This window comes from Zonotrichia leucophrys, chromosome Z, assembly GCF_028769735.1.
Source record: "Zonotrichia leucophrys gambelii isolate GWCS_2022_RI chromosome Z, RI_Zleu_2.0, whole genome shotgun sequence".
Taxonomy (NCBI): domain Eukaryota; kingdom Metazoa; phylum Chordata; class Aves; order Passeriformes; family Passerellidae; genus Zonotrichia; species Zonotrichia leucophrys.
In genome coordinates this window covers 33,921,117-34,065,295 of record NC_088200.1, presented here as the reverse complement: position 1 = coordinate 34,065,295, position 144,179 = coordinate 33,921,117, and the positions used below count along the sequence as shown (strand labels likewise).

The following is a 144,179-nucleotide window of genomic DNA, read 5'->3' as shown; positions in this document are numbered from 1 at the left end:
GCTGTGGATGCCTCATCCCTGGGAGTGTTCAAGATCAGGTTGTCAGGTTGAATAGGGCTCTGAGCAGGATGATTTAGTGGAAGTGGCTGTTCATGGTGGGAGGTTAGGAACCAGATGTGTTTAATGTCCGTTCCAACCCAAATAATCTTGTGACTCTACAGGTAATGGAAACACCTTAAATCAGTATTGCTGCCAAACAGTTTGACAAACTTTTGGCAAGACTTCAGCCCCAGTGACCAGATTTCTAAAAACCGTCACTACATGTCAGGTGAACCTAAAGTTCAAACCCAGAAAAGGAAGGAGAGGACAGCGGGCAGCAGCTATATGGCATCTTTGCAATCACTCAAATATGTCTCAAAAGCTGCATAGAAAATGTGTTAAAATGTACAGCCAGGAAAAAACCCCCCCATCATTATTGCAAGCAATACTCTTAATAAATAATTAAAGAAAAGATTAACAAACTATGTAAATATATATTTATATATTAAAATATAAATGCCACATCCCGTTCTTTGTTAGTGCAACATCCCACTGCGGGGAGGGATATACTTACCGGCAAGAATAGCCGTGTTCTGCTCTATGAGCTGCTCCTTCATTTGGTCCCTCATGCTGCGGCGGGAGTAAAGCGACAACGGTCAGAGGCTGCGCATCCCTTCATCCCACCCCCGGGCTGCTCCCCGTCGCGTCCCGCCAGCACTAACCGGACCAGAGCGCAGGCCTTCAAGTCGCCGGAGCCGTCGCCGCTGCCCTGGTAAAACGCCGGGGCCGGAGTCAGCTCCAGCTCTCGGGTCGGAGCCGGAGCCGGAGTCGGAGCCGGAGCCGGAACCGACTCCCCGCTCGACGCCGCCATGACAGAACTTTCGAAACGCGCGGCTCCCGACGGCCCGCGCGCCTCGCGCCCCCCGCGCCTGCGTAGAGTAGCGGCGGGGTGGCGCTGCCCTCAGTGGCCTGGTCCTGTACGTGCAAGCGCAAAAAGAAAATAACATTGTCAGAGCACTAGGTAAAGCGCAATAGTTCTTCCCTCTGACCTAGTTCTCACATGGAGATAGAAGCAATAGGTGCAAGCTACTAACGGAAGTAAAAAATTGACTGCAAAAAGTAAGCACTAAGTGAAGAGAGCTGCTGCATAGAACAAGACTTAATTGGTTTTAAGAGCAAGTGCCGCTGTCAACCCAGCACGATGATCCTGTTTACCATTACACCCATGACCTGAAATGTGAAATGTGTCATATTCACACATTATTGAATACGGCCAGTGCAAAAAACGCCAATCACTTGTGTTTTTTTAATTTTAAAAGTTTAATAATAATAAAATGGTTATAAAAATAGTAATACAATTAGAGTAATAATAATTTAGACAATTTGAATTAGGACAATTGGAAATATGAGACAATAGAGCTAAAGAGTTACGGACGTTGGGGTGCCTTTTTCGGTGCAGCACAAGCCCGAAAAACGACACACGTCTACAAAGGACTAACCCTTAAAAACAATAGCCTGTTGCATATTCATACACCTCATACATGATGCCTAAATTCCATTCAAGCACAGGATTATGTCTGGTCATCGTCAACTTCTTCCTCTGAATCCTAATAGTGCCTTCAAGGCAAGAAGAAGTTTGTTTCTTCTGACAAGAGAGCAATAAGTTCTCTCTGAAAGGTTTAGGTGTCCTGTGGCTGCTATCTCACTGCAGGTCATTTCTTTTAAAAAAAGGTATCCTACATAGCATAGTTTATATTTTAACATTTTTATAACCTAAAGCTATATTTAACACACTACTTAAGAGAATTAATACAGCATTACTGTCTAACACAACACATATAATATTCATTTTAATATTTGTGAAAAGCCAATCATAAAATATGCATTTTTCACACCCAGGGATGCTGACTTCTGTACAGCTCTGGGCACCTTGTTCCAATGTCTGACTACCTTGGACAGCTTCTGTAATTGTCTAAGGGCGGGTACATTACGGCTCCCCCAGCCAGTCTCCAAGAGTCCTCAACAATTTCTCCTTCCTCTTTGAGCTCTGCCACCAGGCTGAGCAGATCACCACCTCACACAGCTGATTTCTCTGCTGCCCCCAAGTCTAATCTCGCAGACACTCCTCCACCAAATAGCAGAGCTCACGGCAGTGCTGCTGTCCATGCCCCACGCTGTGTGGCCAGCCAAGGCACCTGAGCTGGCCCGAGCTCAGCCAAGCTCTCGGCACGGCTCACAGGCTCCAGGGAGATGCCTCAGCTGCAGGAGGAAGGTAACTGTGCTGCCCTCCCCACCGGAAAAACCCAACCAAACAAAAATTATAACAGCTTTAATAAGTTTAATATAAATAAGGTACTTTGTATATACGGTGAGCAGCATTCTGCTTAAATTCATATAGAAGTTTAAAATTTTTAGCCAGATCCCATATAATGGGGGACTACAACTGTTCAATGGTGCTTATCTTGGTGTTGGCAGTGTTGGTAATATCTTAAAGGCCTAGAAATGAAACAACACACTTTTGAGCCAATATTAGTGTGGGAGATAGTATAAAAGCTGGTCTTTATTGGAGGCCTCCAGGGAAAGATATGGAAAAATGCCCTTCCCCCCATATGTGGTGAATACAGTTTTATAAGTTTAGCAAATTAACATAGCTGCCAAGAATTCTCAATTAGATGCACAAGTGATGAAGTAATTCCCACCTGTTCAGCCATCTCTGAATCCTCTTCCACCCCCTGCTATCTAAGGAGAGGAGCTAAACTTTGCTTTTGAAAATGTGTCTCAAAGAGCTGCTTTCAATCTTGGCTCCCAGAAAGAACCAAGATAGGATAGGGGCCTTGAACCCCTGGGGTTTGGAGCCTCTGGAATCTATTTTATCTTTCTGCCTATCAGGGTAGGGAAAAGCTGAGGGGAAGTATTGGGGCTAGCTGGGAACTATGTACAACAATAATCTACAAAGCTATGAATATATGTGAAGGAAGTGTAACAGCAAAAATCATTCTGGCATCAGTGGCATATTTCTTTGTAACTGCCTACAGAGAAATAACGTTGATTATGTTTACCCTGTTCACTGTTTCAGCTCACTTAATTCTCAGTGGTCAAGCGTACACAAACTCTGTTCATGGATGGTCCATGCCACCTACACAAGATAAAGATCTTCAGCTCAGAAGCAAGCAGATCTTATTTAAGTCTGTCTGCAGTGACTCTACTGAACCAGCCTCTATGTGCCATGTATTGACACATAATCACACATATTCCCCCCACACCCCTGCACCCTAAGATTCTTACCTTTTGCTTGGCAGCACACTTATTCACATTGATTACATTCTTTGACATATGCTGTATAACTGAGAGAATGTCACTCTCAGTGAGAGATGTGTAGCATTGCAGAAGCGGTAACTGAAAGGAAGGAAATCCATTAGAAAAGCCTATTAGAATAATCCAAGTACACTGGGTTCTTTGCAGTTTTTCTTGGACAATTATGGTCTCTTGTCTCACAGTGGGATGTTTTAAAAGCTACTGCCCTACTACTGTCCCCTTTTAGTAGTACACAGGGAGACAAGAACATGGTGAAATACCATGAGGAATGGAGGAAGTGTGCACCTTATAAGAGTGGCCTTTAGGCACACTGAGTCACAAAGTAGGAGGTGGCCTGACAAGCAAAACTTGCAAACATGCATCTATCAAAGAGTTTCAGAGACAAACAGAAGGCAGCTGCTGGAATCATGGATGGAGGGATATGAATCATGTCATAATTCACAGTGCACAGCTCCATCAGGTACTTGGCCAGAATGTTCAGTTTATCTGCAGTAAGTCAGAGTTGAATATTGGCTATCTCCAGAGCATGAGCATCCTGTCATCTTGGTTTAGTTACATAGGAAGAAATACTTCCTTAGAGAGTACAGGGTTGAAATTCAAGTGCCTTTATCACAGAACACTTCTGTGTTCTATTTGGCTGCTCATAGTCTAGGACTGCCCCTTTCAATGGCAGCCTAGCAGTCACCTGCAATGTCAGTGTCATGTTTCACTGTGGGAAACTGCAAGGAGTTATTTTAAAATTAAATGGTCAGGAATAAAGTTAAGTCAAATGAGACAAACATTGCATCTAAGAACTGTTTATTCCTAATGAAAAACAAAATGTAAGGGAGTTACTCTACTAAAGAGGGTTAGAAAAGACAGAGCAAGAGTAAGAAAAATGGGAAAGGAATGGGGGGTGGGAAAGACAGTGAGTGAGTGAGTGAGTGAGTGAGTGAGTGAGTGAGTGAGTGAGTGAGATGCCACTGGAGGTCAGGGAGTGCATCCACGAGGTGAGGGGTGTGCATGCTGCTTCACAGGCGGCTGGGCTCGAGGTGAGGGGGCACTCGGGCCCAGAAGCCTGGAGAGGGTCTCAGTGAGGATCACAGCAGTGGGCTGGCTCAGAGGCCAGCAAGGTTGGATGCAGGTGGCTTAGGCAGGGACACAGGGAGGCAGAGCAGACACAAAGGTGACAAGAGCCAGTGAGGAAATGAGAGTCAAAAGGCAGGCTGGGGCCAGGGCAAAGAATCAGGGGATAGCCAACAAGGCTGACATCAAGGACAACAACAAGGCTGGTGGGAGTCTGTTATAGAGGATGAAGAGGTAGATAACTTATTCTACAAGCAGCTGGAGTATGTTTCAGGATCAGCAGCCCTTGTTCTTGTAGGTGACTTTAACCTGTTAGACATCTGCTGGGAACTCAACATAGCAGAGAAGAGGCAGTCTAGGAGGTTCTTAGAGTGCATGGAGGACAACTTCCTGTCACAGCTGGTGAGTGAGCCCACCAGGGGAGGGACAATGCTAGATCTGCTGTTTGCAAACAGAGAAGGGCAGGTGGGAGATGTGATGGTAGGAGTCTATCTGGAGCACAGCGATCATGAAATTATAGAGTTTTCAGTATTTGGTGAAACAAGGAGGGACATCAGTAAAACTTCCATGCTGGACTTCTAGAGGGCAGACTTTGGCCTATTCAAGAGACTTATTCAAATAGTACCTTGGAAGCAACCCTTATAAACAAAGGAGTCCAGGAAGGATGGGTGTGCTTCAAAACAGAAATCCTGAAGGCACAGGAGCAGGCTGTCCCTATGTGCCAAAAGATGAGATGAGGAAAATGACTGGCCTGGATAGGCAAGGAGCTTTTGAAGGAGCTTTTCTTTTTTTGAAAAAAAAGAAAAAAAAGAGGGTGTATCACTCTTGAAAGGAGGGTCAGGTAACTAAAGAAATGCTTAAGGGAGTTGCTAAGTCATGTAGGAAAAAAATTATAGAGGCAAAAGCCCAGTTAGAACTCAATCTGGCCACTTCTGTAAAGGACAATAAAAATTATTTTTATAAATACAATAATGGCAAAAGAAGAGCAAGGACAACCTCCATTCTCTATTAGATGAGGGAGTGAATTTAGTAACTAAAGATGAGGAACAGGCAGAGGTGCTTAGCACCTTTTTTGCCTCAGTTTTCAACTGAAAGACAGGTTGTCCTCAGGACAACTGTCCTCCTGTGCTGGGAGATGGTGTCAAGGAACAGAACAGCCCCTGTGTAATCTAGAAGCAAGCAGACCTGCTGAGCCACCTAGGTGCTCACAAATCCATGGGACTAGATGGGATCCATCCCAGGTGATGAGGGAGCTAGCAGATGAGCTTGATAAGGCACTTTCCATCATTTGCCAACAGTTCTCGCTCACTGGTGAGGTTCCAGAGGACTGGAAGCTGGCCAGTGTGACTGCCATTCATAAAAAGGGTGGGAAGGAGGATCCTGGCAATTATAGGCCAGCTAGCCTGACCTCAGTACCAGGTAAGGTTATGGAGCAGTTTATACCGAGTGCCAGCACACAGCACTCACAGGATGGCCAGGGTGTCAGACCCAGCCAGCACAGGTTTAGGGGGGACAGGTTGTGTTTCACCAACCTGAACTCCTTTTGTGACCAAGTGACCTGCCTGGTGGATGTGGGAAAGGCTGTGGCTGTTGTGTACCTGGACTTCAGCAAGGCCTTGGCACTGTCTCCCACAGCACACTCCTGGAAAAGCTGGCAGCCCACGGCTTGGACAGGAGCACTCTGTGCTGGGCTGGGAACGGGCTGGATGGCCGGGCCCAGAGGGTGCTGGTGAATGGTGCTGCATCCAGCTGGTGGCTGCACACCAGGGTGTCCCTCAGGGGTCTGTGCTGGGACCAGTCCTGTTTAATATCTTCCTTGATGATCTGGATGAGGGGATTGAGTCCACCAGCAGTAAATCTACAGGCAACAGAAGCTGGGAGCATGTGTCAATCTGTTGGAAGGTAGGAGAGCTCTGCAAAGGGACCTGGACAGGCTGGATGAATGGGCCAAGTCCAAAAACATGAAGTTTAACAAGACCAAGTGCTGAGTCTTACATTTTGGCTACAGCAATCCCCTGCAGTGCTACAGGCTGGGGACAGAGTGCCTGGACAGTGCCCAGGCAGAAGGGGACCTGGGGGTACTGGTTGACAGCGGCTGAACATCTGCCCTTTGAGTACCCCCAGGTCCCTTCCTTCTGGAGGAGACAAGGTAAGAAAAACACTGTTAAAAGGGCAGAAAACAGGATCCAGCTTTGAGGCGGTGGCTGGCTCTCCAGCGCTGTCCCAAGATATGAGGGATCGCAATTTGTGCACTTTATATTCATCACTGTGCACAAGTGCAATGCAACTTCTACAAGTTTTCTGACCATGGTTTTCCAAGTCAGTCTTGTACTGCAGACAGTGCTTTAACATAGGTCGGGAGGAACTCCTTTAAGAGTAACAAAACAAACCATAGAAGTTGTGTAACAATCTGATAACAAGACAAGCAGAATGGCTCAAGGACATCCCTAAAGCATTCCTGGTAAATCTCTCCCAGTTAAATAATTCCTTTATCACTCTGTTCTGTCCTTCAATTTCACTAACATCAAGTCTATTCTTATTATGGTAGTCAAGAACGACTGAACACCAGAAACAAGAAAACAGTACAACAAAACAACACTGCCATGATACATGGGATGGTGAAAGATGTATTTGTTCTTGTTAACCACTGAATTAATTTCTTAAATTTCAGGGAAAATATTAATGTGCTACAGACAAGAAGAGGGGGGCACAAGAAGCTTGTGAACAGATGTAAGCACAACTACCTCTGAAGATGTATTTTATTATTGCATTGACAGGTTTTCATTAAACATATGGATTTGTTTTCTTTGCAGTATTAAGTCCTCAACATCCATAATTCTTTCTTAAAGGCAGTCTCTTTCACTTTCCAGTCAAGAAGTCTCAATTTACTGTTCATTTCAGCAACTTGTCGAGTCCAAGACTACTTTCATAGTTTAGCATTCTAAACCTGAACTTCTTCCCTAGGTAATACATGGAGGTACGGTTGTCTACAGTACATCTGCAGCTGTAATGGTATTATTAAAAAAATGAGTCAAGTACAGGATAACGTATCTTGAAAAGATGAAGTTTAGCAGAGTGCTAGGATGCTCACTGATTTATTACTTCTAGACTTCAAATATTTCATTTGCAGTTATTCATATAAAAAGTACAAGAAGTTTTATTTTAAGTGGTTTGAGTTATGATTTTGAGTCTTCCCAGGAAAAAGTGTTTTAATTTTTCTTCCCTTCCCTATTTCTCGTTGTTAAATCTGTGTATTTCTTCTACAAAAAACAGTTCAATACAAATGTAAAATGGTAACATATATTTGCTCTGGTGCATTAAGTATAGAAATCATATTTGTATGCTAAGACATAATATAAAAACTGTATATTTCTATTATCTAACAAAATATGCAAAACACAGAACTTGATGTTTTTTAATCCCCATAATAAAGTGGTTTTTTCATTCCAAGAGTCTTCAAGCAATCTTTGAAAGAAAGAAAAGTAGTGCGCAGTTGATTGTTTGCATTCCAATATAAACTACTTCTATTTCCCACTACTAACAAGAAATTAAAATACTGATGTTCCACACTTGGAGAAAGCATGGAATACATCTGTGCTCATCTGCAAGTTTCAAGACTTCTGTTTAATAAACACCAAGTATAGTATATAAGATTTCAACTATTTTCACATTTACAGCAAGTACTCAAGTCCTTCTTGTTTCCTTTATAAAAGCATCTCAATCCAATTAACAAAGATAGGACACTTACAAAAATTCAAATATATAGTACATTTGTTTCTGTACATGTATGTGCAAGATCTCCCCGCAAAAATACAAATATGGATTCAATTAGCTTGACCATTTACATCTCCTTTGGCATCTCCTATTTTCCTGTAGTTTAGGTAATAAAGTGTTCTTTATGTTTAAGCTGGAGCCTGTTTTGCTTATTCCTGGTCATATCTCACAGCAGACACCAGGGTGAGGGCATTTTCATGGGGGCACTGGCTCTGTGCCAGGCTCAAACCATGACAGGCAAATACAAATTTGTATCACATGATGTAAGTACCATCTTTGTAGTATTTCATGGATTCTAGCTGCTGCGTCATTGCAAGGACATCCTGAAATCCTGTACTGAGTCCAGACATGTGTTGAAAATAAGCTTCTTTCTCCACTTGGACAGTTAAGTTGTTTACACCAGCATCTTTCAGAATTGCTGTGACCTGAACAGAATGGTACAGTTAACATTAGTATTGCACTTCACATGTATCTCACAGTAACTTGCGGTATACTGGCTCTGCAATGCAGAAAATAAACCCCCATGTATCATTGTGAAGAATTCAATTCTTTGGAAAGCAAAGACTAGCTTTAGAGGGTATGGCTTTGCAACTTCTGCACACTTTTTCCTTAAAAAGATATATATTTCCTATGCACAACACTGAGGAGACTCTCAGTTTTGTGCATAGGAAATATATATCTTTTTAAGGAAAAGAAAAACCCATGGCAGATACGTAGTGGTATCCAGTTTTAGACATGCGATTAGCATACAGGTATCTCTACTGTTTATTCCCTGTTTTGCAGGCCTGTTTTAACACCTCCCCTTCTTTTCTCAGAGCAGATATAGTGCCACTGTCAGTCAGTGTTTTGGCAGATGTTCTAGCAAATAACTCTTTACATGACTAATTTCAAGCTAGCAGGAAAGGGGACAGTACAGCATTAGAGACCAGCTCTGAGACAAAAATGGAGAGCTACAAGAAAAATCCTACATGTCAGACTGAAACTTCAGTCTGTGACCAAAAGGGAGAGGCTGAGTAGGAAATTAAGGAATTAAGAGTCTCAAGACCTTGCACTGTACCTGCTGTACAATTCTCTGTTCCATCACATCTGATACCACTTGCACATGTATTGTGCCTGCCACAACAGTTGCAGAGTGACACCAAAAATGAGGATCTCTGTAGGATATAACTCCCTCTATTTTTTGAATCTGCAAAGAAATTTCATTAGCAAAAATGAAATAATTTTAACCTTGTACATGTCTATTGGTGGATAATATTTCACAAGGAAATAAAACTGTAGCACAGCAGCTTTCCAAATAAGCTATATTCAGAAATATCTTGTATTGAAAGGTTACTTTGCTACTTCTGTAAAATTCTAGAAGGTAAAAGTCAAATCAAAACTCCAGAAGAGCAATGCTAAATAGGATGAGGAAAAAAATCCCTTGATTTATGAACAGATCACAGGAACACAAATGGACAGGCTAATCAGAATACTGGTCCAGCATCTATTAGGGCACTGGTTACCTCACTGTTTAGCAGCTATATTTAGTTATCACAGCTGAACAGTTAAGACGTAACTTCTTTTCCATAATACATTAATTTTTTTGAATTGATCTTTGTTCTGGGTTGGCTGTGATGGTTTTTCAGAGCAGCTGATAGGGTGCTGTATTTTAGATTCCTGCTTAAAACCATTTTGGTAACACACCAGTGATTTGGCTACTGCTGAACTGCTCAGGCTATTTCTTTTCTATCACACAGTTTCAAGGCTTTCTATCTTTCCCACTTTGCCCTTGCCCTGGCAGATAGGCTGGGGATGGGCAAGAAGCAGGGAGGTGACACAGCCAGGGCAGCTGTCCATGGTGTGTTACGGCACACCATGTAACACCTTGCTCAGCATTGAAAACTGGGGTAGAGGATGAAGGCAGGATTATGGCTTCTAAAGTGGCTGTTGTTTGGGGACTGCTTTTTCTTTCTTTTTTCCACTGCTCTTCCTTCACCTGTTATATTGCTCCCAGGGTTTTTTTGCTTATGCTCCCATCCCACTGATGGTGGTGCTGGTAAAGGACGGGATTGAGCAAGCGGCTGTATGGATGCCTGACTGCTGGACAGGGTCAACCTACAGCAAACACACTGTTTTACTGTGATGTAATTTTTAAAATGCTTTTCCTATTATCTTTTAATCAACTGGTCTTTGATTGTTCTCAAGAAGTACTTTATTTCTCCCCAGTCTCTCAGAGTTACTGTCCTCCCTCATCAAAAAGGGAAACCACACTTTGCATGTCACTGTCCTTTCACTACATGAATCTCTCCCAGACAATTCCCATTTGTTCTTTTCTTTTTTCTTTATCTCATGCAGACAAGAACACATTTTGCCATCTAGTAATTGACAAGACACCATAAGAATAGTCCTCCTTGAAGCCTCTAGTTGATGGCATCCTCAAAGAACTTTTAACTCATTCTTTTACAGAGAGGAATTCTCCACACTGAGGTCCACATTACTATTCTGGGCAGGAACTTAAAATGAGGCAACAGCAAAGACTAGCTGCAGCCTCAAGGGAGATGCCATACTGCATCAGACAGGAAAAGAACAGTCTAGAATGAGAAAATAATTAGAAAAAAAACCAGCTTAAGTTTTGCCATCCCACCTACTGTGAACCACTATATCCTTCATGATATGGATAAAGCAGAAAACTTGAAATTACAAGCTTGTGATACAATCTGTACTCTGAATGTTTGTAACAAGTTTTAAAAGGATGCAGGTTTAGGGAACTGTATAGTACTTTTTTAGTACTACAGTGTGGTACATTTACCAAACTGTTACCATGCTTGTCTGAAATTATGGGCTAGCCATAAAACCAAAAAACAGTGGAAGTCTTTTTTGCTGCAAACCAACTTTTATAGTTAGAACTAGTCATCCTGTCACCTCTCTGAAAAATAGATTTTAAACAACTTGACACAGGAAGTTGTCTAAGACAAGAGAAGCTGACTGATCTGCTTGATTTTAATAATCATTAAAAACAGTTACAGCCTTGTATGTTTGTATACAAAACCATTTATAATTGTACCTTTTCTAAAGCAGCATGCAGATCTTTCTCCTGTTCTGGAGGTATCCTCAATAAAAGCACTTGACAGGCATCTTTCAATAGAGGGATAACACTAAGAAAAATCAACGTAGCAATAAAGAGAGAGCAGAGCGGATCAGCTATGAGCCATCCAAATTGCTGAATAAATATTGTGGATACGATAACACCAACACTGCCAAGAGTGTCTGCTAACACATGCAGAAACACACCTAAAATCGAAACAAACAGAGTGATTAACAGATCTGTCTAAAATGTATGTATATGTTCAATACCAGAAACTTAGTAAGGCTTACTAAGTATCCTCAATCTAAACAGAGTAGACTCTTTGCCTAACCTGGGACAAAATATACGAAATATTTAGCTCTTCAAATGTTTAATTGCAATTATTGTAAAAAATGATTTTTAATCTATGGGCCAATGGTGTGGGCAGGCATCCACAGACTAAAGTATATGTGAATACGTGGGATTTGTACAATACAGCATAATCATTTACCTCTTTATATAAGGACTCATTGATTCCTAACAGAGAGTCAGAAGATCAGTGTACATTGCTTGCTAATGTGGACATACATGAATATACTGGCTATTTTTTGTATGCCAATTCTACTCCAATTTTACAAGAGAATTGTTTTTGCGCTCCTGCTACGAATCTTACACTTTCTACTGCTTTAACTGTGACCTCATTTTCAATGTACACTCAATGGGCATAGAAAAATACTCTTCAACCACTGGTAAGATAAGTACTAGTTAGGCATCAGGATTTTAAAGAATACTGAAACATGACTATATGCAGACTTAAAAAAATTACAGACATGATGAATATGAACAACCAGGATAATCTAGTTAAGACATAAAATAACATATGAAACATGAGACTGCTCACCATATTCTAACAAGCTTACACAGAAAACACCATTTTTAAAGAGTTTTTTTATAAGCTAGACAGTTGGTAAATAACTATTTTCTAACTACTAGGGAAAAAATTCTATGCTGAACTTTCTCATACTGTGCCCATCTCAGTTAGATTCATGATTTCACATTTCAAAGTTTTTCTTTACCACTTTATCTTCTGAATCACAATAATATAAAACAAATGCTATGTTTTATATGCTACAATGCTACAAATCACAAAATAAAAACATATGCTATGCTGGTCTGTATTCGCCCTCCTGCTTCTTATTCCCTTCCCAGTATTTTTACAAACAGCTGTCACATGATTCCTAGAAACATGGTAATATCTTCATAGATAGAGACATTGTACCTTCATTTCCAGTTTGAACTTAGAAATAAGGACTTAAAACTCTTTGAGTATGGTTTACAGTGACCTTTTTTTTAATGTTAGTGAGTACTATGCACTACTGCTTTTTATTGTTCCTTAGGTATTACATACATATGCACGTGAGAAATATCTCACGTTTCTTCAAGTTAAATTCATAAATGGTTTAAGCAATTCCTATATAGGCATTTAATGACTGTCAGATCACTCCTCAAAAGCGTTTTTAGATTGAGGCATAATACTGCATAGGTCTGATCCTGAAAATCTTCAGTCTCCTACAAATCATGTACATGCCTTACGATTCAACAGTCTGTACTTGCCTCTCATGTTGGTGTTCATGCCTCCTCCAGAAGACCCATGGGCATGTCCATGGCTGTGGCCATGGTCACTGTGGGAATGGCCGTGCCCATGGCTGTGGCTGTGGCCATGGTGAGAATGGCTGTGATCATGTGTGGGACAGCCTCCCCGAGAAGCGCCGTGCGAGTGCGCGTGGCTGAAGGCGCAGATACCAACAAGGTTTACAATCAGCCCTCCAACAGACACCGGCTGTGAGAAGGAGAAAAGTCTTTAGCTCCACTGCATCCTCACAGGTATTCAAACTTATTTTCTACAACACGGTAGCCAAAACCACCATGCACTTAATTAAGGAAAACTGTGGAAGCCACAACTTCTCTGGGCAGCCTGTTCCAGTGCCTTACCACCTTCTCAGTAAAGAATTTCCTCCTAATGTTGAATTAATTCTAATATCTAATCTATACCTGCCCTGCTTCAGTCTGAGGCCATTTCTCCTTGTCCATTAAATGCCCTGGCAAAAAACTCCTCTCTAGCTCTCCTGAAGGCTCCCTTCAGGTAGTGGCAGGACTATCACCCTGAAGATGAAACATAAATGAACCATTAACTGCAAAACTACACTGAAACAGAAGGACAACACTTACAGTTAGCATATTTGTATCTATATCTGGAGGATCTACCAATCTTGCCACTGATTCCATGAAGACAAAGAAAGCAATCACCATCAGAAAGAGGCCATTTATAAATCCAGAGAGAATTTCTACACGTCCATACCTGAAAGTAAACATATATACATTTTAGAGTGAAGAATGGGTACTCTGAACAAATGTCAAAGTTATAATAGATAAAGTTATAATTCTTTCAATACAGCATTAAGATTGCTGTGTTTTTTTTCCTCAATGTCACATAATCATGTCTCAATTCCTGAGTTATTTTTTTGGTCAAGAGGTGGCCAGTTTCCAACTGTCCAAACTCCATTATAATAAAACAATGTAGAAGTATTCTCTTATATATACTGCCCATTCAGGATTTCAAACTGCTAAACTGCTATGCAAACATATAAAGTTAAATTATTTCAGCTGAATCTAAATCTTCATACAAACACTGGTTTTTGACATAGATTTCTGTTTGACATAAATGCCTAGCATGAGGCAATTTCTAAAGAATATTCACAGTGATAAAAGTTTTACTTGTAGAGATAAATGAAAGTTACATTTCAGACACATTTTTTTACAGGTAAGAAGAGAATAGCATGAGTACAAATGGAAGAGAAGAGACACAGCAAAAAACACACAGAAGCATGCATTACTAAAATATCCCATACATACCAAGACGTTTTGAAAATGAGCAAGGAGAGTTAAGTTTCAAACAGTCCTTAAAGAACCCAAGATACATACCCATATGAAAATATGCGAGTTGCTTTCCACCTTGTCATCAGAGCTGCAAAAAGCCCCATCACTAACGCAGAACAATCAAAAAGCATGTGAAATCCATCAGAAATAAGACCAAGGCTATTGGTCCATACTCCATAAAAAAGCTCCACAAAAGTGAAAGCCTAAAACAAAACAGAGTTTAAATTTTTCCTTAAATATTAACTTGTGTATTAATGTTTTGGTAGATAGAAGGATATGCTTTTCATAGAACACTCAATATTTTTCAAAGGTATCGTTCTAAGTGTTCTAGACCATTTTTCCTCTCCTCCAATGAAATACATGATGCACTCCAAGTCTATAAAGACACATTTTTTAACCCACTCTCCTTACAGACTCACACATAAAAACCAACTCTTTACAGGAGTAAATTTTTTGTTTCAAATTTTAGACTGACATTCTGCAGACAAATTCTAAGCATTTTATATTAAAAATACAAGAGCTCTGATCTGATACATTATTAGTGTAAAAGTAATGTCTATAAATCTGTTAATGCCAACATTTTCTTCACTAGTAAGTTGACTGTTTAAATCTTAGGTATTGGCTCTGAGAAAGGTACACAAGGAAACATTTTTAATACATACATTTACCCTGTACATTTTACTATTATTAATCCATCTGCTCAAAGACTTTTTTCCAATCTTTAATATTCCATAATGGAATTCCTTACAGTTAACACAGATATTTCAAGTTTCTCCCCTTATTTTCCAGATCTTTGCAAATGAGGTTCTACCAGTTTTGCTTACTGCATCATCTTTTCCTATTCAAGAAAAAGAGAAGCTAAAAATAAAACTAGCCTGCTCCAATATGGCACTAATCAATCCCACAACTTCTACTTTGTTGTCCTAATCCTTATCATTTTCACTGAGGCCTTATCAGTTTCACCTGCTGGCAACACTGATGTATCTCAACCTTAACATACCATCATACAAGTATTCAGTTACTGGTATAACCCTAACACACAGAACCAGTGCCGCACTGTGACAACAAATCAGTGACCACTACTTAAATTGCCCTGTCAAACGCCACAATCAATTATGGGAATCTTCTAAAGAATAACTCTTCTTTTTTCATTATATATGCACTATTGTGATTGGGTTTGAAGAAAAAAACCATGCACTTACCAGATTTAGGCACAAGAAATAGAAGATCTGCCGAGAATCATACTCCTCAAGGATTTGTTTCAATGACTCCTTAATAAACCGGGGCAATGACTGGGAACTTTGCTGTAATGCATCACCCATGAAGTTATAGAGAGGAGTGCCTTCAGGGGAATAGCCAATAAGGGTACCCTTCTGCCCTTTCCTGGAGGGGGAGGACAGGATATTGGCAGCTGCAAGGAAAATATTGAAGTTTTGTTGCTGTTTCTAAGCTTCACAGCTATTTTATAATATGTTTAATGAGCCATCAAAGTTTACATGAAATTTTCTGGCAGCAAATTGATTGCCAACTTCATCTTGAGGTTTATTATTGGATTTCAGTGCTACGTAAAATTAGATCATTGCTTCCACAACAGATCACATTCCTTTTTTTTTTTTGTAGACAGACAATAGAAGAGCAAAAAGCTACAGGCTGCCTTATGCCAAAGACTCCATAAAAGCTTGTCCAAAAGAATTCCAAACACCTCAATTTTCTGATTGGCTTCCCAGTCACACAGACCACAGATTTACTATAGTTTAGACAAGAATACGTACATAAAACAAAGAAGACAGCACTCACTACCACCCCTCCAGAAAGAACATGCTCTGTGCTTTCATGGTGTGGTGGCTTGTTCATAGCTCGAAGCTGGTCTGTTATTGGATGCGTCCAAAAGTTTCCAAAAAGCAGAGCACTAATGAAAATAAGAAAGGATCCATATCGAGCACATGTGGAAGCTTCCATCTTCACAGAGCATATGGACTCCACGTAGAAATCCAGGATCACAACAAAGAAGATGACTGTTATGAAAGGCATGATGAGAGATGACCAAGACTCTACTTTACTCTGCAACAAAAAAAAATTTCAAACAGGACTGCCCACCAGAAGAGTGATTGTATTTATAGCATTAGATGCAGTTCACTTAAATTACAAGTGTTTTCACTAATCCATAAAACATAAATACTTTTATATTTTCAATTTACCACATAAACATATAATTCCAGATATAAAAAAATACATATCTAAAATGCACCGAAGCACTTCATTTTAAATACTTTTCTGTTCGTAAAAGGAATTCCATATACAATGCCATGGTTGCAATGGCCTACTCTCCCCATGCACGCAAGCATAAAGAGCATTTTTAAAAATGACAATAAATGATCTACTGCTCAGGCATAAAAGAGCACTGTATTTATAAAGTCATTAATGCTTGTGCAATGTTAGTAGATGAACCCAAGATATAGTATCTGAGCTAGAAATTTATCATACAAACAAGGAAATTAAAAGTACCACACAGATAAAAAACAAATATAGAAGAAAAGCATAATGGAAAATTTTCAAACAAACCTTACTACAAAAATAAAGACAGCAACATTGGTAATTTCAAAGATATTTTAAAGGAAAGATTTAAATTACAATTCACAACCATTAAAAAAAATGTTTTACTTTTTTACGTATTATCTTACCTCTGTTGTCAGAGAGAGAACAATAACCCATGGGCACAACAGAAGGACTGAAACAAGGTGGGACAAAGCTTGAAGACGCTTGGCTCCACCTACATCTACAGATAGTTTTCGGGATGCCATATGAAAACCAACCTTGCAGCATAATGCCAGTACCAGAAGCAATACTCCACCCTGGAAACATAACAAGATTCCATTAGCATTTCTTAAGTACTAAAAACCTCATTCCAAACACAGTGACACTTACAAGGAGGAAATATTAATGTGTTTTCCTTAACCTGGAAACAAAAGCCAAAACTAGGATATTTCCTGTAATTTTACTCTAGCTACAAACAGCAACATAGCATATCGAGTTGTGCCTTAGCACTATTCACAACAGCCTGAGTTGAATTTTAAAACTCTCAATAATGTGAATTGGCATACACCAGCAGCAAGATGGTAGCAAACGGCTTCTGAGGAAGAAGAAAAATCAGCCAAAGTTTTCCCATCTTCCATTATGAAAAGTGTATTGAAAGCATACATAAACCCCCAAAGATTCACATCATCTTGTCCTCTAGAACCTTCATAGCCTTTTCATCCACTTACCTTAGAACACACCGTGTTTCTTCACAATATACTCTTTCAAAATTTTTCTTTAGATGAATTACAAGATACACAGGTTCTCATCTCCCTTAGATCACACTTGCTTTTCTATACCATTAACCAGTCTTTCTAATATTTGATGTATTTTTATATTAATACATTTTCAACTGCTCCATATTTTTTCCTGTTTTAGTCCTCAATTAAGCTACTTTAGCAAGACTAAGCTAACACAACTCAATCAGGCAGTTCAACCCTGTACAGTCACATTATGATATTCAGCTATTCATACCACCAAATACAATGGGATTATCTTACTGAGAAGTATCAGAATCTGTGTCTTCAAATACAAGTATAATGTAAAGGAAAGACTGGGGAAAGCTAAAGATGTAGAAACAAAACACAGGTACCAAAAGTGAGTAAGAAGTGGTTGGTAGGCAAAGCATTATATACACCAAGAACACTGATGACAGAATATTTCATGATAATTTTAATGAGACTTGTTAGGCTCTGCATTACAGCAAAGTCTTTATCAACTACAAAGGTTGAATATTGTATGGTTTGTCTTGCTGTACTGAAGCTCCTTATACTCCAATCAGTGTGCAAAAATTACAGTGCTAGTTCAGTTCCAATATGGGGTAGGGATGTCCAACCTTTTGGTTTTGATTCAGGCTTGGATTAGCTCAGAGCCTTCAAAACTTAGATAAAGATTCTAAAATACATGTTATTTACCTTGTGATCTGCAACACCCAGGAAAGCAATGATTGTGTACAGAACGTGAGTAAGAGCACTGTCATGATGCCCCTCAGCTAAATAAAAAATTAAGGAAGAATTTATTTAGATTTTCTTTTATTTTTTTTAAGCAAGAACAGGCAAAGGTAGCAGAACACAGAAAGCAGAGGTAAGCAAACTGAGCTTTATGCTGTGTTGGCATGTGCAGGACAACTACAGATCAGGCCCAGCCATCAGCATGGGTTTGTGAAAAGCAGGTTGTGACTGACCAGTCTGATCTGCTATGATGAAGTGACCGGCCTAGTGAATGAAGGAAAAGCTGTGGATGCATGGATGCCTTGGACATCATTTCCCACATGATCTTTCCAGAGAAACCAGTTGCTCCTGGCTTGGGCAGGTGCACTGTTCACTGAGTAAAAAACTGCCTGGATGGCCAAGCCCAGAGAGTGGTGTGAGTGGAGTTACATCCAGCTGGTGTTCAGCCACCAGGGCTGTTCCCCAGGGCTCAGTACTGGGGCCAGTCCTGTTTAACATCTTCACCAGTGATCTCATGGAGGGCACCCTCAATCAGTTCACAGGTGACACCAAGCTGTGTGGGAGTGCTGATCTGCTGGAGGGCAGGAAGGCTCTGCAGAGGGATCTGGGCAGGCTGGATCATGGCTGAGGCCAAAGGCCCAGTGCTGGGTCCTGCCCTTGGGTCACAACAACCCCAGGCAGCTCCACAGGCTGGGGCAGTGGCTGGAAGTGGCAAGAAAGCTGCCCAGTGGAAAAGGACCTGGGAGTGGTTGAACATGAGCCAGGGCATGCCCAGTATGGCCAGCAGGAGCAGGACAGTAATTGTCTCCCTGTACTGGATACAGGATTAGTACTGGTGTACTAATCCTGCGTTTAGTTTTGGGTCCCCAAGTACAAGAAGTCACTGTGATGCTGAGGTGTGTTCAGAGAAGGGCAGCAGAGCTGGGGAGCACTTACAAGGAGCAGCTGATGGAGGTGGGGGTGTTTAGTCTGAAGAAAAGGAGGCAGCTCAGGGCAGATCTTACCACACTCTACAACTATCTGACAGCATGTTGAACCCAGATGGGGGTCAATTTTTTCTGACAGGACAAGAAGTGATAGCCTTAAGTTGCATCAGGTATTAGCATTAGTATTGAGTAGATTGAGTGGTAGGAAGAATTTCTTCAGACAGAATTATCAAGCATTGAAACAGGCTGCCCAAGGAAGTGGCTAAATGAACATCCTGCTGGCTTTTAAAATACATGGATGTAGCCCTTAGGGATATGATTTAGTGACAGGTTTGGCAGTGCTGGGTGAACAGCTGGACTTGATCATCTTAAGGTGCCTTCCAACCAAGACCATTCCATGACTCACTCTATATTGTGATTCTACTCACAGAAAACTTCAGTAAATTCCTCAGTAAGGTTCTAGAATAGACCATTTGCGTAATTCCATGTTTTTATTCTTCCTTTGGAAAGTTTACTTTCACGTTATTTGTTTTTTCTGCCCATCTACAGACGTATTACCTTTTGTCAGTACACTATGATGAGATGATCAATTGAAAATTAACTTCAAAATCACTTCTAATTATAATTTAATTCAGTACACTCAATTTCACATTTTTCTGCTCCAGTACTAAGAGTCACTTGCTCTTTCACACAAGAAAGGATACGATGTTCTGCTATTTTAGCCATGAGGTCGTCATTATCAAAAAGCAGTAAGCAGATGATAGCTATGATGAAAAATGCAGCACCTCTTGTCTGTAAAATAAACCCAAACAAACAAACAATAAACAACCAAACAACAAAAAACCCCAAGTATTTCTAAACTGGTGCAACAGATTACTGTAAAAAAATCTAAGAAATTGGTCCTCTCCTTCCCTGCTTCCTGATCAATGTAAGCATGCTCCAGTAAGAAAACCATTAAAGAAACTCCTATTGTTTTTGACCTTGACAATATAATTTCACACTTTTCTGTTTTTCAAACTTACCAGATAACTCAGGACACATCACCACTGCAGCAAGCTAGATGCCAGTCTTATGAACTTTAAGTGTGATTACTTTCTTCATGGTGTCTTTCTGCCTGCCAGAATGCACTGCTACTTGAGCCTGATGATTTAATATTTCATAGCATCAATGAGCTACAAACAAGATCTACAAACTGTTGGATTTTGTCTTACGGGACCTAAAGGCTAAAGAACTATGCAAAGACTATGAGAAAGAATAGCTCTGAAGTTCTTTTGTTGGGAAAGGACAGAGGTAGCTATGAAATCCCAGCTCCCAGAGCTTTCACCACCCAGACTTAAACCACTGCGAGTAGTACATCTTACTATTTCACCACTAATTAAACTAAAAAATCACATTTTCTATGATGTGGATCCAAAACAAGGTTTATTCCAGGTAAAGAAGTACTTGAATTTATAGGATTTAGTATGTTTTACATTTGGTAAAAGAGATTTTTAAATACCTTTGCTGGTCCTCCACCTGAGCTTGTGAACAAGACACTAAGGAGTGACAGTACAACCACATCACTGTGCTCAAACAGTAATAATGTCCTATTAAAAAACCAAATAAATACTCTATTTACAATGAGTTTACTTCAAAACCTTATATAAACTATTTCAGTTAAAATTTGTGACCCAACAAACATCTATCCTATGATTACAACAGCAGGTTTAAAAATGCAAAAGAAAAAACATAAATCAATTTGCTTTCACCAGCAATAGATCTAGCTGCAGACAACTATACATATTACAAAACAGGAACTTCCTAATTCAAGTAACAGATTATAATTATTCATTTATGGATTACTTTAAATGGTATTTTCTTCTAGCAACAAAAGATACCAACTTGTTCAAGATGGAGTTCTTATTCCTACTACAGTACCTCCTCTAAACCAGTTTCTGCTTCCAGAGGAAAAAAGATGTCCTGTCCTGTACTACTGCATCCTGTTCATTGAGGTGCTGCTGACCTAGTAGCTTATGCCACCTCAAAACTTAATTGCTGAAAATAAAAAATTCTAGTTTCCATGCTACCTCCTTCAGACAGCAAAGGCTAACTACTAAGCTGTATTGACAGCTTTCTCTGAGCAGAACATGAAAGTAATTCTTGCCCTCAATTCTACCAAATGCTTTTGCAATCCTCTCTGCAGCAATACAACATGACTGGACCCATGTATCTGGTTTGGTTTGGGAAGACTGCCAGCATCCAGAAAGACCTAAGAGTATTAATTACATTAATATAATTAATCACAGTATTATTACTCTTAGGTATGCCTTCTTCTATGATGATAGATAGGATCATCATGATCCTGATAAATGATGATAGATGATAAAAAATCACCTTCATAAAAGATATAATTTAAGGCTTTACTTTCCTCTCTAGATTGAAAGATGTTTTCCAATACATTAACCTTAATTTTTGAGAGTCTAGCTACTCTTTCATAGTTACTCAGTCATTAGTACTAACATACAGCACAAATAGTTAACCAATTTAAACACAGAGCACACAGCCAACCAGATAAAGAAGTACTCTGCAACAAGTGCAGAAATTGATTCTAGTCACCTGTCAAAGAATACCAGCTGCTACCATGAGCCATCAAGCCATGGACTCCAAACAGGTAAATAAACAGTTGGCATTACATTAATGAAAGCAGGGAAGTGACAAAAACTGCACTAAGTCACCTTATGTATCACTCACAACAAGTGTTTAAGCACTATCAAGAATTTCACTGGCATCTCATAAAAGAAGTAGTTCTTCTGGTAGAAGAAATTTACTAGTTCTACACAAATTATATGTACTTCTTCCCAACCACTAAAGATTTCACATGAAAATTCATAAGGATTCAGTAAGTTTTTGTAAATTCATCAAATGGCTAGCAGCATTGTCTGACAGACAGAAAAAAATCCCAAAGGAGCAAGACAGGGAAGGATCAAAAAAGAGAACTAGTATTTACAGTAGATACGTATTTACCTCAGTGGTCCACATAGAGTAAGGCCAAAAAACCATAAGAGTGAAATGATACATCCAACAACAGCATGCTTAAAAATTTTGATCCACTGCAAAAGAAAGGTATATCATTACAATTTTCTCCAGAGTTTCAAAATAAATACTCTATTACTAGCACTGTTTTAGTACGATAGCTGTAGAAACTGAGGGGAAAACACGTGCTTTGCAAGTTCTATAACTATAAAGTATGATTATTTTCTTGGATACTTTGCCAGGCAACTAAGGCTTATGTGGCCATACTATGAACCAGAAATTTTTTATACCACAGTCCTAAATTCTGCAACATTGTCTGAGTTCTCTTCAACAAAAAAGCCTGAATATTAGTTAAAAAAAATCAAGTCCATTTACCTCTTTTGTAATCTATTGTATATATCAGAAAAAGATAAACAGAGTAAGAACTAGATAAAATGTACAAATTGAGGCTAAGACTTTATGCCTACAAATATTTATGCGTGTGTTATATTCTTTCTTCAGGAATTAGGCTGTAATTCAGATATTCAATACTTTATTAACTTCAGATGCAAGTTTTAGAAAAAATGAATTCTGGAAATATGCTAAACAAGGGGAAGCACCTACAACAAATATAACATCTTCAAAATCCAGAATTTGAAATTTTTTAGCAAAAGTAAAACCATATATGGACAGATTTTTCTGAACTCAAATCAAAGATGCCATTTATTACTGTTTACATTTTAAAAATTCTGCCATATGCATCTAGTCATGAAAGCAGTTGACAAAAGGAACATGTCGAGGCTATCCTTCAGATTCTGTCTACTTACTGCACACACTAGATCAGGTTTTTGTGCACACAATTACATAAATCCAAGATGCACGTGAAGTAGGTGAAGAAAATTTATTTCTTACAAATCAGCACGTTCCAAACCTGGCTCTACTCCAAACTCCTTGGGATACTGCAAACTCACCAAGGTTTGATGAGCAGCTAGATTAGGCCCTTGTCACATGCAGACGGGACTCTTCTGTTCTGAGTGACAAGACTGGAGCATTTTGACATCCTGGCAGTCCAGAAATTGCCTAACTGTCCAGGTCGGCTAAGTAGACTGAGCTCTGTTTGAAAATCCACTCCTTACAGCTGATGCTGGCTTGGTGATAAAGACCAGCCTTTTCACTGTATTCTCAAAAAGAAGCTGACAAAAGCTAAGAATTAATGTTTCAGCCCATAAGACACTGAGTTAGTACTATACCTCTAGAACCTATAACCACATCTTCTAAATGGAGCAATCTTTTTTCACCTTTCATTTTTGGCAAGAGCCATACTGCCAAGAATATTTACAAAGCTGCAAGTCACTCCTACATGTCAACTCACCTGATGCTTGGTTACCACTTTTCCAGATGAAAATGGTTTTTGAAACAAAACCATAAAAAAGGCAGACCTGTCAAAAGGAGAAAGTTTTGTGTATTAGTTTATTATCAGTCAGCTTTTTATTCAAACCAGATCTAAACAACTAGGTTTCTCATATCTGGCCCAGTTTACAAACGGCTTCTTCTACATTTTATCCATCAACAGGCCACACTGACAACAGTCACTGTTTTATTTTCCCTGCTGCATTACCATCATCAGTTACCAGTACTACGGTGATGCCAAGTGAACTTCAGTTCTGGTCAACTTCAAGTGCCAGCTCTTGAGAGAATGGCTAATGATAAGTTGACTTGTGATTTACGAAAATCAAAATAACTGATCTCAGAAGTTCTGAAGAGAAATAATACTCTGATTTTTATTAGCAAGATAGGTATACAAAAAGGCTTACTCATATATAGAATGATGAATACACAGTCCTGTAGGAATCAAAGATACAGCACACAACTTCTTCAAGTGGGATCAAAAGTGATGGGCAAAAAAAACTATGGTGCTTGGGAACATGCAAGAAAGAAGTCCATAAATATACTTCAATATGAAATAAAAAGAAAAAATGAAATTCCAAATGTTCCAACTCTGTCAAGTTTATTACATAAGTGATCTTCCATATCTCATCAGATAAACACGAAGCAGAATTTTGTCTGCAAAGATTGTTTCGGTGTATTTGCTATCAGTTTTCACACCTCAGCCCTCAATCTGGGAAAAACGGCAGCTGAATCCCACAACAACTTCAGGAATACAAACTGTAAGGAAGAAAGCTGATCTTCCACACTCTTGCTAACAAAATTTGGATATGCCTGAAAGTCCTAGTTTCAGCTTGGACTGAGATAAACTTTTCTCGGTAGCTGCTACTCCAGTGCTACTGCTAGTGCAGCACTGATTCAGTGTGAGTACAATGTTGATAACATAGTTTTGGCCGCTCCTTACTGATGCTTATCCAAAGTCAAGGACTTTCTGGTTTCCCATGCTCTGGCAGCAAGCAGGTGCAGCAAGCTAGGAGGCAGCATGACTAGGAGACCTGGCCTGAACAGGCCAAAGGGATGTTCCATGCCATAAATACCATTTACTCGTACAAAAACTGGAGGAACTATGCACATGGGGTGCTTTTTGTGCTTTGGGGTTGGGCCAGGTATCACCATTGTGTGTTGAGCAGATGCACACTATGCATCACTTTTTTTTAATTACTATATTTTGCTTATTAGCTTATTAATAATTTATTAGCTTATTAATTTCAATTATTAAACTCTCCTTATTGCAGCCTGCGAGTACTACTTTTTGTTTTCTTCCTTACTGTCCTCCCCAGCCCCCGGGGTGGGGGAAGGTGAGAGTACATTTGTGTGACGGTGGATTGCCTGCTGGAGCAACAGTCACACCATCACCAACAGCACTGTCAGAATAGGCCCAACTTTGAAGCTGGAAAAACACTGATGTTTCTTGAGGGCAGAGAGACCTTACAGAGGCATGTGGAAAGACTAGAAAGCTGGACAACTGCCAATGATATGGAACGAACGAGTGCTGATTCTCCACCTGTGGTGGGGTAACCCTGCTTGTATGCATAAAGCAGGGAACAAAAGGATGGACGGCAGCGTTACAGAGAGAAATCTGGAGGTCTGGGTTGATGGAAAATTGACTATGGGTCAACAAAAAGGGTCAGCTGTATGCTGAGGTGCATTTACATTCGAGCACAGCATCATCAGCTGCTCAAGGAAGGTGATTGTCCTGCTCTGCAATGCACTGATGGGACCCCAGCCAGGTCCTGTGTGCAGTTTTGGGTGCCTCTGTATCAGAAGGACATCAAACAGTTAGAGCGCATCTGGGGGAGGCAGCCAAGATGGTGTAAGGTCTCAAGAGCAAGAGTAGTGTCTGAGGTTGCTTGGTTTGCTCAGCTTAGAGAAGGCTGAGGGGTGGCCCGTGGCCCCTTCTTCACTGGAGGGACAGGGGAGGAGATGTTGATCTCCAGTGACCAGTGACAGGGCATGAGAGGGAATGACACTGCATCAGGGTAAATTCACACTGTACATTATGGAAAGTTTCTTCACTAAGAGAGTGGCCAGCCACTGTAACTGGCTCCCCAGGAGTGTCACAGCTCCAAACCTGTCAGAGCTCAAGGAGTATCAGGAGACCACTCCTGATCCTATGTTTCAGTTGCAGGTGGTTGTGTGAAGAGCACAGAGTTGGACTCAATGGACCTTATGGATCATTTCCAACTTGAGACATTGCAAGACACTGAAACTACAGTGAACAGAAATGTGAAGCAAAAACACTGCTATGAATAGAGCACTTCCTGGACTCACTATTATGCCTTCTCCTCTTCGAGTAAATGATAACAACATAATGCAGGGTTAGAACCTTGACTCTGTCAAAGAACACCCAAAGTATTACACGTGGGGCACTAGGCTCCACCCTCTGCACACTCACCCCAGCTGCACTACGAAGATAAACTGCACGAGGTGGACCACTTTCAGAAGATCATAGGATTCAAACAGCCCCACGGCTTTCAAAACCTTGGCGAAGCAGAGCAGCACGATGTATCGAGTCAGCCTGTGGAAGGAGAGAGGCCGGTTCGCACCTGCCACGCCGCCACCCGGGCCCGGCCCGGCCCCGACGCCTCAGCGAAGGCGGCCGGCTCCCCGCCGCCGGGAGGGCGGGGGGCGATGCCCGCTGCCCCCCTGAAGAAGGGACGGCGACGGGCCGCCCGCCGGAGCCAGCAGAGCGGCCGCTCCCCCCCGCCGCCGTTACCGGGCGCTGGGCACATCCACAGGCCCCAGCGCGCCGCCGCCGGCCAGGGCCTGCCCGCCGTACGGCTGCTCCATGGCGGGACGGAGGGAGGCAGCTCCAGCAGGGAACGGCTGCGAGCGCTCAGGAGGAGCTCAGGCGCGGCCCGCCTGCCCTGCGCCGGAAGCACCGCATCGCCCGCGGGCAGTGCAGCGAGGCGGGAACGGGGGGAACGGGACGGGAGCCGGGGACGGGGAACGGGAAATAGGTGAGGCAGAGCACCCGCCAGCGCGCGTGCGCGGGAGCAGTGCGCAGGCGCCGTCGGGCGGGGCCCGGACCGTGTGGGGTGCGGCTCCCTCCCCTCGGGGCGGGGCGCGGGGCGGTGATAGAGGATTTTTTTTTTTTTTAAATGCAAATCGGTTTGTGTTATTATGGCGCAGAGTTCTGCGCTAGTATTAAGCATCCGGAGACAGTTTCCCTGTCAAACGCTTCAAATGCCCAGTTGAAACAGATGGGAAAATTGAGGCGGAAGATGGGAAATGTCCATGTGAGCTAACTGCTCTCTTCAGCCGTGTCGCAAGCCCTCTCGGTTTTGGTTCCCAACACATGATTTTGGTACGCAGTTCAGCACTGAGGCAGGAAAAAGAAGTCAGGAATGTACTGAATTAGCTCAGCAATGGTCAGCTGCATATTGAATTTCTTTGAAAAAGACTTGGATAGATTTTAACTAGGAAGGGATAGAGATATAGGAGAACAGGGGGGTATTACTGCTGGCAAATGAAATTTTCAGAACTCACTGGTCAAAAATCAAAAGTTTTAAAAATTTATTTACAGATTTTCAAATTATTCCTAGTACAGGTGAAGACCTCAGCATGGCAAGCATAAGACTATTAAAATGCCGTCCCAGCTGTCTTGTGCGGACCACTTCAAAGTTTAATCCACTGGTCTGGTCTCCTGTCAAATATACCCTCATTTAACAACTTGGAAACCCTGGAGCTCATGGATCCACCACACGATGTCGATAAGGTTTGTAAGCAGGGGAGAGGTGAAAAGACGTGTAGCTCGGTGCAGAATGCGCCGTGTCCGGAAGATGGAGGTGTTGGCCAGCCGCGCCCCGGAGAGGCCGCGAACGAGAGGCGGCGGCGCTGCACGGCCTGGGAGCCGCGCACGGAGAGCAGGCGCTGTGGAACCGTGCACAGGGTAAGAATCACCCTCTGAGTCACAAACATGAGGAGAAGAGGAGATAAAAAGGCTAGTAAGGCACAGGGGAGCGCTTTCTGGGACCAAAATGGGGAAACACAAAAAGAAAGGTATGAGTTAAATGACAGCATTGCAAAGCCCGGAGGATAAAGATATGCATCCACAATGCTTTTTCAGGGTGGGTGTATGTGGCATACTGAGGCAGGCTGGTGCCCATCAGTGGCTCTCCTCCTCAGACAGGTGGTATTACAGTTGCCAGCCTGCCAGTTCACTTCGCTGGTCACCACTGACTGCCTCTCCAACATGTGTCTCAAGCACCTGTGCCAGGTGTCATCCTCTTGGGGGCTGGAGATCCCAGGCTGGAGGGGTGGCATGGCATCCCTGCCTAGGGTCTGCACCCAGCAGGACCCCTGGCTCAAAGGAAACTCCTGGAAGGACATGTGTCCTGCCACTTAAGAGGTCCTGTCTCACCTGTATCTATATAAAACATACATAGGAAATGAACTTAGACCAGGGTGTAATCTTGACGTACTAGAAATCCACTCCTGGCTTGTCAGCCTGTTGCAATTGTACTTGATTTGGCCAAGAGGTGTCTTGGCATCAGCATGTGAACTCTATTATGTGTGAAAACACATAATAACTTCACTAGTTTTGAAAATACACGTTACTAGGTCCTGCCAGGGCTTATCAGATGTGCATATTTACACATTCTAGTGAAGCACCACTGCACACACAGATGGTTACTATCCTGTTGCAAAGATGGGGTCAGGTACCTAAAAAAGAAAATTGCAGTATTAAAAACCACACGGTGAAACTGGACTGGGTTGTTCAAGGGAATGGTGAAAATAATGACTACTAGTGAGAGCAAAGTTGGTGTCTACAGGAACAGCTGAAGGAGACAGAAGCTGAAGTCCCAGAACAAATAGCCCTAAACCCCCAGACTTCACGACTGAAAAGGAAGATGTGCAGAGTATGGGGTTCTTGGATAGAATTTGAAAGGACTCTTATTTAAATCATGCAAAACATGCAGAAAAGGTCCAAAATCAAAACATAATGTATATGCATGTATCACAAAAGATCTGTTGTTTCATTTAGTTCTAAATGTGTATTAAGCTATGGTTTCTCTTTGCTTGAATGTTGTGTACTCCTGAAGACTTAAATTGTGAAATCAGAGTATCGAAAAGGTTAGAAATCTGTGGAAAAGAGTAGTTGAAGTGGTCCTAAGGGGTCTGTGTTTCTCCTCAGTGAGAATACGATGTGGTAAGAAGGAGAACACAGGTGTAACAAATGTCCCTGTGAAATGATAGACTTGGTTGTTACTCTAACCTAGTGAGACCAGGGAAATTTTGGAAGGAAAAGGCTCAGAGAAATTCGGGAGGATAAATTTTTGCATTTTCTCCACTAAATGAGATCTTGGAGCAAAAATCCAAGGAAGCAAAAACGTCCGCTTTTTAATCCATGTACTTCTTTTTGTTATTTCAGGATTACAGTTAACTATAGTAGATTAGGGGAAAAAAAATTCCTCCCTGTGAAAACAAAACTTGTGCTTAATGAAGAACTGCAGTCATTTCAAGTTTGGACTTTTGTTCTGTAAAGAAACATCAAGCATTTTTGCTTTGCACTGAAAGAAATGATGTCTTCATTTGCCGCCAAATGCAGGAACAGTTTTCTGGAGATTGCTCTGGACTTAAGTCTATGGAGAGGCACACTCAGGACAGTGGCAAATGTCCTGGTGAGGGAGCTCTGGTAGAGCAGTGCATCCAATGGGCATTTATTTCAAGTTGTGCTTTTATGAAGAGATTTGTTTGGGAAATATCTTAATTGCCTTGTGTTTATTGAGTAATGGTGACACAGATACCTGTTCCAGGAAAAACTCACTGGGATTAACTGAGGAATTGGAATGGCAGAAAATATCTTTTTGACTCAGGTTAGGAGGACAGTGACTTTGTTAAGACTTCTGCTCTTCCTCCTTTTGATTCTAATGCAAGCTGTGGTCCTTCATTTTTCAGCTAGCAGAGAACATATAAGTAGAGAGTGGTATTATTGGGAAATGCACAGATATCCATTGTTCCTGTCATCATGCTAAAGTGACACACATAATTTTGCAAGAAATTTCAGACAGTTGGTGTCTGAGGAAGTGAGGAAAGGAAACCAGCTATCTCTGAAATAACATTGTGACTTGGATTGCTGTGAATCTCCATCTCTTCTTGTGCTTCTGCTATTGTATATATATCAATGCATCACTATGCAAACTAGTGAAATTACAGTGATAGAAGAGAAATAGAAGAGAAAGTAAAAAAAAACCTTTGGTGTAGCAATTCAGAGAAAATGATGTAGCAAGAAAGCCTAATTGTGATTTTAAAGTGTCATTTTTCTGTAATAAAGCTCCAATATTAACTATGTAGCAGGCATGAAAATGGGAAAAGTGGCTGATAGAAAATCAGAAGTGCCTGAAAATCAGCATCACTTTAGAGACTTTTGTGATTTCCTGTAATGTGACATAAACCACCTATTGTATTTTTGCTGGGAAACTTGTCGCTGAGGTCAATATAGCAGAAAATAAAACTTGAGGGTTTCTGTGCTAGAATGAGGGTTGTGTTCGTTATCAAACCATTCACAGAGGATGGTGCCTGTTCAAATTTACATAAAGCATGCTAAAATGTATGTTAGGCTGTGTTCCATCATGTTTGCTGCTCCCTATCAGTAGGAAGAAGCAAAATGTTTAATTTTGCATCATCAGAATGCTTGAATTTCGATACAAGCAGACTTTTTTACTTGGACTCATTAACACAACTTACTACTGTGGCAGTAGTTTTCCTTCTTGTCCCTGTGCTTGCTGCAGCCTGGCACTATCTTCCTGATGTGGTTCAGGCTCTGCCGTGCTTGGCACAGACAGAGACCCCGGTGGGGATCTGGCTGGTTCCAGCACTACTTCTTCTAGCCCTGTGCCCTGGTCTGTCACCCTGCTGAGACCTAGTCTTCAGTCTGGCCTGGATTGTCCCCACAAAAATCAACAGCCCCCAGAGGTCAGTTCTGCCTTCTGTGTTCTGCCCTTCAGGGTTTGTCCCTTTGATAGTGGTAGTGCACGCAGAGAGCTGAGCATCTACCCAGGTCATGTGTGTGATTTGATAAATGTTTAGTAAAAGGAACCCATACAGCAAGGGCCAGGAAAGTGATGTGGTTTCATAGGGATCTCACTTGTTGACTGGACCGCAGTCATAGGCCAGTGATTTAACATGGTCAATTCTTCATTCATATAAGTTTATTTAATAATAAATCTGAAATAAATACTTGAAATTGTCTTAGATAATTTTTTTGCAACTTTCCATTCAGAATTAATTAGATGCTATGGGTTGAGCATCTGAATCATTAGAAATGATTCACTGCTTTCCTTTCTAAGGATGTGAATTAGCACATGTTCTGTTTGCTGATGGCGTGCATTCTGCTTTAGGAAACCCATGGAGTATGGCTAGTGTGAGTGCAGACAATTACATGGTACTAACTTTCTGTCTAAATTTAGAAGCTTCACTTAGCTCTGATCTTATATTGTCTTCCCAGTGCCAGACCTGAGTGATAAGAAACTTTTGTTGCTGAAAAGGTGAATGACATAAATGTCCTTTAATAGCATTTTGACTCAAATTTCCCCTTTTCCCAGCATGACTGAAAGCATCAATTATGGGTTCTCAATCATGTGAATATTAGCAATAAAGTGTTGTCTTCCCAAGTCTCCATGATGATGCAATGATATTAATGGTTATTTTATGCCAGCTCACTTATGTTTTCTAAAAATTGTATAAAATTGAAGAGAGCTGGCAATGCGGGCAGGAGAGATGATGGAGATGTGGTGAGTTCATGGCAGTAGAAGTCTGAAACCTGTGACTTGCTTCACCACCCTCTTGGCTTCCCTCAGAAGCTACCAGGGCTTAAAAAATGCCTTGGGCATTTGTTACAAAAATATATAATAAAATATGCTTTCAAGCCCCTGTATTTGGACTATGTACTTGTTGACTGTGCCTCACTGTATGTGGCTTTGTTCTGGTGTTAGCCACGTGTGGCCCACAAGTAACTGCTTGGACCTCCTGACTGTGGAGGACTACAGATGTATGGGCTGGACATGATGTGGATGGTGTGCAGGCCCTGCCTCGTGAACAAGCTATCCATTCTGACATAGATAAATGGAAGCTGTAGAAAAGTGACAGAAAGCAGAGTTCAGACTATTCTCTGTGGGTGATATTCCTCTTAATGTTTTATTTCCAGTTATTTTAAAATGAAGCCATAAATCAAAAGCAGAATTCACATTGTGCATTTATCTCTTCTGCAGGCCCCAGGGGGACAGCTGGACTACTTTATCAGGATGGAGAGTGGAAGGTGTCTGACCATTGCTGAGCTTTTGTGTGAATGTATATGTACTGCTTGAACAGGCAGGTGTTTTACATTGTCCTGGGATATATCATGTTTATTTTCCATACTGTTAAGATCCATACTGGTATTCATCGGGTCTTGTTTTGACAAGTTGTATAATAGGACTTCATCTCTGGAGAGCCAGGATTTAGGCTGGGGATGCATTTTTGCTCATATTGCAACATAGGGTTTTTTATTTTATTTTAAATATAAAACCTCATTATGATAGCAGGTAATGTGAGGAGAGGAAGGAAGAGGAATTAAAGAAGGCACTGTGAACAAAGAAACATTTTTATCACCAAAACCATAGCAAGTAATAACAAGCAGGTTATCTGGAATGACATTCTAACCACTGAATCAATCAATCCTGAATGAAACTTTATCTATTATTGAGGCTGGGATGGTCTTACTATGTGTGGATTCTCTTTTGTCTGGTAGGTGGGTCAAACTCATAGTGAAGACTTTCCCCAGGGTGATGCCAGTCTAGATCTCTTTCCTCCACCTGGGTGCATATTTTCACAAAACTCTGGGAAATGAATGTCTCTAGGATCTCTGTTGCTCCACCAGTAGCAAAAGCTGGCCAATAAGTGAAAATATCTTAGGAGGAGATGAAAGCAAAGCCACTGAAATGACCTATAGATAATACTTGGGAGAGCAGTCTGGTAGGAAAACACACAGATGATCATAGATTGGTTTGGATTGGAAGAGACTTTAAAGGTCATCTTGTTCCAACTCATGAGCAGGGACACCTTTCACTAGATCAGGTCATCCCATCCAACCTGGCTGTGAATACTTTCAGGGATCCAGCAGCAGTGAACTTGGCTAGGAAATTAAGCTGTGAAATGGTCTGGCTGGCTTCTGGCACACATGGCCAGTCTGTCTTGAGGTATGGGTTCGGCTCTAGCCCCAAGGGAACTCATCAAAATGCCTGCTCACAGCTAATTCACTCTGTGAGATCTCACATGTTGGTGTGATGGAGAGTGGCTGGCTGGCTTGCTTAAGGGAGGGGTTTGTGGAGTTGCTGGGTACCAAATAAGGTGTCTTCTCCTAGTGTTGAGGAAGGAAGGGAGGCTGAGGGGTTAGTTCTTGTTGGAGAAACAATGGAAATGAACAGTAGAAATGTTGCAGGGGAGATCTTGATGAAATCAGCAGATGAATTAAAATGGAGGTGCTCTGATGAACTACTTCTTGCTTCCTTTTCTTTCATAATCTGATCCTGCCTACAGCTCTGAAATAAAGTTTTTGTACATCTCAGCTTGCTTCATCTGCTCCCACTTGCTGTTTGGCAAGGCTGAGTGTTTTCATGACTGGGCTGCAGAGTGCTGTGCTCTTTGGCACAGCTGATAGCTGGGATCAAGGATTGCTTTGCATTCTGGCTTGGCAGGCCACGCTTCCTCTCATTGCAAATCCTTTTGGCTTTTGCCACCCAGACTTGTTCTTACCTGGCTGAGTGTATCTCCCTCCGCCCAGCTAATGGTGCAGCATTACGTTTCCAGCAGTGAAAATTAGCCCTTGCAAGAAGCATTGCTCAGCACTACTCTCCCAAGTGGACCAAGTGGAATCTGTGGGTTAGGTGGCTACAAACACATCCTTTCTTACTTGACAAGTGACAATCCTTCTCTAACAGAGCTTCCTTGACTTTTGGAAAGTCTAGAGCACTCTAGTTATATTTCACACAACCCTCTCTGGTACTCTCTTTGTTTCAGGCAGTAAAAACTATTAAGAAAGGGTTATGGTCAGCCAGATGATTCCCCAGATAATTGTGGAAACATGTTTAATCTTATGTTGCTGTGAGCCCCCTGACTGTTTCTTCATGCCAGTAGTCAGAACATTTATCATAACTCCTCTGAATTATCTCAGCATGCAATCATGTCAGGCAGAGCAAGAGTCTCCCTTTGAAGTGACCTTTCTTTCAGTAAGTGGATTTAGCAAAGAAAAGGAGAAAGGATTTCAGTAAAGATTATTGAAACAACCTGCAATCAGTGAGCTCACTCACTCAGGAGATGGCACTGGACTAAGTAGTTAGTCCACACTGGAGATGATCAAGCTGCTCTCTGTCTCCTGATAAACAGTAACTGGGGTTGTGAGCTAAGGGAGATGACATGTCTCAGTCCTTCTAGAGTAGCATATTAAGAAGGCTCATTTTTCTCATGGCTGAACCAGCTGGACGCACTTAAAATGTGCCATGGCCTGGAGAGCTTGAGTATCAAGCTATAAAAAACACAGTGACAGGCAGGCTGGAAGGATGGTGCTAGGTCTGGCTGTGCTCAGAGCTGGTTGAGCATCCTGCAGCTCAGCCTGAGCGTGCTGTGGTCAAAGGCTCAGCCAGAGCAAGTGTATCCTGCAAGTGTATTCCACGGATGTGGAAGGATCCTTGCTCAGCTCAGCATCAGGCTACTGTGAGCACACTCTTCCCAATGTGGTGTAGCGGAAGAAGGTAAATCAGGCCTGTTCCTCGCTTTGATCTGCGCTGTAGACATATCTGGGACAGTGCTGGTATGAAACTCACTTCAGCCTTGCCAGCTGCTTCAGATTCTTCCAATGAAGGTGGGGACATCAGAGGAGTGATAGAATCTCACCTGGGGGATGTGTTAGCCCTATAGACTCTGGAGATGCAGCTGCTGGAGAAACATGAAGCTGCAGAGGGGATACAGTGATGAGGGTGCAGAGGAGCGCAGATATCTGAGCTGCTGAGAGAGAGAATTCAGCTCTGATGGTAGCCACATTGCACAAGAGGATCTAAGGAAAAGTCAGGAATGTAACTGGGACAACTTATATGTGTTGTAGCTTTGTATTATCTGCAGCACTGAGACAGCAATGTTCCTCCCACTGTAGGTATTCCTTGTCTGAAACTTTGGCAGTGTTACCAATAATAGCCAAGACCAATATATATCTAGATATAGATGTATCATGCATATATTTTAGAGGTAAATGCATGCCTGTGTGTGCAGTTCTGTGTATGTACACACATCAGTGTTAAGTATTGCACTGCATTGCCCAAATGGCAAAGAGGCTGTCATGTAAATGGAAATTCAAGATCTCCTTTTTGCTCACTTCCCCCACAGAAATTGGCCTGTTACAGCCATACAGAGTGCATCAATGTCTGTGTTTTTGTACCTCTCATCATGATCTATGGACCAATTTCCATTGGAGATGTAGAAGCCATCCAGGTGGAGATTTAGAAGCACTTATTTAAAAAAAAATTATTAGAAATGACAGCCAGCATAGAGAGAAGAGATGCCATGGAGGGTACCTTTGAGAGGTCTGTGCCTCTCTGCATTCATCCTTTATTGAACTTCAGAGAAAACCTACATATGAAAGGTATATTTTTGATATTTCTTATAAAAGAAATCTTCTCCTGGAGCTTGTGCTTGTTGGAAACCCCCAGCCTAGGAGACAGAGCATCAGGAAACCTGATTCCAGTAGCTCAGTGACTTTCAGTGCTACTTCTCCCTTTTTCCCTTGCTCTCTTTAGTGGACATGCCAAACTGAGAGTGAGTTTGGCATAGTTCTTGGGCATCCTGACACCACAGGAACAGAACTAGGCAGAGAAGCTCACCTCACTGTAGTGCTGCCATGCCAGAGATGTGCTGTGAGCAGGACTTGGAGGCAGCCAGGAGGCAGAGAAGGACTAGGAGTGAACCTGAGAGATGGAGCAGGTTTTGTTTCTGAAGGCATGGAAGACCCAACCCCGTTCTACATTCTTTGGGAGCGCACCTATTAAGTGAAGCTCACTGAAGGGCGTTGTTTATTTGCCGGCATGTTTTGACAGCGTGAGTTGTTACCAGGTTTTATCTGTGGGCTTTGGGGTTTCATTGGTTCACAGAGACCAAGCCCTCAAGGCACATGACAAGGGATATGAGCTAGAAAGACAAGCAGCCTCATATTGCAAGAAGTCACGTTTCTTTATTGTAAACATGTGGAAATTCTTTGCTAAAAACACAGTATTGGAAAAACAAACTTTGATGGAAACTAGATCAAGGAATGACTGAGCCAATACAGTTCATATGAAAATAAAAAGTACTAAACCAAAGAAAGACAGGAACTTTCTTTGTTGTCATGCACTGATTTGAAACATTGTAATTGTGAATACAATTACAGTTTGTGTTTTTCCTGAAGTTTACAAGATTCTAGCTAGTCCTTTTTTTCTCCTTTTGTTGTGTCTCCTTATGCTTCTTGGTTTTGGAAATTACTGCAGAAGAAGCCATGAATTATGAGAAATATTTGTGTTACTACATTTCTGGCCAGGCTGAAATAAAGTATTTTCAGAATCTTTCCTGTAAGAAAAGGCATGGGATGATGTCATTTTTCTAAACCAGGTAGTTTTGGATACTTGAAAACTATGCTTCAGGTCCTGGTTGCTCTGCAAATAAAAACACAGGACTCTGTATGTTGGAATTTTGTACTACCTGCTTTACTGAGCCATACATTGCACATGCAACTATTTAACATGGACTAAATTTCCATTTACATGACAGCCTCTTTGCCATTTGGGCAATGCAGTGCAATACTTAACACTGATGTGTGTACAGACACAGAGCTGCACACACAGGCATGCATTTCTCTCTAAAATATATGCATGATACATCTATATCTAGATATATATTTTACAAAGAAATTCAGACAGCAAGTACAAAAGTTTTTTGTAAACATGGTCATTGTGGTGTTCTCCTCTTGACACCAGTGAGAGGATGGTCAAGTGAAGAATCAAGGGTCAGCCCCTTTTTGTGGTGTATGTACTGTTAACAAAAACATCCTACTCTAAATGCTGATCATGTGGAAATCAGTGCCAGTTCTGTCATTGATTCCAGAGCAATGAGGATTTGGCCCAAAATCTCAATTTACACCACCTTCTTAATGATTTTGTCTATTAAATTTAAATTGCTGGAGACTATAACATAAACATGGGGGGTAAAAAAAAGTAATAAAGTGGTTTAATTTATTTCTGGGTCCATCAAACATTTGTGCTGATAGCAATTTGATGTTCTTAGTTTTCATTTTAAAATAAACAAAAACACTGTGATGGGTGATTTCCTAATTTCCTGTTAATAGAGTTTAAATTGAAAAGCATTTTTCAGTGGGAGAGCTGCTCATTAAATTTGTAGATAGCAATTTTGTTCCATTTTAAGCTCTTCTCTTCTGGCTGGAGATCCTTGAGTAATAAGGCATTTGCAGTTTCTTTAACAATACATCAAAACAACAGAACTCACATTTCCACATACATCTGTAAAGATGTTGCAAGTGTATTTTGTTGTAACAAAGAAGAGCAAAATGAACAGGTTACAAGAGATAATCTGGACCCCTCAGGTTACAAGACATAACCTGCAGCCCCTCCCCAGCCTTGAAACCCATGTCTATTTCTTCCCTCGGTGGTGATTCACCTGTGTTAGTCCACAAGCAGACAAACAGAGGACTACTCAAAATGAGGGCCCCAGCTGAGCCATGACCCTTGGTGAAGGTAGGACAGGATCATACCCATGACCTTGGGTACATATCAGATCTGCAGGTTCTGTGGTCCAAGTTTCACCTAATTTAGAGCAGGGGGAAGAGAAAACTTGGGGACCAGGAGATGACACCCCTCCATTGTACTGGTGCTCCAATGTTACCTAGGCTGTGCAGCTGGATTGCTGGGCAGGATAACTGTGTGAGCTCATAGGGCAGTGGGACCTATACATATTTGAAATCTTTAGTTTATCTATATACACTTCATCTTTCCCTCCTTGGAATCATAGCTATACATACACAGATCTTTTTGTATATGTATCTGTATCCATATCCATTCACATATATGTAAGTATATGTGCTCAGTAAGAGGTAGGCATTTCTTGCTGCTGATGAAGCTGTGGAGATATCTGGTGGGATATTTGAGATATCTGGTGGGCTATCCCTATAGAGGTTGGGATGGGCAGGTAGTGGGCCTAGCTGCAGGACTGCTGCAGGATTATGCCAAACCACAGGCCCAATAAAATCCTAGTGTGAGGTGGTCCTCCTGAAGTGAATGGAGGCTCTAAAGCCAATACTTTACATGATATGAGCAAGGTATTAAAAGTTAATTGATTGGAAAGTAGAAATCCTGGTTAACAGTGACCATGGAAGGAGAAATAGGAAGAGTAGATGGCATTTTAATGGGGCTTTAGTTTAGCAACACATTTTGTTCTCTTAGGGAGTGATGCAGTGTAAAAGTGATTCCTTGATTCCAAATTTATCTGCTTTATTGGTTTTGTGCCACTGCCATAATTTTATTGATTTTTTCTTTTAACAGGGGTTCCATAAGAGGCTTCTTAAGCTAAAACATATAGTGAGTAAAATCTTCTACATTCATTTCACTTTGCAAGTCAGCCTCCTGTGTTTAAATTTGGTGTTCTGACATGCACTTTAAGGCTTATTGTAGCTGTATAAATGGCCATTATGTGGGAATAGGGGAGGGAGAATTCTGTCCTTGAGGCTCATTTTTGATGTCTCTGATTTGAGATTATTACCACAGTGGGTTTCATCAGTCATGTTGGATATGCAGTAAGTGACCTCAGCTGTTTGGAAGCCATTAATCAACAAATCATCAACAAGATAAAAGTGTCTCTTTTTGTGTCTTTTGAGTGTGAGGGACGGTGCCTGATTGTTCATGAGACAATATAATCAGAAGAAAATTGCTGCTGATTTCTTTAGGAGTCAGTGCAGTTTTATTTTTCTGGTACCAAGCTTTCCTAGTGAGCATGTGAAATCTTGTGGGCTGATATCAAGGGATATTTTCTTGGCTGCTCACTCACTGCAAAGAAGTTCAAAGACTGGAATGTCTTGATTTTATGAATGTGAGCAAGTTGTTTAGGAGATTTTGCCTGTGACTTTGAAGTGAAGCAAGTGCACAAAGGGTGTTGCTTGGAACTCTGATTTTTAACTATGAAGAAACACAAAATCCCCAACTATTCTGCAAAAGCATTTGAATGTTATTGTATCTCCCATTCTGAAGAGGTGCAGGGAGCCAAGGAATTATGTTTTATTATTGGGGATATGGCCTGAGGGAATGGCAGGAAGCTGTGTCCTGACACACATAGGTTTAGGTTCAATATTTTAGGAAAAGCTTTTTTGTTCAGAAAGTGGTTGGACACTGGAGCAGACTTCCCAAGGAAATGGTAATGACAGGAGGCTGGCTAGAGTTCAAGAAGCATTTGGAAAACACTGTCAGGAATGTGGTTGGAGGCTTGGAGGTGTCCTGGGCAAAGCCTGGAGTTTCCTTCCTAGTCAGGATTCTATGATTGTAAACTATGATTTACAGTCCACTGGTTTTTGGTGTTGATGGTCCAAAGCACAGACTGCTTAAGAGATTCCTTTTATTAGGCCTTCCAAGCTCAGTTCAATTTTCCTGGTGTATGTATTTATATTTTACCTTTAGCAGAGTTAGATGTTAGTTATTATGTTAAGATTTTCAATCTTAACATAATAATTTGCAATGGGCTTTTGTAATGTGTCGGCTGCTTATGAAAATGTTTTACACAGCAATTCTGTCTGATAGAAGAGGGATATATATCAGGAAAACTTGATTTGAACCATCTTGAAATGGGTTGTGCAAGCCTGTAACACGACTCAGTGACATGCACTCACTCTGATGCATTTTTAAAACACTTGCAAGTCAAACTCTCAGCCACTGCAACATTGTGCAGCTCTTTCTTGCATTTCCAGTATTTGTTCCATAAATACCTACTAATCTGTGCCAAACTTCAAAGAAGTCTTATCTGTTTCTCCTGAAATCTCTGGATTTCATTCGGTATTGTAGAGTGTAGAAGTGGGCCTGAAACCCTGGCATGCCTGTGTTCACAGCACAACTTTTGGAAAAGTCAGATTCACAGGGTAACCAATACCTCTACAACAGAGGGAATGCAGACAATTTGTCCTTGTTTCCAACAGGAATGTACCAAAAAACATAAGAAAGTCAAAATGATGGAAGTTGTAAACAATTTTGCTTTCTAAGTACCTTTATCTCACTTTCTTTATGGAGTTAAATGATCTGCAGTGAATGATGTGTATAAACCACTTTATCTGCTATTGGGTGATGCATTGCAAATGAGTTAACAAGTTTTTAGGGAAGGGGCTGTTGAATATCTACGTGTGTGTGTGCAGTGTCTAACAGAATGGTTTCTAAGGATTACCACAGCAGTTATGCATTCTCCATGCCTGCTAAAGTTGCTAAAGCTCAAATAATAATATACAGATACAACACCACATCCATACTTTTGTGTTGGAGGCTTCTGAAACAAAGACACAGTGCTGGTAGAGCAAGCGCACTACTAAATAAAGTGGGTTTGCATTATACATATTAAAACCATGACATACAGTACACCTATTCACTCATGAAGACTGGTGATAAAAGGGAGAGGGACAACTAAGATTTCTGGTGGTAATTTTAGAAATCAGATAGTAATTCAGCTAAGTTGCAGTTTTGCTAATGCATTCTGTGGCTGACGAAATTCTGCTGTAAATTACTGAATTACATATACTTGTGAGTGCATGCATGAAAATCATAGTAAGTATAATTGGGTTGTCCTACCGACCAGTAAATGTGCTCTCTTCTCTGACTGGCATGGGAACTCAAGATCACTAGAAGGTAATAAAGTTAAATCTTTGTCTTCTAAACACTTCTGCATGTGCTCAGCTTTAAGGCTGTGTCTATATCTGTTGCTGTTAATGGCACTCCTCAAGTGCTTAGAGGTGAATTGTTTGTAAAAGCTTGCAGGTGTGTAGGCTAATAGCATTCCAGTACTGGACCAAAAGAGAAGAAAAAACAGTGTATCCCAAAATGTACCATGTTAATTCAATAAATGTATTTAAATTTTAATTATTTATAATATTTCAGAGTATATTAGTAACTGTTCTGTAACATATTGACAATAGTAATGAAGTCTGAGTAACTCAAGGTCTGATTACATCATCTTGCTATTAGGTTGTACTTAGAAGTAGAAGAGAAAGCACCAATGTAAGTTCAAACAACAAAATATTATTCAGCAAAAAAGTGCCAGTTGCACTAGATTTCTAAAACTTTAGGAATATTGAGTAGCAAGTATCTCTGCTTGTCTTACTAGATGTAGATATTTAAGTTAAATGGATAACTTGGAGTCTTGATTTACTTGCAGTATTTGTGGTAGAAGCAGTATCTGTGGGAGAAGCAGACTGTCTTTCAGTTTGTATTTCTTGTATTCAGAACCCATAGAAACCTCCCAGATTTGGTCCCTATCACTTTCTTTGTGGAAGAGGCTTTGCTACTCTGTGTTGACTAGGTTGGAGAAGCATAAACTAGACCTGCCATACACACAGTGTTGTGGCATTGATTGTCACAGCTGTGAAGGCTAGTGGTAGTTCCAGCTGGGATTTGGTAAGGTACACTGATAGTGAGTCCAAGGATTTGTCTGGACTGACCTGGGTGATGAGCACCATGAAGAAAAGATTTCTGTCTCAGCAAGCAAAGGCCAGATCCCCAGAAAGGTATCTGTCTTCCTACCAAAGTACCAGCGTGGTGAAAAAGGCTCTCATGGCTGACGGGCAGCCGTGGTTGAGATGGCTTCCCTTGCTTTTCTTGTCTACTTTGTAGTGCTGTCCTTCATCTCCTCCCTGGTGCTGTCATAAAGAGGTCACCAATATGTATCCTTTACATAGATCAAAAAGAAGGAAGATATGACCTCTCAAGCACATTGCCAGTTGTTTTATGATGTTTCTGATTAATTATTTTATTTTAGCCATTTCAGTGCTCAGCAGTCTTCATTTGTTAGTGTTGATAGTGGAAGTCCATGCCTTGCCTGAATCTGAGTTATTTTGACCAACAAACGTGGGTCAATTTGAATCAATAGAAATGCCATTAACATCCCAGTACTGTGGAAGATGATATGAACATTTCTCATGCATTCAGTTTATTAAAATTTGCTAAAGTGTGAAATATGTATGACAAGTAATGATGTTTTAATCTTTCACCAAGGTAACAATTGAAAGCTGATTGATTCCATTCAGTAATTATAAAATCAAAATGATGGAAGATTGTAATCAAGAAGGATTCTGTCTCATACTTTGTCATGCCTCCATGCAAGATAAAATTCTTATTTGTAACGTCTCTTTTATCTGAAAAGAAGTCAAACTCCTATTTGCCAAGTTTAATGCACCTGGCTAGTTGGACAGCAAACTTTTTTATAAAACTCTGATGAGAAGAAAAAAGCAGCCTGCATCCACAAAAGCTGCCAGTTTTCCAGGAGAATGCCATGGAAGACAGTATCAAAGGCTTTACTGAAGTGCAAATAGACCACATCTACAGTGTTTCCCTCATCCACCAGGCAGGTCACTTGGTCATAAATGGAGATCAGATTGGTCAAGCTGGGCCTGCCTTTCACAGCCCCCTGCAGGCTAGGCCTGATCGCTTGGTTGTCCTGTATGTGCTGTAATCTTACAAGAGGATCTTTATTCCATAACCTACTCTAGTTCTGGGGCCAGGCTGACAGGTTGTAGTTCCCCAGATCCTCCCTCTGGGCCTTCTTGTGGACAGGCATGATGCTGTCCAGTTTTCAGTCATCTGGGACCTCCATAGTTATCCAAGACTGATAATGATGGAGAGCAGCTTGGCAAGATCTTCTGCCACCTCCCTCCTTAGATGAATCTTATCCGGTGCTGTACCCTTATGAATTGCTGAATTGCTCAGCAGGTCACTAACTACTTGTTCCTGGATTTCAGGGGGTCTTTTCTGCTCCATATCCCTGTCTACCAGCTTACAGGACTGGTTGACCTGAGGACATTTAGTCTTTCTTTGAAAGACTGAGGAAAAGAAGGAACTTGTGGAGCCTCAGTCAGCCACTCATGGAATACATCTGCCTCTTCATTCAGGTTGTGTATTCTGTATCAGACTCCCACCAGTGTATCTGCCTTGTTAGCCTTCCCCCTGATTCTTACTCGTAGCCACTCAACCTTGTCATCACTGTCCTTGGGCTCTGTGCAGTGAAACTCTCCCTAATGAGCAAAGCCACTACACGGCCTCTGCTTCCCCACCTGACCCTTCTGAAGAGCCATTATAACCATCCTGGCAGCCATGTGAGTCATCCCACCAACTTTCAGTGATGGTGACTGTCACAGCTTTCCTACTGCCAATGGCTTCCTCCTGTTTGTTGTTCCTCCTTTGTTACCCGTACTGTGTGCCCCAGTGTGGGTGCTCTTCAGCTGGCCTACTGACTTCACCCCCAGTGCTGGCATGCCCACTCTAGGCTTATCTCTGCTGAGCCTGGTTTTATCATATTCCCCCTTCAAACCTGGTTTAAAACCCTCTCAAACAGTCATGCCAACTCACTGGCTAGAATCTTTTCCCCTCTTTTAGACAGTCAAACTTGATCTCTTTCCAGCAGGCCTGGCACCATATACAACACTCTGTGAGCAAAAAAGCCAAAATTCCACTGATGGCACCAGACTTTAAGCCACATATTGATCAGGTCGCTGTTCCTTTTGGCATTCTTGCCTGCTACTGAAGGAATTGAGGAAAGCAACATCTATGCTCCTGTCCTTAGAACCAGTTATCCCAGTGCCCTGAAGTCCCTTTTGATTGCCCCCAGACTTTTTGCCGACCTAGGCAACAACAGTGAATAATAATCAGTGTGCTGACTCAGTTCATGAAATTCAGCCTCACCCAGGCTCCAGGGAGGCAGCAGATTTCCCTGTGGAATGGGTCCTTTTGGCACATGGGAGCCTCAGTTCCCCTCAGAAGGCAGTCACCTAGAAAACACCAGAGATTTGCCTTTTCTATGACCAAAGGGGAATACACCATTTAAAATGTCAGGAAATAAATTTTAAAAAATTAAAAATCAAGATTTCTTTGGTTTTCTAGTGACTCAGCAAAAGCAAAATCTGGCCCTATATTTTTAGAAATAAGGAAATTTTAAATTCTTTTCAAGTGCAGCTTCTCACTGCAACATTTTGCTTGATGCAGGTTCATGGCTGACTGCTAAAAAAGAGGAATTCTCTGTTTCAGTTGTCTAATGGGATTTTTTGGCAAGTTGCTTGTTAGAAGAATTGTTTTCTTTAACAATATTGCTGTAGGAATGCATCTTCTAAATAGCCTGCTACATTATTTTGACATGACCTTCATGTCTTTTGAACTTAAAATTTCTGGAGTTCTTTTTCTCCCGTTAGAACGCAGTGTTGTTGGGTGTGCTTTTCCTAATATATCTTGATGGATGATCAGGAAAAAAAAGCTGGTGTGTCCAACAGCTTGATAATTTCAGGATCAAAACAGATTTTATATGTTGATTTTCTTTCACTTGCTGATGCATTTTTTTAACCAAGCCGCTGGTGCATAAGATCTAGCCGGCAGCACACAGAACACATTAGGAGAACAAAGGGAATGTGAGATTAAACCAAAAAGAGGCAAGAGCAGCATTTCCTCACTGTTCTGCATGAAGGCAGGAGCTGCTCCAAGACGATGCAAACTCAGTTTTCTTATTGGACTTATGGCCTCTTCCCCTGTCAGATTATTCAAAGGTAAATTTGCTTTTCACTCTCTCAGAAAGACCATTTTCCCCTCAGTGGTATATTCCTTTATTAGTAACATTGTTTGTAAAATGCTAACATCATTGGCTGCACTGTTATGATGTTATCTCTATGTGCTTCTGTGAGAATATAACAATGTCATGAAGAAAACTGATGTAAAAATGATGTGGGTACATAAAATGGGATTGACAAAATGCAATAAATCACTGCTGGGCTGAGGAACAGACCTGCATGTGTAATGAAATACTTCAGCATTACATCATCGTTTATGTAACATCTGTCAGAGCCTTGTATTTCAATGCTGCTTTGAATCAGGATAATTTTTTTCTCTCCAATAAAATAGAAAAACAAGCCTCTAGGTTTTGCACATAGAAAACTGTAAAGAAAAAAAACCCCAACCCTTAAAATATCTGTTTTAGTTTCAGCCTGAGTAGTTTTGCCATCTCCAACTGGATGCAAATAATGTAATGACTGAGATGCATACAAAAGAATTAGCATCCTAGAGGATGTTTTCAGTTTTATAAGAGAAATGTATTTTTAATATGAAGGGTATTTTTTGACATTATTTCATCCAAGAAGAGTTTTTCTAATTTACATTATTATACATATATTGAAAAAGTCTGGAACCAGACTTTAAACAAAAAAACAGGTGTGAATTTGTGAATTTTATATACTTTAGTGTTATCCACTTCGTGAGTTTTTTTAAATTTTTTTTTCAAAGGAGAATTGAATTACCTTTATTGTGGACTTCTGATCTTGTCTCATGCAGACATGTGGGTGCTACATCAGTGTGGATTCCTCCATCCCATGCTGCCAGCAGAGTCTTTCTCTTCCCTAGGGTGGATCATTCTGCCCTGTTCACTTGTTATGCCAGGCAGGACAACATGATGTGCTCCTGTGTGGTGAGGATTAGTGGAAATGTATTTAATTGGCTGTTGAAATAGATTAAATCAGAAATGTGTCTGCTGCAGAGGTGTCTGGATGACACACTCACCTGTCTGAAATCAGTAGAAATCTTGCCATTAGTTTCTAGGGCTCTTGGCTGTTGCTTTGTGCTCCTTGCCTCTGAAGCCTTTGGGTGTGGTGGTGGTGGTGCTGTGAGGGTGCTGCTGCAGGGTCCAAGCTGCTAGCCCTCTCGGCAGCTGCGTCGCCTTCCCCAAACTTTTGGTGAGTGACAGCTGCCCCGAACGCAGTGCTGGGGCACTGACAAGAACTTGATGTACCTAAAAATAGGCCTGCTTTCTTTTTCTTCAGTACTAGGAGGAGATAGAACAGATTGTCAAAAATAAATCACTGTTTATTTACTTCCTTTTCGTTTATCAAATACCATACAGATAAGGCATGGTTACTGCATTTGTTCGTCTCCCAGGGACCTTTGTATGGTATATTTATCCAGCAGTATAGGACTGGCTGCCATACACATAGACCTGGTTGTTACAGCTATTTTACTTCCCCTCCATATTTTCCCAAGAATGGTAGATCTTGATATACACCAACTAAAATTTTATATCTGAGTTTGTTTTCTGATAGCAGAAAGGCAAAAGGAAGAGGAACAGTCCCAAAACAGCAGTTACTGAAAGCTTGATGAGGTGCAGGTGTCTGGAGTGCTTTTTTCTCTTTCTGAGCAATTGTTTGGGTAACTGAAAATATTATTTCCTTCATTTTGTAAACTAGCAGTGACTTCTATTGATTACATTTGGAGGAGAGAGGTCCTGAAGAGCATTGAAAGTAGTCTTGTATAAAACTGGCAAAGGCAGAAGAGGGAAGCAGTGGCCATATTATTGAAGGTTAAGATTCTGAGTCAGGATGTCTAATTCCTACTGCTGATTTTCCAGCAGATGACTTAGGGAAAAAAATCACTATCAGGGGTGAAAACTGGCCATGTGCAGGGCCACAATGACTTTTTGGCAGCTGAAGCAAGAGTCGGGTGGTCTAGGATGGAAACCACTCTTTCCAGCACCTGAGGATTTTGGATAAATATGTTTTTCCCTTACAGAAGTATCAGGGCAATGTACCAATGAATTATGGGTTTCCAAGGGCAAGAAGAAACAATTTTACATCTCAGAGGCATGGCCATGACATCTTTGATCCTGGACATTGCAGGAGTGGAAGCAGAGGGTCAGGTTATTGAGCAGGGATAGTGCAAGGTTAGAGAACAAGTGCAGGTGGAAACTAAGATCTTGATGGTGCTAACGCCATCTCAACCAACTCCCTCTCCTGTAATGAAAAATAAATGACAGACCTTTGCAATGAAGTGATATCTTCCCACAGGACTTACCATGGAACACCAAGTGAGACCTCCAGTGAGTTTAGTGGCTCCTTCACATTTGCAGTTTCTACCCTCATGCTGTGTAATGGCCACAGTTTGAACAGGTCAATAGAAGGTGAAATTATCTAATGTTCGTAAGGTTGTCTTAGTCCCCTGGGAAAGATAAGCTGACAATGCAAGAATATCTCTAAGCATCATTAACAACTGGCTTCCAAGGAGAAAGTCCTTTGCTAAATATTGTCTGAATGGAAGGTGATTTTTTGAATCTCTGGTTTCCTCAAATTTGGCAGCTGTGTTGAAATTGAGGCTAGTGGGCACTAGCCTATATGGTCAAAGACAATCTCTAATTCAGTGTATGGCAAGAATTTTGGGCAGTCCTTTACTGTATTGTGCAGGACAGATGATTTTACTCTTTCATGGACCAATAATGTGTTCAGGATTTAGTCGAGCACTACAGCAGTACTGATACACACCACTGGGACAAGAAAATGAGAATGCCCAGTCTGTCAAGAAGATGAAAGCAATTCTGGAGAAATGAAGGCAGTCACTCAGTGGGGAAAAGGGCTGAAGTGGTGCCTAGGTGGTCAGAGGCACCAGAGTTGGTTCATTACTGCTGCTGGCTGAGACACCCCATTCCTCACAATCCCTAGTGTCCTGTAACTTCACAGCAAGGGCAAGATGCCCATATGATTTCACTCTGTATATGAGGAGATGAAGAATGGGTTTTTCCATTTCTATCAGCTTCTGTCTGTAATAACTTTGCAGCCATGCCACCTGTTGGGATGTATGACTACCTACCATTTGCTTGTGTGATGTCTGGTTGAAATTAAGCATGAGTTGATGCTAGGGTCCAGGAACTTCCAGGCTGGCATCTCTTAAAATGGATCCCACTCTCTGAAGTCCAGGGAATGGCTTGAGGTTCCCCTCAGCTCCACCTGCTCCTTTACTGAGCATGGGCAGCTGTCCACCATCACTGCCACTGCTGTCTCCCTGGACAAAGGACTGTAAGTAATCACTGTGGCCACATGAACCTGTGGAATCAGGGAGAGTAACCAACCAGCCTTTGACCATTGCTCAGCAATCAAAGCTTTGAATAATCTTACTGAGTTAATCCACCACCTAGCAAATCTTTTCCTGCTGATGTAACAGATAAAGGAGCAGTAATGATTACAGGGAATGAATTATGTAGAGGGTGTATACTAATGGCATTTCAGATTTGTTTTTTTCACTTCTTGACAGCTGTTTAGCATTTCACAGATGCACATATTGATATTTTTTCCTGTCATTTTTACATCATAAAGCCTCACTTATTTCATAGATCTTCTATTTAATTCAGCCAAGATGAAGCTCAGTTACCTATTTAAAAAGCAGATTGTGGGCAAACAAGGCTTGGAAGGTTTCTTCTTAGAAGAAAAATTGATTGGTTTAATCACAGCTGACGTATGACTATGCCTCCATGCAGCTGTGCTCCCTACTTCCCTTCCTCACGATTTTGTGGAGCTGTAAGGACAGGGGAAAGGAAAAAGAAGGCAAATCTTCCATCTCCTACACTGGCCTGTGCCCATGCTCCCTATTCTCACTAGGTTGACAGGATTCTTCTGGCAGGAGAAGTATTAAAGTGAATGGCTATCTTGATCAGTTGTTAGACTAAAGATTACCGCCAGCACACCATATCAGGTCCATGCAAAATATTCAGAGAATTTCTGCTGCCTAAGTTTGTTTCTGCCTTGTTTCTTCTCTGTGCTGACTGCTCAGGGCAACCTTTATTAAGATTGCTGGGCTGTTCCTGACTGATCTTATATTGTGTTTTGTTTCCTTTGAGCTGGTGGTGTCCACATGCCAAATTATTCCATATTTATTGCAGATGATGTCAGAATCATAGAATTATTTGAAAACAATAAGTTTGGGTTATATAGTTTGGTTATTTTTTCACTTTGTTCTCTGCTATTTGATGGTTTGCTTCCAATGTTCCTTCCTGCTGACTTCCAATAGAGGTTTCTTGCTTTATAAACAACTGAATTGATTTCCAATATAGACTTCTACTTCCTTGAAAACAGACCTTCTCCGGGGAAATTGGCAGTTCTCTCTGTATGTATTTTCCTATTTGTATTTACTTGGAGGGGTTTGAAGCCCAAAGACAAGATTTATGTCAACAAATCCCTTTTCCTCTTATCCAATTTAGCTGTTTTAACATAATGCAATCATTTTTTAAATCAAACTGATGGAGCGCTTCCTAAAGGCATTACACCAACTGTATATCTGGAATCATATTTGCCTTCTTTTATTGCATTAGCACTAGGCTTGAACTTTTCAAATTTGCATTGTGCTTTGCAGAACTTCTCAGGATACTTGAAGCAGTTTATAGCCAGAATCTGGAAATTTTTAAAAAAAGACTGGAGAGTGAATTGTAGAGCAAAGGACGTGTAGAAATGAGATTTTAGTTTCATGGAACAAATAGAAATTGGAAAGAGTAAGCAAGAGGAATATTGCATTTTCTGGGTGCATCTGCGGGGGGGGGGTCGCTGTGTTACAACGCTGATCCTGGGTGTCTCACAAGGCTTTCTAAAATGTTTCATTTCTGCTCTTTGAAGAAGGTGCCAAGTAAGGATCTGACATACAGCAAAAGCGTATGGGCAGAGAGTACCCAGGACAATCTACTTAACACCTGGGATATAATGTGATGGTGTCTCTGCACTGACTTTTGGCAAATCCATATCTTGTTATTTGAACGTTGTCTTTCTTTTCACGGTATAGTCTGACACTATCAGGCATCCTTCTCAAAATAGGCTTGTAATACCATTGAGGGGAATTTTCAAAAACACAACCAAGATTCTCATGTTTATCTGTGCTTTGTAATATCTCCTCCCTTGTTCTTGTGTGCTTATTTCAGTGGTAATTCTTGGTCATACAGAGCAGTGGGTAGTTTGGAACAAGCTAGCTAAAATAAGATCAAGAACATACAGTGAAAGGGAAGAAGAAAGCTCAGATGAAATTGATTCAGGTGCAGAAGTGAGTTGCCCAAGCTCTGGGAGGGAGAGATATGTTGGTGCAACAACCGTGTGTTTGAACAGGACCAAACTATGTCTAGTTTTCAGGGAGCTTGTGTGAAACCCTTCCAGTTTCTCAGTGCTTGGAGCACAGTTAAACCACAGCTAACTCCTTGCCTGTTACTGTGATGTCACTGAGATGGTGAAATTCTCATCAGAGCTGGATGCTTTAGGGTACTGCTGAAAGATTGTGGAATTAATCTGTTGGTGTCTTTTTGTAACTCTTCTCATCTTCCAGAGCAGATGCCAAGTAATCCTTTCCTAAGTTCTGTCCCTTTCACAAGCACTGGTAGACAAATGGGTGCAAGGGAGGTTCTCAGGGTAAGACTGGGCCAAATAAATCACATTAAAGAAGAGTAGTAAGCCAGCAGGGGAGCAGAGGGTCCTTGCAGTTGCATTTCCTGTGCTGTGAGTCTAAGCCTGTCTCTGTTTCAAAAGCATTTTTTTTCCATTCCCCACCCTCTCAAAATATCACAACCAGCTGTTGGAGAATAGCTTAACAACTAAAAAATTAATATCAGATTATGACTAATAAATTGGCAGAAGACAGGTGACAGCTTGAGAGCATTCTCTATTTTAAGTGCAAACTTTAAATTTTAATAAGCAAATAAAATTACAGTGATAAAACCCATTTTGAGGTCTCTACTGCAATTTTAGGAATAAGACTACTTTAAAAAAAGGTAGTCCACTGCCTGCAGATGGCACTTAGATGAACAGCTGGGCTCCCACTGTAGACAATTAAAAGGATGCTTATGGTATTTTCCTGACACACAGATCCTATCAGGTAGGCAGGTATGCCTGGAAGACATGAGCACAGCCTTGTGCCCAACTGAAGGATCAAAGAAACTTGTACGCTGGCACATGGCTGAAATTTTTGGTGGTCAAGTGGTAAATTCTGATGGTTTGGTGATCCTTCACAAATCGACTGAAGGAAAAGGTATGGTTAATGGAGGATGCTCAGGAAAGGTCCCTAGTCTGAGTCCAGTTGGTAATGAATATTCAAAACGTGAGTGGTGTGATGTCCACTGATACTTTTGCTCCTTTTGCCCTATCCTCTCTATGGCTTGTGTGGCTTAGCTCCTCCCTCTGGAATAAGCACAGTGCAAAGGGAAGTTAACTGCTGCTGAATTCATACTTGGTGCACACATTTTCTGAAAAACCAAGAAGTTTGTGGTGTTGCAGAGGTGTCTGGCCTAACTGACATGGTTCTTGCTGACACTGCATTAAACCACCCCCATGGATGGCTGCAACACCCTCTCTGAGATGATGTTTCTTAGTTGTTACTAGGACATATAAAACATCCTCTCAGTCTATTGACTACCCACATGAGCAATTTACTTACAGTCTGTTACTATTGATTATATTAGGAAAGATGAAAAATAGGAAACCAGCATTGCAGAGAATAGGTCAATTGGTAAGGGCTCCCTCTCCAAATTAGCTGTTTTAAAATTCAATATATATATGAACATAAAAATCTGGTCTTAGGGGGAAAAAAATACTTCACACAATTTGTTCTCCTCACTTTTTATTGTTAAGGTTTTCAAGGGAAACATGAAGGTGTAGAGTGCTTGACCTCTTGCCAAATGATTAATAACATATTTTTACCTCAGATAATCACATTTTGTCACAATTTCAAACTGCAACAAATTATCAGTATGTCCCACATGTATTTCATCTCGCCATATATCAACAATGTAGTGTTTCTCTGTGTGTTTTTTTTGAAATCTGAATGGTCTTGATAGAGAAATAGAATAGAAGTACCTGAACTGCAGTATCCTGCACATTTTTTCATATGCAATGGATAACTGAATGATCATATTGATGGCAAAATCCCAGAGAGTGTTAAAAATCCCACAGCAAAGCTGTGTTGGGAAAGCAGGACTGCCTTCCTGCCCTACAGTATGATCCTCCTTCCTCACAGAGGAACTCCATACTGATTACCTCCCAGCCACTCACCACTGCCAAACTACATCTAATTGTCTGTCTGTTGTCCCCTGGGTTTATTTCAATCCTGAATTTTGAAAGGTGGTATTATGTTCTTAATGGAATGTGCACATTGCTATGTGTACTGAAATAGGACTGAAATGCATAGACTGGGGAAAGCAGGGCTCATACCCAACACTTAGGTGACCATTTTTGTGGCACAAATGGCAGCTCAGATTCATGTCTTGTAAATGAATTTGTATTCATCACATACAAAATGCACCTGGAAAATCAGTATGTGAGCAGGGAGTGGGAAACTTGTCCTCTCCTCTGCTCCCCAGCTTCTTGCAGCACCTTCATTACTTACATTGTAATGTCACCTCTGATGTCAGTGTGTTTTAACTCAACAGTTAAATCTGCCACAGGAAATCAGTAGCAAACTGTCCTAACTTGATTTTCCTAACCTGGGGACCTCCTTCACCACTGTCTTCCCAGCATATAGATTTTCAGATGTCATTTTTCCCCTGATGTGGTTATGAAAGGGTGCTGTTTTGTATGACCTTACAGATCTGCTGACAGGGTAAAGAAACCTAAGTCAAATTGTGTTTTCTTTTTCTTCACCCAGAAATTTATTTACAAGCAGGGGGCTCACTCATGATTGTGGTTGGGTGTTTTGCTCTACTAATGTTGTCATGAGGTTTAAAATAAAGGTTAGAAATTGTATCAAGATGTGCATGACCCCAGAGTTTAGGGCAGATGTGGGTTTGGTGCGGATTTTGGTTCTCTGAGTGTATGTGGATCTTGTTTCTCTGTATTGGGAAGCTCAGGGGGGCAGGGGGCTGTGCTTGGTCATGGGACCTGTGCTCTCTTCATGCTTTGCCTGCCTGGGATGAAAAGCTTTTGAGATTGCTGTTGAGATAGAGAGCAGGATTTTGAGAAACCCACTGTGCAGAATATCTTTCCAAAACTGACCTGGACTCCAGCCAGCATACTGGGGAGAAAGCCTGAGTGCCTTGAACATTGAAGGAAGTGTGAGAGAGAGGTGTCTGCTGCCAGTGGCTCATCCAGCGGAGCCTAGTGACTCAGTGAGCACTAGGACTGCTGTGGGGGTCCTGGGAGCAGGGCTGTCCCCTGAAGCCCCTGAACCTTGGCCCCAGTGCTCCTCAGCCTCCCCCTTCACAGCTGGAAGGGCACTGAAGCTGGCATGGCTCTTCTCTCTCTTTCCCGCCCTGGAAACCCAACAGGTGGTGTCTCCAGCCTTTCAATGGACAGCGCTTGGAGACACACTTGCACTGTCACAGTAATGACCAATGCTAACACACAGCAAACGCTGCATGCTGTCACAGAGGAATGTTATGTTACATTTTATTACTGGAAAAATTATAATTTTGCCCCTTGCTGGTGTGGTGGGAACACTGTTTTCTTTGCACTTACCTGCTTCTGACTACCTTTCATGTTCTCTTCAGCTGTTGAGATACATTGTTTATGGTATATAATGTATTTCAAGTTATTTTGGTCTAATAGTACATTCTAAAAATCTTACAATTTAATGGCCCCTGAAATCCTGTTGTAATCCAGTTGTTGTCCTCTCTCAACTTAATAATTTCTATTTGCCGATACTGCATATAGTGAAAGAAATTTTTGCTAACAGGCACATGTACATGAATAGTTTTCTTCAGCTAACTGATAGCAAACCCTGCATTATGCCCCCTTTTCCTCATGTCCCTGTCCCTCAAGCACAGTGTGGCAGGCTATGTACTGCCCTGACAGCTCCAGCAGTGCTACCTGCACCATCAGCTCCTGCTCCCACCCCCGGGCATGCACCTTGAACATCCATCTTTACATGCACAAGCTTGGGGTGCAGATGATCAGAGGGTGATACCTGGGGGCAGAACCAGTGTGGGCTGTGGTGCAATGGCTGTGGGAGCAGGATAACAGCAGGGCTAGGGAATCTGAGAACAATGTGATTACTGTGGCTACTTACATGCTAAATATTGTGATGATTATTAAATAATGCTTAATGAAATTGGGTCCTGGGATTTGGCTGCAGAATCCCCAGCCTGCCTGGAGTAGCTGTACATAAGATGGGAGGTAACTAATTTTATACTAGTCCTGGTGGTGTTGTGTGGACATTTGGTGTTAAGAATAAATGAGTTGCCAGTGTGGGAACCAGTCCAGGTCCTGGAGGTGGCAATGCCAAAACCAAGTCTCTTAGAACAAAATTTGGGATTAGTACATGTGAGCAGGTAGTGTTGACATCTTGGAATGGACTGAACATAGACATCACCTTAATCTCCTCCAGGCACATCTACTCTGTGTTCTGTAGTGGTTTTGTAAGTGACTGTCTGCCCTTGTGTGTGCTGATTGATGGGAAAAGATAAGGACCTTCCAAGTGACACCTGCCTTAAACAAACAGTGACAAATGAAGACCAAATCACACTGTTTTTAGAGATGTCACTGGATGAAAGTTTATCCTCCTCAGAATGTCTCCATGGATCTGTGACATTTCACAGGCCTGTAGGGGGGGAATGGAATGTGGGCTTTGGATGTTTCATCCTGCTAATATGGGTCTTTGTTGTGGCATTTACCGTGTCTTAAAGGAAAATTCTAGTGATTTTTCAAAATTCTACCAGTTATTGAAAGCAGTTGAATTACTTTTGAAAAAAAACCCTAGAATGTTGTATTTATGAGACCAATCATCAATCAGGACAAGAAAGAAAGAAAACCCAACAACCCAGGAAGGCAAATGGTGATAAAGATCCCACATAAAGTCACTTTTCTCAGCAGGCAGAAAGTCTGATGAACTGAAATGGAAAGTCCTTCTCATTGATTTCACTGGGAAAAGTAATTGACTTTGAACTCTTTGAATAAGTTGCAATCTGTATTTAATTTCTTGTCCAAGAAAGAAAATGTAATTTTGTTTTTCTTGTGACTGCTATTAGCCTTAATGTCAGTTGCACAGCTGAATCTCTTGCATCAAGCTCCAAATTTACCCCTGATGTCAGCATGCTTAGGAATAAAGCAAAAATCAGCCTTTCATCTCTCAGTTGCTTAAAGGATCATGCCATAATACCACATTTATTAATTCCAAATCTCTCTTGTCTGTACATGCACAAATGGAGCTAAGTATTCTGAAGACAGGCAGAGAAAGTATAAAGGCTGTAATTTAACTTTTAGACATTAATGCAACATTCTAACTGAAAATACTCTGAGACTTTTAGCAAACATACACATTTTTGCCCTTGCACTGCCTGAATGGAGAGGTTCAGCACTTCAGGCTGTCAAGAGGGCAGATATGAACTGCTGGCTTTCTCACAGGGCCACATTAACTTTTGAACGACATGGACACAGTGCTAAGTTTGTCATCAGTTCCGCATGGACAGGGAGACCTGCAATGACCCCATCTGACCAGCGGAGCCACAGAACAGTTTCCTCATGCAGGTGTATTTGGGTAAGATCAGGTCAGTTCTGTACTGGGACAGCCATCTGAGGGCAGAGGAGCTGTGCTTGAGCTTGTGCACCTTGTCTTGGCTGTCCCAGTATGAAGCATCTGATCCTGCAGGCCTTCCTGACACAGGCATCTTACATGTGCCCTTGCTGTCCACATTCCCTGGGTATGTACAATCTGTCTGTAAAAACTCCTGTCTTCTTGCCCTGTCACATAGACTTGTTTAGCCAAAGACTATGAGGAGAAGAAATCAGTTTTGATAATTAAGCTTTAATGATTTACACTGGCAGTCTGGGGACATTGCACTTTCAATCACCAACACAAACAAGATCAGGTCATCTAGAAAGACATTTTTATGGAAGAAATAATGAGTCTTTTTAAGGCTCCAGATAGCAATGTGTGCTGGAAGAGCAGCAAATGTTAAATATCAACCCACTTGAAAGATCCTTTAAAATTACAGAAAAATGAAAACAGACCATTCTGTGAATGAGAAATGGGGGGTTATTTGTTTGCATTAATCAGCCCTTGTTGTAAAAATTAGGGGGAAAAGGCAGTCCAGATTGTTTTTGAAGTCTTCTGACAGGGAGAAACAGTGATCTTGAGGTGTGGATTGGTGAGGTGGCCATGCCTGGGTCCCTGAAGAGGCGCCTTTTTTAAACAGGACAGAATGTCTCTCCCATGCACATAGTTTCACAAATAAAAGAGTCTAAGGGAAACTGGAAATATAGATGACAAATATATTTAAAAGTGGTGGTAAACTATCTTAAATGCCTATTTTCTCAGAGAAAGGAAAAAATGTGATCTAAATACTTTTGCTTCCCAAGAGAATGTGTTCTTGTGTGCAGAGTAGAAAATCCGAAGAACTTTTGTTTTTCCCAGAAGTGTTGTTGTTTGTCTAATACTTTCTTGCATTTTTCTGATAAAAACAGAAGATGAGCTAAAGTATTTCTGCACACAATATAAAACGTGGCGTTAGTGTATTCCAGGGAACCTCAGACTGCAGGAACAATCTGGATGTAGATGTTCACATCTGACTTTGCGAGGTCCAATATTCTGTGCTGTTTTTCATTGTTTGTTTTCTTTTTGTTTTTCATGACAATCGGTTTACAGATTTGCTCCGCAAATTCTGGCAGCTTAATTTTGTTCCTGCAAGTACCTTTTTGTACCAGTGGAGTACTAGTTATGATCTTTTTTTTTCACCTCTTTCTTCCTCAGTCATATGCTTTTCTTTTAATACTTCATATTAAGTTCTTTGAATATTGTCATCATGTTAATCTCAAAATTCTTTTTGTCTATTTTCATGGGCATATACTAAGAAGTTCTAAGAACTTATTTTCTGTAGCCCCACTGAAAATTTTACAAGCTACTTTGCATCAAGTTCTGCTACAGAATTTTTCTTTTCCTTATTAACAAAATTGTCATTTATCTTTAGTATGTGCTGTCACAGGCTGTTTTGTTTGACAACATGACTCTTATCCCTGACAACGACAAAAATTTTGCTATCAGTATTGAAATCCTGTGAATGTCAGAACAAATAGGACAATCTGGGAAGTTGTGGAGTAGCTCCACTGTAAAGGTCAAACCTATAGATACTGCACTGGCTGAACAATGTACAGCACTTCAAGGACTCAGAATAACCTAAGTTAATGAGTAGCTAACTAAACCCAGAAGTAATTTTTGAACACAAAGGCCCAAGGTGATGCACCTGAGGTTGTTTTTACTAGCATTACCAGTTTTACTTGTGTATCATAAAGGCTGTCATGAAATCCATGGCTTTCCAGCATCTCTTATCTTTCAAAACAAGCCCTAAACCTTTCTGTGTAGCTAAAGCAAACACGGACCCAGCCATTATAGTAAGCAGATATGACTTGCCAGAAAGACTTAGTGCCATGTCTGGGTAATCCACTTCTCTACAACAAAGACCCCCTCCTGGTTTTGAGATTTTGTCAGAGGCCGTGATATATAGCTGGCTCTGTGATGAATAATTCCCTATCCACCATTGCTTCTGTGTAACAGGCTGCACCACCAAGCAGGTTTTTACTACTGATTTTTAGTTAAGATATTCTCTGGAGCTCTTGATGCTGTTGACTGGGCACTGTTGCTTTGATGGCAGCAGGTAACGTGAGTGGGCCATAGTTTTAGTCCATTCATGGCAGAAACAGAATAAGCTGAAGAAATATTGCTAGACTGACACATGTTTCTTGAAGTTTTACCTGTTTTCTGTCTTCTTCAGTGTGTTCATCAGACATTTCCTTTTCATGGCCCATATGCGATTGTGGAATCTCAGCACTTCAGCATCCGAGCTGTGTTTATTCTTACAAGATACCATGACTAGAGCACTGTTTTAATCCTTAAATTTTTTAAAGAGTGAAAAATTAGTTAATAATTACAGTTACTAAGTGGCTTAATGAAGATCACAGAGCTATTGTGGGCCAGGAAGTCCTAAATCCAAAAGTCATGGTAAATTACTCTATTCTTCTTCCATGACTGTGTGAAGAGACATTTTCTAGTCATAAGGGACAGCCTTACCAACAGGCTGATAATACATTAATATTTTTGTCATGTGGGCCTAGTGCAAGCTGGCAGAGCCCTTGGACAGTGCTTCCACCTGGAAGGGTGTGAGGACTTTTGTCTTTGGAAACTTTGCTCTTGAAGAGAGACATTTGATGGAAGGGAACTTATATTTTCTCCTGGTTGCTGTTTCTGAGGAAATGTGGATTGAAGCAACATACAGCAAGATGAGCTTTCATGTATTTTCACCAGATTATTTGTAGACATAGAAATCGGATGTAGGCATTTTCTGTGCATTGCATCCTAATTTCTGGGTGTACTGTGATTATCTTCTGGTGAACCTGAAACAGCAAAGAAAAACACACTTGTTCACTCCTCTCCTGTTGGGAAGCAGAGGAAGTGGTTATTCAAATGGTCACAGACATTTAATTTCCAGAGATGGCTTCAGATTAACATATCTCTAATCAAGATTTTCTGAGATTCTCTTTGGATTAAAGGAGATGTATTTCTGCATGGCCCAGTGCTGAAGCTGTACCATATGTAGGTGATTGACTTCATGCTTCATCAAAATCTTTGAATCCATCTGTCTTCTTTGGGGAAAAAAAAATGGGAAAGTTCATGGATGGGTTAGTACTGAGTGGTCTGGAAGAATGGTTGGTCATGGGGAAGCATTACAGAGCTGAGGTGGCTGTAATGCTTAGATGTGTCCTAAACCTCATATTACTCAGCACTGTTATCAGAATTCTTTTTGCAAATATAGAAGAGTTTCCTTTTATAATTGTATGCCACCCCAAGGGTTACTGAGGGCCACCACACTGATTAGTAATTTTTGCTGGGTCAACAGAGTCAGAAGGACTTTCACCTAAACCAAGTAAGACTTAGTGTATAAAAAGTCAGTCATAGCCCAAAGACAGCCAATTACTATCCTTCCTCTACTAAATGGGGCACATTGGACACCAGATTTGACCTGAAAAAACGTAAAGTAGTGACTGTCATCCAAGGGCCTTCATCCTCTCGAAAGAATGTTATGGAAAAGCTGCTCTCACTAAGCTCACCTCAATTCAGTCAGTGTAGAATATGGGATCAAAGAATTTGCCCTCTTGTTATCTATCAGAGAGGTGATTTACTTGTGGTGTGCAGCTCTTCTATGGGGACAGAGTAATAGCTATTAAAAGAGAATTTAAGGTATGGAGAAAGGCATAACTGGCTGGAGCTGTAGTGCAGGGAAGGTAATTATTTCTGGGGTAAAACATGGGGGCAGAAGACAGAGTTTCCATTTCGTGATGTTTTCATAACAAGACTGAATGTCCAGACAGACTAAAACATCTCAGGCCAAATCCAGCTGTTCTCAGGTCAGATGCAAGTGCAGGCTCTCTCTACCCTGGGCATCTGAGGCACACATTAGGTAATGGGTATAATCCTGCCTGGCATCCTCTACAGAAAGATGGTCCAAGTTATGTTGGTGCAATGTTTTTATAAATGGAATTGTCCCTGATGCTACTCAGACATCCTCTGAAGGACCATGGCTCCACTGCACCTCAACAACTGCTCAAACACCCGCTCCTGATGCCCTGCAAAGACCTGCTTCCCAGCCCCTGTGCTCAGTAAGGGAACCATTGTGCTGCTTTGCTGGGGCTGCTGTAATACTTCCAGTTTTGCAGGGAGCCTTTTTTATGGGTTTCATTTAGAAAGAAATTTGTATCTTTACCAATTACACTTATATTTGTTAGTTAATGAGACCTATTTTGAGACTGAAATGCATGAGGTTACTTTCTTTGCTTGTTACTTTTTCTAAGAAACATATCCATAAGTAACACTGAATAGGAGATTTCTTTAACACCTGCCCTTATACATGGATGGGTAGAAAACAATACAATTTAGAAATAAATATCCCTATATAGACAATTCAAACAAAAGTCATAAAAGGAATTGTTTTAAATGTTCCATGTCCTAGCAATTAAAGGAGATTTCTGAGCATGTAGCAGGGGCAGCCCACCAGCTGGTGATCAGTGAGCCCTTCTAGAAACTTCTTCCTAAAGGTAACAACTGGATATGTGAATGGAATCTCTGGTGAGGGAAGATGTCTGTGTGCAGATGTGAGGTGGCTTGGTGTGCAGGTCTGATAGGCTCACTGTCCTCTGCGAGGAGGAAGGTTGCCAGCATATGGCAACACTGGCTGCTGAGGTGTTTGACAGGAGCTATAGACAAGACAGGCACATAATTCAACAGCATTTTAGCCTGGCATTTACATAAGTAATTTACTTTTTGCACGTAAGCCTTATACTGTTGGTCACCTGGGGCCATGTGTGAGGCTGATGATGTCACATTCCTCAGGGAGACCATCAGACATCAGAACTTTGGTGTTTTGATTGCAGGCCAGAAGTGCTGGCAGGTAAAAGCAGAGCTGTTCGAGTAGGCAGGCAGGAGGTGCCATGGGCTCTCAGGGTGCAGGGCTCACAGCTGTGCTGGCTGTGGGGAGAGCTGACAGGGATGGGCAAAGCACCCGCCCTGCTGCCCTGTCAGCGCACTGGGAGTCTCGCCAGCTAAGTGCCAGGAGTACTGTACTCCTGTACTCCTTCTGAAGCATCTTCCTCCAGGAGCTCATTTTTTCTCTGGTGAGAAGTTTATTTAGCTGTCCCTTCCCCCAAAGCTTTAATGACATCCAGTGCAGACAGTTGTTCTGGATCACAAGATGGTATTTAAATTCATGTCGGTGTGACAACTTCACTCTCTTGCTCACCTTTCTGTGCAAATCTCGTCCTGCCCTCTTTCTGAGGTGAATTTGGCTTTGGCAGTGACTGATGGCTCTCTGCTGAATGTTCCTCTCACTCCTCCCAGCAGGTGTTGCAAATGGATACTGAAGAGGTTTCCAGGCATTTGAAATTGCTGTAGACAATTTATTTGTACCTATACACCCTCTGGAGAGTTCTTCTTTCGTAGAGAAGCTGTCCAATAAATGATAGACACAGACAGGGCAGTTATTTGCGTATCCTTTCTGATGCAATGGATAGCCTGGAGCATTCCTGCTTCCTTCTCTGAAATGCAACAGTCCAGCTGTGACGGGAGGTACGAGAGGTACGGTGTACCTCTGTGGTGCGGGACTACCCATGGGGCTCATGCAAGGGCTGCTGCCCAGGCCCTGGCCAAAGCACGACAGCAGATTTGCCACCTATGCAGACCACCCGAGAAGTGCCTGCTCCTGCCCAGGGCACTGAGAGGCTGGCAGGGGTGTCCCATCAGCTCTACAGCAGTGGCCCACTGATATGGCACTGCATCTCTTTGTGGGGCAGCACAAAGCCTGAGGGCTCTCTGCCTTGTGACTAAGGCTTATCAATAATTTCATGATGGATATTCCCATCTGCATAAAGCAAGGAGTGATATTTATTCTCTTTTTACTAATGCCTTTAACTTTTAAATAGAAGAGAAGAGAAATTGGTTTTATATGGACTCTTTCACTCTTCCATATTTCAAAGCACTTTTACAGATCAGTTAAATTAGGATATTGTGCTGGTAATGCAGTGACTCTGGGCAAACAGGGCAGTCTGAACTGCACCATATATTGTGGCACCCATCTCTGCTGGATGTGATGTGTGCATGCTGTTTGATTTTTAAAAGAGCTACTCTATACCTGCCCTTGATTGTGACTGACTAAATCCAAGCTTTTAAATCTGTTCCTCAGTATGTCTTTAAGACAGCTTTTAAAAAGGATATTTAAGCACTTGTAAATGTTGCCAGATTAAGGCAGGTTAGTGGAATACACAGTTTTATCCCCTAATCACAATGCCAAAGCATTTGAATATTCAAGGGGATTGTATGAGACTGTAGGGAAGACTGTCCTAACCTCGTGTCCTTTTATTGTAAAAAGTCCTATTCCCAATGATAAAGAAAAGGGCTTTTTCCTTGCAGGAGATAACTTTTCAAAATGAAGGACAACCCTGTTTCCTTGTAAATATCTTTATTTACCTGTAAGATTCTGAGCCTCCTGTGTGTGAGTCATGCAGGTGCTGCTGGTTCCTCTGCGCTGGTGGCCAGTGAGGATGTTGACACCAGCAGCAGGGAGCACAGGACAGCTGCCCAGTTATGGGAGCTGCCCCAGCCAGGCAGCCTCAGGAAAAACAAATACTGTTTTACCAGCTTTTTAACCCGATCAGTGCTGCAGGTGATGCTTTCTCAGTAAATCTGAGACAAGACTGTGGCAGCTGCTGGAAGCTTTGAGATATTATTATTCAAACAGAAATACTGGTATAAGAGTTTATTGATAGCCATATACTCCCAAACACTGTGCCAGACAAGCTTGTAACTCTTGTGATCATTCATTTTTTGTTCTGTCATTCGTGCCTCTAAAGTGAAATAGTAAATAATTATTTCTGTAGCCCAGAATCTTCCCATTACTCTTCATTAATGATTATTTCTGTCATTTTCAAGCTGGTTCTGTAAAAAAATTGTGCTTGTATAATCCCTTTCTCATTTCCTCTTAGGCTATATTATTGCTGTAAAGTGAAAACAGAGTACTCCTGAAGTGTAAGACCTGAATTTGGCTCAAAGACTATGCTATACTAAAAGCTTTTCTGTCCTATTATAGGTTGAATCCAATATATTTAGCAGAAGAAATAATGAACTACACAGAATCTTTTATCTGAAAAGTTATCAGAAGAACACATAACAGATACTGTTGAAAGAAAAATTAATTAGGGTTTAAAAAGAAAACAAAAGAAAACTGAAACCTTTAGGGCTGGTATAAAATGGCAAGCACATTGTGTTCCAGTGAAAATCATGAATGGTTAAATTCTTCTTTCAGACCCACATAAATCAGAGGAGCCTCACAGACTTTAATAGAGTCATGCCAAAATTATACTGGTGTAGTCAGCTCATTTTGGCCTTATATACTTGGCATTTGTCATTGTAGCTCTAATCCAAACTCTGAGGAACCTCTTGGGAATCTTTACATTCAGATAATGGGATCTGGATTGGACAGTATAAGTTTAACATGAATCATAATTAGCTCAATTTGGTATTTTTATGGCTCATAATATGCAAGAGAAGCACATGAGCCAGCTGGAGCATTGATCTTGTTGCCTAGGAATGGAAGTGAAACCATGAAGTGTTTCCCTTAGTCCACCTAATTTAAATCAGATGGTACCTAAGTAAATACCAAATCATAACAATCTTGAGCCCTGACCTCATATCATGGGTTCTGTCTTCTGGTGCCAGGTCTCCAGTGAAGTGATTCTCCTCTTCCACTTCTCACGAGCCTTGGCCATTCATAACCCTCCTCTCACAATGTTGATGTCGTTAATTGCATTAGTATTTGATATGCTACAGGGATAGCATTATCTTGTCTACTATGTTTGCTTAGGTCCTTTTGTTCTGTGCATGTAGTGGACAAGAGGACCCAGAGGTCACAAAGCCTGTTTCTGATCTCATTTACACTGGAGATGCATCAACAGAATTTGATGAACTTCAATGAAATTATTCTTGGTGTACAGTAGTGCAACATGAGTATGAGTCTGAGGTCTACTGTTATTCTGTTAATCTGCTAGAATGGCAGTGCTCATGCTGAGGGTAGGAGGGAGCTGTAGTTCACATGTATATGTATAATAATATATATATATATATTTAATGATTCTTTAAAATGACTGTTCATGTTCAAAAGGGAAAAAAAAAAAAAACATTCTCTGTTCATTGGGGATTTTCTGAGGTATTACTCTGGTGTTAACAGCAGCAAAATTTAGCATGCTTGGAATCAAAATGACACACAACCAGTATATGCATCCCTTGTCCAAAACCCTTGGGTAGTGAAAATGTTTGTCACCTTCTGTACTGATGAAAGGAAAACATCTTACTGCCAATTTGTTTGAGGAGAAGAAGCCTTTCTTCTAATCTTCATTTAAGAAACAAGCAGATGAATGGAAAGGATGCTTTCGTATCAATATCACATAAAGGGTAATGAAATTGGAAATAGATGAATGATGTATTGTTCTTCCAGCAGCACTCTAAAGTATATGGGAAAATTTGCTTTCAGTATATACAGTAGCAGCTTATATAGCTTGACTAAAGAAAGGCCCTGTGAATATGAAAGGTCCCAGATGTATGAGGCCTGAAATGGGAAACCTCTATTTCTACAGAGGGCAGGATTGCATGGCTTTCACATCCTTGTCAGTAATTTGCCAGTGTTTACATTTGATCTTTGGCTTTCAGAAGCATTGATTTAGTAGGCTGTAAAGGCCCCTTTCCCCACCTGCCATTTGCACCAATAAAAAATATGTTATAATCATCTCTTTTTCTATGTGTCAAGCAGGAAAGCCATCCCCTGGGAAAAGGGGAAAAGTGGTGGTGTAAGCCCTGTTCCAGGTTCCACATCACTTGCCACACTGAAGAAAACATGAAGAAAACCATTCCACTATGGAGAGGAGTAAGGTGTCCTAAGTAGCTGGGAATGGGAAAGTGTTTGCTAGCAGAGATGATCTTGACCAGGAGAGCATAGGCAGGCAACAGCCCCTTCTTTGAGTGTTGCCTGGTGTCATCCCCAGTGGAGCTGCCGTGCCTCTGCAAGAACTAGTGCCCCCTTCTAAGTGAATGACACAACTACTGGGGCTGGGGTCTCTTTCTTAGGGTGGGTGGCAACCAGTTATCCTAAGACCTTGGTGCTTGTGACTTGGAACAGGAAAGCAGATGAAATCTTGAAATGCTGTGTGGGGCTGGAAACCTGGTTTCTATACCTGATTTGAAGCAGCACCATCCTGCTTGGGTGTTGTCTCTGTGCCAACATGTGATGGAGGAGCAGGCTTGGGTGCAAAAAGCAGATGTGCTCTTTGTGAGGCCCCAGCTAGTAAGGAGGTATGCAGTGCAATTTCTTTTCTGAATTAATATTCCTTGAGCAGGCTCTGAGACTATATCTGTTTCCTAGATCTCTCCAGTTAATGGAATGGCCAAATACAATTGTCTGGCAATGGAACTGCACTTCAGTAATACAAACAAAAAGACACTAATTTACATTTGTGCCAATACCATTAATGTAAATTGGTTATTAGCTATTTATGCTAAAAGGCTGTAATAAAATCATAAAGGTAGTTTTATTAACTACATTTTGCTCCATGAAATCCATGCTAGAAGGCATGCTTTGCAATCACTTGCAATCAGGCAATATGGCATTTGCTCCACCTAACTAACATATTTATAAACAAATTACTCCCCCTTTTTCTTTACTTCACATTTTATAACACACCAATGCTGTGAAGTTAATAGGACAATGCTTTTGCTATGCTTTTGTAATTCAATTGCAATGTTGTATTATTCTTTATCCTATCATTCTCATGCATATATTGGAAGGGGTAATTAAAGAAAAAATGGCATATACAAACAATTATAGTGCAGAAATAGCAAGGATGGAAATGTGTTTCAATCATTGCTTTTAAATAGGGATGTGGGGAAGACTGACTATAGCAGAAAAATGGAGCAGCACCTGATCTGCCCTTTAGGTTTCAGTCTCTTCATGCATCTGTGGGAATATTTTCTAGTTGCATGGGTCAGATTTTCCCTTTTGCGGTGCTGTTATACCCATGCTGATGAAAGAAAGAGCCTGTGACCTCCTTGATTTCTAGCACAGCCATTCTAGTGTCATGCTGTGTCACGTGAGCTTTTCTGCAGCACTTTCACACTGGGTCTCCAAGTCAGACATGCAGGCAGTAATGGCAAGAGAAAGGGGAGAGGCAAGTCTGCTGGAATGAGGAGAAAATATGTTGCGAATGGCATGCTCTTTGTAGAGAAGTACAGGGGTACATCATGGGACAGCATGCCTGCTCCCCCTGCCATGTTGCATAAGCATCTGTGTAAGTGACAAAGAAGATTAAAATATTGCATGATGCTCCTGGTCCCAGACATGTCAGTTCATGGCTAGACTTAGACAAGGCTTTCTTCTGGCAAGAGAGCCATGGACAGCAGCACCAGCCTCCTGCTGGGGCTCCTGTGGCCAGCAAGATGTCACAGAACAAGTTTCCCAAAACCCAACCCAGGGGGATGATCCAGCTTGACGCAGGTTGGTCCCAACCAGTCTGGTTGTACCCATCCCAACCAGGTGGCCTGGTGCTGCTGATGGATTTGTGTGAAAACCTTCCCTGTGGCAGGACAACATGCTTGTGTGTGATTCCTGCCCTGCCCTTCACTGCATCAGGCACTTGAGGCTAGGGTTCTGCTGTGTTTCTCTCCCAGAAGGAGCTGCATTTGAATATATGATGTCAGTTCCCTGGCATGAGAGAAGATCCATGATGTTTTGGAACTGAGAAGCTATTTTGAGCAAACAAAAGGTGCTGCAGTGTGGTTTGAAGTTATCAGATGAACCTGTCTCAGCCACCTGCCCTTTCAGAGCTAGTGCTTCAGGCATCCTGACCACACCTTCTGATTTGGCTTCACCACCATGCAGATGCAGTTTCAGCCAGGTTTTTTGGTTCCTTTGACTGATGCTCCTTTGGGGAAGGTAGGGTGAGAGAGGTGATGGTTCATGCTTCTCCTTTTCCAGAAATTCAGGGTTTTATTTCAGACAAAACTGCAATATTGCTAATAGCAACTGTAAATTTGGAGGTTGGTTTCTTATTTCTGTAAAGAATGTATTCAGATGGATGAAAATATCTTCTGTTTAATGAATTCACATATCCAGTGGAATTTCAATCTTTCACATTGGAATTAGAAGTTCACATTAAATTATATTCTTAAATTATAATGTAATCTAACCCAGCTATGTCTGATGTCTAATAGGCTGATGTTGGTTGTTTTAAGAGGAGCTAGCTAGTTTGGAAAAGAGGAGGGTAAACCTGTTTTTTGTGCAAAGAGATTTATAAAGTTGTGATAACTAATAGATAGCAACCAGGTCTGTGTGTAGGAATATTTTTACCCTACATACATTCATTCTCCATGTGAGAATGTATAGGAGAATGAACATATATGTTCCATGGCACAAAATAGTCTGGTGCTCCTTTCATTCTGGTAAGGAAGATCAGCAGACTGTTTTTGTGGTGAGTTGATATCAGAGGCTCTTCAGCTCTCTGCATTCAGTGACCCTGCCATAGATTGCTCTTGGAGGGTTTTTGTTGGTGGTAGAGAAGGGAGTGCCATGCTCTCCTCTGACCACTTGCTTGGGAGTCAGCACTGGTGACTCTGGCTGCAGGGTAGAGCATGGAAAACAAGTTAATAATTGACCTATTGTCCTTGTTATTCATTCTCAAGACTACAGACATAGAAATGATAACATCTGTTTTTTCAAAAACTTATAACTAATAGAGTGTTTTTACATCTTGTGTTAAAAACAACAGACATGGTAGGTCAAGGAATGAATGATTTTCTGTCTCTTTTTAATGAGTGTTCTTTAAAGAAAGAGAGATCAGATACTGCTAGGGAGGATCATGCAGCATTCAGAAAACGTTGTGTATCAACTGCAATAGGATGATGCTGCCATTTTTTGGTATGTCTTCAAGTTCACATAAAGGTTACATGGCTACTGAGATGAAAAGAACTCATCTGGTTTTTTTTCCACCCCAGCCTTTTCCCATTACTAAAAATGAGGATTGTGATGAATCATGTCTTCAGATGAACATCAAACACAAGTCCATAGTCTTCAGTGAGCATTAAATATAGATGTGAATATAAATAGAGAAGAGGAGGTTATTATGTAGGAAGAAGGAGGATAATAGCTAGGCACAAGTCAGATATTTAACATGTGCTTTCTATTCTCTTGGTATCCTACACTCTTTTATTTGGGGAGAAGAGGGCAATGGGTTAGCATGACCTTATTGTAGACTCTAGGCTTTCAGCAGAAAATTAGGATGAATAGTTACTATTATCTATGAAGCAATTGTGATTCTGCTCTATCTCTGTAAATATAAGAATGGATATTTCATCCTGCTTTGTACTTACATGCATCCAGCAGTATTTTGTGTCACGGTGCAGAGGAATCCCAGGGTTTAAATTTTGCTCATTTATCAACAGGCCTGGTTGCAGAGAGCCTGCAATTGAACCTGGTCTTACCACCCTCATCTCTGCTCAAGACCTCCAGTCTCTCTCTTCCTTCCAATCCCAGCACAAGCAGCTACAAGCAGTGCCCTGCTTTTCCTCATTTAATACACTATGTGAGCAGGTAATGTCTCTGATGCAGGTTTGTTTAATCATGTCTGCTTAGCAGATTTTGGTTTGCAACAGGATTCCTGGCTGTGTCTTAGTTGAAGACTCTGTCTCCAAAGGCCTCAGTGCTCAGCTCAAGTATTGGACTTCAAGACTAGCACCATAACCAAATTCAGTGATTTTTCTCTCTCTGTTACATCCACAAAATTCTGGATATAAATGCTGCAATCACTGCCTTAGCTGCACCCTGCAACTATCTGGCTTGTTGCGGACTACAGACTGAAAAAGGGATAGTCTAGTGATCCTCTATCAGATCCTAAATATCAGATTTAGGGTAGAACCTGTGCAATGTGTTACAGAAGGTAAATGAAGAGTTGCATTGTGCAGGCAACAATTTCACCCAGGCTAAGGTCAAACTTATCACCAGCTAGCTTCCTCTCTTGGTAAGATGGAAGGTAAGGAAGTAAAGAGTCCTGTCACCCAATCACTCTTGGAATCTGTTTTGCACTGAAATAGCAACACATTTGTACCTTTTGAGGATGGAGTTGGGACACATCTCCTGGTGACTTTGTGGAATTCCTAGAATACAAGGTTTTAAAGACCTGATTCATCTAGTTAGTCAAAGTTAGAAACATAACACTGAGATATAAGGGAACAGTCTTTGATGATTAAAAGTATTTGGTAGCTCTAGGTGGACAGGAAACATTTTCTAAAATCATTTAACACTTTGGAAAGAGAATCAAGTGTCATAATTCAAATACAGCCCCTTTAATTAAGTCTTCCAAAGATAAAAACGGTTCTCTAGAAGGCCTATGAAGATCTTTCTAGCAGAAAAAAGTCATACTGACTTTTCATATACATGTCTTCAGTGGACGACTTTGCTGATCAGAAGAGCCTTTAATGATTGGGCTTAATTGTTACTCATCAACACCACTGCACCATCTGTCCTGAAGTGGTAATTTTCTGTGATAGTTGTATAATACCACAGCCACAGTTCTCTTCAAATATCAGGATGATATTGAATTAATCATGAAGGGGTTTTCATTAGCACTGGGAAATACTGCCTCAATTTAAAAGACTTAAAAAAAAATTCTGGTCAAGGATCACTTCAACTTTTCAAGGAAACTTAAATGCATGCGATAAACTCTGCAAGGCTGCTGTGCCATATGCTGGTCCTGACCCCTCTGGGAATTCCTATTAGCAATATTTCTAGTATTTCCCTGGAAGTTCTTGCTTTAAACTTCCCATTTTCTCTTGCATATGGTAGAACACAGCATTTCCTTTGGAGTTTTTACTTGTCTTTAGTTACTTATGAAATCAAAAAGATTGCTGTGTACTTTCCAGAGACTTTCAGCTTGATCTACTTTCACAATGACTCTTCATCAAAAGATGAAAATCTCTCACCAAAAAGAGATGCTAGGGTTTTGAGGTGTCTCTGCTAAACTGTAGAGGACTACAGAGTCCAGGCAAAACATATGCCAGTTATTTTTAATACCTGCCAGAAGTTTTGAAGTTACTCACCCTGGGAGTGCAAGCTAGCTGAAGATTTTGTGGACAAAGAACGAGCAGGTAGGAGAGACCTGCTAACTCCACAGAGAAAAGGATTATTTCAGCACATTGTGAGCAGGTACAAATAGAGCACAACCCTTGCAAGTATGCAGCCATTCAAGGTATGTGGAAGTCAAGCATGCACATTCTGGGAAACTTCTCTGAAACAAAATTTTTGTTTCGGATTTGATTTAAAGAAGATGTGTGTAACTATCAACATAATATGATGCTAGCATCTGTAGGGCTTCACTGACTGTGAAATATGTGAAAACTTGAAAGTCTGTAAAGACCCTCAGAGGCACTCCATGCCCATCTCCTTCCATTGTGACTAAATGGGTAACTTCTGTTACCATCCTCACACACAAAGTTTTGCAGGCAGGCTTGGAGGTGAGTAGTTCCAGGGCTTCACTATGCTTGCTCCTGGGGAGCTTCTCATGATGTTCAGCTTGTATCTAGCTACCCTGCTGCAGTAGCCCCGCTCAGTCTGGTCTGTTTCACCACGGGCACTGGGACATCTGGTTTATTTTCTCTTTGCTGGAACTGTTTATGTATTTGAAGTTGAATTCCCTGCAGACACATTCTTGATCTGTGCTTTGGAGATAACATTCTCTACAAGTGTGGGTTCTCAAGGCTTTCAGAAAGATATTGGAAAGCAACAGCTGTCTAAAATCTTCCAGCTGCTGCTAATAAACTTCCCACTCTTGGTCCTGAGCTGTCTGATGGCGCATGCTGTGAAATGTTAGGAAAGGAAAGCCCCTTTGGCACAAAGCCTGTCTTTTCCTTGCATGATGAGGACTATGAACCTGTCTGGGCTGCTGTAACCATGCTCAGTGTGGCTCTTTGTACTGCTACCCAACCAGCAGTCTGTGCAAGGCTGCAATTGTCCTCTTACTCATTATCTGAACACACGGTTGCTAATCCTGTCCAAAATGCCTGTTTATGGTCCAACTTCTTGTTGGACCTTACTGACCCTGTTGAGGGTCAGCTATTGGCATTTTGAGTTCTAGTTTGCCCAGGAATTAACATACTTCCTTTTTTCATTCTTGCCTTATCTTTTCTTTCATATGGTGGAAGATCTGACAGTTTTTTCTGCCCATAGCCAGAAGAAATCAGCACTATTACAGAGTGTGCTGAAAACCATCAGGGCACCTTGTGAGCACTTACAAACACCAGGATGAAATCTCAGCATCATCAATACACAAATGACCTTATTACAATGGCTCCTTATTTAATTACTTCATTTTAAAATGTTTCTTTGTTCTACAGCTGAAATTGCTTACATTAACAGTATGAGCCAATTGATTCCACCCTACTGATAAGACCAGGAGATGAACTCGGGAATAACTCCATGGGCAGTGGGATCACAGACCTGCTGACAGATTTAATAACAATGTTTGTGTTGTAAGTGGGGAAGATCCTGGCATAAAAAGTATTTCTGGATATATCCCTATTACCTTATTCTTAAAGGTACTAAGAATGAAGAGTGACTTCACACTTGTGCCTTAGCTTTTCTGTTTGGCTAACTGTTGTCTTGAAGAAAAGGGATCTTGAGCTCTTACAGGCTCCAAAAAATATCCAGAGGTTTGAGAAATCTAGGCACCATGAGTGATAAACAAATTGCTGTGAATTCACCTGGGTGAGGACTTTCCCAGGAAGGATTTTCTAAGGCTTACCTGCACCTGCTTCAGAATAACAGAGCCTGGTGTTTGGAGTGCTCTCATCATTCCAGATAGCACAGCTGGGGAGTCAGTTTGCCATCCCTAACACAATCCTTGCTCTTTCTCATGTTTTCTCACTTGGTTTTATTTATTAATATTTTCCTTTCATCATGTATCTCTCTTTTTTTTTTTTTTTTTTTTTTTCCCTTTAAACTCTCCCAAATGTCAACAAGAGTGATTTTCTGCAGGGGCAAAAAATGGAGGAAGTGTATACACCTATGTCCTTTTATTTACCTTTTCTGAAGTTAATGAGCCAATTGATGTGTAACCAGTAACACAGTAGTTTTCTGCACCCTTAAATTAGGCCTAATAATTATTAACCAAGTTCCCATGAAAATCTGAAATGTCTTTTACAGCAAAGTCTCTCAAAAGCAAAAGACAAAAATGATCTGTTGCATATAAATTTATCTCTTCCCTCTCCTTTCCATCCCCACTTTTGTATTATTACACTGTTAAGAACAAGATTTAAAACCAGGCGAAGTCAGGACCTATGGAATTATAATGTCAAAGATATTTGAAAAAAGTAGGATTTCATGTGTGGCCTCATTTATTTCAGCATGTAATGCTAAATAGAAGAACTTAGCCCACAGAGCCTTCTCTGGCAGATAATTAGTTTCCAGTTGCTGAGGAAGCTGAAACAGAAGAAATAGAGACCAGTGCAGAGTGGGAAATTCTCGGGATTTGAGCACATAATGCTCTCCTGGCCTGCAAGAGGGCTGTTCCCAAAGCAGTACTGAAAATACTTTTAAACATGTGCAGCAACAGAAATATGCATTCCACACCTAAGTCCTGCAATGCTATCAGTGAAGGAGAATCACTTCTGTTCTTCCTGTATCAGAAGCACCAAGGGGCTCCTTACCCCACACCTTGTTGCGCCTTTGGGAGCAGGACTGTGAGGGTGCATGTTTCCTGTGTCACCTCCCCGGGTACAGCTTCTTCTGCACCTGCGAAGCTGCGTGGGAAATACTAGAAAAAGTCTGTTTATCTCTTGTTTTTTACTGGTCTGAGAAGCTCCATGTAGATCTATAGTGCAGCATAGAGAAAAAATAGTAAGGAATTCACATAGTTTTTGGTGTGACTTTTTGACTTCTGCTTCATGTTAGTGAGAAATGTCTCTGGGATTGGGTCTTGGGGAAAACAAAAAACTTGTGCCTTGCTCCAAGAAGTTAAGACAGGCAAGGAAGAGGAGAAAATATGATTCTTTCCAGAGTCCCTACCTATGTGTCTGGTGTGAGTCACTAAGAGCTCCTGCTGATTCATTACCAGTGGAGGTCATGGAAAGGGAATGAGAACAGAAAACCAGGAATGGAAGTAAAATTTTGATTTTTTTCTTCTCCCCATGCATTAATACACATTCACTGATATTGGAACTGCTGCACTCTGGAACAGACATAGATCAGTTCAACCTCTTCCCTAGCATTTCTCATCCTGCAGGATAACACACAATAGGCTGTGGGGCAAGGAAACTTGGGAGCAGGTCTGCTGACTGCTGGCCTTTTTAGTACAGAGTAAAGCAGTGGGAAGGCAAAAAACCAAAGCCAGTGTGGAAGGAGAAGGCATGAGTCAGAGACAAGCCCAGGCCTAAAATATGACTACAACTAGTGCAAACCACTTGATGGAGTCTGAACTCCGGCATGGTTACCAATGACCATACACCTGCAGCCACTGCTCCCCCTGTTACTTTGAGATATTTTTTCAACTGCAGTAATTTTTTATTTCTTTGTGGACCCAAGGAAATACACAATTTTGCCTGGCTAATATCACTGCAGGGATATATTCTGAACATTTAAAGAATCACCCTGTGCAACAGGGATTAGAGTGTTCTTCATCTTGACTGCTGCTGCGTTCTTGATCTCTTAATATTCATTCTCTATGAGTATCAATGAAGAATGGGCCTGGTGCCCAGACAGTTATAATCTGAATCTACATGGCCAATCTGGCACATAATATAATGCACTGAAGTGACATTTTCATCTTTCAAAGTACTTAATTTTTGCTAGAGACATAATAGCAAAACCATCCCCAAATGATATAATTTCTAAAACTTGTCCTGAAAGTTCCAGTTTAGTGAGGTTCTTGCAATATTTTTTCTGCATTGCAGCTCATATTGTCAGTCTTTAAGTCTGAGTTTTAGGAAGAAGAATGTTAAGAAACATTTTAATGCTTTGATCTGCCAGTGGGGACTCTTCTGTCTGACCTCAGGCTCACTCACTGCCCAATTCAACTTGAAAAGGTGGTATAGCTCTGTTAATTTGTCAGGTAACTGGGACAAGATTTGTGGTTGTCATCACACTTGAGGAACTGTGGTAATATATCCTGCAAATGCTCAGGAGCTTAAATTTAGTTGTTCCTTTCAGTGAAGCTGCTTGGGTACTTGAAGTCCAGCAGGAGCTGATGAGTTTTTCAAAACTAGATCCTAATTAGCTTCTGAATTTGGTACAGTTCAAATAATTCCAGAAATAGTAAGCAAAAAGCATCTGTGTATCATGTTCTAAATGAAAATACACCTTTAAGTTTTCTCTGTCTAGCAGGATCCTGTGATACAAAACAGTCACATCTGTCTTTACTAGCATTTTCCAGAACATCTTAATGAAAATTAAGAGATGCATGTTTCCTGTGCCAGCACTACCCTGGCATTTATTAACTGGCTGAGCTAAAAACTAGTCTTAGATAGAAATAATGAAAACATGAATCCAATGTGACTTGATGATCTCTATAGTTAATAGTCTCATTAGTGATGTTACTGTTTTAAATGATGGCAGAAAAACTCAATATGCACATTAATGTAACACATTGATAGATTATTAATTATCCAAATGCTGAATAAAATTAGTCCCTTGTATAATTCCAGGGAAGTCATATCATGCCAGAAATAAAATCGATCCATATTATTCTTGGTATGATTGTTATGACTAAATTAATGCTGGTTTATTATTTAAATATCTGATGAAAGTCCAGACATACTTCCCATACAATCAGAAAACCATATAACGGGTATCAGTTTCTTTTTAGGGTTGTAGAGCTGGATGGCCTCAAGAGGTTGTGCAACCCATTTCTTGCTGAACACAGAAGCAACTATGCCCAGGTTATTCCTGGGAGATGCTTGTCTAATCTACTCTGAGGAAGTCTTGAATGATGGAGATTCCACAGCCTTTCACAGCAATCTATTCCCCTGCTTGACATCTGTAACATGCATAAATCAGAGGACATTCAGAGATGCTGAAAGGCAGCTTGCCTCTTCTAACAATCAAAATATATTACTTGCCTAATTGTGATGATTTGGGTATTTTTGACCTTGATTTTTATTTGTTACATGTTCACAGGTTTATTTACTAATCAGATACATTGACATAAAACTGAGATCAGATTGTCTAGAATTACACTCTGGATAAGAGTGTTATGATATTAATATACGAGTCCATCTAGAGGGTTGTTCTCTATTCTGTCTTCTTATTAGGCAGGTATGTGCTGGGTCTTGTGTGAGTGCCTCTTACATGACACTGCTGATATTGCTGAAGAACCTGCAGCCCAAAAAAAAACCCCTTTATCCAGCTAAAAATGAAGATTCAAAGGGAATTTATCATAATTCCATAGTTGGAATAAGTTAATTTTCTCATTACCCATAAGGGAACTAGTATTGTGGTGCTTTAATGCTATCAATGTTTTATACAGAATTGCCTTGACTGTCACAAATATTGAAAGAGTGCCTAACTGATTGTCAGACTCCTCAAGTAGCATTGATTTTACTGCTGCAATATTCAGATGATGAGGTAATTGTACCTTATCAGCTTATTGAAAAAGTCTTTTAAAGCAGTCAATGGTCATGGACTTACCTAGCTTCCTCAATTCTCTTTGTTTCTGTTCTGGATTTTTTTTTTCTTTCCATTACCTCTGAGTTCTGGAAGGTGGGATAGAGGTCATCACATTGCTCTGTGTCCACAAATATCACAAGATAACCACTACTGCTTCCTGTTCCTGGGAAAGATGTCAGTCTGAGGTAAGGTGCAGACAAATGTGGGTTATCCATGATGCTCACAATGTCAGGCAGGGGAAGACAGTAGGAGTTTGTCTTGGGAGAGAAGTTTCACACACAGGCACTTGCTGTGAAGGGGTATGCTACCTGCATGAGGTTATTTATGCCAATAGGCTTTGCAATGAAGATGGGAGTTCTGGTAGTCACTACTGGTGTGAAAACAGAGGTTTCTCCGTGCTGAGAAACTGCACTGTCTTCTGGTGCTTGCCTGGCAGAAATGTTACTGAAGGACAAATTGCCCACACTGATTCACAGTGCTCACAGCCATCCGACAACGCCCACAACACTGCACTGCATGCAATCTGTAAGACCCTCACCCCAGTCTGAGCTCTATCTTCACAAGAACCTCCTCTATTTCTGGCAATCACCTATCTATCATCAACCGCCAGAAACTTTAATCTGATTACAACAATAAAACTGTGTTCTATCTCTGGCGCCTGACTCAGGTTTCAGAGCAAAGTAAAAAGTATGACATCATCCCTGCTTGCATCTGTGCTGGGTAGCTAATGAAATTACGTGAAGGGTTTGAAGACCATTAAAGTCAATGTTGATCCTTGTTATTATTAAGAGCACTTTCCAATTTACTGCACCACAGGGCAAGCTTGAAAGCATCATTTTTCAAAGGTGTGTGCATTGCAGTGGATTACAGCAAAGAGCCCTGCTGGTGGTAGAGGATGCCGGCAAATGAGAGAATCAATTGTAAAATTAATTGGCTAAAAGTCTGCATAGCTCCTTCCCTGCACAGATCCACACCTCCCATTGTTTGGTGACAATAGACACTACAGTGACCTTAGCAGAAGAAAGCCCCTCTTGTGTGAGGAGTTGGTGGTTTGCAGAGCTTTCCTCTTGCAGCCTGCCATGGGTCTGGGGCTGTGTGTGGCTTGGCTGAGCTCTGTGCAAGAGCCCAAATGCCTGGCATTACCGCCAGCATAAGCCTGTGAGTCCTCCCTTTACCTATTCCAGCAGGTAGGTTGGGATTTTTCACTCCAAAAATTGATATTGACATTTTGAGACTCAGACCAAAAATACTTTGATGCTTGATGTCCACTTGCATGGAATGCCTCTGATCCTAAGTGCTTTCACTTCTGTAGCTGCCTGGGCTTCTCTGCTTTATGTGAAGGTGAATTTGAGCTGAATATTATAAATACTGATACTGTGGGAACTCAGCACACCCCTCCGGATGTCCAGAGTTGCGGATGTCCAGAGTTGCTGAGAACCTTCTAGGGGGGCTCAGAAGTCCTGGAATGTTGCCAGGAACACCTGGTGGCTTGACTTTGATCCTTCTAGGGATTTGCCACCTGTGTATGAGGGCATGAGAGTCACACGGGTTTGAATGGTGCAGGAATGATGTATTCACAGCGTGAAAATATAGATTTTAGGATTTTTGGTATAGGGGTTATGGGGACAAGATGGAGGAATCAGGGCGTATCTTGTCCTTCTTCTTTCTTCTTCTTGTTCTCCATTTTCTGCAGTGATGTTGGCACTTTGGGATTGGTTTAGAGTAGAGGTGCACTGTCTAACATAGGTGATAGGTATTGGGAATTAAGAGTAAATATGATATACGTAGTTTGTAGTATGAAAAGATAACACCGCCTCGGGGGCGATCAGAGTGCCTTTGGCTGCCTTGCTGTTCAGATCTCGGCTGGGCAGAAAGAAAATTTTGTAGATAAGAAATAATAAACAACCTGAAGACCGAAAAGTAAAGAGTACAGTCTCATTCTTCGGAGCTCGCATCCCACACATCTTGGGGCAGAGAACCATCCCATGCATCTCAGGGCAGAGACAAACAGCTGGACCCGAGAGATACTACCAAAAACCTGAGATATTTTGTGTCAAAATCTTTGTTCTCTCAAATGACTTAAAGCATATTGCAAAAAAAACCCCAAACAACAACAACAACAAAACCCCCAAAAACTTGAGGCATGTATTGCTATCTGATTATTTATTGGATTTTATGACATTGTTTCTTCAATCCACCAGATAAAGGAGGGTTTTACTTCAGGTAGTGTGGATTTTTCATGAGCTTTATGAACAGGTAAAACTGTTCTCTGTATTTTAAAACTTTGAAAAGTGGAAGGAAGAACCGTTCCATTGGTTATGGAATGAGCAGGATAAGCCTCTAGGGATCCCCGGATTTTGTTTAGAAGACGGCGTCCCTAGTCAGACTCAAGTTATGCAAAAGGGTTTCACAGGCTAGGACAAATACAGAAACTGCTTAAATCACATGTGAGCTTTCAAAAACAGCCCAGGAAGGTGGCTTAAAAACTTGAGAAAGCACACAAAGGTTTGTTTAGCTCAAGAGCTGTCAGGCAGGTAGAGAAAGGGAAGGATGCAGATGTCTTCTCTGCAGGAGTTTTTAGGGTGGGTCTGCCCAGCAGTGTTACAGTGTTCCAGGGCCCAAACTGCCTGCCGTGTTAGGCCATGCTGGCAGCAGAACTGCAGTAATCTTCGCTCCTCCAGAAAGTTTACCAAACAGTAAATGGTGCCCCCAGCAGAGAGGAACAACTGGGAGTAGACTACATACACCTCTGCCATGTCCTGGAGTTGCTGCTTCATTTCCTCAGGTATTCACTAGCACCACAAGGCAGAGAAAAGCTGCATTATGTCTTTTCAAAGGATCATTTTATTTGTTTGAAGGCAGTTCCCAAGTTCAGCAAGAGGAAAACTGAGGGAGAAATCTCAAAGATGCTGTCCCTCCTAGCCTGGTCATCACACTAATGTTGTGAGCTTCTCTAGGAATCCGGCAGTAGCTCTGTAAACTGCTAATACACAGCAACAGATCTGAGGGAGACCACTGGAACTGGAGAAAAACCTTTTATTTCACACTATTAACTGTTTACTGGTGAAGCTGAAATGCCCATCCATGCATTTCCTTCCTGCCTCCTGATGCATTCAAGAGGAGAGGAAAGACACATCCACAGGAATCCTCATGAAGGCTTATTTCTGCTTTTCAGTTTTGCACTGCCTTGTCCCATCAGGCTCACAAAACCTTTATAATGGTCCATACTGTCTAAGGAGTGGCTGGGGAAATGGTGTCCTCCCTAGAGTGAATAATGGTGCCTGATTTTCCAGAGAGGCCATTTACAAGGGTAGAAATAGTATAATCAGAATAATTGTGTCATTTGAATCTCTTCTAAGTGTTCCCCTATCACATTTTTATTTTATTTGAAAGATGTATAGCACCAGCCTTAGCGCAAAAAAGAGCAGCATCAATTAATACTGGCCAGATAAGGAACTGCATAAAGAGACTGCACAGGGAGAGATGGCCCTAAGTAAACAGTATGGAACTACCAAGAGGTCCGTCTTGCATGGAAAAAAAGAAAGATAGTCTTCTTTCTGCAGATATCAAAACCTCGGAGTTGCTAAATACAAAAAGAGGAAACAATAGAGTCAAAAATTCAAAATAATATGTGCTGTCCCTGAAGAGCATTTTTGCTATCTGTACTATCCTTCCTAAGCATGAGTTTGTGAGGACACTTGCTTATGATACTTTTTCTTACCAGGTACTTGCCATCCTGGTACTGGAGCCTGGAGGCTCTGTTTTGGGGACAGGTGAGTATAACTCCTAAAACAGTCAGAGTCAGCATGGTCAAAAGCAGTGAGGTACACTTCCCTAGCTAGAAGCCGTAGATTTTATTTGCTGGAATTCCACTATGGAGATATTAAATATTATGACTGCATTAATATTAGAATTAATGTTCTGAAGATCAGAAGGTTCAGTGAAATGATGTACTACACAAGGTATTTCCCAGCCCTTTGCACCACTGTCGCAGACATCTTTTCATTAAAATCCTTTCTTTAGGATTTTCCCTTCTGGGAAGCTGAGGCCCCAGACAAAGAATGTAAACAATGGTTATCTGCTGCTGTGGAATGCAACAGGTGCACCTGCAATTAGCCCATCTTGGATGTGTATAATTAATGGCCAATCAAGGACCGAGCTCTCTCTGGGACAGAGTCAGAGAGAGCTTCTTTGTTATTAATTCTTTTCTATTCTTATCTTAGCTAGCCTTCTGAGATATTTTCCTTCTATTTCTTTTAGTATAGTATAATGTAGTATATATATCATAAAATAATAAATCAAGCCTTCTGAACATGAGGTCAACATTCTCGCCTCTCTCTTCACCCTGCAACCCTTGTTACCAACGTCACACACCACCATTGAAGGCTTCCATATATTTTGTTCCCTCATTTTCATACATATTATATTGCCTATCAGTGTGCTGCCAAGTGTTGCAAACCAGTGAAAGTTCATGGGGTTCTGCTTGGAGGCAAAGATCAGACTACAAGCATTTGTAGTGCTTGAACCTTATATCTTTGAAACTGGGATGTTCCCTTTGAAAACTGCAAACACTAATATTCCCATTTTAGGAAAATGTCTGCTGAAGTACTGGTCCATTTAGTTATGTGCAAGGACTTCAGTGGTGCCTGCAATTCTGAAGGAAAGCCAGTCACTCAACTAAAAAATTAGAGAAAGTCTATTCAGAAGAAGCCCCCCATTCCTTCCCTTAAGAAAATAAAAATCCATAATCTGCAAGGTCCTTAGGCTAGAGAAAGCACATATCACTGCAATGAAATCTTGAATATGTCTCCAGAGCCATAACATGTAACATTTGTCGGGACATTTGGGCAAATTTCTGACAAGCCTGGCTAAAGTGCCTAGAGGCAAGCACTACCAGAAGGTAATTACAAGTACAACAGGTGCTAGCTTAAAGCCCAACTTAGCATAGCCTGACAGCTAAGTCTTTCTAGGCTTTGAGTGCAGGGGAACTCTTGGATGCCACAACAGTTTTAGGGCAAGCTCATGGCTATACTTTCCTGTGGACAAGATGTTTCTGGGAGATGCAGGAAGGTAAGGGGGTGAGCAACTCATTTTGTTGATTTGTCTTCTCACCTTCCCTAATTAGAGAAGAATAGAAGAATTTAGCCACTGTTTGGCAGCCTCCTTAGGTGAGCAGCTCCTCGCCCTTGCCAAGACATGACATTTGTCAAGGGCAAAAGAACTGATTAAGGATCTAGCTGAGGTTGGGTGAAGTAGCTGAAAGGTCTTAGGCTAGGGCTGTCTTTCCCTGTCAGTTGTACTTCTTGTGTTCAGGGAAGACCAGTGGATCATATGTTCCAACACAGCCTTAGGGAGAGCAGCTACTTTGACAGCAGCCTTCATTGTGCATACACTGGAAAATTAAAACTGTTGACTTAAACTGTTGAGTTTACTCCAGAGACAGGCTTCTCAGACAGGGATACACAGATTACACAACCTGGTGCAGAGTTAGCCTGTGCTGGTAAGCGGCTGCCCCAGCTGCTGCTCTCTATAGTTGCCACTGATGGTTGTGGCATCCAGCAGAAATACCTAGGAAATTGCTTTAAAATTGTATCTATAGTAGGGAACAGCCATCCAAAAGTCGGTCTGGAGTCACCATGGGAGGTCATGAATATTACCTATAGCAGACCCAGGTTAACAGACCTGTGTTTTGTAGTCTAGAAACTTTGCTTCCAGAAGACCTTGAGATCTTAAGGTGGATTTTTATAGGAGCCCCTATGAAGGTATCTTCTTGTTTAAGGCTTGAACAGAAAGGTACAACCTGTGATTCAATCACTTCTGATAGTCAGTAATTTGATGTTAACCAAGCCAAGAAATAAGCTGCTATTTTATCTTCTTCTCTTGCTTTTTCCTCATATTTGTGTTCAGCTACCCATTCATCTGCCTACCATTAATCATAAATTCAATACCAGGCCCCCTTCTAGGTGGCAAGATTTCACTGATGCAGGTTTGTTTTAAAGAGCTTGTTCAATAAACCTCTATCAGGATCTGTTTTTTTAATTACCAGCTGTCCCCTTTTCAAAATGCAAGAAATTTTCCTTCCCACATCATTGTTGCATCTTAGTTGAGTGGGAAAAGACAAAAAATAAAAAGGCCTAACTAGCACAAGGTAGAAGATATTTTATAGAAATGCATGGATATAGTGAAAAACACTATATTCCCTGGACATGCTTCCTCTGGACTGATGCAGTTTGCATTTCAAGATTTTGGAGTCAGGTTCCTCCTTCACGTCCATCAGCCTGTGGGCAGAAGAACCGTGTTTCAATCACAGTCTAACAAAGTGCAAATTTTTTCACAAGTTAAATAAAAGAGCTTCAACTAATTTACAAGCAAAACTGTGATGTATTTCACTGGCTTACCATATTTTAACATTTCCTTCAGAATAATTTACTGCCTATATATTGGGTGTTCTATCTATACAAAACCATACTGCTAACTGTTAACTTATAAAAAATAGTAGAGTGAGAAAACATTCTAATTTCTCATCAGTGTAACAAAAAATAAGGGGAAAAAGAAGTAAAACATTGGATAATAGCTTTCTGAATACAATTGGATGAGTTTGCAAGAAAGGAGTCCTAGGCACTGATCCTAGGCTCTCTAAGAGGCTAGAGATTCCCACTTTTGGGAATAAAGCACTTTTAAGAAACATTTAATATAGGCCAGATTCTGCATTAGTCTCCATAGCTTGAATCTGTTATAAGTGTTGGTGGTGCTGTGTGAGTGTCACTGGGCAGGCACCATCTACAGCCTGGCTCCACATTTCATAGTCACAGTACAGGAAGGAGTGAAAAGCAACATACGGCCTGTGCAGAAAGATGTGCTTGCACTGGGAAGTGAAAGTGAACAGTGGCTTGTTCAGAAACTGGTTCAGCAAATCTCCTGGGAAACATTCCTTAATAACAAAGGGCTCCATGAAAGCTAGACATATTTTAAAGAGGAAATCTTAAAGGTGCAGGAGCATCCCTATGTACTGAAAGATGAGCCCAATGGAGAAGAAGACCTGGCTGTACAGAGAGCTTTTGAGTGAATTAAGGGAAATAAGGAGAACTTTTGACCTTTGGAAGCAGGGGTAGGAAACTCTGGAAGAGTACAAGGATACCGTTAGGTCATGTAGATAGAAATTTAGAATGGTGAAAGCTCAGCTAGAGCTCAATCTGGTCACTGCTTTGAAACATAATAAAAAGTGTTTTTACAAGTACTTAGGCAGCTAAAGAAGGTCTAAGGAAAATCTCTATCCTTTATTGAACATGGGAGGAGCAATGCCTTATTTGCCTCAACATTTTACAGAAAAACCTGATATCCTCAAGGCAACCAGCCTCCTGATGTGCTGGACAGGGAGCAGAAAAGACGATTTGAAATCCAGGAGGAAGCAGTTAGTGACCTTTTATTTCACTTAGATGCTCACAAGTCTCTGGGATCAGATGCGATCCAAGGGTACGGAGAAAACTGGCAGAAGAGGTTGCCAAGCTGCTCTCCATCATTTATCATTGATCATGGCATAATTTGATCATGGCATAGTAAGAGAATAACAGCTTGAGGTGGGTGCCTCTGAGGAAGGACCCAGAACAAAGGAATTTTATACCCTTCTGCTGTGTCTCCATGTCCCCTCCCCTGGCAGGGCCACAGGCCCCCAGGCCCCCTGCTCTACAGAGCCAGCAGTTCACGGCCTCTTGCCTGGGGCTCTTGCCAGAGCTCAGTCCAGAGCTCAGCCTGCAGCTCTGCTGCAGCTGCACCCTGAGCCACCTGCACTGAATGTGTTCCTCAACACTGTTTTTGTGCCTTACGAAAAGCAGGACATTGAGGTGCTGGAGTGTGTCCGGAGGACAATGGAGCTGATGAAGGACCTGGAACACAAGTCCTATGAGGAGCAGCTGAGGGAGCTGGGGTTGTTTATCCTGGAGAATAGGAATCTCAGAGGACACCTTATTGCTCTCTACAACTGTCTGAAAGCAGTTCTTCACTGAAAGGGTGGTTAAGCATTGGAACAGGCTGCCCAGGGAGGTGGAAGTGTTCAAGAAGTGACTGGACATGGCACTGAATGGACATGGTGGTGATCAGTCAAAGGCTGGATTCAATGATCTTGGACGTCCTTTTCAGCTTCAACGGTTGTGTGATTCTTTGATTCTATGCTGTTTCATTGCCATAATCCTTCTGTGGTAGAGAAACTCTTATCAAAATTTCACAGAGATGCTGAAGAGTAGACTTACCATGACGAGAAATTTCAAACACTGGCAAACATATCTTTGTTTTAAATCTGCATTGGGTTGTTTCAGTTTTGAACTTTTTATTTCAGAGGTAGCAGAGGAACTCAGCTGAAATTATTCAGAGTTGCATCTTTAGTTTGACCAACTCAAATAATCAGTTTTGGGTTAAATTTAATATTTTAATTAATCAAATATTTTATTTTATCTTTTTAATGAGAAGGATGTTTGTCCTTTATATTTCTTGATCAATGAAAACATGAGAAAAGCCTCTGCAGGAGAACTGGTAGGCATCTGTCTAGCTTTGGGCAAATCTGGAAGTTTTTGCAGCCTAAACCAGAATTGCTTCAATACGCTAGAGCCAAGGCAGGCCCCACTGCAGCAGAAATGTGAAAACAGTCAATTTACATCTTGCACTGTGCCTTTTGCACAACTGCTCCTTTGTAATTCTTGTCTGGTGGCTGTTGGCAAGGCCTGGTTCAATCCCCAGCTGACACAACAGTGTACGACGACAATGATGAAGGAAGTCTAGGTGGAATAGTGTCCTTCTCCCCTAATTTCTGTCTTTTTGTAAAAAAAAAACAAAACCAAAACAAACCAACAAAACCCCCCCAAACCCAAACCAAAACAAAAACAACAAAAAAACCCCAAAGACAGAAAGTTGGTTGGTTTGATGTTTGCTGCTGTAGGCATTTCAAGCATTTTGAAATCTGTTGCTTTTCATCTTTGAATTCAGACAACTTTTGTCTGAGGTAGTAAAATCACTGCTAGCTAAGATCTAGCAGAAGAGGATTGGTTTTCTTTTCATTATGAGAATGACCTTATACAGACTGTTGGACAGAGGCACGTTTTTCCTGCCATCAGCCATGTTTTCCACCATTAATCTGCTCAACCACAAGATGAGATTTTATTTACTTGTTTTCTCATAAGATAAATGAAAACGATTTTGGAACTTGGTTCTCCTTGGGTTTTTATTAAAGCCTTACATAGGCTTTAGACAAATTTAAAATATTGGACAGAAACATCTTTTTGGCTTAGCCTGAGCAAGCAGGAAGGTAGCAACTTTACCAAAAAGGAAGGGAAAATGGCAGTTTCTTACTATAGCAAAATGTGCCCTCTGAGCTGGTTTCTGACCTCTCCTATTCCATATTAATCACTTCAAACTTCAGAAGAGTCTGCTTGAATTTTTTTGTGTGTGATGGAGTTTCTTCCTCCAATCTTGAAAAAAAAGTGAAATTACCTTTCTAACTCAGTTTGTCCTAAATTAAGTCAAGAGAGTTGGCAACTTCTTATCTGTCTGTGGTTTCCAAACTTGGACACCCCAGTGCAGATGCCCCTGTCTGTACGGCTCACTTGCAGCTCATGCATGACCAAAGCAGGCGAGTGGGACTCCCAGGAATGTGATTCATTCTGTCTTGAAGAACAAGCATAGATTAGCTCAGATGAATCACAGCTTGAGTCTCTGGTTGAACCACACTGGTAGCTTCAATTGCTCTGTCTGAATGTTGGTGTCACACCACAAAAGTCCCTGGAGGGTGTTCACAGTCCTTATGTCCCTGGGGACCCAGGGTGTTCCCACACCCTACTGCCCAGGACAGCATTTCAGCCACTGAAGGTGAGGAAGGGCTTCCAGCCATCCTTGCTGTCATTGCTGTCACTGCCGTGATGGTCTCGTTCCAGCAACGGAGACGGGGTGGGATAGCTTGCATTACTGGAATGCTGTCAGGGACAGCTACATGCTTTTTTTTAGGAAAGGTAGGCCATCAAGCAAGTTGGTGGATCTGTTCCTTATGTGAGAAAGCAACCAGAATTATCCAGCTTTGCCAAGGGGTAGATGAAGAATGGTTTCAGAGCTTATGGGTAAAGATTAAGGGAGAAGCTAACATGGGTGACACTGCTGTGTTTGTTAGAGGCCATCTGATCATGAGGAAGAAGTAGATGAGGGCTTCTGCAGGTATCTGGAAGCAGCTTCACAGTCAGAAGCCCTTGTTATTGTGAGGGAATTCAATCACTCCACTCCAAGGCAGCACAGTGAGGCACACACAGTCCGGAAGGTTCCTGCAGAGCATTGATGGCAGTGCTTTGGCACAGGTGGTGGAGGAGACAATGAGGAAAGGTGGGCTCCAGGACCTTGCACTAGCAAACAAAGGTCTAATTGTGGATGTGAAGGTTCAGGGCAGCCTTGGCTGCAGTGACCATGAGATGTGGAGCTGTCTGGGTCTCCACATCTGACTGAGTTTTGTTTCATGCTACTAGTCTCGTCACTAAGTAGACCTCCCTCTTGGTTAGTGTCTGTCTTGATTAGCATTGTGGTTTAGCTATTGTGTTGCCCAATTCAGGGCTCCACAGAAACTCTCCCAAATCTGATGCTGATCTCTCGCTCTCTCTTTCCCTCCCACTTCCCACTGCAGTGGGATTGAGTTGAGAACTGCAGGAACAAAAGGAAAATCAGGGCTTGATCTAAAAACAATTTACTAGAAATAGCAATGAGATAAGGAAACAAACAGAAACAGCAACAATATTAATTGCAGGAGTACTACGAAAGAGAGGGTGATTCACATGCAAAAATTCTCACCACAGAGCCCAAGAAAAATTAACAATGATTGACAACTTTCCCTACCCTTCCACCATGTTTTTTTTTGGCTGGAAGCCATTCCCTTCTTCTCAGAAGTTAGGGAGAGCCCCTTTTCCCTGCACTTGGCAATGATGTGAAGGTATCAAATAACATTAAGGTCGTGGTTGATTCTAGGATGGCTAGTTACTGACGATTTTCCCACCTCATAACTTTTTGCATTTCCCATGGCAGTTCTGATGCTCTTACCATTTGGCCTATTCTCTCAGAGATGAGAAGTCAGATGCAGTATTGGCTCAGAAACAGAAATGTTTTTAAGCTCATTGCCATGAGTTATGACCCATGTCAACCATAAAAAGGTGAAGATGAAGAAAACCCCAGGTGATGGTATCCTTGCAACAGATGGTTTATGTTTTTTTAAAGAAAGAAAATAAACATAAAATTAAGGATGAACCATATTCCTGAAGGACATACTGAAACACTTTATGCAGAGTGTGTTACCTGCACATAGGATAGGATGTGTACACTGATACAAACCACTGTGTTCTTGGGACTTCACACCATCCTGCATGTTTTTGAATTGTCTGGAAGAGAAACAGAAGGTGGGAGAATGTTAGACAGAGGCTATTGTCATGAGAGAAAGCTCAGACACTGTGCTGGAGTGAGATAGCAGTGCAGTCTTTCTTCTGTGACCATCATGGAGAGTTTCAAACCAGAAGTTGTGGAATGGGGTCATGAATTTGCCAGGTAGACTGATGTCTTCACTCCTTGGAAAAAAAGTTAATCATTTTCTGTCTTTACTGTGAGATGTTATTGGCAACTTAAGCCATATCCTGGAGAGTGTGGAGGGGAGAAAGTGCAGAGGGGAGCCAGTAGACAAGTGGGTTACAGGGGTTGGTTTGTACATGCTCAGGGAAGCTGGTCAGTTGCACAGGAAAATATTTGATTGCTGACAAAAACCATACAAAATCATTATGCTTATTTTTGGAGACCTCATCTCCATGTCTCAGTATTTCTTTTATTAGATTTTTTTCTTCAGCTTATAGTGACAATAATCCTTCTCAGACACTGGTATAATGGTCGCAGCTTCATTTGTCACCTATTCATGTGGCAGGTGGGGCTAACTAAGCAGTTAGGAAAGAGAACTGCTTTCCTGATTAGGGTCAGAAGGTAAAACACAATAAACTCTATTTTTTGCTTTTACAGGTCTTTATTTTTATTTTTGTTTATAGACATAGTTGCTCCCCAAAGTAACTTCAACTTATTTGTAATTCCTCTTTTTTTTTGACTGGTATACAGTATTTAGCTATCCAATTCTCTGATGTTCCAGCAAATAGACAGGCATTTTTTTAAAACAAATGTTCTCTTAGACTGCGCATATTTTTCCTTCTGTTCATTTCTGAATCTGCAAATTGGAAAGAGATTCAAGGAGCAGCCCAAGTTTATTTTGCAATGAGAAATATATTTGCCATTCTTATTTTCTTCCATGTACCACAGTATTGTTTTCTTCATTTTATTGTCTCAGACCTGATGTTAAATGTGATTATTTTTAGGGTATGCTTTAACTTTTCAGTATTTCTTAAGCATTTTTTCTGCATTATAGAAGTCAGAATTCATTTACTGCCAGGTGACTGATGTTCACCCATGTTACTTAGCTGGATGGTTACTGGATACTACATGTATTTCATCTACGGTATCCTAGAAAACCTTTCTTCTCTCTCTGTCTTTGTCTCATTTCTCATTCTCATGTCTCATTTCTTATACAGCCTCAGCCTGTGTAAGAGTGTAGCACCCAAATCACCTAACCTACCAGCCCCTCAATTATAAGGTGCCTAAGAAAGCAGAATCAAGTAGTAAAGACTTTCTTCTCTCTCTGTCTTTGTCTCATTCCTCATTTTCATGTCTCGTTTCTTACACAGCCTCAGCCTCTGTTGGTCACTCTGACGATGTTTGAACTAGTTTGTCAATTTAAATTAAATTAGCAGGAGGTCAAGAGGGAGGTTCGAGCACATTTCATGAAAGTAGGAGATCTGTTAACAGATGGCTGCGCTAACAGCATTGGCCACACTCCTGTGTCCTCCTGCATGCCTGTGCAGCTTCAGGCACAAGGAACGGTTGCTGTGCTCAGACCTGAATTGTGTGGTGATTCCGAGCTGGCTGAAATGCAGCAGTGACGCCCACAAGCTCTGTCCTGTGCTGTCAGTGCAATTGCCATTTCTTGCCTTGGGCTGTAGCTTCCACAGAGAAGAAGCACTGTGCAGGGGGAAATAAGCCCTTGGGCAGAAAAGGCAGAACTCCACCAGCTGGCATTGTGCTAGGTCTGAGCGGACGGGTGATGTCACTGTCTGCCGTGTCCATGCCAGCTTTCAAGCTACTGACAGATGCAGCACAGCCTCCCTCATGGAGCAGTCTGTTGTCCCTAGAGAAACAGCAAGGATCATATGACATTGCACTCTTTTAAAAAGAGAACTGCAAGAGCGTCTACCTAGAAAGCTAATCAGCCCATGTATCAGAGAAGTGTTAGGGCTAATCTGGAGCAGAATATGACACTCTGCATACCACTGGTATAGCATCACAGACACACTAATACACCTTCAGATTGAGGCTTGGATGGCTGGAATTCACATATACAGAGTGACTCTGTGCTCCTCTTCTCTTGGGACACAGTCTTGAGCGGGCTCTGAAGCCTCTACGTCTCACGAACACCTTTAACTAAGCGGTGCCAGGTGTGAAGGGGCTGTGCTGCTCTGTGGCCCGCAGCTTGCTGCCTGCAGCTGCCAGCTGGGAGGCGCTGGGCAGCACGGTGTGCCCAGGGCCCTGCGCTCTTGGAAGGGGGCCTCTTCCAGACCACTAACATCTTGGCCTTGGGGCTGGCCAGCTTAACTCAGGTGTCTGGCTTTGCCACCAAACTTGCGCTTAGATTTTATGCCCTGTACAAAGCAGTCTTGCCAAGAGTCAGTGCTCCCCTCCTACTGTGTGGACAGAGAGTTAGGAGTCTGCACTTTGGAGCACTCCTGGAGGCTTTCAGAAGACCTGTTTTGTTTGCTCCACAGAGCATGGGTCTTTATTGCATGATTCTGCTTTCTAGGGCGGCTTATAGTTGAGGGGCTGGTAGGTTAGGTGATTTGGGTTCTGCTCTCAGACATGGTTTTGCACACTATCAATTGATGGGCAGGACCGTGTGCGCGGGCTGCGGGGGCTCAGAGGAATGCCTCAAGACAGGTACGTGCACTGCTGAAGGCACCGCTGCAGGTTTGGCTGAAACGTGCTCCCTCACCACAGGCAAGTTTCCTATCACCTCTCCTGAAGATGCACCTTTGCTGGGGCGTAAGGAAGCCTCCAACGCCTTGACTCACCACAAAGTCTCCTCTACAAAAAGAACGCTGTGCACATTGGAGTGGCTCCAGGTATGATTAGCATGATGCTAGCTGCTCAGGCTTTATTGAATCCTAAAGAGTAGGAATGAATTGAAATTTCTAGCCAACTGGTTTTCTTATTTTAGAAATCATTGCACCAATATGAACAAGAGGTGCTGAAAAAGCAGATAAAAATAGCAGTGAGATTTGCTTATTTCTGCTATTCTTGCTAAGATTTTATGTTGTGGTTTTTAATCTTGATTATATGCCTCAAGGTAGAAAACAGGCTAGAGCTGATGTTTTATCACTTGTGTAATGAACTTTACATTATTTCCTTGGTTGTATTGTTGTTTTTCAGAGAAAATTAAAAAAGAAAAAAAATTGGCAATATCACTTAGCAGATAGCCTCTCTTAGTAAAATGGTCTTATCTGCTGTGGTTTCTAATGTTAGGCATTCACTGCTAGAAATATTACCATTATTTTTTATTCTGAATCTCTCTTACTAAAAAAGTCAAACACTCTATTTATTCTCCAATTTTGAAAATTCATGGATTCACAAATTCATGTATGAATTTAAATATCTACCTAATTTTCTGAATGTTTTTTCTCCTTTTATGAATCACAGAACTTAACTGTGCTTTTTAATGTATTTGTAGATACTGCAGTTTGATGAATACATAATGAATAAAGTCACTAGCAAACTTTTCCTCATGTTTCATGACACCTGACAAGTTTTAGACAGTATTTGTTTGAGGTTTGCTGGAGTGAGTGAGAAGTGTGTAAAAAGTGTGTAAAAAACATGAGCTACCAAAAACCTGAAAGCATAAACTACCTTTTGGTTTAGATTGTACCAAATGCTAAATACAAGGGAAAAATAAAAAAAACTAGACCTAGCTTACAAGAATGATGTATGTAAAATATGTTTTAATAAAGAAGTGTGAATCAAAATTTAATTATAGCAATTTTTTTAATTTTAAAAATCTTTTTATTGCATCAGCAAAAAACTAACAAAACAAAAAGTAGACTAGAATTCAGAATTAATTTGATAGAAGCAATAGGTTAATGAAGCATGAAAAGAGTGTTAGATAAGGTCCCTCTACTTGTGAAAACCAAGCAAAGGTTTTCCCTTCTGCAAGGGAATGATCAGGAAAATCAGAGCATGAGAATATTCTGACTAGCTTAAATTTTTACTGGGTTTACACGTATATATCTTCACAGGGAGTAGTACCTTCCTATATTCTGCATTTCTCACTGCATATTCAGTATTTTAAAGGTCTGAGTAATTCAAATGCCTTCACTACTGAGTTTTACAAAAGCTCCAGTTTTCAATCAAAATTAAAGCATAAATACAGGTGGATTATATAATATATTGTCTGTTGTTTCTCTGTGTAACAACTTAAAATATGATAGAAATTTTGTGTCCAAATTCTAACTTCAGAGAAAAATATACTCTCAGAGTTGAACATAGTCCATAGAGAAATATGCCTTCCATTTTGATCTTTGGATCAATTCACTGACATTGAGAAGTCAAGATACAAAGAAACAATCCCTAGATAAAGAATAAAATGAATAGGTTTGTTTTGCTTTGGTTTGGTTTGGACTTTTGTAGTCTGTGGGATCTCAGCACCCCAGGACTGAGGTGCCGAGCCACTGAGACCACCCTTGGGGGGCTCGGGAGTCCTGGAATGTTGCCAGAAGTGTCTGGTGGCTGGACTTTGATCCTACACGGGAGACGACACCTGTATGAGGATAGGAGGACTTCACCGGGGTGAATGGTGAAGGGATTAGTTAATTAGAGGGTGAGACACAGGGTTTAGGATTTATGTACAGGGGGGTTTAGAGAAGTAAGATGGAGGAATTGGGGCGTGTCCTGTCCTTCTTCTTCTTCTTCTTCTCCTCCATCTTCTATGGTGATGGTGGCACTTTAGGATTGGTCATTACTAAAAGTGCACCGGGCAATAAGAATAAATGGTATTGGGGAAAAATGATAAATATTGTACACGTAACCATGGGTATAAAGATAGGTGGCTGTCCGGAGGGCAACACAGTGTGCTCATGGCTGGCTGCTGAGCAGACCTCTGTCGGGCCGAAAGAAAATCTTTTAGATAAACGTTTAATAAACATAAAAACCGAAAGAAGAACTGAAGCCTCTTCTCATCCTTTGATACGCGGGCTGCCCCAAGGCCACTCCGGGCCTTTCCAGGCCCTTCAAACAGCCGAAAACCGGACAGTAGTCCTGCACACTATTTCCCTCTTCAATTGCACAGGAAGCAGTAACACTTGGAGAGCATTAAACAGGTCTGTCCTGAAAGCAACCTGGGGCTCCATCATGCAGAATGAAAAATGAAAGGTAAGGACAAATGTAAAGGGAATGCAGGGCACAGTGCAGGAGAAAGCTACTTAGAAAATAATTGTAAGTGGGACAGCTCTTGAACATGCAAAAACATGCTAGAAAACTTGTATGATCTGTGAGGCCCCTGTCTTTTCAGATCAGAGGCTGAAAATTCACTTTTTCTTTAATATGTCTCTACCTCAAGTATATCTTCAGATATCAGAAAGGAGGAATAGCATTGGAAGTGCAGAGTGTAGCAGATGAGATGTACTCAATAGTGATAAATAGAAAGGGGGCAAAAAGGAGCAATGCAAGGATTACACTTTAAACCTACAGTGTTAATTGGAGTCAAGTCATGGTGCTTTTTTTTTTTTCCTTGGAAAAATAGCAATTTGTCTTCAGGTTTGGCATAAGAGCAGCTTGCATACGAGCAAATAATATTTGAAAGTAGAACAAGCCGAAATGGCACCAAATGAAATAAATGCTTAGCTCATAATCATTAACTCCTGGCCTAGCTACTGCTTCGCACTGCCAAAAAATCAGGATTTGGAGGTGAATTATATAGGCTATAAATAATAGTTCCAAGATGCAGCATCAGAAAATAATTGTAACTTTATTTGCCCATGATCATTAACATGCTATAAAAACAGAGGGAATAAAAGAACATCTCCTCTTGGGAGCCCTAAATCACAGATTTGTTCTGGTAACTACTAATTTTTGCTGCAAAAGTAGCTAATGCCCTTGTTTTTCATGAACCAAGGGCCTGCTTCTGTTGGCAATCTTTTCCATCACTACCTGCCTGAACAGAAAAGCCCTGCCGTTCTTGGGAGGGAAAGTGGTTGCAGCATCTTCTAGATGACAGATCAAAAGTGTTCTGGACTTTTGCCTCAGCATGAAGCGGATCTACTGTGCAGAGCCATCTATTTAGCAAGATAACCATCTGGCTAGAGTAGCTTTGATGAGGTAATGGTTTTATTAATTTCTTATAATAAGTAAGATAAGTAGACAAGGCTGCCTATGGCATTCAGAGATGAGTATTTCATCTTTACAAAATCACCTACCTTTCTTTCTGGTGCAAAACATGATGATTTTCAGTGTATCAAAGGAGTTTCCCAGCGCTTCACAGAGAGCATGGGAAGGTCCAAACTTGCCTTTCACATCTGCAGGTAAGTCACTTTTTAGTCACCAAGACCGAAGCAAGAACAGGCTATTTGCTCCAGACTCCTCTATTTTTTCTACACTGGAAGACATTACATGCTATCTGCTATTCTTCTAGCTTTGTTGAAAATTTCTAAAGATTTTGCTCTCAATCAGAAGCCATCGCACTCCTTGGCAGCTTGTCTGAAAGTTGTCCCCTACACTGTTTAAAATGGTGACTTCTTCCTTAGCTACATTTCCATCTTAAATTTCCATCTACTAGTTTTACCTGTGCCTTTATCTTGAGCATAAAAGGTGCTCTCTATGACTGAGCATCTTCACTGCCTAAAGGAGCCACAGCAAAGCACTTTGCTTTGCTAATTGTGCTAATCAAACTCCTGAATCTTTCCCTGTGCTGCTCTTCTTCCAGTCCTGAACTAATTTATATAACCTTTACCTCCAATATCTGTAAGTTTTCAGTGTATTTTTAGAAAAGAGGATGCCAAAAGTAGACAGAATTGCACTGGGAGCAAAGCTGCTTACATTAATGGAACAACAAGTTTTTAAATTTTGGAAGAGATTGTAAGGTAAATTCAGACTCCACAGTAACCTAAGTAGCTAAATAACTGTGGTGGGTTTAGTGTTAGCTAATTATAAGTGCACTTACTAGAAGGTACTTATTTATTTCTTTTTGTAAGATGGGATTGGGAGAAATGCAAAGTAGGCTCAAAACTTTAAAAGGGTATAAAAAAACTATTAGCAGTAAAAGAAAGAGTAATGAGAATCAGAACAAAGCCTTCAGAACAGTTCAATATGAAACTATAAATTCTAATAACAATGTCCAGTGTATCCAAGAATGGATATGGACATGGCTGCAGGTTCTGCAGTCTCCAATGCTGAATGGTCAACACAACCATGGTCAGTAACACAAGTCTTTTGTCTGTTTCTGTGCTTGCTTTACTTCCATCTCTTCACCACTCTAAGCTTTTCATAATAAGGCTTCATTTGCCCTTTTATTTTATTTTACTTCTCTGGTCTTCCACTGAAATTCATGTTGGAAAGCACCAAACCCAAATGAACTGCCCCAGGTAAGGAGAGAGCATTGACAAACATTGAATTCAAGAGGGACAGAGGTCCTGTCAGCCTCCAAAGAGCTCATCAGATTGCTCCTGAAGGTTATCAGTAAATCATTGCTTCAGAATGCTTCAGCTATTGTCATAGCTTGTCAGGGATATGGCTGAGAAGCCATGGGTGATCCTAATCCTTGGTTATTCTTCCTTAATTTGCCGCCCCAGCCTCAGCAAAGATGTTCCTTTGTACGTGGTGAATGGATTGTGTGCACCAGGTCCTTCCTCTGCCTCTGCATGGGGCCTTCCTCAGTCTGGGGGTCCAACCCAGGTTGGGCAGGACCACAGACAAGCTGTGGCAGGGTGACTGTGTCCTAGTGACACACCTGGAACAAGAGCTGTGTGCTACACACAGCCATCACCCCCTGAAGAAACCGTGGCAACCTCTGCTGGTGCCCAGGAGGGCACATTCAGCCTCAAGGCATGGAGCTCACTGAGAAAACACAGGGGTTAAAAACCAGAGCTGCGGCCCTGGCAAACTCTCTTGGGACTTGGAGGGAAAGAGATCGGTTCTCCCTCCCCTGTCCAGCTGCTGCTGCTGGGCGGGGGAGGGGCAGCCATGTGGTAGGCCCAGGCCTGGACAGAGATGGGAGTGAGGAGGCCCTTGAGGATGGAAGGGTGGAGGAGAGCACCAAGAGACATCGGGCAGCCACCCCCCACCCAGCCCTCCCAGGAGAGAGAGAGTGAGGGAGAGCCGGCATCTGAATTTGATCGCGGCCAGCCCAGGAGGAGAAGGGGGGAGTGCGGCGAGAAGGTGCCCGGCAAAGCAGTGTGAGAGTGCGGGAGCTCTGGGACAGGCAGAGACTGAAATTTTTAACCCTTTTCTTACATGATTGAGACCTTACAAATGCTGATCCTCCTGGAGCTGAATGAGAAGAGAGATAAGAGATGAGATAAGAAGAGACAGGCCACGAGGTAAGTGGAGAAGACTCGTGAGTCGGGGGAGAGATGATGGAGTGGCCTTCTGGCTGGACTTTTCTTGTGTGGCCATAGACTGAACCAGTTTTATTCCTGTGACACAGAGACTGCACTTGGGGGGAAGCAGTGCCTCAGAACCAGGAGGGTTCAGTGTGGGGACCCCTCGGCCCCAGGGGGTGCAAAAATTGGGGGGGACAGATGTCCCAAAGCAGAGACTGTGCCTTTTTTTGGAGTGAGACAAGGCATCCTTAAAAGACAACCCTAAAAGCAGCTCTGGTCCATGCACAGTGGTGAGAGCACTGGGCATGGAAGGAAGATGTCACAAGCGGCAAAAGGACTTTCCGGGCGGTGCTGAGTGACATGGAAGCGCACGAGGTTTCAGTGTGTTTCCAGGGGAAGCCTATGGTGCAAGAAGGACTCCTCTCCTCTTGATAAACTGAAGATTGAGTATTCTAAAGGGTGGTGCTGGACTGAGAGTTGGTGATTTGGGGGAATGTGTTGCATTGGGAAATTTGGTGGGGGGGAGGAGGAAAATGCTTTTGTAAGGTTTTCTTTTTTTCCCTTATGTTTTTTTTTTCTTCTTTTCTTGTAGTTTAGTTAATAAAGTTTTCTTTATTTCTAAGCAGGAGCCTGCTTTGCTTATTCCTGGTCCCATCTCACAGCAGACACCAGGGAGAGTGTATTCTCATGGGGGCACTGGCATTGTGCCAGGCCCAAACCATGACAGACTGTTATGTGCTTTTTCTCAAGGATAGAGACTTTCTCCTGGAACAGCCAAAAACTTTAATGATGGTAGAAAGGATGGGCACAGCTTGGAAAATCTATTTAAAAAGATAGAATTGCAAATCAGTACTTGTTGGCATGTATTGAAAAAGCTGACAGAGAAAAGGAACTTAGGGCTGTAATGGCAAAATCCAATGTACTGCACTGCCATGGTCAGTTATGGAATAAGGAGAAATTTTGAGGCTCCCTCAGGAGCCAGTGAGATAAGAGCCTGGGCTGCTGTGTAGGTGTCTTCATGTGATGGTACTGGCATGACCTACTCTGCAGCATGTCTGTGTGGAGGCATGGCTTGCCTCAGAAGGCAAGCCCTCCCTCCCTCCCTTTCTGAGTCAGCTTCTTCTCCAAGATCTGCTTTTCACAGTTCTGTATGTACATTTAGCACAACCCTCTGGAAAAGGTCACTTTCCTCAGAAATTAAAAAGGCCACTGTGCACGTGTACCATGGTTCACTGCTGAGCAAATGCTTTGGAGGTTTATATTAAAAGATTTTATCCATGGAAAGTTTACTTTTGTGTTACAGTCACTTATGTGGTCACACTAGAGAGGTAGGAGAGGGAGGGCACACACACAAAATAGTATGGGTTTCTTGCAAATAAATACCCTTCAGTGAGTAGCTATTAGTAGTGTAAACATTCTTCTTAGGGGCAATTTGAGAAGAGGATCTGGCATAATGTGGATCCCTTGGTACATGCCAGGATCCCTGGAGCTGGTCAGTCATGTCACTGCCTCTCGTACTGAACCTTTCTCGGCAGCTTCTTGAGGAGACCAGCTGTAAACTCACCACTTCCCTTACCAGGCTTTGAATTTATCCTTTCCATGTCCTCGTGGCCTCTTCTGACTTTGTTTCCTCTCCATGTGAAAAAAAGCCGTCCTTGTGTGGCGGCTGAGCTCCTTTACCTCTCGCCCCAAAGGCAGCGGGGTGGGTGTGTACCTCCCGTTAAGCATCTCATGGAGGGTGTGGCAGAGAATATCAGTTCAGCTTCTGCATCTGCCGGAATTCAACAGAGACATCTCCGTTTGCCCTCATTGTCTCTGCTTGCTGCAGAGACGGGACAGCCCAGACAGCCCTGTGGGATGGCCCAGGGTGGAGAGGGGTGTCCAGATCTGCCGGAGCCGCTGGGTCCGTCCCGGGGCAGCCGGGTGTGCGTGGTGTGCGCGGCAACGTGGCATGTGACCCTGGCAGCACAGGGATTGAATGTCTCACAGGCTTTGGGCACCCAGCAGCCTCCCTCAGCCGCCCTCAGACACTGAAGTGGGTCAGCAAATGGCAGAAATGTCTTGGGCTGGCTTACACGTCGGGCTGTGGGATATTGGATCCCTTATCTCATGTTTCCCTGCTGGAACTGAGCGCACGCACACCAGCCTCAGTGTCACCCCTGCTGCCTCATGGCCAGCAGCAGCACAGAGGAGCTGCTCTGTAATCACAGACATAAACACAAATGGGGCTGATCTCTCTAACCTGGCTTTAATCAAAATCACACGTAGCTCTCTGCAGCCCTAAGGATGCTTTTGTTTTTTTATATATACTTTTTTCTTTCTTTTTTTTTTTTTTTTAGTGCAAAAAACGGGACAATGTCCCTGTGGCTATTCTTCAAAGTGAAAACCTTGTGAATTACTTGCAGAATCTATGCATGCTTGCAAAAGTTGGAACAGTTTTAAAATAGCACAGATCAGTTCTTGGGGGTGTAATTTTAAATGCCTCATCAAAACTTCAATGGCAAACCCTGAGAAATGGACTTGTCCAATTTTCTTTTTCTCTTTTGGAGTTTCTGAAGAATACTACTTTTCTTTCAGAATGTATTTCAGCCCTATTTTTAGTCTGCTCTTAATACAGGAACTCCTCACCTACAAATACTGAATTTGCTGTATTGCAAAGCCTTTGAAAGACAGGACTTGATTGCTTAATTTGTGGAGGGAGATGGCTACTTTATCTGTAGATGACAGAATGGATCTAATTGTATTATCACATTTGGGGTATGAATTTTCCAATCCAAATTTTAATGGTCTTGTGTAGTTACTGCTTGTGATATAACTCCATTAGAAGTTCATTTCTTTAAAATATTTGTGATATTATGGAACTGGAAGACATACTGCAAAGGATGTTCCATTAAACCCCACTCTAACCCTCACTCTAACTCCTGTCTTTGGGGGGATTTCTATTGCTGCTGTTTCTAAAAATGAGCATATCAACAGCCTGATTATGGGCAAGGCAGAAATTTTTCTGTTCACTGAATTACTACTGAAATTATTTGCAAGACAAAAGTGTAAATAGTTGGTAGAATACCCAAACAAGAGGAGATAGAGTCCTTATTCTTGAAAAAGAAATAAAATATATATCCTTTATTTTTTTTTTAAACATGAAAGTGAAATTTTGGTCTGAGTGATGCTAAGTCAGCCTGCTCCAGCTGGGAATTTGCCCCATCTAGTCATACTTAGAGGGATGGACGTTAATCTATTATTCAACTGCACAAAGTTCCGTGGAATAACTGTTCTCACTAATTGCTAATTGGCAAAATTGCTGGTGCTTATAGGAGATATTCTGGTGACAGATAATTAAGCAACTAAGTAGTTGAAAATGTCAGGAGAGAAAAATGATCTTTACACCTCAGTGAGTTCATTTTTAAAGCTGTGTCAGCTGACCTCACTTGTGTTTGTACAGCCAGCCTGCAGCTCTGCTAGAGAGGCGTGCTATGGCCACCAAGCACATGGACAGAGGGCAAAACGAGGGAAAACTCATTTTCTAGATCCTTCTTCAGCAGCTGCCCTTCATGCTCAAGAAGAGAGTACAAATCTATGATTTGTATGTAGCTGTATGTAGCTGTATGTAGCTCTTGCTTTGACCATCACTTGCTTCCTGGGTGAGAGATGATGTTCCCTCCCGCCAAGCCATATCTCTGTCCTACTGAATCTGGAAAACCTCTTCTGTCTCTGTCATCCACATATAGTCCTAGAACCTCTCCTCTTTTGGGAGGTGCCACAGCAAGTCTGGACAGAGGATGTTGGCTGTAAAGAGGAGGAGAAAGTACTTCTCAGCCTTTGCAACATTGGATTGGAAGGAGAAGAGAGAGTTCAGGCAGCAAATGAGGACAGGAGCCACATCATGTTATTTTGGCGCTCCACCATGTTTGCAGTTCATCTCTCAGTGCTCCTGGGGACAGCAAGGGAGCAATCCCTGACCCCTTGGAGCCTTGGGGCAATGCAGACCGTGCCTCACCTCCTGGTGTTTCAGCAGCCTCTGTGACAGCAGTGTGGACCCAGGCATCAGGGCAAGGTGGTCCAAAGTAGCGCTTCGAAAGCTGACATCTCACTCAAAGCCTCAGCACCTGCTTCAAATCTGTCCCCCTTTTTGGGATGGACTACAGCTGGGGATTCCTGGTGCTACCTCTACTCCCCTGCTGCAGCCCCAAGAAGACTGTGCCTATGAAACACTGGATGCCCTCCAAGCTCACATCTTTACTGGCAGCAGCAGAGTGCTTTGGTAGCTACATCTGCACATCATGAGAATGCCCTGAACTGTTCTCTCTCTCAGGTGTGAGCCTGTTCCTGTTAGGACCTGTTTGTGGAATCACCCAACATCCTCTTGCACTTCCTTGTAATCTAGATAGGGACAAGTGGAGAGTATTTGATATATTTTGCTGCTGCTCTTTATTATTGTGTGTTAATGAGTTTCCAGTGAAGAGAGCAAGGCTCCCAATGAATAAGCCTTGCACCTTTAGCTCCCAGATGCCATCCTTGTGGGTATCACTGAAATTCACCTTCCCCTGCAACCCTGGCTGCCCACCCTGCGCCAATGGCAGGCTGATGCAACAAGGAACACATGTCTGCTTAACAGTAACTATAACAGTGAAATGTGATATTGCATCAACATTTGTCTCCAGGATGGCCAGAGAAATACCAGCACACCCTTGCATGGACACTCATGTTGTACAGAGGGCAGTGCAACTCAGAATATTATACTGGGATTTGAAAGGTCAGTCTGGATGACTGGATACATTGACATGTAGTTGGAATGAATTTTCCTCAAGAGTTTGGAACTTATAAGTCTTTCAAGTTACAAAATTATAAAATAGAGTGTATTTTATAGAGTGTATATTACAGGTACACATAAAGATTAAAAATTAAAAATACACTTAAAAATAAATTCAATTTTAAAAAATTAATTTTAAAATTTAAAATTAAGAATACACTTTTTCTGTTTTGCTCATGTAAAGCCAATTCAGAAATCATCCTCACTAAGATTGGAAAAACATTATCAAAAGGAGCCCTCTGCCAAAGCTGCTGTCTCCTGTAATGCTTCAGGAGGGCAGATGAGAGCTTGCTGGCTGAGTCCAGCAAAAAGTTTTCAGTGGGCTTTAAGTCAGATCCATATTGATGCTCACATGAGTAAGACAGGACAGTTTTCTCCAGGGATGATCATAGTGACTTTACATAGCTCCTCTATTCAATCAGGGCTAACTACATGGCATCAGAATTTCTTCTATAAACAGAATTCTTTCAAAATAAATTAATGGGCTAAGAGGATAACACATAAGTTTGTGGACACAGGAACTAGACTGTAATGCTGGGACATGGCAGAAGATTTAAAGAATTAGCTAAATACAGATATGCTCAGGAGAACAGTTCAGCAGTCAGATTACCTACACTAGGCAGAGGATGAATGAATGTACTGAATCCACAGGACCCAGGGCATGGTGTGTTCAGGAAGCTGTAGGACAGACCAAAAGCTGTGGGGACACTAAAAAGGGATTTCTGTGCTGACTGTGGAGTGAAAGGCAGGTTCAGGAGTCCACTCTTAGAGTCTGGGCTTTTGTCATGTCCCACCATTTTCTGCCCAGAGCGGGTGTGCTGAATGTGCTGAACCAATAACTGCTGGGCTGTGACCAGAGCTGAGTGAAAAACAGGCCTTGTAATTGTGTGGTTAATCAAAAAAACAATTATGAGAAAACCATGAGATAAAATACAAGAAAATGTAAAGATTTTAATTAAAATAATGCCCAAATTAAAATAATGACCCAATTGTGTGTTATACTGACACATAAAATATACCCCAGTTTTGTTTTCACATCGCTTAATATTCTCAAAATAATTTTTTTTTTCATTTTAGAGAAGGGGTACACCTGGATCAGTTTTGAAGTGGAGCAGTGTTGCCAAAGAAGAAGTAAAAAAAGTTTTGTTCTTCAACATCAAGTGAAAATCATAAAAGTATAGAATGGCCTGGTTCAATGAGATCTTAAAGACCATCTCATTCCAACTCTCCTGCTGAAGGCAGGGACACCTTTCACTAAGTCAGGTTGCTGTGAGTTCCTTTCAACGTGGCCTTGAACCCTTCCAGGGCTGGAGCATCCACAATTTCTCTGGGCAACTTGTACCAATGCCTTACAACCCTGCCAGTAAATAAATTTTTCCTAATGGATGATTTCCTAATGTACTCTTTTTCAGTTTGAATCCATCCTTGTTGTCCCTCCATCCTGCCACTGCATGCTCTTGTGAAAAGTGTCTCTCCATCTTTCTTGAAGGTTCTCTTCAGGTATTGGAAGAGAATTAGCTTGCCCTTAAGCCTTTTTTTTTTCCAGGCTGAGCAAATCCTCAGCCTTTCCTGATAGAGGAGGTGTTCCTACCCTCTGATCATCTTCTTAGCCCTCATCATCTGGACTCCCTCCAGCAGGTCCCTGTCCCTCCTGTGCTGTGCCCCCAGAGCTGATGCAGCCCTGCAGGTGGTGTCTCAGCAGAGCAGAGGGGCAGAATCCCCTCCCTGCCCTGCTCCCCACCCTGCTCTGGATGCAGCCCAGGACACGTGTGGCTCTCTGGGCTGGCAGTGCCCATGGCTGGGGCATGTCCAGCCTCTCAGCCACAGCATCCCCAATTCCTTCTGGGCAGGGCTGCTGGGATCTGTTCATGCCCAGCCTGTGCTGGTACCAGGGCTGCTCTGACCCACGGGCACCACCTTGCACATGACCTTGTTAAACCTCATGAGAATTCCATGAGTCCTAGAGTTTGTCCAGGTCCCTCTGGGTGGCATCCCATCCTCCAGACGTTAGCTGCAGCAATCAGCTTTGTGTCATCTGCTAATGGTGCAGCATTTCTCAAAAATATTCCCAAATGTTAGAACCCACAAAAATTTTGAGCTTCGATATATTGTGCCATTTTTTTCCCTAGGAAACTTATCAAGTTTGACCCAATTCTTTCAAAAATACATACTTTAGTTTTTCACTTGTTGACAAAAAAGACTCCTTCCCCATCTAAATTAGAGTTAAAGCTATAAGCTGCAGCCCCATAAGTTAAGGCTCTCTCACTGGATCTGGAGCAGGCTGGTGTCTTCTCTTGACATAAATTCACCAGTGAGCCTCATAACTCAGGGAAGTACAAAATTGGTTGAGCTACACGGCTGTAAAACCACAGCTGTGCAGTGGGGAATCATGCATAGGCTGCTAATTCACACCAATGGGGGAAAAAAGTAGGAGTTTAAAGTTAATTAAAATTAAAGGAATCTCTCTAAATTATGTCTGAGGATGTTGGAATGAAAAGGACAGAAGGTGAAGGAATATTTAAGGCCTTCTATATGAGTGAATTGAACCAGCTCTGGCAGAAGATGGTAAAGCTTGCCTTTGGCCTCACTGTTTTTCTTGCTGCTGCAGAGACTTAGCCGTGCAAGGTCTGCTCCTGGGATGCAGGCATGGTCTGGAGCCTTGTACCCTGACCTCAGGCAATTCCAGCTGAGTTCGTGCATTGCCTGGAGCTGGGTGCTGGAGAGGTCTCCTCAATGCTCCTTGCTGCTTGACAACCTGGCAAGGGGAAAGCCCCAAGCTGGCGCCTCAGGCGCTCCAGGCGATCAGAGGCCCTCAAGGAGGAATGTGCTGCAGACTGCTGTAAACACGGGCACAGGGAAAGGCATGCAGGATCCACAGGATGTGAGACCAGACCAACACCTGCCACAGAAAGGGATCCCACAGCTGGCAGGGCATGAGGGCAGAGGGTACTGCTGGAAAGGGGAGGGGGAACCTCCATCTGAAGGGGAACTTGCAGGATGGGGCAACCTCCATTTGCAGGGAAGCTGTGGGGTAGAGCATCCCTTCCTGTGTCCTCCCAGCACACTGGTGTTATTTTCCTGGTGGGGTGATGCCCTTTGGCAACAGCCTTCATTCAGCAGCTTCTGCCAGAAGGGGCTTTCTTTGTGCAAACTGGAGAATGCATGAAATTTGCACAAGTCCTTCCTAAGGAGCTCAATTGTTATTACTCTATTGCTTGGCACCATTTGCCAAGTTATACTCTCATTTAAATTTCGCTAGAGTTCCACAAATAATGTGTGTTTATGCTCTGCTAATCTGAAAGTGTTTGATCCCGTTGTTTCATAATGCTATGACTTCAGTTTTACAAGTTCCTGGAGGGAACAGCAAAAGTATTTGTATTTATTTGATCTGAGTTTTAAATGAATTTTGCTGTGGCGCCTTAAATGAAGCTTCTTTCAGAAGTGTTGGTCTCTCAGATCAATATAGTCTAATCTGTCCATGAATTGTGACCTAGTATCCTGAGCCATGCAAGACCCATGAAGCACCAGCCTGTAACAGCTTTTCACCTCAGTGAATCTAGCAGCTCTTACCATGCCTTCCAAAGGACTCAGCAGCCAGCCAGCCCACCTATTTGTGGGCTGCCTTGCTGACACTTCAGTCAGTGGGTAATTCACTGTCTTGTCATGACTTTAGTGTTTTCTTCAGGTGAAGCATTACAGATCATCATCTCCTTTTTTTGGTGCAAGGAATCATTGCCAAAATCCCATGAGTATATTTTCATTGACAATGTCTGGAAACCTACTTTTTTCCAGCTCTTTTGAATGGTTATTTAACAAAACAAAGTGATTTTATCCTTCTGTGTGTAGCATTTTTACATCTAATGTGGTGTTACCTTGTCACAAGAGCAAAGTGTAGCAGGACTTGTCACATGCATCTCTTTGGGAGCATTAAGAACAAAAAGCCCTTGGATCCTAAACCATAAAACTTCTGTCCATGCAAGTAGACTACTAGAAACAGATTAACCGTCCAGGTATCAAGATGACAGCAGGTGTCAGGTACACATGAGAACTTGTTCTTCTTCCTAATGCTCCATTTTCCAGCTCTGCAACCTAAAAGGAAAAGAAGGAAAGAACAATATTTTACTGCAAGTGGGAAAGAGATGTTTGGAAGGATTAAAGGATGTCCTGCCTCTAAGTTCTGGTTATGCCACTAAGCACACATTCACACAGGAGCTGCTGTTGCAATCTCTCTAGAAAATATGCTACAGCTGTAGCAGAGAGCCTTAAAGCACCAAACACTGATCACACAATACAAGTGAAAAATGGAGCAGAGAAATTAAAGCTCTCTACTGAATAGAATTAGCTTATAACAAGAGAAGCAGTTGAAACTTAGTCATGCTTGAATGTTTCCCATTTCTTCTTAGCACTTGCAGCTCATTTTTTAATTGTGCTTTTGTGGAGAGAGGTATTGGAATTGTCCAAGGTTTTGGAATTATCCTTGCTTTATCTTGAAAGCATTTGTCTGATCCTTTCTTGACACAGCCTGTAACCTTGCTCTGGACGCACTGAGATGAAATGATCTGCTAATTTCATGTCTGAAGTCAGAAGAGATACTATCTTCTCATTTCCCTGCATAAAAATTTCTGTCTATTATAAACATCTTTGAATTCTGCTTTTGTGTCCTCAAAATTGGGATGTGAAGGTCCATATGGGCGTGCATGATCTCTGTAGAGACTGAAAACCAGAATACTAGAGTTGCTTGATACTACATAAAATTTTAATAAGAGATTGAGTGACATAAAGCTTTTCACTGCCTTCCCCTTTTGTTCTTAATATGTGTTCCAGACGTGTCTGTGAATCTAGCTTGTCAGTGTATGTAGGTACAATCTGATTCATGTTGACATCTTGGAAAGATCAGGGAGGTGTTTTTCAGGCAGCTGCAAGGGCAATTCTCAGGGAGTGGGAAGAAACAATGTATTGTGCCCCCCTAAGTAAGCTTTTAAAGGATGCTTTGTTTGTGCAGAATGTCCAAAACATCAAATCCGAGCGCCACTAAGAAGCAGAGCCAAGAGAGGGTTAAGGAAGTCAGTGATGCCTGATGTTAACATCTTTCCTCTTTTTTCAGCTTTGTAAAAGATAAACGTTTCAGATTTCAATCTGAGTTTCCCAGCAGTGCTTTGGAAACACTGCAGTAGGCCTGCAAAAATCGCTAATGCTGGGCCAAGCTGAGATAATGCGTCTCAGCAGGAATGACATAATGTCCTAAAAGAAGACTATGATGTAATGCATATCTCACAAATCAGAGCCAATTTCCTTTAGAAAGCCTTGAAGACTAGCACTAATACTGCGGTATGCAAAACTTGGGGGGTTTAGATATTTTTTCCTTTTTATTTTTAAGAATGATTTTGTAAGGCTTACAGCACTCACGTAGTCTGTCTCAATTACTAGAGAAGCTTCTCTTCTGTTCCACCCTTTCTTGCTATTCAGGTGCTTACTGAATGCCATTAAGCATTTCACCTTGGTTGAGGTGCCTGTGATGCATTAACATGAGCACGGTAATTTATAGCATTAACATGGCTGTTTATGCAGGTGAGGCATAAAGCGTATATAGCACATTACAGTAAATCCCGCTTAATGAAGGTGTTGTGCAGGGATTTATTAAGCTCAGTAATGTCTCACATAAAAGTTAAGCAGTATTTCTGCAAAGCTCAGCTTTGGTTTCAGCCAGAGCAACTCCTCAGTCCTCGGTGGCATTGCTCCTCTGGGTGAGCCGTTTTTGGACCCATGCAATTTATAAACAGTCACAGTTAGTTTTCCTGTCTTTTGTTAATAAACCTGATCCTGTGGTGCCTGAGCCAGTGAGACCAGAGTGCTGGGAGCTGCTGCAGGGCTTTCCAAGCAGAGCATCCCTGAGCAAGCCTGCTGGGGTTGTACACCTGCCCTGACCCAGCCTCTCACAAACTGGTGGAATGTCCTGGAGAGTCTCACTGTCCCGTTTGGCCATGCACTGTTTGCAACAAGGAGACCATTATTATTGCCAGGCAGGCAGCTGCCTTTGGGGCCATGGCCCTGCACCCAGGAGCAGCTGCCACTGGCTAGCTCTGTTCTTTGGAGGCAGGACGAGCCAGGAGTTTGAGTCTGCAGCTAGGAGAAAGACCCTATAGTTCCTGGCACTGGTGGGAATGACAGCAGCTCATGTGGGAGAGGATGTGGGCTTGGCTACCTGTGTGGCCCCTGCAGTAGTAATGTGGCAATGCACACCCTTACTGTGCCTTCATCTTACTATTGTCATGTCACTGGAGCTGGACCTCCATGCCTCCAAAACACCTCAATTTCTCCAGAAGTAGCCCTGACCAGGGCTGTGCATCCAGTTCCTGGGATGGGACCAGAGACCAGGGACTTTTCAGAGTCCTGTCACAATTGGAACAGGAGTCACTGGCCCAGAACATGTCTTCCAGGAAAGAGAACTGTATTGCAGCCCCTTGCATCTACACATAGAGATATTTCCAAGGATGTATCCTGAGCATCAGAGTCACTTCAACAGTGTTTGCACTGGAAACCATAATCAATAAAAAATGAACCTTGAGGTAGTTCATGCACATCAGCCTCCACCATGGCAGGCAGCTGTCAGCATGCATGCTCTCTGTGACAGAGAGCTGATCCGTGCTTATCAAAACATCTCATCTCAAGCAACTGAGCTATTAATATGTAACCTCTGCTGGCTCTTGTAAATTCGAGGTTTACATTTTTGCTTCTCTGTGTTAAGAAACATCAGGAGTGTCAGATTCGGAAGGCTTATGTTTACTTGCCTATGAGATGTGAGGTTGCTAACTGAGATTCAGCAGGCAAATAAACTTCCGACCTTGTTCTAAAAATTAATAAACCACCATCAGCACCTCAAAGGGAGAGGAAAGCTGGCATCTGCTCCTGTTAGTTCAAGCCTGGACCTGCTTTTCATTCAGAACAGCCTGAGTGCAGATGGAGACTGCGTATTTTATGTTACAGACTGCCTTCTTAAGGAGACTGACCCGTGACACATGGCATCATTAAACTGGGAATGATGCTGGACATGTACTGCAATCACACAAGTGAAAGGTGAGTTGCTGTCTCAGATTGTTTTGAAAACTCATTAGCATTAATAAATACCAAGCTGTGTTACATGCACCATTTCATTAAAAGAACGTAGCCAGAAGGAGTGCTTAATTATCTAGCTCTAACAAAAAGCTCTAGAGGCAGATGGGGAATGTATAATTATAGTGTTAATATAGCCTGCTGGCCTGCTGGTGGACTGGCAAGATGGGGACCCAGCTCTCAAACCTGACCTCACCTCTGCTGTATGGGACTGCTGGGGCAGGTAATTTAACCCTCTTTCAGACTTGGGACCTCTCATACTTCCAGAAGCAAGTAATCAAAGCGCCTTGCAGACTAATTTATGTGTACGGACTGGAGCATTTTTAACCCATTTTGGCATTTCCAGCTTACACTTGAGCTCGGCAACCAAGATTATACTGGCTAAGGAGGCACTGCAGGATCTATGACAACGGCAGTGAGTACCCAGCCCCATTGTGAAAATTGACTACTAAGTGAAGCATCTCGCCTGATAGAGAAGCGCCTTGGGCTCATGAAAGATCTTTGGGAACTTTTAGTGGCACTGGTGTGGTACAAGGGGGAGGGTTGCCTCCTCTTGTGACCCTTGATGGAGGATAATCTCTGTTGGGCTAGCAGATGATGGAAAATAATAAATCCTGGGTGCAGTATAGCACTAGTTCAGTGAATGGCCCAGTCCTGGGTAGGTTAACTCTGAAAAGGCAGCACAGCAATATTCCTGGTGCCTCTGGTTCCAGGGCTTGTTTGGAGCTACCTGCAAAGTTTCTGTGCCAATGATTCAGAGATGTGCTGTGTGGCCTTGCTTTTCTGGCATGACTGTCTGGAGAAGAACTGGGGGCTCTGTCTGGCCATCCTGCTTTTCTACCTGAACACTTAATATGCTTCTAAAACTTCTCTTTTTTACCTCTCAAAGGCTGCCAATTATTGAATATCTTAACTCCTCTTGAGGGGTAGTAAGACCTGTAAGCATATATTCCTGCTTTAAAGGTACAGTGAAATCTACTTATTAAAAAGAACTGGTCTACTTGGAAATGTCCCACTGGATGAGAAATTGCCAAACCCATGACCAGAACAGCCTCTCCCTAGCTCAGCAAGGAGCTGAGTTAAAAAGCATTTGAGTGAGATATTTCCAGTTCTGAAGGGCAGAGAGAGCACTTCCCTGCTTCTGACCCTATCCCAGATTATGAAAACAATAGGTCTTACTGACAGTAAAGGCAATACATTTAGAAGGAATTACAAAGGATATTGCTTTGCACTCTGAATAGAGACTGTAGTCTTCACTAATGCAAGCATTTAATGTCAGGCATGTGTGGATGGATTTTTGAAAACTATTGGTAATTTAATCATCATTGGCTACTACATGTCATGCTAAATTAATGCAGCACTGGATTTCATTCTATACTGTTGCAGCTGACTACCTCAGGGGTACCTGTGTGGCTGTGGGGGAGAACTGCACCTGTGGCTATGTATATCCAGAATTGTTTTCTTCTTCTGTGTGTTTATTTATAATCTCTCCAGAGATATAAGGCCAAAGCAAATGGAGTAATATTGGAATAAAAACGGTCCAAAGTTATAAAAGGGTTCACTCCCTTTATATATATATATGTGTGTGTGTGTGTGTGTGTCTGTGTGTATGTATATTACCCTTTACATATAAAAGGGTAGATTCCCAAAAGGGAATCTATGTGTCAAGATCTTCCTTGTTTGTATACCCAGTATGGCATTGAACTTAGTAGGAAAACAGTTCCTGAATGTCTTGACAGGTGTCTCATTTTCTTGGCTGAGGTAGCAGTTGTGAAATGCATGGACTCCACACAACTGAGAGAGGAAGGAAAGTGATTCCTGTCAGTTTTGCCCCCAAGGAACTCAGAACATCCTCTACTATAATTCTGAAGGCACCTTAAGTGTTTCTTTCAGTTGCTTCCAGTGTAATGATTTGCAGCTGAAATCTCTACTCTGTTAATTGTGCCCAAGCCTCCAGTTGACTTTGCTGTACCATGAGCTCAAACAGATTTTGTCCCTGCTGCTGGGAACATTGGAGGTTCCAGTTTAGACCATCCCACACTGTGCTTGGGTTTCCTCCCTCAGGACCTCTTAAATCTTGAGGTGGCCTTTAGAGCAATGCAGCTGTGAAATATAGATGGCAGAGGTATCCTCTTAGGAAGGTGAATGAGAGCTGGGGTGCAAGAGCAGGCAGTTCCCTGCCTCTTCACACACATGGCATGATGTGGACTGTGGCAAGGGGGTGATCTTGGGGTCTTGCTTTGACAGGAGATCCTTCCTACTTTTGAACTTCAGGGAGTCTGTCTGGCTCTTGTACACTGCCTGAGCACAACTTGCTGCAACCCACACACCTTCCTTTTGCAGAGAGTGAAGCCCCTCAGAGGCTGCCACAGAGAGTTCTGTGCCCTTGCATGCAGAGCCTCTTTAAATTCAGCATGCTGCAGTGTGTGTCTCTGTTGCCATCACTGTCCTTGTGGCTTGCACTTTCCTGCAGCTGAGGCAAGAGTGATTCACTCAAGAGCACTCTGTGCACCTAGAGCCCCTGCAGAGGGCTGCCTGCTGATCAGTCACCTATTCACTCTTGCAGGCCACTGGAGTGGTGGCTTCTGGCTGCTGGTGGAGCTACCTGAAAGCAGTGGAGACCTCCTGAGAATACCTGGGCATAGTTGAGAAAGGGTCTGGCCTCTCAATCCTCCGCCGTTTTGCAGTGTGACTCACCTACCCCCAGCTCTGTAGAAAAAAATAAATCACAGCTGCAGCTACAGATTATGCTGAGGGCAGCAGCACCAGCACTGAGCACAGCACAGCCTCCTGAGACACCCTGTGCTGGGCAGGCAGCATTCAGTGACAGAAACAGCTCAAGATGCCTTTGGGTGCCTCTTTAATTTCACAAAGCAAAACCTGTTCCCTGTCCTGCAGCAATGAACTTACAAGCAATGTCGTCATTTCACATTTTTGGGTGCTTGGAGGAATTGAATGTACCCAAGCTGCAGTATTCTGCAGCACAGGCAGCTGCAGGTGAAGCAGAAGATGTGTCAGTCCTGGTGTAAAACAGCAAGGAGAAACACATGTTTCTGAGTTCCTGTCAGACTGGAGCCTCTGAGGATATGATGACTCTCAGCAGCATGCCAATAATCAAGTAAATACTCTGGATGTCTTCAGCTGAGGGAAAGCTGTGTGTCTCAGCGCTCCTGTGTGCTGGCAAGGTCTCTGGCTGTAAGGGGTGGGTGGCTGTAGCAGCCAGCCCTTGAGTGGTGCCGCCAGTACAGGGGTGCTCAGACCTCCCCATCAAAAGCACTGCTTGGTGACCCGGTACCCTGACACTCCATCGAAACATCCACTGCCTGCCCATTCCCCATCGGGCATGGTACCGCCAGTCCTGTGAAGCCCACATGAGATGAAAAGGCTGAAGTGTGGAATTCATAACCTCAGACAAAACTGGTGGCACCTCCTTTAAAAGGCCTGCACAATATTTCCCATTATAAGGGTCTGTTCCTGTATGCTTTTTGTCGAGTGCATCAGCCTACAGCTGATGTTTTCTTTAAATTTAATCCAGAACAATGCAGCTGTTACTGAAAGTGAATGGCAAGTACTTTTTAAAAATCAATATACAACTGGATATGTATACATATACGCAGAAAATCTGCAGGCAATCAGCACAGGGAATTTCACCTTGTCTATGCAAAGCTGCCCAAGCTGCAAGCCCTGTTTGCCTCATCTCAGTGGGGATCTGCTGGAGCTACAACTGGACCTAGCTTTCCCACAGCTCCAGCTGCAGTGAACCCACCATCAGCAAAGGTGCGGAGCATGGCCCAGCATATCCCACACTCAGTGCTCTCTCCCTCCCCACCATTCCTCTGATCCAGCTGATGCTGCTCCTGCCCTTGTTTCCTCTTTGGGCAAAGGTGCATGAAAAACTGTGCTGTAGTGCTTCCTCACTATTGAGTTTGGAAGTCCTTGGCTGGTCTGGCTGGACTTGCCTCGGTCCTTTGGAGACAGTGCACCTTCTCATCTAGGTAAATGTTGGCCTGTTTTTCATTTAAATATTAATTTGGGCTGTCACAATGCCGTGTGTAGTATTGCCACTCTCTGTGAGGATTAGAGTGATTAGGAGTCTCAAAGTACACTTTAATCAGTCAGTTCAATACTGCTGAGATTTGCTGTCTAGCCTCTCCCGTGCAGGAGCCAGTCTTTCGACGCGCTAACAAAATTGAAATGAATTCCTTCATCTTAGACAAGGATAATTAATCTTCAAACACTGTTTATCTTAGCCCAAAAATCCCCAGAATTCAGAACTAAATTAATTTAAACTCTAAATCTGCTTTAACTAGTAATTGGTTAATCAACGGGCTCGATGTGTAATTATATTCTTTGTTCATACTCCTTACAGGCTTGAAAAGACCATCTAATTCCTATGTTGCTTTCATTCCTATAATTAGCTCATTTGACATACAACGCTGTATGTTAGCGAACAAATTTTTCCTGGAATAATTTCCCTGAGATTGTTCCCTACAATGAATTTGGGTTTTTTGGATTTTTTTTTCTTTTAAAGGAACTTAAAAAAGCTTTAATATTATTTCTGTGTTATTTTGGACTTCTGTAACTCATTTAGATATTGTGCAGAGTTTTGTGGTTTGAATCTTTGCTGTCTGCCTGTAGATGAAGAAATCTATACTTAGTTTTAATTTCTCTTACACATGATATAGCTTGAACAGTTAAGGGATTCTTGCTCCCTCTGAATATTGATACAATGTGGAAAATTCATGATATGAAAGACATATGAAAGACAAAGACATTCTAACTGTCTTTCAGAAAAGACCAGCCACAGAATCTATTAGCTGGTGTTATTCTTGTGGACAGGAATTATCATTGCTATTAGGAATTGACAGTCTGAGAATAAATCAGAGAAGGAAGCTGTGGTCTTTTTAATACAGAGTTGTGGTCCTTCTTTACTTAGTGGATTCTGTTATAATCCCATTGTGGCCAGTGGTCTGGTCAATGGTGTTCATATTTCTGTTCACAGAAATTCCACCAGCTTCATGAGTGCTTTTATACCAGTATGTATTAATATCCTCTCTTCAATAATCTTCTTGCCAAAACTTATTAAAGCCCAGCATTTAACTCCAATTAAATTATTTATTCTACTTAAACTCTGTTTAACTGTCTGCATGCCTAAGTGTATTCCATCTTTCATTCTAGTTAATACCACATAGATTGTAGCTCCAAGAAAAAAATCAAACCCTTGTCCTTCTGATGAATGAGATGCAAGAGAGTTTGACTGCCAGCACATTAGTGATATGAGTTCTTAGAGGATAGGGCAATATCAGCTTTAGAAGTGTTTGGGCCCAAACTTCCGGATATGTGTGGATTCATCCTGCCATTTTGCACTGCCCTTAAAAGTGGAGAATTTGGGTCATCTGCAAAGCATTTAGAGCCGGTAGTCCTTTCTTTTACCTAGACAGGAACTTTAGCATCAGAGGGGAAAAATTAAAAGGGGGCAATGTAGAAAAACTTTAGATGAACTGCACTGGATGTGATGGGGGGGCAGGAGGGGCAGGGAGGGTGACAGGGGAGCTTTTTCTCTTGTTAATAACCAGACAGCTCTAACACACACATTTGTCCTCAGAAGTGTGGGGCATATCAGATGACTGGGGCTCTGAGAAAGACATGGAGGGCAGTGAGTAGCCTGGAGCAGCAATCCTCACTGTGTGGGTTAAGAGATGCTGCCGAAGTAACCAGTGGCTCCCCCATCATGATGTGATGTCCAGTTGAGCTGGTGAACCAGCAAGGTGTTCCTTGATGAAAATTCAAATTCTCTTTAACATCAGACTGAGAAATGAGCAGTGAGCTGCAGCCTGGAGGTTGTTATTCCAGGTGTACCCCACTGCCCAAACCCACCTCTGGTGGGTCAGGGATTAAGTCACCTTCCTCTAGGAGAAGGACAAGATCAGGCATATCAAAGGTGCTGTCAGAAAGAGTTCTTCCTTCAGGAAGTAGTATTTTTAAAGATGTTTACCCAATAAAAATTTTCCTTGAGATAGATTTCCAAAGATAATATCAAAGCATGGAATAAATCACTAAAACTATTGCAGCCACCATGCAGCCCAAGAGGCTTCCCTCCTTCTCTACCAGACCCAGTGAATCCTTTTCTGACCATCTGCTATTGTCTCATGATTTTTGCTAAACAGACAGTGCTTGTTTACACTCACTGCTCTGTTTCTCCTTGCTCCTGGACTCTAGTATTTGTTAGAGTATAGATTTCTTTCACTTACTCATCTTTGCTGAAAACCATAACCATCAGAGAATTTCTCACCTCCTTCCCTAAAGAGGTGGTACTTCTGCCCTGGGGCTGAGATTGACCCAAGTCCCTGGAAATAGCTTTTCTGGGCTTGCTATGAGCCACCCCTTTAATCTTTCTCCCAAGCAGTGTCACAACTAGGAGCTCAGAGTTTTAAGTAGAGAAGCAAGTCTGTCTTTCCTTGAGGTCTCCTTTGTGGCCAAAAGGTAGATACTACAACATGGCAGATAGAGCTCCTTCCTGTATGCAAAATTGTGTGTCAACCTCTTCTTGTCCCATTTCACCGCATGTAGCACTGTCTATGAAATCACAGTGCTGTAAATATGTATATCCTTTTATTGCTAGCTTCTGAGCCTCTATGAGTCACATTCTCATACTTTTTGTAATAAACACAGGGATAAAAACCATTCTTGAAATGTTCTTGAAAAGACTAAACAAAGCAAAACCCAAATGACTATTGCAATTCTCTTGTAATTTCCTGCTTTGGTAGACAGACTCCAAGAACATAAAGCATAGGAAAATGTGCTAAGATTCTGGAAGCTGGAGATGGCAAAGAAATTATGTTTTTCTTGGGTTTCGTAAGCATAGAGCAGTCCCATTCAAGCCATTAGGAACTCAGGAGGGAGAAACATTTTGAAATTTCTGTGTTGTTTCTATAAGAAAACACCTGAAAGAAACTTGGTCTGAAACCTTAATAATTTCATTTTTTTTAAGAAGATGTCACTAACACATTTCTAAGGGTGAATATCTTTTATTCTGGCACCTAAACAAGTTGCTAAGAAAACCAGTAGTGTCTTCATATTTATACAGCACATAATATTGCAAAATATTTCACTTAATCTTTGTGGAAAGGAAAAGGTGCCTCTCTTCCCTTTTCATTTTGAAGAAAGGTGATCACTTGACTCAAGAACCTTCCAGTTTGAAAAATTGTGTCCAGAGTTCCTCTAGTTTTGGCCTTCCAGAAGACTGGAATTCCTTTATCTAGTTTTCACTCCGTGCCTTCCTAGGTAGTAGCCATAGAGCAGTTGAGGAAGACTTAATTTTTATTTAAAACTTCTAGGCACTGCGGAGCTGCAAGCTTCACTTGGTTTGTTGTGATGTAAAAGGCAGTGAAAAGGAGAAAAGAGTTAACACAACCTCCCATTACGGGAAGTTATACTTACAGGACAAGAGTGTTCAAATATCCTTGGTCTGTGTAGGACACTATATGTCATAGAAAGGTACATTTTGGAGACTTAATCCCATTCCCATGCAATTAATAGAACAAGGAGAGCTGAAACAGGACAGATGGATGTAAAATGAAGCCTCTCAGTGAGAGACAGGGTGAAGGAAACTCTTGATATTCCATTAGTGCTCTACCAGATACCATGGTCCTTTACTCTGCTGTGCCCTAAACAACTCATATTTTAATTACAGAATTAAAATATTTCTGTAATGCCCAAGGAAGGCTTGAATTACCCAGAGTTTCTCAAGGTCTCAGTGCATCCTTACCAACACAGGGATACTAACATTAAAACTCCTGGGAAAAGGCTGTCTTTCCAGGGCTCCCTGCATTGGGCAGGAAGGTGCTTTGAGAACAACCTTCCCTTTGCTTCTCACTGTTTCTCTTCCTCTGTCCCACCTAGTCACAGCTGGGAAGCTACAAGCTCTCACTATGGGCAGCACCACAGCAGCTTTAGACACGTTTGTGAATCTCAGAGTGTAGCTTTCTGTCATCTCTCAGCTCCTGCTACTCAGAAGTCAGTCCTCTCTCCCCAAAACAGCTGCAGCATCTCCTGATGAGCCAGCTCTTGACTTCAGTTTGAAATCCTCTTCCTTGTTTAATTCTTCCCCCCACTGCATGGTAACTCTTTGAGAGGTTGGGCCCTGCTGTGCCCTCTCAGTATGACTCATGCAGGCACCTCCACTGCCCCTGCCTTTGGGAGCCCTCTCCTTTACAGGTCTGGCTTTGAGAGGCTCATACGAGGCAAGACTGGGGTTTTACTTTTGGAGTGACTGCAGAGAATATGTTTCTGCAGGACCTCTGCAAATTAATGGTGTCCTTATAGTAGGCAAAAAACCTGCAGGAAAATTTGGATACAAAATAGTAAATTTAATCCTGAGTAAGAATCACCCTAGATTTCTATTTCTAACAGCTACAGAGTGTCTATAAGACCATACTCCTTGAGGATCCTTACATTTATGGTGTGGCTGAAATATCTTAGGCTTTGGGCTTTTGTTCGCCTCTGCACAGCTATTGTCCTCAGAACTGCAGAGATGTTTCAGCTTAATTATACAAACATACTCTGCAAAGTGTGTTTTTTTTTCTTTCAAGTTCAGCCTCATCATAGGTCTAAATCCACAGATAGAAGTAAGTACATTACAATGGCAATGACTGATAGCTGAAGAATTTTTGTGTTCACAGTGTTCCCTAATGTAGGCCATTTTTCATCATCTAGAGTTGCCTGATAATGATGCCATTTCCATTGCTTGAATGTTGATGGAGCAGCCACATATCATGGAGTTAAAATGACTGTTTATGGGGCAGCTAAATTGTGTTGTTATCAGTTTAAGGCAGTGTTTGCTTTGCTTCTGGGGACAAAATGACAGTTGGACTTTCCTAAAACTCATCAAACAGGGATGAGAGTGTCAAGAATATAAATCTGCACCGTAGTCAAGCTGGGGAGAAAAGAGGGCAGAGAAGAAAAAAGAGAGCTATTTTTTGTGTGAAGATGTGATGACCATGAGATAAAAATGACAAAGTTGTACTTGTCAGAAAATAAGTCACATTGCTGATCACTGGATAGCTTTGATGTAATATTCCACAATCATTTAACTGAGATTTCTTGGCAAGATTATTGGTAAAGATTTTAAAACATGCATGAAGAAGAGCTTTCTTCTAATATCTAGCTGTCAGACAGTCCTTATCTGGGGCTTATATTGACTGATTATGATTTGGAATGATCTAGAACATGACCTTTAAATAAAAAAGAAAATTATGCAGATTTGGAAGTGAACCATCAAGCTTTTGTGTCTTTTCATAAACATTTCAAGACACTCTGATGATTGTATATACATATGTATGACAAATGCATATGTGTCTTTGCAGACTTATTCCCACTAACCTGAAAAATAATCAAGAAACCTCAACAAATTTCTCTGTCTTCTCTATCACAAAACCCAGTGAATTAAGTCTAATACATAATTTTCAACATACAGGACTCACACTGGAATGAGTTGTTTATGAAATACTGTGTGGTTGTAAGCAGTGCACATATTTTGAGTGAATGCTGACCAGTTTGCTTGGAAAAAGAAGTGCTAGTTTCCAGTGTATTACATTGAATGAATTGTTATACATACTTTGGAATGGATGGTGAGCATAAATCTCTCTTTGGATATTTCAACAAACATTTGCTGCATATTTTAAACTAGTTTAGTGATGCCAATTATGCCATTTCTTCTGTAGTACTCACTGCCTACCTTGTGTTTTCACAGGGGACTTCAGCAATGAAGGCAAGTATGGGTTGTGCTGGCCAGCCAGAGTGCCTGCTAGACTGCAGCCAGCTGGAGACACCTTTTTGTCCCAAAGCCTCTCTTCTGCAGCTGAACACTGAAGAAAGGCACTGAAGACAGGAATTTGCAGGTGTGCCCTCCATTAATTCCCTCCAAAACTGAAGGACATTTACAGCTTGACTGTATTTTTTTGCTTGATCAGCCACTGAAAATGGACTCAGATTATGGAAAGCATCTGTGAGATGTGACATTTTCTAAGACCACCTCAACCTGAGCAAAGTGATGAGGTCAGGTAGAAGGTGTTATTCACTTCCATATTGTATTGCCTTGCACAGCACAGCCACACAGGACTGGCTGAGGTGAATGACACATAGGAGTCACAGCATGCCTGCAAATTGATGGGACCAACTGGAATGGGTCCTGCCCTTAATCTGCCCTGACCAGCACTGCATTCTCCCCTCCATATTTTGATTAAAAGATTTTTATACCCTTCTTCAATTCAGAAGGGATTCATGGAGCTTGCTAGGGACCTGGGTGAAGTTCTGAATAACTACATTAGTCCCCTAATTGAAAGTCATAGCCAGGTGAGAAGGAGGAAACAGAAGACAAACAGGGGTGCTCTGTGAGAAGCTGGCTTGGTTCTCCAAGAAGGAGAAACAAGGGTGGCCTCCTTCCCTGTGGAGTGGAGCTTCAGATGCCTCCAAGCCCCTGGTTGAGGTGATTTAGATAGCAGAGACACCTCTGAAGGGTGACCATGCCTCATCTGTCACACCTGTGTTTGAAAAGCTGTCCATAAAACCATTGCAAAAAAAAAAGAAAAAAATTCTAAATCATTCTAGAGATGTTCCTCTATGTCTAAAACAGAGGGGACAATCAAAGAGGAATGTGATGGCATTAAACATACAAAATTAATTTGCACTTAATTGCAAAGGAAAATCAATATGGCAATGTCCAATGAGGTGGCCAGTGGTTTATTTCCCTTTTCACTCCTAATTTTATTTATTTGGGCTCCTGAAGGGCTAAGAAATGATGCAGGGTGACTGTGCCTCTTCCCTAGCTTGTTTCATACACCAGTGCTGCAGCCTGCCTATGCTGAACTCTCTGAACTCAATAGCATGAGGTGATGTTCCACAAGATGTTCAACTTAAAGAACTAAGTTTTGTTTTCATGTGAAATTCTGCTCCTTGCTGCTCACATTTTTTTCAGTTATCAGTTAAGAAAGGGAAGAGAAAATGAAGAGTAGCAGAAACATTTCCCCATTTTTTCCCCAAGAAGAAAAGTTAGGAGTAATGAAAGCAGATTTCCCCCCGACTTTTAAAACTATTGTTTCTCTCTTCAGGCACAATGGTTTGGGGGTACCAGTTTTCTTTCCTACTCATTATAAATCCTTAAATTTTTGAAAGGTTGCATTTATAAAAAAAAGGATTTGTCACTCCAGCAAAATTTTTAGGGTGATGTTTTCAAAACAGACAAAAGTATATTGATTTTCTCTTCCTTCTCCTGGATCTTTTACAGATTTATCTTTTTTTACATTTTGATCTCATTTGAGCTAAGTATAAAGAAGTTGCAGAAGAGGGCTAATAAGACTTTAAGGTTTGTACCTGAATGGGAAGCATAGAAGTGGGAGATAGTGCAAGAGCTTGATTTTCAAATGGTAATTCAAAGGAAATGGAGGTGGAGCCCTGGCACCTCCATATTATCCTGGAAGTAGATCTAGGACACATGTAAATACAGTGCAATCCAGATCCAAATGGCTGAACTTGATAAATTCTGACATGGGTAAGGCTGTTCATGCCACTCACTCTCAAGAGTAGTATAAATCATACTGTAGAGCCTTGGAACTGTGTCAAAGAATCTGACTTGAAAAATTAAGTAATGTTCAAAAATTTAAAATGGAAACTTGGTTTTTGAAGTTAAATATCTAAAACCCAGAATCATAATGTATGCAGTCTGGAAAAACTTGAAAACAAGAGTGAACATCTCTTTACAGCAGTATCGTCAGTTTAATTTGGAATATTGTAAATTATATTGTCGTAACAACGGTATCATGAGTTTTAATGGCACAAGAAAGCATGATAACACAGATTTATATCAAAGTCTATTATAGCAGAGAGTCTTGTAACAAGACGAGAATGTATTTCTGTCATACTCAAAATGTCAGCTCAGTCACAGGGAAGACTGATGAAGAAAAATAATTAGATGCAGAGATTTCATTTATCTTTCTTTTCCAGAATAGGAACTTTTGATAATCTCCCTTTAGGTTTCAATGCTTAAACCCCAAATTTCTGACTGCCACTGTAACACAAAGGAGATGCACCTCTGCTTGCATATTTTTCTCTTCGTTTTTTAACTAACTGCTGGAAACCATTAAAGTTTCACCAGTAAAGCAAAATCCTTTTGCTCTTATTTTCTTTTAGAGAAAGCTGAAAAATACCTGTGTCATAAAATGGTACCACATTTTCCTGCTTAGTTCTGGTCTGGACATGGAAAGAAATCCTCTCACCCTCAGCCCTACAGATGAGAGGTTTTGTTTGAGGGTCTCTCTTGGTCCAGCTCCTCTGACCCTGCAATCTTGTAGTACACCAGTGTGAGCAGCTAACACCACTGCCAAGACCTATATCCAAATTCCTAGGGATTTTAAGGAACTTCAGAGCAGCCTTCAGAGGTACTAATCTGTTATTAGCACTAGTTGCAGTCACCAAATAAATTTAAAAGTTCCAAACTCCATATTATCATCTTATTTCATAAAACTCTGGCAAAATTTTGATGCATAAATGAAAAGGTTGTTGAGTATTCCTAAAGAGACTTTTAGACTTTACAGGTAGCATTCAGACACTGCTCTTTTTTAGTCAGCCTATAATTGTTATTGGCAAATTACCCCTAAAATTATATTAAAATTGAAAACAGAACAGCTGTAGCTTATGTTCTGTTCTCTAGTGGGGAAAAAAGGACAAAAATTAACAATTTTGCCTTCCTTCAATTTGATTATTTCAGAGCATGGGGCAAATAATGATTCTCTTCAACTTGAATATCAGAAGTAAGTTGCTTTGGGTGGCAAAAAACCCATAAACCCACACCCCAAACCCTAAATGAAATGGCCTTAATCCAAACCCAACCTATTGCAACTGGCTGGATTTACATTGTCCAGCTTTCTATGTGCATTTTTTTCTTTCCAAAAGTGGCTAAACACAATCTCTTGATTGTTATTGAATGCCCCATTCCCAATGACAGAAATCTTCTGTCTTTTCTAAAGAGATGCTTTGCCGCTATATCCTGAAGAACCCTCATGATTCCTGCACAGGCACCAGAATTGCACAGACTCTCTACTACTGAGGTGCCCTAAGTAGGTAAAAATGCCCATCCCCTCATTTTTCAGTGATTCACAACTTTGGGGGTGGTGGTGCTGAAAATCAAGGTACAATCATGTCAGACATTTTAACGTTGCTAATGAGCTCATAACATGGGAAATGCTTATTTCTGTCTCCTGTCCAGCTTCTCCCATTTACACTGTACCCATATGCAGGTCCATCAAGCATGGGGTATGAGGCAGGGAGAATGCTGTCTATAATTTAAAGTCCAGGTACAGTGGTGGAGTTTCAGAGTGATAGAAAAGGAGCTTCCACTCATCACTCATCAATGTCTTCCTGCTGTTCAGAGACTAAACATGCACAAAACCAGTAGGAGGTTGTTAAGTTCCTGTTAGCAACTACTGTACAGAAAAAGAAAATCCTGACATGAATTGTGCAGTCTGTCAAACATCACACAACCCTGACATCCCTCCTCTGTGCTAAATTCAAACATCTACAGCTGTGAGATGCAGAAGCTGCAGTGTTAACTGCAGCTCAGGAGTCAAAAAGGTAGAACTCAGCATTACTCTCGAGGCAGCCACATGGCACAGATGTAATGCGTTGCAATATTCCCTTTTTGTATCGTCCAGTTCAGTGTGCCTACTATAACAGTTCTGTGAGTTTTCTCCTCATCTGTATGTGTTATTCGAAATTAGGCTGAAGATTTTCATCTTTATAGCCACAAATGTGCCAGTGAAGAGCAACATTCTTTCTGTGTCATCAAAAGGAGTTACTTCTCCTCCTGTAGAGTTTTTTTCTAATTCTGTGCAGCATCATAGGAAGAAGATACAAAGAAGATGCCTTGGGTGATTTCTTGAAAACTGTTAGGCTCTTTTGTCTACTGCTTACAACATAAATCAAAACATCTTAAATTAGATAGAGCCTCCTGCCTGGTCGTGCTTAGTGTAGTCAGCAATAACAGAAGCAGAGAACTTGAACTGGCAAGTGCAAACAAGCTCTATTTAATCTAGCCTGGTTTGAAAGAAAGAAAAACCCTCTTTGTTCAGAAAGAGACTGATAAGATAAAATTACAGGGTAGCCAGGAAGGTTCTCTTATGCTACAGCCAAAGACCACAAGGGTCAAAATGTGCAAAGAGAGAATCAGAAAGAAATTGTGTAGTTGACAAAGGAGGAGTAAGAGAGATGTGCAGTACTTTGAAGCAGACAGAGCTGAGCTCAAATTTAACGCGGCTCAAGAACAGCATCTTAAATTAACCATTCCTGAAGGTCTCTGTGTGCAGCAAGAGATTTTCTGTTGATGCTAGTACAAAACACATACGTTTCCTCTGTGCAGCATACAATGAGGAAATACTCATTTTCATAAGCACAGCAGGAGCCTGAACTTATGATCTTCCCATGTAGGATGTGTGAGCTTGGATAATTGGCATTGCCAGGGACGGTCATGAAAGCACAATTACTCTGTATTGTACCTAGGGATTTAAGAGTCCTATTAATTCCAAGCTATAATATAGTAATAATACAAAATGCTGTTTAAAGACAACAGAGCTAGCAATTTTATTTTTCTTTTTGCTGACGGAAGGCTTCAACAGACAACAGCTATGTGAATGTGGGACCTGAAGTTACTTTCAAAACTTCTGTGTAAGCTGGGTTTGCAGTTCATGTTAAATTTATGAAAATGCTCTTTTGTATAGTAGTTTCTACTTCTGAGTTTTTTATAAACCATATATATAACAGTAGATTTAATACCATTGCCTAGTATTATTGTAAATTTCTAAAAAAACTCATTTGGTTGCACAGTTGCTTCTGCCAAATGGAAAACTTTGGTGTGTACCTGGCTGTTAATACTGAAGGTAGCAGGATAAAACATACAGGTATGTTATTAGGGATGGCTTCTAAATCCCTTCAAATGATAATCTAAATGCACAAGAACTGCAGAAGAATGAACTAGTAAGGAATTTAAGACACACAGCAAAGCATCTGACTAAGATTTAGAGTAGAATGTTTTGAAACTCAGCTAACTTAATTCAATATATATTCTGGTTTCATTTTTGTACAGCAACAGACATATATGACAATGCTGCCGTTTATTTACCACTTAAGGTTATGCTTATTTGGTGTGGAGGGAAATATTATGATTAACATACAAAATAGTGCAATCCATACACTGTAAAGTGTATTAAAAGAGCTTTATCTGAGTGTTTCATCCACTTGATTTCTTCAGTGGCCCCTATTTTGACCAAGAGATGTCTTGAGGTCCAGTAGCTATAGTGGAAACAGCCTTTCTTTGTGAACATGACTATTCACTTTAAAGAAGGTACTCTGCTAAAAATGCAACCTTGCCAAATGTAGTAAAAATCAGTGTCCCTTCAAATTCTGCTGGGAGATAGAAGAAATCTCTTTAAAAGTGGTGATAAGCTTCCCAGTACAGCCTGTTTGGTAAATCGGGTTTATTTTGTTTGGGAATTTAAAGAACCTCAATGGACTCTTAGCTTTCTTTTCTCATACAAATAGTTAAAAGCCAGTGGAATGTGGAGTCGTGACTGAATGGATTCATGACGGAATACTTTTGGAAACCTCACTCCAGCAACATAACTGCAAATTTTTTTTTTCTTTCAGAAGCTGAACAATGATAGTGGTGAAACCATCTATGAAGCCATCTATGACAGGCAGCTTGCCTGGAAAGACACTGTGAATTCGCCTCTGATCCGCACCAGTAAAACCTCCTGTTAAATGGAGAAAGTCAAAGCTGGTGCTTGTCTTCTTTCATTGCCTTCTCAGGATGTTCAGCTTGTGATGACTGCAACAAAAGCAGACATCTGACATGTCTACTGGCCTCAGGGCAGTGGAGTGGCATGACAGAGCTGCCAGTCCTGTGGCTTTGATTGGCTTCCCCCTTTCAACCTCCTCAATTTCTATTTAGAAGTTGCATGAGATTTTTTAAACAAGTGCCTAAATTAACTGGCACAAATCATCTTGCCCAGCTGAATACCCAAGTGAAATACTTTATTTTTACATATCCAAGACATTTAAATGCTATTTGAAGACCTGGGTAGCGCAAAGACTGAATAGTCAGGATGCACAATTTTCTTCATTTAGTTTACTCTTTACCAGGTAGCCCAGGCTGATGGTGACTGACACTCCTTGGCTCTTTGTGACAGTTTATGTTTATGCAGCAGCAGATCTTAAGTGAGTATTAGTATCAAAACAGTCAATCAATATTGGCAGTAAGTGGTGGCTTTACTGCAAATCCTTCAAGCAGAAAGACTAAAACTAGGGGAATGCATTGAACTGCTTAGCCCTTATCTCTTAAATACACAGCATGGCTTGAAGGCTGGGCCACGATGGCAGCCTGGAGTTAAGTGGGTGATAGCAGTAGCTGCATTCCAGAAGCTCATTCCTCCTGGCTGGGCTGTGTGGGGCTCAATGGCCTTACCCAGGGCAGGGCAGGACTGCAACCGGGAGCAGGGCAGCATGCCCAGCTCTGATGGCACACCAGCAGTGAGCAAGGACAACTTCATCAAAAAAGGCATTAATAAGGAAGAGGAGAAAAAATATTACAATTTCTCGTACCTGGACAGTAAAAGTGCAGATGGCAGTGACATTTAAGGGAAGATGTGCATGAACTATGTCTTTCAAAACCTGATAGTCATTTGTAGATGTAGACAGGTCTGTCAAAGCAGCTAAACCTTGAAACTATTTGAATACTACTTGTGATTAAACTGCTATGCCAGGCAAAAGCTAGAAGAGAAAAAGATGCTTTCTTAGAAAGGGGCTGGTAATAGCACATGACCTTGGACGTTTATTAAGTAAGAATCAAGTAAAAAGGTGCCTGGACAAAGGAAACCCCTAAAGCTTATGACTATTGGAATTAATATGGTAAGACCTCAGGCAAAGACAGCAGACGACAATTAGTTCAGACTTAATGGGCAGTGTTTGCAGATGTACAATACATCTTGGAAAATACTGTATTACTTGTTCAGGTTTCTGAAAAATGTAGAAGTCAATAATAAAATACAAATTGTTATAAAGACAGGTAATGAAAAGCTGTAAGTTAGAGGACATGTTAGGTCAGTTTATAATCACAGAGATGCTCTCATTTTCTGTCATGCATGTTGTTTGCACTGTTGGTTTCTATGGCATTGGTTCCCAAGAAGATTGAAGAAACTAATGTTTGAGTAAAACAATATAAGATTTTTAAAACATTCCTTGAAGTAATAAACAAACAAGTGATGCTGTGAGCAGCCTGACTTTATCCTGTTGTACTATTGTGAAAGATATGTGTAAAAAAAAACCCTATAAATGCTATAACAATGATGACAACATGAATCACAAGACAATTTGTGAATCTACCACATTTTTCTACCATAAATTAATTTACTTATCTTTTGAACACACATATTTTTAACCACACAATAGAGGTTCCAATGTAGTACTATAATATTACAGTACAATATCACAATATGATATCTTGTACAGATTGTGCTCAACAGGGTTTGAATTTGGGGTGAAATAAGGGGGGTGGAGGAGAGAGGAAATTCCAGCATTTGTTACAAAGTGTACAGGCAAGTTATTCTGAGGAAGTACCTCAAATGTCTTTGACCCACAGCAAACAAAAAATAAACAAACAATCCAATCCTAAAAAAACTATTTTGCATTTCACAATTTGACAGCATTGTGGCTACAGTTTCCACTTGTGCTATGTCCTGTGATTTGTTCAGGGGAACCATTTCTCTTCCAGAAAATATTAGCAGGAATATGTTTTTCCACTTTCATGGGAAAGTGAGATATTAGTTCTGGCTTATTAAACTATTTCAGCAAAGGGCTTCCTAGCATCACAGAGATGTGAAATGTCAAACATCTACATACTATATTCCATCCTTATGCTAATGCCTAACTATTCCCTATACTGTGCAAAATGTGTTGTAACCCAGGGCCTGACATACTATCAATTAAATATCTTTTTCTGATATTCAGTGTCTGTTTATTTCTTCTCTATCTTCTTGAACATAAAATTGTCCCCTCCTGGGTGAAGCCCCCTTGCCCAGCTCAACTCTCAGATCATTAGCACATGCTTACCCTTAAAAAGCAATAATCTTAAACTGATGAAAACACCAAATTCACCTGGAAATGCAAATGAAAATGCACTCTGTTGATTGAATGAAAGCATGGGGAGAAATGTGTGTGCCTGCCACGGGGAAAAGTGACAGGTTCAGAGCCAGGGATGGAGCCAGGGACAGAGCATCCCCAACTTTCTCCAACAGGACAGAAACACCAGTGTGCACTTGTTACAAGTTCAAGTAAACCACAAATATGTCAATAGCCTCATTATAAAAGTAATTACTTTGTCTGGGGGAAATAATTCTTTTAAATGTTAATTTCATTGGAAAAATACATAAATATCCTTTGGATCAAGACAGATGTAATTACTTTCTTGACCAATGAACCAAAAAACTGGTATATCCTGTCCTCCTATTTAAAGTCTAATATACTTAGAAAGTTGGCTTATTCCCCAGTGTATCTTCCCTGTGATCAGTGTTTCTTTCTTTATTCAGTTGTCCTTTACGGTCTGTGTCTAAAGAGAGATGAAACAGTAGTACAATGGATCTTCTGCTATTCTGGTGAATATCAGGCAAACAAGGCTCTCAGAAATTTCAGTTTTGAAGAAACTTTCAATTAAAAAAATTGAATTCAAACTGTTGCAGTTTGAAAAGGTGTAACTGATGTGTCTAAGAGCTGAAATAATTTCTCTGTCAGCCTTATTTGATATTGATTGACTAATGTACAACTTGGAGCGTAAAATTTATTTTACTAATTAGTGAAAATGGTAACTAAACTGATAAGGTTTAAAACATGTCAACATATTGCTCTCTTGTCTCAGAAAATTAAGTCTTTAGAAGATGAGATATCTTGAACAGAGCTTTGTTGTGATTTCTTTTCTTTTTTTGAAGATCTAACTCTTTCATGGACTGACAATCAGGAGGGACAGGCACATTTCATATCTCCTGGTATGAGGACTCCTGAATTAATACCAGTGCTTCTATAAAGTTCCTGAGTTTATTCTATTTTACTGAAATATTAAAAAGGGCTTTGCACTTCCTTCTTGCAGATAGGCAGAGCCAGGGGAGATTCAATGCTGTTAGGGTGGATCAAGAGAAAAAAAGGGCCCTGCCCTTTTGGGCCCAGCTGAGGCCTGGGAATAGCTGTTTCACCAGGTGAAGGAACATGAAAAAAGAGCAAGAGATTGATAGCTTGCTCTCAGAGACACTACAGACACAGGAATCTTGCATTTCCTTTGTAGTTAAGAACCAGATGGACCCAGAACTCTATCAAGTAGCTAGTTGAGAGTGTATTAAACAGGTAGGCTGGAAACTGGTCAGTGCCCATACTAGAAGCAAGATCCTCCTAAAAATTTGACAGTGACAAGTTGGAGTGGTACGTGTTACTAGAAGTATGAAGCCCTGGAACCAGAAGGACAACCTACTGACAAGGAGGACCAAGGTCCTGTTGGGATAGAAGAGCTGCCTAGTGCAACAAAATCTATACCCTGCATTGCAACTTCCTGTGTTAAGAGAGAGAGTAGTTGTCAGAGGTAACTGACAACATGTAAGAGGGGGTGGAAGACCTGATGTGCTGACTGGATCCCACCCACAGGGAGGGAAGTTTGCTGCTGTCGCCCAGGGATTCATGTAAGGAGCATTACTAGAAAACTCTTTGGCCTAGTAAGGCGCTCTGATTATTATCCATCAACGGTTCTTCAAGTTGGTAATAATGAGATGACAAAGAGAACTCCAAGGGCAATAAAAAAGGATTTTAGGGCCTTAGGACAATTAGTTGTAGGATCAGGAGCACAGGTAGTGCTTTTTTCAATCCTTTTGGTACCAAGGAAAAAATATTGATAGGAATAGGCAGATCCCACAGATCAACACATAGTTGTGAGGCTGGCATCTTCAGAAAAACTTCAAGGGTTATGGCTATGGGATGATCTGTTCAGCACCTGTTCTACCAACACCTGGTTGGAAGGTTGCACCTTTCTCAGAGTGGAGAAAGAGCTCTGGCAGAGGAGCTAGCAGGGCTCATTGGCAGAGCTTTAAACTGGCTTGGAAGCGAGAAAAGGAAAATACCCAGCTCACCAGTGATAATCAGTGGGACAGTGTGTCAAAACTTGAGGAAATGAACACTAATGGGCCACCTCCATCTGCTTCATGAGGGGCTGGCTACAAATTACAGCGCCTGAAATGTTTCTCTATCAATACATGAGGAGCAAACAAGAGGAACTCAAAGCTTCGATTCAGTCCCACAGATTTGATATCACTGACTTAAGTGAAACCTGGTGGGATCAGTCCTGAGACTGGAGTGCCCTGCTGGGCAGCTGCAGGCTCTTCAGGAGATGCGCACAGGACAAAAGAGGCAGGGGGGTAGCATCATATGTAATGGAAGGGCTGGAATGTACCAAGCTTACAGCTGGAAATTGTGCAGTTGAGAGCCTCTGGGTAGGACAGAGGGACCAATAATGTGGATGTCATCGTGGGAGTTTGCGACACACCTCCCAGCCAGGATGATGAAGTTGATGGATTATGCTTTGAGGAACTAAAGGATAACTCTAAATCAACTTCCTTTGTTCTTATGGGAGACTTCAGTTAACTTTCCAGATGTTAACTGGGAGCACCAAACAGATGGCACAAAGAGGGCCAGAAGATTCCTAAAACACCTGGATGACAACTTCATGATACAGGCAGTAAGAGACACAACTAGGAAAGGCATCCTCCTTAATTTGCTACCTGCCAACAGAGAGGGTGTTTTGAATGAAGTGTTGATTGGCCTGTCTTGTGACCATGAAGTGATCAAGTTAAAATCTCTGCTGACAGGAGGAAAGTGCCAGCAAAACTTCAAATCTGGACACAAGGAGTGCAGACTTCAGACTGCTCAGGGAATAAGTAGAAAAGTGCCCCAGGAAACAATGTTTGGAAAATGCAGGGGTCCATCAGAATTTGTCACTTTCTAAGGACCACCTTCTAAGGGCATTGGAGCAGACAATTCCTAAATGTCTGAAGTCAAGCAAACGAGGCAGGAGGCTGGCTTGGAATCTTCTTCTGGAGGTAAAGCAAGAAAGGAAGATGTATGCCCAGTGGAAGCAGGGTTAGGCGACTTGGGAAGAATACAGAAATGCTGCTTGCCACTGGTAGGGAGAAGATTCATGTGGCCAAAGCTCAACCAGAATTGAAACTGGCCAGAAATGTGGGCAACCATAAAAAGATGTCTTTTTGAATACTGGCAAAAGGCAGGGCAGAAACAACATTGGCCTATTATAGGGTGAGAATGGTCCCCTCACAAACAGAGACCAGGCAGAGGAATTTAATGCATTCTTTGCCCCTGTCTTCAACACAAATCGTGAACTAAAGGGATCCCCAGGGACCTGAGCAGGAGAAATGTGATTGTGAGAATGATAAACTCCCAGGTGACCCTGAAGTTTTGAGGGATCTGCTGTTCCAGCTGGATCCCTATTAATCTATGGCACTTAACGTATTCAGCTGAGAATACTTACAGAGCTGCCTGATTTTGTCATGAGGCCTTTCTTGACTGATTTTAGTGATCTTGGGAATCTGGAAAGGTTTCAACTGCCTAGAAATGAAAATATTAAAAAGGGCAAAGAAGATGACCCTGGAAATCACAGGCACATTAGTCTCACTTCAGTGCCTGGCAAGGTTATGAAGAAGATTCTGGAAGTTATTGAAAAACACTGGGAGGACAATGTAGTAACTGATCACAGTCAGCTCCACTTCATGAGAGCAAATTCCTGCTTATCAAACCTGTTTTTCTTTTATAACAAGGTAACCCACCTAGCTGATCAAGGAAAGCCAGTTGATGTCATCTTTTTGGATGTCAGTATGTCCTTTGATACTGTGCCTCACAGGATCCTCCTGGAAAAAATGTCCTGCACACAGCTGGATAAACACATCATGATATGGGAGAGCAGCTGGTTCATGGGTCCAGCACAAAGGGTTGCAGTGAAGGGGGTGACATCAGAGTGGTGACCTGTCACTAGATGGGTTCCACGGGGCTCCACCTTAGGCTCTGTGCTCTTCAGCATCTTCCAAAATGATTGGGTGCAGGACTGGGGGGGATACAAAGCCAGTTTGCAGATGATAAAAGACTTGAGAGGAGCTGTTGATTCTCTCAAGGGCAGGGAGGCCCTGCAAAATTAGAGGGCTGGGCAATCATCAACCATATCAAATTCAACAAGAGAAAGTGTCAGATTCTTCACCTGGGATGGAGCAACCCTGGATGTACTGACAGATGGGGAATGAGAGACTGGAGAGCAGTGCCATGGAAAGGGCCCTGGGCAAGCTGATGGCAAGCTGAACATGAGCCAGCAGTGCCCTGGCAGCCAGGAGGGCCACCCGTGTCCTGTGGGGCATCAGGGACAGCATCAGCAGCCGGGCAAGGGAGGGATTGTCCTGCTCTGCTCTGCTCTGCACCGGGGCAGCCTCACCTGCAGCGCTGGGGGCACTTTGGGTGCTGCAGTGTAAGAAGGACAGAAGAAGGACAGCACTGGAGAGTGTCCAGCGAGGGCATGGAGGGGTGAAGGGCACTGAGGGGAAGCAGGATGAGGAGTGGCTGAGGACACTTGGTCTGTTCAGCCTGGAGGAGACTGAGGGGAGACCTCACTGCTGTCTGTAACTTCCTCATGAGGGGAAGAGGAGGGGCAGACACTGATCTCTTCGCTTTGGTGAACAATAACAGGACCCGAGGGAATGGACAAAAGGTTTTTAACCCAGAAGGTGGCTGGCTACTAGAGCAGTCTCCCCAGGGAAGTGGTCACAGCACCAGCCTGACAGAGCTCAAGAAACATTTGAACAATGCACTCAGGTGCATGGTGTGGGGCACACCAATGCAGAGCCAGGAACTGGAGTCTGTGATCCTTGTGCTACTTCAGAGACATGATTTGATTTTCTGGATGCTGAATGACAAGAGAACAACACTAGCAAAAATTCATGAATTCTGAGGCAATTATCATTTGCTTTGGAGACTGCTGTGAGATCATCAGAAATGCTGAATGTTATGTCTGGAGATCTAGGCTGCAGGGGACAAAACCCATCTGATTTACTGGAAAACCTAACAGAAGAGTAATATGTGGGAGAAGAGAGGAGGGAGATGAAGAGACTAAGGATGTTATCTTGTCATTTCAATCTAATATTTATTTATCTTTCAATCCAATGAGACTTGTTGTCTCAGCTCTTCCCTGTGCCACAGCATAACCTCCTTGGGGGTCACAACATTTGGCCTGTGGAAGGACAAGGACAGTAAGAGGACACGGATTTCCAAATGCAGTGTCACTTTCTCATCACAGGAAATTCCCCAACAATGGTGAAAAAAGACAGTATTTTTTACTTCCTCCTGATCTCAGGAATACAAGAACACTGCCTGGGACTTTGGGAAATCACCCAGTGACTGCAAAACTTGCCTTGGGGTTCCCTATCTCTAAGACCTGCTTTTTCCAGCTGGGAGTGTTGCAGGGAGGCTTTCAGTCCCAGAGGATTGGTGTGGAATGCCCAGGGGTCCCATCCGTAGGCACACGGTGTGGCTGCCAGATACAGGTAATCAGGGCTATTAAGTGATAGTGTGACAAACAATCTTCTTGCCTGAAATTTGAAATCCTTTTGCCTTCTCTCCATTCTTTCTCTTGCTCATCATATGCTGCCTACAGCTGAGGAACCACATTTTGCTGTATTTCAAGTAGTGATATTGAGAAACTGTTTTGGGGTTTAGAAAAAAAGAATATGACTCAGAAAAAACATGGTTATGATACAAATTGAAGAAAAGCAATGACTGTGTAGTAGCAACCGGCTCACAGGCAAGCCAGAGGTTATTCAAAAGTATTAATTAGAATTTATGAAGAATGTGTGCTACTGTGGAAAGGAATGGGGAAAATCATAGAAGGCTTGTCCTTCCTTGTTCAGGGAAATGGAGCGCAGGAGGCACCATCTGACAAACAATGGCTGGTCCTGCTACTGGCGTGGCTAGGAGGGAGGGAGCTGTGGGAGGATGCCAGTGCCAGTAGCCAGGGTTAGAGCTAACTTTCTTCAGCCAGAGTGAGGTGGAAAACACAGGTGAGGCTGTGAACCAAATTCAGCTGGAGTGCTGTCATGCAGCAAACTCCTCACATCTCAAGCAGCAGCATCCACTGGGCAGCATCCTGCTGAAGCTGCTTCTCACCCTCCCAGGTCCTTTGAATATTGTTTGGATGCTGGTTGTATGTGACAGGGTCAGAACTCAGATTTCCAGGATATAGTAGCATATTCACACCAGCAGACAGACTGAGTGCCAAAGGCCCCCAGCAGTGTTGCAATGGGTGAAGCAGAATGGTGGCCATGGACACTTGCGTGGTGCCCCCTCAGGTAAAGCAAAGTGAGAAGATGCAGGGCTGTATATGCTCCCATTCTGTCAGAGGAGTTTCAAGTTTAATTGCTGCCTTTATAGATCAGAGCAGCATTGGCTTGAACAGCTTGTCCTTTTGGTTGGTTTTAGGAGAATCAGCATATATAACTGTTTCTTCCCACATCACAGCCGTCATCACTCACACTGCATTAAAAATGGCTCCCTATTTAGCTGCATTACTCAGAGGGAGGATCTGCAGCCTTGTCTTGGATGAGGATTTAGCTGAGACACCAGAATAGCAAGCTCTAGCAAGAGAAGAGCATTGAAAACCTGCCAGAGGATCCTGTCACCAGGGGAGAAGGAAAACCATTGCTCTGAAACAGGGGATGAGATGATCACAGTTGTAGTAAGAGGAGCAGAAGTTCATTTTTTTGCCTCCCCTAGTGTCTCATGGCACAATCACAAACAGGAGACAAAACCCTGCTCTCTGCTCTGGCTAACTGGATAATTTGTCCTGGTAGGTGTTACAAGGGAGTCCTAGTATGATTAAGTTTGAAACAATTGTGAAAAGAATAATAACTAACTAAACATATATAATTAACTATAAAAAGCGTTGGGCTTTTGATGTAGTGCAGGGGAGCCTTGGCTAGGCTCTGCCAGTGGTTACCCTTATAACCACATAATCTTGGCTTTGCAATGAAAAAGAAACCAGAAGTATTAAAGGCCTGCCATGCACTGAGGTCTCCAGAAGTGGTAGATTCCCATCCTGTTGGTCAGTAATTCATAGAGTGAGCCCTTTCTTTCCTGAACATGTGCAACCCCACATTACTCACACAACCCTCTTCATGAACAGTATATTACAAGAAATGAAGGCAGGACTTGCAAAGGCTGAGATGAAATCAGATGAGTGTCACAACACTTCTGACACCAGATTTGGGTGCATCTTCAGCAGAAGATGGAGCTCCTGGCTGCCAGGCAGCAGGCTGGTCTCTGACAGGACCAGGCTTCTCCTTGTGGAAGATTTGAGAATGAGATCAAGCAATGCCTGGCCCACTTATGTGGGTCTCTATCCACATAGGAAGATCCTTTACCCATTCTGCTCTACAAATAAGCCTTGCAGAAAATGACCTGCTTCTGTCCTTTAGAAGATGCAGGCGGATAGCTGATACTCCTGTGGGAATGTTACTAGGTGTTCTATGTGAAGAGTGCTTGTGCTACTATCTTCCTCCTGAAGCTGGCTACCCCTTTATGCACAAGCAGTCCTTTCACAATTTTCTCCTGTGGCAGAGTTTACCACAGCTTCTCCAAATATATGTGGGCCTGGTATCTGAGTATAGCCGAGTGCCTCACTGTGAGGTGCACTGCTGCTTTTCCTGTATATCTGGGGAATATATTCCTGTACTTCTGTATAGTGGGGTTGTCCATCAACCACTCTGTTCAGGTAAGAAGGCTGAGGTGCTTGCTCTGCCATCATAAAATTCTGATCTCCTACAGCATCCTCCATGTTAATGATGTAGAATATGAGTTTATGGCCCAAATTCACAGTCTTCCACCTTCATTTTCCTCAAGTTACAGCTGACAAGTAGGTGAAAGTTCACAAACATCTCCCTTAATCGTTCCATCTGACCGTGCTGTTTGTCAGCAGCTGGCAGGCTTTGGGAAGCGGGGGCCTGCGGCTGGCGGCAGGCTGTGGCCAGGGCCGCGGCGTCTCGCATGCCTGCCCTGACCCTGCGGAATGCCGCAAGCCAGACCATGTCACTGCAGGCTCGTGGCCTGCCACAGGCACAGGGCAGGTGCCAGGATGCCTTGCACTCTGCTGGCGAGCACGGCCACAGGCCACAGGCTGCATGCCACATGCCACAGGCCACAGGCCACAGGCCACAGCCCTCGCTGCCCACCTGGCTGTGGCCTCCCTGCGCCAGCCCCAAGCTGTGTGAGGGGCACAGAGCCACGCAGAGCTGTAAGGAAACTTGTCAGGGAGGCGCAGCTCTTTGTCAGCCCTTTGCTGTGTTATATTTTCCAATCCGTATCTGACCTGTCCACAGAATCACAGAATAGTCTGGCCTGGAAGGGACCTTCCAGATCATCTCATTCCAACACCCTCACCAGGAGAAGGGACACCTCCCACTAGACTACACATTTATTTGCTGAATTTTGATATGGAATCAAAACCTTATAGCAATAATCTTATAACGTACTGTAATAAATTCTGACACTTCTCATCTTCATGATTCTACATGGTTAGACCAAACTGAAATTTAACTGGTAGGAAAAATGTTGGGAGACAAAAATATGCTGTAAAAGGCCAAAGCAACAGATACAGAGAGAAATCAGTAAAATTATGCAAACAGAGATTAAAAAAAGCTTCTATCAGAAACTGTGGCTTTGAACTTTGTTATCTCAGGTCTGGAACCAACAATATGGATACTCCACAGTGGGTAAGTGAGAATGAAACAGAGAGAGATTAAAAGGTAAATTAAAAATGCAGTGAAGCAAAACTGTGATTTTTTTCAGTAGTGCATTTTCCCCTCATTCCTTGAAATAGTCATTAAATAAACTTTGGCTTGGCAGAAAATCCAGGGCTCTTTAAAGACTCCTAACATAATCTGATATGTAGCTCTATATTATCTATTTTTAAAAGGGATTTTCCTAAGAAACATCTTGTCAAAATTAGAGTCAAGGGGACGATTCACAGTGAATAATTTATTTAGCATATTTTTGTATATTTTCTATTCCCAGGTTGTTCAGGAGGCAATTGTAATTCCTTTGAATATGTTTGAGTTTACTCACAAAAGGCTTTAAGGGAATTATTTTTAGACAGGATTCATGCCTGAAAATGATACCTGCTACTTGATCTCTGTTGGTCAGTTATTATTATAGTCAGGCAACTATTCACAGTTGAACTAGACACAACTTATTTTAAAAATGCAGACTCATGTTTGCAAATTATCCCTGATGAAAACAGGTTTTTGTGGGACTGTTTATGTTTCACCACATACGACCTGGTAATGTAATATGTATTTGGCATTCATGTCTTCTCATCTGAGCAGTGCTGTGCTGAAGCAGTTTCCTGGCCAGATGATGAAAATCACATACAGTCTGTTTAAATTAATGAGTTATCAGCCAATGTTCATAAATGTTCAATTAATCTGCAGTTTAGACAACAAATAGAAGGCCACTTTGGTGCAAATGCTCCTGCAAACGTTTACTGACTACTTTTCATCAACATCTCGTGAACAACTCTATGAATATGATTCCTTTATCGACACCATTGTCATGAAAGGAGGCTTGATAACAACTGGTGAATCAAAAGGTTTTGCACACAAATGCCTCTGGTCTTTACTGGGCCATGCAATTTTGATATAATATGTAGCTGTGGTTGCCCATATAGATTGAGATATTTCTCTTATTCTCTGGCCAGTCAGTAGGGGCTTTATCTTATTTGGGAAACTGCAGAGGAAGTTTTCTACCTGCAGACATTGCAGTCCTCCCCAGCTCTACTCCAGGACCTTCTTGTGCCAAGTGAAAGCCTGTCATGGGGTCCTTAATCTCGACTCATTACCTGAGGATCAGGCACTGTGCTGGGAGATCAATGTCAACTCTGTTCCCTTCAGGTGAATCTGTGGCCTCAGGTGAGGATGGGGAAAGCGTTTTTTTCTCCTCGTTCTCAGCTTTTCTGCTATTCACATTTGTCCAAGTAATTGCAGAAGTAAATATATTCCCTGAAATACATTTACTATATTTCTGAAAAATGATGGAACTCGTTTGGAAAAAAAAACCTCTGCAGCTTACAGAGCAGCAGCAAAAGCTGGCAGGAATAGATGTTCCAGTCGGGCAGCACTCAGAACATCAAGGACAGAGTTCTCTGTTGAAAATGGATGCTTTAAAAAAAAGTGCAGACTCCTAGAAATATAAAGGTGCTGCATACTTTGTACTGTATGTCTCTTCAGATGCTGCATATGGTCTGTGGGAGACCCAAAGCTTTGAGCCTCAGGTGATACTGCAACTGCAGCTGATGTTATTCTATCCACATGCAGAGAAGCTGTGGATGGCTCCACCTGACATGGCATGGCTGGTATTTCCAAAGAGGCTTCTCATGGACCCTTGTCCACATGGCCAGTCTTGGCCCAGTTATTTCTGTGGCTACAGTCAATTCCCTGTTGCTGAAGAGACACAGGTGGCTTATCCTGACATAGAAAAGCAGAGAAAATGCTTGCTGAGAGTAGTTTAGGAGGGCAATTCACCAAGTGTCATGGTTTATGGAAGTTCTGATTTCAGAAGTATATTGAGAGGTTGTATCTGCCAAATCCTCATGGCAACGGGTCCATGCTGTTACTTGCAATGGAACAGTACCCAACGGTGTGTTCATACTACATATCTTGGCAGGTGAGACAGGATGGGTTGTGGTCGCCAGTGTATCCACCCACAGCATCACCACCTGAGCCTTGAAAACAGGTGAATAAATAGAAATATGTTCAAGGAAAACACATATTCGTCTCTGCCTATGTCTTCAATTCACAAAGAATGTCAGCTGCTCAGTCAAACGATGTAAATGAGACAATGCCTCATTTATTTGTGTGGTTATTGGTCAAAAGAGTAAATTTCACGTGAAATTCAAACAGCATTTCATGATGAGTTTAGTAAAAATAAAATAGACTTCATTTGCATTTGTTTCCCCCAGGTGCCCATGCTTTATATAGGCTACAGCTACAATAGCTTTGTTAAGAAACTTGACTTGGTCTCTGTTAATATCATTATCACCTTTGCAGACATGGTTTAGTTTTCTGTCTCTTTTATAAGTGCAGTAACATCTTTACATCTGTCATACATCTTTCCACCTGGTAATTAGTGGGTGAAAATGAGAGTTTCACTTTGCTGTCCTCTGAAAAAATTCCCAGATTTCATGGTAGCTCAGTTTTACTAATAAATACTGTTATTTCTCAAAGAGAAAATTCTTAGTAGGACAAAAAAAACCTCAAACAAAAAACCAACAACAACAAAAAACAAACCCCAAACCACATAAACCAACAAAAACCCAACAAAAAACCCCAAACCAAACAAACAAAACAACCCCCCCCCAAAAAAAACTCCCCAAAAAACAAAACCCAAAAAACCCACACCTCTCAAAAAAAACCCCAACCACAAAAAATTAAACAAAAAATCCCCCTGTCTACTCAAAAATTGCTCCACAAAGTCAAGCAGAACAATAAGCCAAACGAAGCTTTGATAGAGCAGGTGCCTTGCTGCAATGGCAGAACTTTTTAATTGCTTCTGTTGAAACAGTATTTCTGTTGAAGAATTAGGCCAGTTTAAGTGAGTGGAAGTATAATAATTTGAGGTTAAACTGCACCTAATGACAAGAAATGTTTACTCTAGCCTAGTGCACATATACACAAGCACCATGAACATGAGGGTGAGTGACAAACTCTTCAGGATGGAAACCACAGAGGAAACTTTCTGGTGAAAGCACAGATGATACCCTTCCAAGGATGCTCCTGTTCAGATAAAACCCTTGTTTTGTCACAAAAATTTAGTTATTTAAATGCTCCAAGCTAGCCTGAAGTTTCAGCCTAGGAAGGCCTATGGCTTGATGACATTAGGTGGTGGTGGGGTGTCCTGTGTGATCAGCTGTGATGCCCCAGCTTTGTGACCTGTCCCTGAGCTTCCCCTGGGACTGCCAATGGTCAGGGGCTGAGGGATGTTCGTCAGTGGTCCTGGCTGATCACCTACTGTAATTGCACCCAGGCATAACAATGAAAGTTTTGAATTCAGCTGAATCTTTGTCAAAATATGAATTAGTAGTTCTGACTGAAATCTTTTAACTTTTGTCCCATGTCCCCTGTGTTCTTCTGCCCTGGTCTCCAAGCCACAGAGCAATGAGCTGGAGTCATGGGCTGAGAGATGGGGTCAGGTAGTCAGTTCTCCAGGTGCTGGTTCCCAAGCCAGTCCCTCCAGCTTGTGAGTACCCTGTTTATCACAAACTGCCCCAAGCTACTGCAATACCCAAATTATTCACTGGAACACTTTGCCTTGAGGGGACCACAAGCTCTATTTCTTTAATGATTTTAATGGTCAGAATAGTGCCAGGTCAAGCCATTTAATTGTGTATTTAATTAGTCATCTGTATGCATGAAACTTAAAGGTGTTCAGCTGTGCTATTTTATAGGGATTAACTAAGTGGTAGTAAATCATCTATGCCAGCAATAAAAGTATTTATAGCAGTACTTCTTTTTCTTTTTTTTTTTTTTTTAGTATTATTGCTGCATTGTTTGTACTGGTAGACATCTGAATAAGAATAGTTCTGCTCAAAGGGAAGGGAGAAACACAGTTTGAGATTTTTGTCTGACATCACCTGAAACCAACTGTTTGTTGGTTGTTCTTCTGGCAACCCAGAAGAAGCTGAAATGTGAAGTTCATAGGCAGATGACCCAAAAAGCTATTGCCAGATGCAGGCTTGCTGTGTAACAGTAAATAAACACACAAGCAACTTGGCCCTGAGGAGACTCATAATTTAAAGAAGAGCACAACAAGAAATATGATCTGAACTTCTAGTTAGTAGTGTTCTGTCTTGAATAAATCTTAAGAGTATTTGGCTACTAACAGTTCACAAGTTTGCGCTGGCAAAATATTTCCTGGAGTCAGTGAAGTCAGCCACCCAGTCTTGCTTGTTCTGTGAGCAAACAAACTATTTTCTATGTAAGTGCCATTGAAATGCTGCACAGAATTATAAGACCATGATCTGCATAGATAAAATATGTGTTTTGAAGCATAGACATTTTTTTGCAACAATATCACATGGATAATCCCTCCTAAACAGAACCAATGTGCTCATTATTATTTTTACCCCAATGTTTTCCATGCTGAATTTCACAATAAATCTTTCAGGAGAACACTGGCAGTTTGTTTGGAGCACTGACCTGTGAAACAGAGGAAAATAGATATTGTTAAAAGTCTTGGCTTGCTTGCGCAGGGATCATGTGGCAGAGCCAGGTAACTTTTGAAGTGGTGCACAGGGAGGGGCATGAGCAGTAAATGCTGCAATAACAACACAACTGACCTGAGCGTGTAAGCCTCTTTGCACTACTTGGCATGTTTAGCCCAATAAATAACATCACGAGACGTCCATTCCCATCATGTTGTTATTCCCGCATGACCCAACTAGGCAGCCAAAGGCCCTCCATATGTGTTGTTTGCTCTCAGAGAAAGCAGGCAATGGAGTCAGGTGTTGCTGAATGTCTGCTGTTTACTACAGTCCTGCCGCCCTCAGCTCAGGTGGAAGCAAACAGGATGAGACATCCTTTTCATTCACAACATTCAAGCAGTTCTTGATCTTTAAACTTCTCCTTTGTCTTTCAGTCAGATCAAGTGCTTGCTTGCTGCCTTCTCTCTTGTTTTTCTGATATTCCTGCTACAGACACCCAGACACATGTATGCCACTATCTATAAGCACATAAAGTAGCCCAAAGGGATGCAGTTTAGGTTCTGTTCAGGCGTATCTTCCCAGGCGCCCTTCACAGATGCTGTGCCTCTGGGAGGTGCTCATGGGGAGTGAGGGCTGTGGACAGGGTGAAGATCTGCACAGAGGTCCTGAAAATCACTTCTGTCTTCTGTAGCTGCTGAGAGCTTACAATGACTGTCTGCTCTGGCGGGAGGAATGGGACCTGGACCTGTGCTGATGTGGGAAACCAATGTATTCAGATCTTGCACAGGCCTGATGAGAAGCTAAACTGGGAGATTGTTTCTGCCCTTCAGTTATAAACTCTCCAAAAATATGCAACTCTAGTAGGATAGAACACTTGATAAATTCAAGACATGTTAAGCAAACAGTTCTATTCAAATGTCGAATCCTGACTATGGAGGGAGAATTTTTGAAAGTATGATTTTTTTATTCTTTATTTAAAGAAAGGTAAATGGTCATTCAGGAGTTTCAGGCATTTCAAACCATTTTGAACCAAAAAGAAGTTTGGTTGAACAAACCATTTTCTTTGTTGTGAAAGAAATGAAAACACCAATTAGAGCAAAAATCACTTTCCATGAGTCCTAGGCAAGAACCTCAGGAAGATCGGCATCTACCTGTGAGTGACACCTTCCTCCCTGTTCTTCTGCTCTTCACCTTCGTTTCTGCTCATCTTCCTTTCCGGGTCTGTTCTCACAATTTTTCCCCTCTTCTCCACTGAACCATTTTCCCCTGTGTTTGCTCTTCCTCCCTGTTAAAAATTAACCAGCTGAATAAATATGCTGTTCTTCCAAAAGGATGGCTGCCCTTTCCCTCCCCATTCTGCAGTCACCTGGCTCAGCCTCTGGCTCAGAGGGTCTCCCTGGTTGTGGGAGGGAGGACTTAGGGGTACATAGCTATTGGTCAGAAGGAACACACTGGCCTTTACCTCGCTGTTGCAAGCCATCTGGGATAGGAAAATGCTCTTTGACAGATTCATGGACATACTGCTCCAGTGGTGGCTCCTAGACAGAGATTCAGACACCTGCTGTACCACTTTTTCCCTGACCAGACAGTTTGTCAACCCCTTTCCTCCACTCAATGCTGAGTGAGCTCTTTTGTCCTTTTGCACAACTGCACAGGATCAAACCAGAAAGGATAAGAGTTTTCCACTTCCCCCAAAGCCCTTGGAAGCCCTTGCTGGCTTTCTCTGTGCTTGCTTGCTGCCAGCCCCCGCAGGAGCTCTGTTTGCTCTTCCTGAGACTGCAATTACCAGCGCTCTCCTTGGCAGCTCTCCTGCCCTGTTACATTCCTTTTTGTTATGCTAATAGTCTTATAACCAACTCCAGCTTCTGAGACTGTAATACACCCCTTTTGATTCTCTAATCTACTTCTCTCCGTGCATTACAGCACAGAGCAGCTTGCCAAGGTCCCAGCAGAACGTGTTTAGCTGACTGATTCTGGTTGTTCCTATTAGATCCTGGCATGCTTCTGAGATTTGTCACTTCCACACAAATCACACTTCTAATCCTGGGGTTTAGCAAAGTTTGGGTGGATTTGGATTCTACTACATCGTTTTTAGGGGAGATGATAATACTCTTTGATGAAAGATCTCTGGATGGAAATTCTCCCTGCTAAGTATGAGCATGAGAAAAATCTACTTTCAGTCCAACATTTTATCTTTTTTTTAGTTTAAGTGTGGGTGCTCATGTCAAGATGGCAGTGTAAGCACATTAGGGCTCTGAACTTGTACTCAATACCTTGTGGGGGGCTGATGTGATTTATGGTTGCCATAGTGCCACGTACAAGCACAGATTTAAGTTAGAGCCTGCATTCTGCTATATGTCCTCACGGAGTTGATCACTCAAATTATGTTCCCAGGGAGCTGTGCTTCTTGGTGGAAACCTTTTGAAGCATTCAAGTCTTATGGGACTGTCTCTGCTCAGAACAAAATTAGCATTTTCATAACTCTTGAACAATACTATATGACTAATAATATTGTAAACTGATTTTATAGCTATATTTCTCTCTCATTGCAAAGGTGTCCTCTGGCAGCCTTTAGCACCTGTACTACTGTACTGTATCATGACTGCTTCTTTTTTTTAAATTTATTTTTTCCCTCAGTGCAGGAGGAGTGCTTGGACTTTAGGATCATATATCAGCTAGCTGGCTCTATGAAGTTTGGACTGCAATATTATGTGGTGATTGCTGATGGGGCTATGGTTTGATCCCCACTGAAAAACCATTTTGGGGATGAAGAAGGAGAAGACTGCGGTGGAGTGTCTAACTTTGAAAGCACAGACATCAACAAAAATTCATACATACGTACATACATACATACATACATACATACATACGTGTGTGTGTGTGTGTGTGTGTGTATTTATGTAAAATTACTTCTTTGTGTCAGAACAGGGTCAGGTTTGTGGTGGCTGGTATAAACAGCTGCACACCAGAGCATCACATGTGAACACATGGGAGGGAGGTGGGATGGTTTTTAGTAGCATGAGCAGGGATGAAATAGCATGGCTGGCATGGGATTTCTTCTTAAAGAAAGACTGTTGCTGCCTCTGCACAGATTGTCAGGCTTTCCCTAGGGTTAATATGTTTGTTTAATCTGTCTCACAGTAAATAAGACTTGGAAGAACTTCACACAAGCTTTGACTTCACACAAAATGTGACACCTTTCTGTGTGCCAGGATCGAGCAGATAAACAGCCAAAGCTGAGGAGCCCTTCCACAAAGCAGCTCTTTCCAGATACCTCTCAGGATGTGAGCACCAATGTTGAGCTTATCCATCTCTCAAGGGGGTGACATGATATTTTTTGTCTGTAGGAAATCTGTTTCTGTCTAAAAGGAAAATGTCGGCAATGCTGCCTTCTGAAAACTGCAGCAAGAAGCTGCTTTCACTGCCTTCCCCACTTTTCTTATTGCTCCCCAGTTAAATTTCATGTGGATTTCATTTATTGTGCTTGATGGCTTAGCAATAAATTATTACTGCAAAGGAATTAACTGCACGTCATGTTTGGAAATCTGTATTGTTTTGCTGCTGTGTTGATCCTAGCTTGCCTCTGAGAAGGCAGCTGATCCCTGCTCCTGTCCTTAACATCGAGGAGGTCTTCTTTCTGCCAACTGCTGCAACACTTCATTCAACCAGGCGAGCAAAATGGAGCCTGGCAGACTATTGGCAGGACATGACTTTCTTAAAGGGCAACCTGCCCCCACTGTTTAATGGGGACACAACAATTAAAATTTTGTAATAATAAAAAAGAGCACCACAAAAAAGGAGCCAGCAAAAATAGCAGTAAAAAGTCCCAATATGTGATCAGAAGTAATTAAGGTGGTTATTGTGCCCTGGGCCTCAGTAACCCCCTAAGAAGTATTTAAGTTTTAGTGTAATGAGGCAGGGAGTAAGTTAAGTTTTGAGAAGAACTCATTTGAGTAGTGGAGAACCTTTTGCCAGAGTAGTTTTGCCCCACCATGCAATTCAGATGTCCAAAACTGCAGGGCCCTGCCAGGCCCTCAGTTTTCCAGCTCTGCTTCTCATTTTTACAGGGATGAAACTGAGACAATGCACAAGGTGTTGAGATTCCAGCTTCTCTCCACCCAGCTCCATGAGCCCCTGGCTCTCCGCAGCCCTGTTTTGCTTCTCTGACAATGAAATTCTCTGTGGCAATTGTTGCCCTGATTTGTGCATGGAATCAATTCCTTCAGAGGACAAGAACAAGGTGTCCATGTGCATGGGAAGGGCACCATCACCATGCTCATTGTTGGACCACTGCCAGTAGGTGTTCAGCTCTTGGTCACACCACTCCACAGTCAGGCTATGCTGCAGGTGGGGCTTAGGTTTGTAGCAGTGCTCTCCTTTTGAAAAGAAAGGCATTAGCAATTCCAAAATTTTAAAACACGGTGGTGGTTGCAGTGGGCAGGGGAATCCAACTCAGAATATTCAGAAACTGACAGCACCAGGGAGAGGTAAGCCATGCTTTGCTTGATCTTCTGAGCAGCTTGACCTCTGCTAGGCCTGGTGTAAAGCAGCCCTGACCATGAGCTACTTCCAGCACAAATGAGGGGTGATTAGAGCAGTAAAAAGTCCCCTCCTGTAGTTCTTTTAAACTCTGTTGGAGGCTGGGTGGAGGGAGGGACTGGAGAGGGAGGAAGGTGCACAAAGAACCTTGCAGTGCAAGGACTTGGAGAATAGAGGTTCATTTCATGTCTCTGTCAGGAAAAATGCACAGTCATAAGCACATAAAATTCTGCACTTCAGACACTTCATTTGCTGTAGAGCATCTCTTCAAGGAAGACAAAATTTGAGAGTATGGCATAAGCCATGATGACCTCATGAGCCATTATAACTAAGGAATAGACCTAATTCCATTTTGTGATAAATCATGAATTGATCTTCCATTTAAGTCCTCTTTTTAAAAACAACAGTGTGACTACAGCTTTGGGGCTCTGAAATGACTGTCTCATGGATGGAAATTGTGTTGCTGTTTCTGCAGATCATTTGGGAGCAGCCAAAGTTCCCTTTCTATTTGTCCCTTCCCAGCCCCTGCCCTGTGCCTTGGATGCCAACACCGAGCAGCAGCACCGTGTCCTGCCCCGTGGCTGCAGGCACCTGTGGTTTGGGGCAGCTCTAACCATCAAGTGCCTAAATTGAGCTGGGAGGACACACTGTGTGAGAAGGAGCCTGAGGATGTGGCAGCTTTCCACGCTTAAGGGTGTCCATTTGCTGCAGGGTTGGTGAGCAACGCCATGTCCCCCGTGCAGCAGGAATCCTTCCCGTGGCTCCTCCAGGCTCCAACTGCGGTGGCACTGAGGCCATGCTGTGACCGAATTTGCAGTGAGCCCTCTGAGCTCAGGGGCACGCCAGCACTGCCGGCCAGCCTGACTTGCCTGGCATTCCTTGCAGGCTCTGCCCTCTCAGGGGGCGTCTGGAAACCATCCCGGCAAGTCCTGCTCCTGCAACCAGGGCCAGCGCTGACCGCGCCTGGCTTTGTGAAGCCCCGGGTTAGTGCTCCCGTGTCCATGAACCGAGGTGGCAGTCAACTGCAACACAGAGCATGGCTTGATTGGCAAGCAAAACCTTCTCATCAGAGTGTGAGGGCTGTGTGCCCTTCCTCCTGAGCCCCCTTGCAGCAGGTAGGCCGAGGGAACACTGTGCCTGGGCACTCTGAGAGCTGGCCAGCTCCGAGCAAGGACAGCCCTGCCTTCCCTTTGGCTGTAGGACATTACGGGCACGGATGCTGCGTGAGCACCCAGACAGAGGCAGTGAACAGGATTGTGCTGCCCAACGCTGTCCAAGAGCAGAGGAAGCCCCAGTTAAAGCAGACACAGAGCAGAGACCCAGAGAAGGATGCAGCTGGAGACACGACAGGGACTGGCAGGAGTGCGGGGTGGCACCGCCAGTCTGTGCCGCTGCAGGAGCTGCAGAGTGGGTCCGAAGAGCTCCCTTTTCTCTTTAGCATCACAAAGGAAAGCTTCAGTAAAGATTTAAAGAATAAATGAGCTTTGGGTATAACTTCTTATCAGTCTGAATGTGGCTTTGAGCAATGTGGTCTAGTGGAAGGTGTCCCTGCCAATGGCAGCGGTTGGAGCTAGATGATCTTCAATGTCCTTTCCAACACAAAAGTTACTGGTTTTCAGTTTATGGGGTGTACCTGCCAAGATAAAGTGCAGCAGGTGAGAAAACATGGGAAAACCTGTTTGTTTGAACCCTTGCAAGGCAGACAATTAAGTCAAACATCACTGACACCTCAGAGATGAGTGCACTTGTGCTGAATAGGTAGTGATGAGACTTGGAAGAAGGAGAAAACTCTATTCCCTTCTAAACTATTCTGTCAAGATTATGCAGTGGGAACTACATTAACCCTTACAGGTACAAGCTTCTTGCTGCCAGTGCCAGCTCTTGCTGCACGTCGCAGGCCTCCTTATAACCCTTTGAAGTGACATTAAAGCGGGCCTGAGAGAATGACACAGGCCCAAAATGCAGGTTTGTTCAAGCACTCT

General features: G+C 42.0%; 2 protein-coding genes and 1 long non-coding RNA gene across 5 annotated transcripts in view; 1 reads left to right on the top strand and 2 right to left on the bottom strand.

The window, feature by feature from the left end:
* CENPH (centromere protein H) overlaps positions 1-889 on the bottom strand; it is a 6,918-nt gene extending 6,029 nt beyond the window's left edge. The window contains exons 1-2 of the mRNA XM_064735832.1: positions 702-889; positions 554-609 (exon numbers count right to left, since the gene is read on the bottom strand). Of these exons, the coding sequence (XP_064591902.1) occupies positions 554-609; positions 702-850 (205 nt within the window). The 5' untranslated portion in view covers positions 851-889. The remainder of the gene's footprint in view (positions 1-553; positions 610-701) is intronic.
* A 6,211-nt stretch (positions 890-7,100) lies between these two features.
* Positions 7,101-26,492, bottom strand: SLC30A5 (solute carrier family 30 member 5). Of its 2 annotated transcripts, none has more exons than XM_064736299.1 (16): positions 26,218-26,492; positions 25,897-26,019; positions 23,428-23,494; positions 22,068-22,153; positions 20,563-20,650; positions 19,769-19,856; positions 18,103-18,179; positions 16,795-16,965; positions 15,886-16,174; positions 15,316-15,524; positions 14,159-14,316; positions 13,406-13,535; positions 12,791-13,016; positions 11,177-11,403; positions 9,179-9,319; positions 7,101-8,558 (listed from the first exon to the last, which is right to left on the bottom strand). In XM_064736299.1, exons 1-16 carry the CDS (start codon positions 26,289-26,291, stop codon positions 8,388-8,390), a joined length of 2,325 nt encoding a protein of 774 aa, XP_064592369.1. In that variant the 5' UTR covers positions 26,292-26,492; the 3' UTR covers positions 7,101-8,387. The 2 variants fall into 2 exon arrangements, with proteins under 2 accessions (XP_064592369.1, XP_064592370.1); XM_064736300.1 differs by having other exon boundaries at positions 9,191-9,319.
* A 17,696-nt stretch (positions 26,493-44,188) lies between these two features.
* LOC135459748 (uncharacterized) lies at positions 44,189-123,984 on the top strand. Of its 2 annotated transcripts, none has more exons than XR_010443092.1 (3): positions 44,189-44,286; positions 116,035-116,182; positions 121,977-123,984. It is a non-coding gene; the product is annotated as an uncharacterized LOC135459748 (long non-coding RNA). The 2 variants fall into 2 exon arrangements; XR_010443091.1 differs by lacking the exon at positions 44,189-44,286 and adding an exon at positions 106,125-106,247.
* Positions 123,985-144,179: the final 20,195 nt, after the last annotated feature.

Coding starts and splice junctions, on each gene's coding strand:
- SLC30A5 (XM_064736299.1), bottom strand. CDS start 26,291: ATGGAGCAGCCGTACGGCGGGCAGGCCCTGGCCGGCGGCGGCGCGCTG. Junction 26,020..26,217: donor GTGGATGTGCCCAGCGCCCG/GTAACGGCGGCG, acceptor CTCCTTCCACAG/GCTGACTCGATACATCGTGC. Junction 23,495..25,896: donor ATCTTCGTAGTGCAGCTGGG/GTGAGTGTGCAG, acceptor TCCTTTTGACAG/GTCTGCCTTTTTTATGGTTT.